Source organism: Notamacropus eugenii, chromosome 3, assembly GCF_028372415.1.
Source record: "Notamacropus eugenii isolate mMacEug1 chromosome 3, mMacEug1.pri_v2, whole genome shotgun sequence".
NCBI classification, from domain to species: Eukaryota; Metazoa; Chordata; class Mammalia; order Diprotodontia; family Macropodidae; genus Notamacropus; species Notamacropus eugenii.
The window spans coordinates 277,968,236-278,112,414 of record NC_092874.1 but is presented as its reverse complement, the minus strand read 5'-3'; the positions used below and the strand labels follow the sequence as shown (position 1 = coordinate 278,112,414).

Here is a 144,179-nt window from a genome sequence, read left to right as displayed (position 1 = left end):
TAAGCCCAATTGCCTCATCCTGGGTCATCTCCAGTCATCCTGATTAATATCAAGTCTCTGGATTCAGATGGCTCTGGAGGAGAAGTGAGGCTGGTGACCTGCACAGCCCTCCCTCACTCAAAACAAAGTCAAGTGCAAGTCATGTCATTATTTCTCTGATGGCATGGTCTTCTTCAACAACGAAGGACGAACACACACAACCCCACTTCCTTTAACCAGTCTTTCTAAAGGATGGTCTCTGGCCATTCTGGTTGCCTTTCTTTGATCACCTCCAATTTGTCCATATAATTCCCAAAATGTGGTGCCAAAGCTGAGCACCATACTCCAGTTGTGGCACAATGAGTAGAGAGTAAGACACATACCACCATTCAAGGCAGCCCAAGGTCACCCTAGCTTTTCCAACTGCTGTATCACACTGCCGATTCATATGAAACTTTAGGCCCCTAAGACCTCCTCAGATGTTTCTCAGATTGACTCTACTGTCTACCCCCTCCTCTTCTATCCTGTACTCATGAAGTTAATTTTTTGAGACAAGTTGTAGGACTTTAATTTCTCTTATTAAAGTCCATCTTCTTAGTTTTTTTTACTAACATTCTAGCCTGTCAAGATCTTTCCAAACACTGTCACCAAACACATTAGCTATTGGTATCCCTACCAGCATTATATCACTTAAAAATTTGATAAACATGCTATGTATGGCTTTATCCAAGTAATTAACTTTCCACCCTACCATATTGCCTTTCCTCATAAGCCAAGGGTGGCTCCAGATATTGGATCATCTCTTGACTGATGAAGGGCGTGAGAGTCTAAGAAGCAGTTCAGAATACTTGTGGGGCTGAGGATAGGAAAGAGGCTTTGAAAAGTATATGGTACTAAAAGAAAGAGGAGACCTAAACAGGGAAAGACTGGAGCTCTTGCCTACTTAGCAAATCTTGCCCAGCTCTGGCCTGTGTCCCAGGTTGTTTCTATTGATTTCCCAGCGAACTAGCTCCATAGTGTAGAGGGGAAAGAGTGCCAAGCTTGGAGTTAGAAGGTGTGGTTTTGAGTCCTGAATCTATGCTACTTGTTAGCATGTGATGCTTGGGAAAGACCTTCCTAGACCTGTTTCCTCTTCTGTAAAATGAGGGGTTTGAATTAGGTCAAACATCCTTTCTTTTTTCACATATTTTTTATCTTTACTGGGGGGGGAGGCAAAAGGGGTTAAAGTGACTTGCCCAGGGTCACATAGCTAGTAAGTGTCTGAGGTCTTATTTGATCTCAGGCCTTCTAGCTGCCCCCTCCAGTGTCCTTTCCAGCTCTGTTGTCCCATGCACTACTCAGAGTACATAGCCCTTTTTTAGAGGTTTCTCTCAGGTTCCTGGACCCTCACTGTCCATCCACACACCATTAAGGGCAGAAACAGAGCCAAATAGCGATGAGTCGAGGTCAGACTGGACTTTTTGGCCAGATGGCCAGATGGGTCTGACTCCATTGAAAGCCACGCCCATAGGCTGACTGACCTGCAGCCAAAGCGATCACTAGCTTTCCTAATACTGAGCCTGCTGACCAGCCCCAGCAACGCCCTTGTTCCAGGATTTCCTGGAAACCAACTATCAAGAAAGGCCACTAGAGGTCACTTTGCCCCAGAATTCTAAACATAAATGCCACGTGCATTATTACATGGATGTTTACTGAAATACTTTAGGCAAAAAAAAACACCATAGAAAAAACGGTTGAGTCATGTCTGTTGCTTAAGTTGTCAGGAAATGTAATGGCAGGTGATGGGGTAATTCTTTCTTTCTCAGGCTTCCTCCCCACCCCAAATCTTTCTAGATTCTTATAATGGATGACTGAACCCAGTACTATTTGAAAATCCAAATTAGCAGTGATGGCAGAACAAGATTCTCCCAGAGCTCCTGCGTCTCTTGGGGGCTTCCAGCATCTGCTCCCTCCTCTCCACCAGAAAGTGGGGTTGGCTTCTTAGAACCTTCCAGCTGCAACTTTGTAAAGCAAGCTTCAGAGGATTCCGATTTAGGAGCTGGGATTTCCAAAAGAGCATCAGTAAAATGTTTAAATACCAAAAGGGGCTCACAAAAGAGTTGTCTGGCATCTAAAATCTACTGGGAATTAACACAAGGATCTAAGACTGAGAGCCTTAACCCCGATGACAGGAACCCAAAGCATATGAACCATTTTTAAGAGAAGTACAAATTATCAATAACCACATGAAAGAAATGGTCTAAATTGTAAATAATTTTTTGTAATTCAAATTAAACTGTCTTAGACTCAAATGACCCTGTTTCTTAGTTTGGGCTAGTTATTTTGTCTCTCTGGGCCTCAGTTTCCTCATCTGTAAAATTAAGGAGTCACTGCACTATGCACCAGACATAGAAAGAAAGGCAAAAAAGATGGGCTCTGCCCTTCAGCACCAAAGAATCTGACGGGGGAGAGAACATGCAAACGTATGTGCAAACAAGGATGTACAGGATAAATTTAAATAATATCCCAGGGGAACACAAAGGAGAAAATGTGTCCCAGTCCTGCTTCCATTAGACTGGGAGGTCCTGGAGAGCAAGGGCTGGTTTGGGGGTTTTGTTTGGTTGTTTGCCTTTCTTTGAGCTAATTCACTGGCTTCCCATAGAAACAATGTGAAGTTTTCTGTCATCCCAAGTTCTAGGGATGGCTCGGGGCAAGACAGTGCCACCCGGGGCCAGAGTTAGGCAAGGTTTGTGAAGCTGGCATGAAATTGATCTCCAGTCCCTTCCTTGTTGAGTCTCTCTTTTCTCTTAGGAACACAGGCTTTTCAACACAGGCTTTTGTTCTCTACCCTGGCCTCACTTGCTGAAGTTAAGTTTCCAGGGCTTAGCCCAGTGCCTGGCACAGAGCAAGTGCTTAATAAAGACTGGTGGACTGACTGAGTGCCTCAGACAGGTACCAGCTGTATGAGTCCAGCAAATCGCCTTAAGAGGAGGTACAGCCCCTCACCAGATACTCCCTACACAAATGAGATCACAGGTCTGTCAAATAAAATAAAGGATGTGGACTAGACAACAGCTGATATTTATATAGCATTACCTGTGTTTGAGATACCCTGGCAAAAACCTGATGAGATGGGTGTGAGCATCATCCTCAAATTCAGATGGAAAGGGACTTGCCCAAGGTCACTGAGTTCAGTTAAGCATTGAGGTAGAATGCGAACCCTCCCCTTCCACATGCCAGCTCAGGCACCAGGACACCCAATCCTCTAAATTCTCTGCTGGCATAACCTAGGAGGAGGCCAGCCCTCTCCAGTCCCAGTGCCCGCAGAAAGGTGGAAGCGGACATGTATTTTAATGTCTGGGCATTAGCACCGAAATGAAACACAATGCTCGGGACTGCAGACGGAAAGGAGGGGGGCAGATTGTTTCACTTTTGTGTGGTTGAATCTGCTGATGGAGGAGAAGAATGTCCATGATAATGGCCCAGCCTCCATCTGAAAAACTGGGAGCCACTGGAACAGAATAGGTGGGGGCAAGCCTAGTGTTATGGAAATGGAGGAGCAGCCATCCCAGGGGCAGAATTATCCAAGGGGCAATGCTTCTCCTCACTCCCACTGGGAGGTCACAATGACAGGGCAAGCCCATTGTATCACAGTGATTCCAAGGGACAAAAAGGTGAATGGCTAAGGTAAAGAGAGGCCAGGCTGAGCCAGGGGCTGCGTAAAGAGAGCCTCAGCCCAGGAAGAGAGCAGTTTAAAAAATCCTGATTTGCTCCTTACTCATTTATGTTCAAGGGGTTTCCTATTTGCATTTGGGAGTTTGGTATTCCAGGGACTTTGAAAAATAAAAGCCATTTCCCAGTCCCCTGAGTACCATAATACTCCCCAGATTCATGACCTAGCTTAGGCGCTACCTGCCAACCAACGCTTCATCATAGCCCAGCTGGACACAACCTTCCCAGGTGAAAACAATCTCTCCTTTTCTCCTAGAAACAAAGCTCTAAAGCTTGCAGGGACCTTAGAGGCCCAAGTCCAACTCCCTCATTTTTTTACAGAGGAGAAAACTGAGGCAGAGAAAGGTGAAGTGATTTGCTCAGGGCCATACAAGAAAGTCAAGTGTCAGAGATGGGATTTGAACTCAGCTCTTCCTGATTCTAAGCCCTGCTTCTGGGAGCCCTGTAGGGTTCTACTTATAAGGACCTTATTCTTCCTGGTATTTTAATTATTGGTGTCCCTGTTCTCCAAGTTTCCCTTAACCCTTTTGTGCCCAGTTAACCCAATACAGTCACTCAATTTTTCTTCTTAATTTGCCTTATGTTAAGCCTCATTAGCACTTACAATTCAGACCCCAAAACTTTCCCATCTATCTTTCCTTTGAGACTGGTCCTCCCAGGGTTCTCTGGCAAAAGCCACGATAAAGATTTGGGTCAGTCTGTCAGTATGCATCCATTAAGTGCCTTTTAAATGCCAGGCACTATAGTAAGAGGTGGGACAGAGCACAACAGTGACATGATCTCCCTTGGAGGAGCTCACACTCTACCCAGGCAAATGCCCTCTACATATATAGGTAAAGAACATGGAGAGGAAAGGAATGTATAGAAGGAACCAGGAACACAATCAGGCTGGACTCCTGGGAAATGTCTGCCTTTGGAAAGTCCATCCCAGATAGCTTTACTGGGCCACCAAGCTATGACTGCCCAAGATCTTAAACCTTCAAACCTAAAATAAACTGAAACAACAGACTCTCCAAGAGAGCTGAGCAGCCTGGGGTTGAGGACTTAGCTATAAACTGGGAGAGCTGTGCACAGTACTCGCTCTAACAGTGCAGTCACAGGCAGCCCTGTCCAGTCAGGGAGGGTTTGGGATGGGAGCAGGAGGAACCAAGGAGGAGAACCCAGATCTGTGACTTCTTTGGGATGTTGTTATAAAGTCATTTCAGTCACGTCCAACTCTTTGTGACCCCATTTGGGGTTTTCTTAGCAGAGACGCTGGAGTGCTTTGCTATGTTCTTCTCCAGCTCATTTGACAGATGAGGAAACTAAGGTAAATAGAGATAAGTGACTTACCCAAGTTTATGCATCCAGTAAGTACCTGAGGCCCGATTTGAATGTAGGTACAGTACACATGTTAATAGATGTTAGTGGAGGATAACAGTTTTACGAGAGGCAGCCTTGGAGCCTAGAAGTCCAGCCTCTGATAGGCACTGACGCTGTCACCCTGGGACAATGAGCTAAAGGACTCACCTAGAGTAACACAGCCTTCCCTTCAGCCCTGCTCTTTCTGATACAAGGCTGATCCTCCACTCTCTCCTGAGGCACTTATTCTCTTCCTCTATCCTAGAGCTCTTAGATGATGACTTTCCTTGTCCTGAAGGCGAATGTGGGCCTCAGCTGCAGCAGATGCACCCAGAATGAAGGGGTTTTCTTGGGAGAGATACTGGAGTGATTTGCAATTTCCTTCTCTAGTTCGTTTTGCAGATGAGGAAACTGAGGCAAACAGGGTTAAATCACTTTTCCAGGGTCACACAGCTAGTAAGTGTATGAGGTTGGATTTGAACTCACAAAGAGGAATCTGCCGATTTATATAGGTTATATCTATCAATATTTAGAAATTAAGGCACCTTAGTATTATTATGGAAATACTTTTGATCTTGTGGACCCTCTGAAAGAGGCTCTGGGACCACCAGGAGACCCCAGACCACACTTTGAGAACTACTGTTCTCCTATCAAGACACTACTAATCATATTCTACTCCCAGATTTTCACGTACATAGCTTGGCCAGCTTGCTTTCTCTCCCTGTGTTTCAGATTCTTTATTTGTTGTGTTAAAGAGAAAAATAAAACTGTTCTACCTTCCTCTGGAGTGTGAAGATAAAATGAAGCAGCATCTTGATAGATAGATAGATAGATAGATAGATAGATAGATAGATAGATAGATAGATAGATAGATATAGATAGATGATAGATAGATGATGGATGGATAGATAGATGATAAATAGATGATAGATAGATAGATAGATAGATAGATAGATAGATAGATAGATAGATAGGGAAGCACAAAGTACATGCTATTTTTTTCAAGGCTTAATTAATTCAGAGTGATGAGGAATCAGACCATTTCTCAAGACTTCCTTTAGCCAGGCAGCCAACCACGGTGAGCTCAGATGCAACTGAGGGCTATTTAAAGGGCTCTGGCTCTAGATACTGCCTTTAGGAAAACTCAGAAGGAAAACTCATCCCTATGCTTCACCTTTCACCTAGATTCCTGCCCCTCAGCTTTTCAACAGCCACCTGGATTCTGGAGGCACTGAGAAATTCTCCCTCATTTCAAGCTACTTTGTCATTAGGTTATCAGAAATTAGACTCTAGCAGAAGAAAATTGAGACAAGTAAAATTACTCTCCGAGAGTCAGATCCACCTGCACCATCCCCTCCACAATGCTTTCCCAGTCTAGGGTGGCCTCACACAGCTCCTCCTTGAGCTCCTGGGGTCTGACACAATTATCTACATAGTTCAACTTTTAAAAGTGTCTGTCCCCAGTGTGGGCAGCTCAGTGGTACCAGGCCTGGAGTCAGGAAAACTCATCTTCCCAAGTTCAAATCCGGTCTCAGATGCTCACTAACTAGTGACCCAGAGCAAGTCACTTAACCCTCTTTGCCTCAGTTTCCTCATCTGTGAAACAAGCTGGCTACTCCAGTATCTTTGCAAAGAAAGGAAGATCTGAGTTCAAATTTTACCTCAGATATTTAATGACTGTGTGATCTTGGGCAAGTTACTTTACCTCTGTCTTCCTCAATTTCCTCAACTATAAAATGGGAATAACAGCACCTACCTCTCAGGGTTGTTGTAAGGATCGAATGAGATAATATTTGTAGAATGTTTAGCATACTTATTAAAGGTTTATTCCCCTTGCCCCTCATAACAATGACATAATAGCTAGCATGTGTATAGTACTTCTAAGGTTTGCCACACATGTCCCATGTTTGCTCAGTTGACCCTCGCAACAACCCTGTGGTGGGTTAGTAAGTTTCTCATCCCTCGAGATATTCAAGTGGAAATGGTGATGGCTCCTAAGGGATGTTGTACAGTGAATTTCTGCATTGGGTGGAAGATTGACTGAATGACTTTCTGTGATTCTAAGAGTGCGGAATAAAATCTCAGAGCTAACTCTATGTTAGACTGGCTTTTTAATGCAGAGCTTTTAAAAAGTAAAGTCACATTTTATCCCTGAGCCTTCCTTCATTTCAGACACCAAATTTAAAGTGGTTAGTTTTTACAAAAAGCTTTTCCAAAATATTCCTTGTTTCTGTGGCCCAGAACTGTATCAGCTCACAAGTGGACCAGAACTCTATTGGGCTAAAGAAAAGAGAAGGAAGAGGCTTTGGAGTCGGTGAACCTGGATTTGCATCCTGACTGTCACTTACTACTGGTAGGCATGTCCATGGGGCAGTCACCTGACATCTTCTGGGCCTCAGTTTCCTCCTCTGTAAAATGAGGACTCTATGATTCCTAAGGTCCCTTCTGGCTTATATCCTTACCTGCTTGACCTTGAGCAGTGAGTTCATCATTCGGGGCCTCCGTACGCTCCAGTTTAAAATGAGGGTGTGTGGCAAGATGACCTTCAGTGCCCCTTCCAGCTCTAGACCTATGATCCTTTGAAATCTGGATCCTTAAGTAAAGAATTCACCAAGGGCCCAGCCTCCTTTCCAGGATAGCTTGTCAGCTCTGGCTTGGACCAGCATTGCACCTACAAGGGCATCTCCCCTTCAGTGTGCCGACAACTGGTCTATGAATGAAAGCTAAAACATCCACAAGCATTTAGTAAGCCCCTACTGTGTGCCAGGCACTGTGCTGAGCACAGGAGGTGATGGAGGTCTGCTCTCCCAAAGCTCTCGTTCTAGTGGTTGGGCTGACAGGCAAAGGAGGAGATACAAAGTGTATGAGGATGATCTCCGAGGGGAAGGTGTTAGCCACTGGGAGAGGTGGAACTGGGAAGGCCTCCCACAGGGAGAGGAACTGAATCTTGAAGGAAGCCAGAGACGATAAGGGACAAAGGGAAAAAGGGAGCACACACCAGGCATGGGGGCCAGCCAGGGAAAAGGGCAAGGAGCATCCTGGACACAAGAAGCACATCCCTGAAGAGAGCAGAGCCAAGATTAATGACCAAAGTGCTGTGGGCTTCAAGGATTGTGTGGCATTTCCTAAAACTTGGGGGGGTGCAGAGAGGGGAGCTTTGTCTTTACAGCCTAAATCCTTATGTGTTATTTAGATCTCTCTGGCACAATCACTCTGCTTTCCCCTCGAAAATTTGGTGATACAGACCATGTACTTACAGCACTGTTTCAGGATCTGTGATTTCTTGAGGGAGAAGAGGTGGGGAGTCATCCTTCCACCGCTCATGGCAATATGTAGTTAACTGGACCTGGAGTCAGGGAGACCTGAGTTCAGATTTGACCTCAGTTCCTTACTAACTGTGTGACCTTGGGCAAGTCACTTAACCTCTATCTGCCTCAGAAACATATGAGTGTGGAAATGTGGCTAATAGCAGCACCGACCTCTCAGGGTTGTTTTCATAAGGCTGAAGTGAGAATATGTGTAAAGCACTCTGCAAACCTATAAATGCTTTGCTAAATGTTGTTCTTGTTACTTTAACTAACAGACAGCCTTTGAGAGATACTGGAGCTGAAAAGCTGATTATCCTGGGACCCCAAACCCTGCCCAGGCCTGTAGTCCAAGCCTTTCTACTTTGGCAGAACCCACCAGAGTTTATGGTCCCCTGGCAGAGCTTTCCTGCACCCAGGGAGTAATGACAGCAGGGCTTAATAAGTATAATTACAATCCATAACATACTCTCATCCTCCCTTGGTGTCCTACTCTGTGACTTCTCCAATTGGCATGAAGGAGATCTTGGATTCTTGAAGGCTGAGCCAGTGGGGCACAGACCCTGCCAGGTTCTGCCCAGTGGGAAGGTCTCCAAATACCAACATATCGACAAACACCATGTGAGGTTCAGCCCAGCTAATTCTGGACAGGCTCATGGCCAGAGGGTCAGCAGCCACCCAGTAAGCATTTTTCTTTCTTCCACAGCAACTCCTGAAGAGCATCTCTTATGGCATAAACTGACTGATGAATCAATGAACATTTACTAAGCACCTATCCTGTGCTGGGTGGTGGGTTTAGCTGGAGAGAAACAGTCCCAAAGGACATCAGAATAGGGCGGATTCAAGCCACAGGAATCCTGGAATCACAGGCACTTGAGGTATTAAAACAGGTTATTTCTGTGTAGCCACGGTTTGACAAAGTCTAGACTGGGCAGACAAGGTTATTTGTCTCTAAACTGTCAATCCCAGAGTCCAGTCTAAGAAAGACAAAGAGAATTAGTTTGTAAGTGTTTTATTTTTCTCAAGCTGGTGGCATGCATGCAGAGCTGCAGTCAGAACTGAGCTGGCTTTGGGGTTAGGCTGCACAGATTATAAAGACAAAAAAAAGTGACAAAGCTGGGTGGGAATGGCCATGTCACAGGACAATCAGGTACCGCCCCAGGTACTGCCACCAGGGTGTTGATTTTCCCCCAAAGAGGCTGTTTCATAAAAATCAAGAGGTTCCCCAAGGTATATGGAACAAGGAAGAGGGTCAGGCTGAAAAGTCCCCAAGGTCCTGAAAGGAGGATACTTGTGCTAGCTCTGCCTGTCAGAGGTGGTGTGAACTGGCTGAAGTCAGTTCTGTGGCCCCTGGCACAACTGAGGCATAGCAGCACAGGGAGTTCCAGGTTCACAAGCAAACCCTGCAAAGACTCTCTGGTATGTCAAACTCAAGGCATGCTCAGTCTGCCTCCTGATTGGATGATTCTGATTCCCAGCTCCTTCTGGCCTCATCTGGATAGTGAGGGAGCTCAAGCAAATCAAGGTGGTTAGGAAAGTCATTAATCATTCCATTTCCACAAAACAAAATAATGCATTTGTAAGAGTTCTATTAATTGCTTCTAAAAACCAAAAAAAAATAACTAAAATGCATGTTTTACAAAGGATGGGGATAGGAGTCAGACCTGGGACTTCTTTGACATTCCCAGGTGAGGAAACTCCTTCTACCAGTGCAAGATGGCACCTTCTCTACAACTTTAGAGAGTTGCTGGGAGACTGAGAAGTAACTTCCCAGAGTCACCCAGACAATACACATTAGAGATGGGATTTGAATCCAGGTCTTTCTGACTTCCAAGCCAACCCTCTTTCCTCTAATCCACACTTCCTGTTATAAAATATATGATAGAAGTAAGGACTGGACCTGCAACACTTAATTGGTAGCACAAACTCCTCCCCGCGAAGCCAGGGACCTTCTACAAACAACAGTCTTAGCAAGATGCCTGCACATTGAGAGGGATTACAATATGATTTTGAAATAATGTAATTTCATTTGTCCTTCCAGGCATTCGTTCAATACATATTTATTAAGCACCTACATAGCAAAGGACTATGGGAGATAGAAAGATGAGTAAGATAGTGCCCCCATCCTCCAGCTAAAACTTGGCCATAAATACTTAAAGGCAGTAGGTGATAGATACCATTAAATAAAAATGATGTTCTCACTTGTAAAGTAAGGAGGGATTAGACAAGGTGTTTACTAGGTCTCCTATAAATCTGAAATTCACTGCTGGGGTTAGGTTGGTGATCCTTTCTAGATCAGAAAATCTGGAAAGGCTTTATGGAGAATGTGGCATTTGAGCTCAACTTGGAAGGACTAGGTGCCAACTGGTACAGATGGGAGAGGACATTTCAGACTTGTGCCATATTGTGTTGTTTGTCCTTTGTTTTCAGAGAACCAATGACATTACAGGGTGATGTGTTGCCTCAGTTGTGAGTTGGATTGAAGTGAGGCAAAGTTGTACAAAGTCATCACTTTCACTCTCTTTTCTGGAGTCATCAAAGTCCAGTGGCAGGGCAAAAGTCAGGACAACTGGTAATGACCTAAGATAAAATGGGCCACCTTGGTGTCTTCTGTGTCTGACCAAGCTCTCGACCGCTTCAGCTGCCTTTATGGCCATCGGAACAAATTGTTCTCATCAGTCCATTGACCAGTGGAAGTCTTCCCGTACTTGGGGTAGACATCCCCCTAGCTCACCGATGGGTTTGTGGCCCATTGATTACCCTCAAGCTAGTTTAGCCCATCTGAGGAGAAGGTTTAGTGGAGTGTGGTCACTGCACGTGCTAGAGCTTCTTGGAGCTACAGGAGAGAGTTGGGGAACAACTGGACACCAAAGGTGGATGAACAGCCATGAAAAGGGTTCAGCAAGCCCCCATGCCGGAGGGGTTAGTCCTTCTGAAACACCCATCCCCAAGTGCTTGCAACTGACTAGGTTCTTTTAGACAATGATTCTTTCAACTGAGACCACCCCAACACAATAACCCTACCACACAACAGTGTCACGAGGCTGGTGGCACAAAGGTTTCTATAATGACAGAATGATTAAAAAAATCAAATGTGAATAATTTCACACCATACATTATACCAAAGGCAGCTAGGTGGGAAAGGGCATTCCAAGCAGAAGGAAGGACAAAGGGCCAGAAGACGAAACTTCAGGCTGGAATTATCCATTACCTGCTGGACATCTCCACCTTGCTATCCCCTCAGTGTTTCCAGAGTGGAACTCATCATCTTCACCCCTTAAACCTGCTCTTTGTCCAAAGCTCCCTTCTTCCTGGGAAGCATCACTCAGTCACTGAGGTCCACAATTTCAAAGTCATCTTTAGGGCCTCTGGGCCTTCTCTCCGAGTCATTTTTGTAAATGCGTAAAATAAAATACAGAGGATTTCAAAGGAAACCAATTGGATTAAAAAACATTTTCCATAATACTTGAAAAAATTGCCATCTTCAGATTAAAACCCTCTGATTTAGGGGATGTGGTCTCCCTGTAAGGAAAGTCACCTGAATGTGGGGGCTGGGATGTGGAGAGGCAGATAGGGGCAGGACTGGATTCCCAAACTGCCTGCTGCCCCAAAGCCCTTCTTTTAACACCAGTATTTTCCCAGCAATGATCTATGGCTGGAAATCATGGAACGCCAGGATGTCAGAAGAATAACACTTTAGAGTGTTCCAGATTGAGTCAATGGAAAGACACATGGTGGGCATAAGTGGCTGTCACATGTTACTTGTCTGCCAATGTAATATAAAAGACATCAATTTAACATGTCACCACAAAGGATGTGAAACAGCCGTGGAAAGGGAGGGAAGGATAACAGATGGACTACCCATCCCCTAAATCGAAAGAGTTCTAACGACAGTCAATTCATCCCAGTTCAGATGGAGGACCTCATGTACATTGGGTAGAACTTGTATGTAGAATTTATGGAAAGAGATAGACAGGAATCACCCAAGGAGAGGTGGTGAGGATGAAGACCCACATGGGATGACATCATGGAGAGACTGAAGCCTCTCTCTCTCCCTCCTTTTGCTCTGCCTTTCCCCTCAATGCCAAGGAAAAGTGCAGAATCATTCAACTGGGAGAAGCTGCCTTGGGGTCACAGCTAGCACCAATACTTTCTTCCATGCCTCTCAGGAAAAAAATCTGTTAGGATGACTACACTATTTACCTCAGCTCCTCCTATTGCCCCTGTTTCTTGCCTGGTATATGTGAAGTTTATCCATCCTCTGTCTTTACATGCTCTCCTAAAAATGACTCCTGTATCACTGCTGACAGTTTCCTGGAGAACTCATCTAAGGCGAGATGATCAAACCCAGAGCACATGTGCTATGTGCTTCAGCTAAGCCCACAAATGAAAAACACATGGAGGTCTCTTGACCATAAATTCAGGCAGGCTAACATGAGAACTCAAGCAGAATGCCACCTTTAGAGTGGAAAAAAATGTCAGTGGAGGCTGATATTGAAATGTAGATAACTTAAAATTAACGAAGGGCGGTAGGTGTATGTTGTCTCCCCTTTTAGAATGCCATCTTGAGAGCCCAAATGTCTTGCTTTTCTGCTTGTATCCCTATTACTTAGCCCAATGCACGTAGTAGCAGTTTTATGAATGCTTTAACCTTCCTCCCTTCCTCCTTCTTCTCTCCTTCCCTTTCTTCATCCCTTTCCTTTCCTTCCTTCCTATTTTCCTTCCTCCCTTTCTTCCTTTCTCCTTCCTTCCCTCCCTTCCTTCCTCCCTCCTTCCCTTTCTCACTCCCTCCCTTCATTCTTTCCTCTTTCTTTCTTCTTCATTCCTTCCTTCCTTCATGGTGGCAAGCCTGTTCTTTGTCTGCAGGTTCAAGCCCCACATAGATCAATTAATTTTTCTCTGTTGCACACCAGATTGCAAAAGTCCCCAAATATGTTATTGCTCCCCAGGGAGACCAGCAAAACATAATTATAAAATCTGAGTTGAGAGGGACAATACTCATTTAGTTCAGTCACCCACCCAGGACTATTCCAAAGCAGGAATGGCGCCTAGAACATGTCTCCAGAACTGCCTCCATTGGATGACAGCAATGGGGAGCTTGCTCCTCACTTATGGAGGTTGCCTGCTCGATCCCTTCCTTATACTGTCAGATTCTACATCCTTGAAAGATCTGCTTGTTGGTCATAGTTCTATTCTCTGGGGTCACACGCTCAGAAATAAGTCAGCTTATTCTGTATAGAGGACGATTGCATTCCCTTCCAGGGAAGTGGCTTAAAAGTATATGGGCTCAAAAGCATCCTCTGTCTTCACATACAAGGTAAGAGGGGAGTTATTGAAAATGTTGGGGCCACAAAAAGCAGACTCTTTATTTACAGTCATGTCTCAGATGTTTTAGAATATCAAAATGATTAGAATTCATCTAGAGATTTAACAGAGCACTTTTCTGACTTGGTCATCCAGAAGACAGCATGGTATCAAAGAGAGGGGTGGGATATGGAGTCGTAGGATCCAGGTTTGACCCCGGGCTCAGCTGCTTCCTCTCACTGACCGTGAGCAAGCTATGGAGGTAGATTCTGAATCAATGATTTCACCAGTGTGGTGAATTAGTGCTATAAAAACTCCCTCCCATGGTACAGATAGCTACTCCTCTGTAAATGCTAGTTTTGATCCTTGGAGGACCTGAGAGATTAAGTGATTCCCAAAGGGTCACACAGCCAGTTTAAGTCAAGTGATTTGAACCCAAATCTTCAAGATACTAAGGATGGCTCTCTAGTTTATGGTGAGCTCTTAGTGGGAAGGTTCTTTCCCCTGATACAGACAGCAAAGCTGTAATTTGTAGTCTTCATCCCTGGGACAAAGAGAGATTAGGTGGCTTGCCTCAGGGTTGCACAGATAGCGAGTATCAGGAGCCAGACTCAAGAGCCAGGTCATCCTGACTCTCCCAAATGATTCTCACAACGCCCCTCATGGTCATTTTACAGACAAGGAGGCTGAGATGCAGAGTATTAAGGTAACTTGCTCAGGGTTCAGGAAGGGGCAGAGCCAGCAGTTCTGGCCAGGTCGTCTGACCCTGAGGCTAACGCTCTTTTCACACTCTAGGACAAATTGAAAGAAAAGGCTTCAGTAACCCTCCTGTCAGTTTGCAGTTTTGAGGTTAAGAAAATCCTACAATCCAAACTTCGCTGCTCTCACATATGTGTTGAATCATTCAAAAGAATAGCAAATGTAAAGTGAAGGGCTCCTCCTGCCAGTGAACTTCAGCCTCATGTCAGCTTGGGTGTATTTTATGGATATTTTCCTTTTATCAGCCACTTCTCACATGTGATGCTTTGCCAGTCAGACCCTCTCATTAAAGCAATAAACTCCTCTGGCTTAGAAAGGACGGGGCTGAGAGCCCAGCATCTGGGCTCTGTGCCTCTCCTTTCCACTTAACTGGGGAACAGATTTGCATGAAAACAGAGTCATTCACTCCCACCAAGTGCAACCTTATCAGAAAACCAAATCCTGGGTTTATGAAATCAGGTTAGATTTCCCAGCAACTAATGGTGATTTTGCAAATGACAGGGGATTATGTTTTAGTTGAAAAAAGAGCCCTTGGAGCTGACAAATAGAGAGAAATGTCACTTGAAAGAAATGAAAATGCAAGGGACATTTAAAAAAAAATTTCTCAAGCAATTGAACAACAAAGAAAGCCCCCTGATGGAACCCAGGGGAACCTCTCATCCAGTCTGACTGTCCAAAGCAGCCATTTTCAGCTGGCCCCAAACTGGTCACCCCCTTCCCTTGGAGCACCCTAATTACTCTTAGAAGGCTCTCTTCTAAGTGCCAAGCAGAAGGTTTGATTCTAGGGAATCATGATCATCAAAACAGTAAATCCTGGCCACAAATATCGTAAGAATTTGTCCTTTCCAAAGGTGGAGCCAAGCTAGTAGAGAAAAAACAGCAACTCAGCTCTCCCCAAAACCTCTTTGAACACCTTTAAATAATGCCATAAAACAATTCCTGAAGTGTCAGAACTGACAAAAGGACTGGGTACAAAATTTTCCCAAGAAAATATAGAAGATCAGGAAGAAAAATCTGTGAGAGTGGATCATAGTCCAGTGCAGGCAGTACTAGCACAGCCCCAGCCCCAGCAAACCAGGCCTTGGGAGTCACTGAATCAGCAGCAGCAATGTCTGTTTCCAGAGCTCTCAGCCCACGGATGGGGGTTGAACAACTGGTCAGGAGGAGATTATGGGGATTTCTTTGCTAGCACTGAGGCAGGACTCCATTTCTTTGCCCGTGCTCAGATCCAAGTTGCAGTCCTGGGAGACAGTCCCAGGGCAAGAAGGAACACTAGCACACCAGAGTTTGTAGCCATAGTGGCTTGGGGACCCTCCTCATAGTTCCAAGGCAGAAAAAAGTGCTTATGGTCACTCGCAGAGTCAGGAGCACAGATCAGGAGAGTAGTAAACAGACCTCTCTTTAATCATCCCACTTTGAAAGAACCGAAAACTTGCAGGTCCCTAGAAGTCTCTCTGAAATCAACTGCACAAATCTCTGAAGCTTGGGGCAGTATATCCTCCACCCTCCACTTGGGACAGTAAGCACAGACCACTTTAACAAAGAGTAAAAAGTCATGAAATAGACTAGAAAAACAACAGGAAAAAAATTCAGACCATAGAAAGTTACTATGGTGACAAAGAAGATCAAAACACACACAACATCCAAAGCCTCCAAGAGATATATGAATTGGTCTCTGACCATGGAAGAGCTCAAAAAGGATTTTGAAAGTCAAGTAAGAGAAGCAGAGGAAAAATTGGGAAGAGAAATGAGAGTGATAGAAGAAAATCACTTAAAAGAGTCAACAGCTTAGTAAAGGAGACACACAAAAAGTACTGAAGAAAACCTTAAAAAACAGAATACGTCAAATGGTAAAAGAGGTACAAAAAGCCTATGAGAAGACTGCCTTGAAAAGCAAACTTGGTCAAATGGAAAAAAGAGACATAAAAATTCATTGAAGAAAATAATTCCTTAAAAATTATAATTGAGCAAATAAAGGCTTATGAGAAATCAAGAAACAATAGAACAAAACCAAAAGAATGAAAAAATAAAAGACAATGTGAAATATATTATTGGAAAAAACAAGTGACCTGGAAAATAGATTCAAGAGAGATAATTTTAAAATGATTTAAGATTTAAACTACTTGAAAGCCACAATTAAAAAAGAGGAGATCATAGACATCATCTTTGAAGAAATTATCAAGGAAAACTGCCCTGATATTCTAGACCCAGTGGATAAAATAGAAATTGAAAGAATCCATTGATAACTTCCTGAAAGAGATCCCAAAATGAAAACTCCCAGAAATATTATAGCCAATTCCAGAGTTTCCAGGTCAAGGAGAAAATACTGCAAGCTGCCAGAAAGAAATAATTCAAGTATCATGGAGCCACAATCAGGATAACACAAGATTTAGCAGCTTCTGTGTTAAAGGATCAGAGGGTTTAGAATATGATATTCCAGAGGGCAAAGGAGCTAGGGTTAGAAACAAGAATCACCTATCCAACAAAACTGTGCAATCCTTCAGGGGAAAAAATTATATATTCAATGAAATACAGGACTTTAAGGCATTATTTATGAAAATACCAGAGCTGAATGTAAAATTTGATTTTCAAATACAAGATTCAAGAGAAACATGAAAAGGTAAACAAGAGAGGGAAATCATAAAGTACTTAATAAAGTTAAACTGTTTACATTCCTACGTGCGAAAATGATACTTGTAACTCATAAAAACTTTTTCATTATCAGGGCAATTCAGAGTATAAATAGGCAGAGGGCACAGGTGTGAGTTAAATATGAAGGGATGATATCTTAAAATTAAGGCATGAGAAAGAGGAATGCATGGGGAGAAAGGGAAAGGGGGGGTAGAATGGGGTAAATTATCTCATATAAGAAGCAAGAAAAAATCTTTTATAGTGAAGGGCAAGATGGGGGAGAGGAGAAGAGTGAGTGAATCTTATTCTCATCAGAATTGGCTCAAAGAAGGAATAACATACACACTCGAATGGTTATAGAAATCTATCTTACCCTACAGGAAAGCAAGGGGGGCGGTGTGTATAAAAGAAGGGAGGACAGATTAGGGGAGGGGGTAGTCAGAAGCAAAACACTTTTGAGAAGGGACAGGGTAAAAGGAAAGAGACAATGGAATAAATGGGGGGAATAGGATGGAGGGAAATACATTTAGCTGTGAAAAAATTTTTGAAGCAAGCTTCACTGATAAAGGCCTCCTTTCTCAAATGTATAGAGAACTGAGTCAAATTTATAAAAATAAGAACCATTCCCCAAATGATAAATGATCAAGAGATATAAATAGTTTTCCAATGAAGTAATCAAAGCTATATATAGTCATATGAGAAAGTGCTCTAAATCACTATTAACTGGAAGAATAAAAATTGAAACAATTCTCAGGTACTACTTCATATATATTAGATTGGCTAATGGGACCGAAAAGGAGAATAAAAAATGTTAGAAGGGATGTGGGGAAAATGAGACATTAATGCACTGTGGGTGGAGTTTTGAACTGATTCAACCATTCTGTAGAATATGGAGCTGGACTCAAAGAACTGTAACAGCAGGCATACCCTTTGACCTAGCAGTACCGCTGCTAGGTCTATAGCCCCAAAGAAACCAAAAAACAAAAGAAAAAAGGATCTGTATGTACAGAAATATTTATAGCATCTCTTTTCTGATGGCAGGGAGTTGGAAATTGGAAGGATGCCCATCAACTCAGGAATGACTGAACAAATTGTGCTATGTGATTGTGATGGAATACTACTGTGTTATAAGAAATGATGAGCAGGATGCTCTCAGAAAAACCTGCAAAGATTTATATGAGCTGATGCAAAGTGAAATGTTTTGTGTACAAAGTAACAGCAATATTGTAAGACAGCTATTCTCAGCAATACAGTGATCCAAGACAACTCTGCTATCCATTGCCAGAGAAAGAACTGATGGTGTCTGAAAACAGATTGCAGCATACTTCTTTTACTTGTTTTTTTCTTGAGTTTTTTTTGGGGGGGATCTATGTTTTCTTTCACATGACTGATATGGAAATATGTTTTGCATGACTACATGTGTGAACCTATATTGAATTGCTTGCCTTCTCATGGTGGGGGAGGGAAGGAAGGGTGAGTATTTGGAACTCAAAGTTTTAAAAATGAATTAAAAATTGTATTTACATGTTATTAGGGAAAATAAAATATGAAATAAATTTAAAAGAATTTATTCTTTCCTATATGACTCCCCTCTTTCCCCCAGTCTAATAAAGAGGAATAACTTAAAATAAGTCTGGAAGGTGAAGGGTAGATGATCATAGACTTTAAAGTCAGATCTAGGAATTTATCCTCAACATATGAGGGAAACACTGAAATGTTTTTGTTTTTATTTTTTAATTTTATTTTTTAATTATTGTTTTAATTTTTTAATTTAATTTATTTTTTAATTTTTATTTTTTAATTTTTAATTAATAATTTAATTTAATAAGCTGACCCATTTTAGGAATTTTAGGAGCAGGGATATTTTAAGAATAAGGATAAAGGGAGTATATCTGTGAGATTTCATTGCTAATAGGGAACTCCCAGGTGAGGAAACTTCCCCTCCTCAATGCAGGCAGCACCTTCTCTGCAAGGTATTCTTAGAAGGTTGTCCAGACCAGAGTACTAACATATTATGTGATTTGCCCACAGTCACACAGTGTACTAGAATCCCAGGCTTTCTGGGCTCCAGCCCAGCTTTCTATTTACTATGCCATGCTGCATTTGTTTTAGGAATATTAATTTAGCAACTGTGCAGAGAGAATAGATTGAGAAGGAGAGAAATTGGAACCAGGTTTATTGTTTAGATGACATTTGTCCAGGTGAGAAGGCCTGAACTAGAGCACTGACCACATGAGTGAAGCGAAGGCAATCCATGTGAAAGATGTTATGGAGGGGAAATCAGCAAGCCTTGGGAAACTGGTTCCATATGAGGACAGGAGAGATGAATGTCAGAGATGACTTTGAGACTGTGAAGTTGTGATTCATTGGGGCCACAGTAGAAAGAGAGGTTTGGAGAAGGTTTGGGGGCAGATGAGTTCTGAGTTTGAGAAACTGAAAAGAAAACCAGGTGAATATATCCACCAGGCATTCATCAATGCCCAACAAAGATTCAGGAGAGGGATTAGGGCTAAATATAGAGATCTGGGAATCATTTGTGCAAGGATGACAGCTGAACCTATGGGAGCTAATGAAATCAACTAGGGCAAGGGCTCTTAACTTTTTTGGGAGGGAGGCAGCACCACGGATCCCTTCGCCATTTGAATGAAACCTGTGGATGCCTCCTCAGAATCATGTTTTCAAATAATTAAAGGAAATGCTAAATTTCAGTTAGAAGTTAGTGAAAATAAAGATGAATTTTTTTTCCCATCCAAGTTCACGGATTCCCTTGAAATCAAAGGGATCCGCGGATCAGTGGTAATGAATCTCTGACCTAGAGGGAAAAGAAAAGCCCCAAGATAAAGCTTTGGGGGACACCCATACTTTGACTTTTGCATATGATGGCTGCAAAGTTCCAGTCAATCCCCAAGTATTTAATAAAGATGTGCTACCTACTCAGAGTTGGTTTAGCTAAGTGGGGTTGTGACTAGAATGCAGTGCCTCATGTCTTTGTCTCCTTGAGTTCAAATCTGACTTCAGACACTTATTAACTTGTGTGACCTTGGGCAAGTCTTTTAGCCATGTTTGCCTCAGTTTTCTTACCTATAAAATGAGCTGGAGAAGCAAATAGCAAACCACTCCAGTATCTTTGCCAAGAAAACCCCAAATGAGGCCATTAAGAATTGGACATTACTGAAAAACAACTGAGCAACAAACAAGAAAAAATCTGGTAATTCTGGGTGGTCTGGACGAGACCTGGAAGTACGTCAGACTTGGTTCCTGGCCTTATCTAATGTATAGCAGCAAGACTAAAGACACATGAAACAAATAAGACTAGCCGTTCCTTCACTTAACAAGAAAACATAGGCAAATTCCCACTGTAATGAATTTGAGTGTTTCTCTTTGATGTATCCCATGAAACAGATACTCCATGAGCTCTACCTGAAGAGCACATTATTTTGCCATAGTGGAATTTATTAAAAATGTGTAGTTGACAAATCACATCTGAAATTTTTAAGACCTAGGAAGAAAATAATGCTAACACCTAGTTAATTGGCAAGTGAAAAAAAGGGCCCTAAGAACTCTGAGGTAAACTTAATTCAGAGAATATTTATTAAGAACCCACGATATGCAAGGTGAAAGGCAATTTAATATAATGAATTAGAGAGCTCAGAGGGTCCAAGTCAGGAAGACCCAGATTCAAAATCAGCCTTGGGTTCTTGAGCTGTGTGACTGGGTAAGTCACTTAGCTCTCAGTCTCCGTCCCCAGGAAACTCTAAGATGTTAAGTTGTAGTCTTTGGCTTACATAACGATGGTGGAGGGAATCTCTTCATTGTGAGCTCCCCACACAAACGTAATCACAGGTCTGGATTTTTTGAGGGAGGGCGCAGTTACTGTGTAAAGTACTGTCAGACACCCCCCCCCCCCCAAGGAGATTGCCTTCCAATGATGGGGATATGTGTGACGTGCATAGATGAGGGCAATAAAAAGTAATGTGTTGATAGAGGCAAAGAGGACATCCAGAGAATGTGTTCTAGGAACATTGGAAAAGAGAAAATACTTTCAGCTGAAGCACTCACGGAGAACTCCATGGAGGAGGCAGTAACTGAGCCGAGCTTTGAAGGGAGAGAGGTATTCTAAAAGGTGGAGATGGGAAGGGAACAGCTCCTAGTGCTGATTGGTCACAACCTAGAGTTTACAAAGGAGATGAGACTGGAGAGAAAAGCTGGAGTCTGATTGGGAGAGGCCACAAAGGTTAAGGTTTGTATTTATGCTCTTAGTACCGGAAGCAGGGAAGATTTTGAAGTGGGGGGAAGAAGGTTAGGAAGGTTATTTTGGCAGCTGGGACTGAAGGAGAGGAGAGGTGAGATTATTTTTTATAAACAGTGGTGCTGGGGATGGAATAGGAACTAAGTAGGGCTCCTGACTCTGTCACTGACCACCTGTAACCCTGGGCAGGAGGTTAGATGGACACTGGATGCTCTCCATGGTTCCTTCTTGCTCTAAGTCATTGATTCATTAAGAGGTGATGATGGCCTGGGCTAGAAAGGTAGCCATAAGACCTGGAGAACTCCAGGAGTGTGTTGGAGCCAGTTCTTACCAGCTAGCTCATAAGAACTGATTGGTCAGTGTCCATTGTGAGTATTTGCACTCCAGAAAAAGGTAAATGCTACAAAAAAGGGCTTGATTCGTGGTTTTGATGAATGTCTAGAGACTTGAGAAAGTAATGGAGAAAATGTTAACAGTACTGATTCAATGTATAAGCGTATCCTGCTTTTTGGAGAAACAGTTGTTAAACCTGCACACTCTCAACTGGAACTCAGCCCATATTCTCTCTGTGTAGGTTGGGCTGTTGTTTTTTATTTCTTTCTTATTGCTTTGATATTCTTTGCCTCTCATGCATCATTGGGATTCTTGGCTATTGAGTTAAATACTGATAGGATCACACTTAGTTATATACGCTGGGGTTTTGAAAAAGAGGGTTTTTTTGATATCTTTTTTATACCATCTAGATTCCTTCCCATTTCCCTCTTCCCCCTTCCAAAAAGACCATCACTCAAGAAAGAATTTTTTTTAAAGGAAAAAAAAAAGAAATTTTAGTAAAACCAAGCAAAACATCACAGATGCTACATATACATATATATCATATATATGTATATATCATATATTATATATGGTATATATACATGTGTATATGTGTATGTATTTATGTATACATGTGTGTATATAAGTATATTTATATATATTTTTCTTAATTTTAATGAGTTTACACATAGTTTTTCCAGCTAGGGTAACTGGTATTTGAAGTAAAGGTGGCATGACTAGAGACACGTGCCACCCTAGGCTACATCACCTTATCATTCATCTAGGCCTCGGTCCCCTCATTTCTAAAATAAGGTGACTTGATCTCTGGGGTCCCTTGCAGATTTACTTCCTGTGATCTTTCTAGGTAGATATCCTCTGGAAAGTTATCTAACATCTCTGTTGGGCTCACTCACTTTCCAGAAGAGGAAACTGAGGCAGAGGAGGTTCCAATGAGTCAGTTGGTCAGCAGCAGTTAGAGCCAGCCCTCAGTGTCTCTTGCCCATGACCTCAGAGATCCATTTCTGGCCATCTCGCTGCCTCTGCCTCTTTTTATGTTTGTCAGTATTACTTCTGCTACTGGCCCCTTCTTTGCAGTCTCTGGGTGGTTCTGGAGAAAGTGATGCATGATCAACGGTGACTTCCACCCAAATGCAAGCCCAGTCAGTGACTGTGTGGTGCTGACTAGAAGAGGGAAATGAAACTCTCTTTCAGCACAGTGGATTTCTCTTCCACATTTTAAATGAACAGTTCAGTAGGCACACACAAGCTGTACTCATCTGCTATTCTGGTCACTCTCCAAGGTCATAGATTTCCATAAGAGCGAATAAATTAGGGTTGATAGAAGAGCTTCTCAATCAATTTGGACACCTCGGAATTCAAGCCAAATTGGCTTGGCAAGGCATTGGTCTAATCGGAGATGAGTCGTACAGCGGTATGCTCTAAATCCATTTCTCTCTATATAGCTATGCAAATACTTCAGGAGAAACAGCCTGAAGACCATCTTATTCTCCATTATGGCTGCTTTATGGGATATTTAGGAGTCAGGCGGGAGTACAATTTTTCACAAGAAACTGGTTTTTATCATAACCAAAATGATATTCATTCCCTTTCCCCCAGAGAAATCAGCAGCTGGGTGTCGAGAAAGCAGCTTCAAATAGTAGAAATATTCCTCAGTGGTGTAGTGGTCTACAGCTTGGAGAGTCAGGAGGCCCTAGGGCTCTTGCTGCCCACCTCATAGACTCTGTGGGGCTTTAGATAAACTCTTTGGATTTCTTAGTTTCCTAATCTGTAGAATGGGCTAAAACTTGCCTTGTCTTGTTTATGGAAAGTAAGTGGAATGATGTATACAAAAGCACACTAAGAAACAAGAGTACAAATGAAATACATTCTTAACAACGGGCAGGTTATAGGATCAAAGATTTATTCCATAATCCAGTAGGCATTTATTAACACTAAAAGGATGGACTGAGTCAATTATATCAGCTCAAGCAAGAATTTTTAAATTTTTAAAAATAATTTTACTGAAATTTACTATAATTTATCCTTTCTGGGGGCAAATGCATTTTGGATACAAATAATTACAAGGAGATTTATTATTTTCCTCTGAAATAAAAATGTTCATCCTCCTCACTCTATTTTCTTTACCCAAAAAATAAAACAAAATGCACTGTATGGAGGGGAGTAATGTGAGAGCAGACCAGAAAAGCAAACCAGGAAGGAGGAAACTATGCTTCAGAGAAGAAAAGGAACTTGACCCAGGTCATACTGATAGGAAGTAGCAGAGTTAGGATTGGAATCCAGCTCTTGTGACTCAAAATACTGCTGGAGTCAGACTTAACTATACCACCATTCCTATATCTTATTTACCTGCTTCCCCACATCCTATTCCCACATCTTCCTGTGTTCAAATCCAGTCTCAGACACTTACTAGCTATGTAACCCTGGGTAAGTCACTTCACCCTGTTTGCCTCAGTTTCTTCATTGGTAAAAAGAGCTGGAGAAGGATATAGCAAACTACACCAGTGTCTTTGCCAAAGAGCCCCAAAAAGGGGTCATGAAGAGTTGGACATAACTGAAAGAATTTAACAACAGTACCTCAAATGAATGAATGTGTCTTAAGTGATTTGCAAATTTCAAAGAATTATGAATTGTGAAAAGGATCTCAGATATTATCTATCTAATATAAAATATAAAAATGCATATATCCCCACATCTTATATCACAGTCAAGAAAAGAGACTAATTGAATGTTTTCCCCCTAGTAATCAAATGATAAAAGTTACCTTTCTATCCATTCAACAGTTTATTGATAAAAATATGCTTTAATACCAAAGGAAGAGAGCTCAGAAAAAGTAAAATTTTCTAAGTTTAAGTATAAGAAGAAGGACAGTATGTTCAGTAGTTTCACAAAACCAGAAGTTGGGTTTCCGTTATTTTTCTGGTCCATCAGTCAGGAAATAAAGTGGTGATGCCAGCCCCAAAGGGGTTAATATGACATAAATCAAAGCGGACAGCCATGAAAATCTGTCATTGTCACCAAAACACTAACTTCAGATTGAAATCTAAAACAGTGTTGACCCAGGCACTTCAATAAAACCTGCCCTTGTTGCTTAATGCTGGCCCAGGACAACAAAGAGGAGTGAGAAAGCGTGTAACCCAACCCAACTGTATCTCATTGCTCTTCTCCCTCAGAGCCACTTCATGCTCTGCCCAAAGTCAGACATCTTCAACCGCAGCTTAATTTGAGGTCTTTGTTGTCACAGATCCAGTTCAGATGTGACCTGCCCTAAAGCTGGTTCAGAAGAGTGGAAAGGAAACCAACACTGTGCAGTTCAAGCCGCCATCTCTCTCTTGTAACCAAGGATGTGTGGCAAGGAGAATGAGGTGGTGCCTTTTTTTTTTTAATGTAGATGGCTTCCTTAGAGGAACAACTCCACATTTATCTAAGCAGGTAAATGTAGCAAGTAGTTCCCAAGTCCAAAAGTTGCCTGTGACTAGAGGGATTTTAAAAAGGTGTAATTTTCTTACTTGGTAAAGTAGCATTGAACTTTTCTGTGTGTTCTGTTTGCTCTTGCTTCCAGGTCCAGGAAGAAGTCTTTCTCCATAATTTCTCCAAATAGGTCTATTTTCCAAACCAAAAATCAGTATAATGCAGTATAGAATAAATACTGCCCCAGACACTTAGTGGCTATGTAACCCTAGGCCAATCCATCTGTCTGGGTGTCGGTTTCCTCATCTGTAAAAGATGAGGATTGGACTTGATCTCTATGCTCCCTTTCTGTTTTAACTCTTATGATCCAAAAAAGGATTGTTTTGGGGGCTTTGGGGGTTTTTTTGGAGGGAGGTAGAGGAATAGGAGTACCAGGCCTGGGGTAAGGAAAACCTGAGTTTAAATCTGGCTTCAGATATTTATTACCTATGTGACCCTGGGCCAGTCACTTAAACCCTCAGTTTCCTCATCTGTGAAATAAGCTGGAGAAGGAAATGGCGAACCACTCTAGTATCTTTGCAAAGAAAACCTCAAATGGAGTCAGGAAGAGTCAGATGCAACAGAAAAGACTGAACAACAAAACTTTGACTCCAAAGTAGTTTGGAAGGGAGAACACTAACAGTTGGGGAAGTCAGGGAAAAGTCTCATTCAGAACTTAAGGAGTTCTTAAACTTTTTGGATCATGGACACCTTTGGCAGTCTAGTGAAGCCTATGGCATTTGGACAGAGCTTCCTAACTTGAGGCTGGCCTCACTCCCTATCAGTCACACCAAGATGCCTGTCCCTTGTCATTTCCTCATCTCTCATTGTTTCTTAAAGGCTTCCAGTATGCATTTCTGTCTTGATCCTCCTCCCCCTGCCCAGTTAGGTTATAAATTTAAACATGGTCTGGTGCTCCTTTTACATCTCCCAAACCTTCATCTTGAAAAATATAAAGCACAAAGTGGTGGTGGGGAAAGAGTTATTGAATGAATAAGTGAATGAATTCTTGCTCTGATTTTGTTCCCATTGAATTTCCAGGGATTTGATGTGAGAAGGCTGAAGAGGGGCAGACACTGGAAAGGAGAATCAAATCTATGAAGATGCTATTAGGTGGATACTGGGCCCACCTAAGAAAGCTGAAAGGAAAGCAAAAGTTTCAGTCAATGTAAGAAAGAACAGGACTGATCATTGTCAGTTACTGCTTAAAAGGGGGGCTGACTGGTGGGGTAAGCTACCCCCTAAGGGCCTGACTTCACTTCTGCAGCCAGGCATAAGCTTGGCAGGCTCAGAAATTCAGAGTTCTCAGCTTGCCCTTGAGGAATCCGGCTCAAAAGAAGTGGTTCATGCCAGTGAGACTCATGAAAAACATGTATAAACTAAAATGCCAGTGTACTCTCATTCCATGCAAAAAACCATTATCACATAGCCATTTCCTGACCACTTCTACTCAGGCTACTCTCCTCCTCCCTATAGGAACCTTGGACTCTGGCCACACCACCTTCTTCCAATTCACAGAGCCCCATCTTACATGGTAGTCCCCCATTAGAATGTAAGCACCTTGAGGGCAGAGACTATCTTCCTGACTGTTTTTGTGTCTCTGGTGCTTAACACACAAAGGAAGTGCCTAATAAATGCTTTCATCTATCTATCTATCATCTATCTGGCCATCATCTATCATCTATCCATCCATATTTATCTGTTTATGCTTCTACCTACCTGTCATCTACATCTATCTCTAGCTATCTAACCACCTATCCATGCATCTCTCTGTCTTTCTAGCTACCCACCTATATATCTATCTATTGTTCTAGACATGTGGTTTCACTAGTGCAAAGAATTCCCACCACCAGATGGGCAACGAGGTAGTACAGTAGATAGAGTACCAGGTCTGGAGTTAGGAAGACATCTTCCTGAGTTCAAATCTGGACTCAGACACTTCCTAGCTGGATGACCCTGGGCAAGTCACTTTACCCTGTTGGCCTCAGTTCCCTCATCTGTAAAATGAGCTGGAGAAGGAAATGACAAACCACTCTAGTCACTTTGCCAAGAAAACCCCATTTGAGGTCATGAAGAGTTGGGCCCAACTGAAATGACTGAACAAGAGCAACAAATCTTGGTTATTCCAGTGAGCCCTTCTTTCCCACAGAATATCACATTAATGATGCCCTCAGATTCAGTGCCACCTCTGTGGCTTAGATTCCCATCCCCCAAAAATGTTGAAGAAACTTCAGTGGTTGCTGACTAATCAGACTTCTTTCCTTCAGACCTGTACTGTCTGAGGAGCTCGCTGGGCTTGCTCTTCAAATATGATGCCAGTTAGGAACCAATGTGAGCTATTGTCTCCTTTGTGTAAGGAATGTGCTGCCCCAGGGAATCTTCTGTCTCTAGAGGGCCTACTGCCCAAATATTTAACCGAAAAACTCTCAAATTTAGGATTACTAATGAGACAACTCCCAAAGCCAGAGAATTCTGTTGTCAAGATCCTTCCTCTCAAACCATGTGCAAGCACCTGTGCCCCTGAGCACCCTCAGTGCCCTGTTCTCTTGGGCATGGAATGTCCTCTATCCTGTGTCCAGAAAAGGAAAAGGTAAGACCTTAAGTGTTAATAAATAGCAGCAGCAACAGCAGCAGTCATAATAGTGAACAGAGTGCTGGACATGGGGTTGGAGACCTGAGTTCAAATCCAGCCTCAGACACTTACTAGTTGTGTGACCCTGGGCACCCTCTGCCTCAGTTTCCTCATCTATAAAATTACGGTAATAATAGTACCTACTTCATTGAGATATTGTTGTGTTTGTCCTTTGTTCTCGAAGAGGACCATAGCATCAGGAAGATGATGATATGACTTGCAGTTGACTTTGTTTTGAGTGAGGGAGCGCTATCCGAGGTCACCAGCCTCACTTTCTCTTCCTGAGCCATCTGGGTCCTGTGGCCAGATATTAATCAGGATGACTGGAAATGACCCAGGATGCAGTAGACCTTTTAGGCTAAGGTCTTTTCAGGTTCTCACTTTGAATGAGGTAATGCTCATTCAGTAAAATGCTTAAAGTGCTAGCTATTTATTATTCTTATCTAATGCTTTAAGGTTTACAAATCGCTTTATGGTTGTTATTTGATCCTCACAACAATCCTGTGAGGTGGGTGCTATTATTTCCTTTTTGGAGATTTGGAAATCAAGGCTAAGAGCAGTGAAGTGACTTGTCCAGGGCCACACATCTATTAAGAGTCTGAGGCAGGATTTGAGCTCAGATCATTCAGATCATCCTGATCCAAAACCAGAACCCTGTATTGTACCCCCAAGATATCTCAAGAACTTTTATAGGCCAAGGCCACACAGGCAAAAACATATGGTTAACCATGGGATTCTCTTATAAGCAACCAGGTTTACTTTGGCTGTGCTTGATCTCCCTCAAAGAGGAGAAAGAGAGACAGAGAGAGAGAGACAGAGAGATGAGAGAGAGGATAGACAGAGAGAAAGGATGGAGAGAGAGAAAATGGGGGGAGAGAGAGCAGGAGAGAGGGAAGAAGAGAGAGAAGAAAGAAGTGGGAAAAGTAGGAAGTGGGAAAGGGGAGAAGAGAGAGATGAGGGTCAATTAGGCTGAGGAGGACTCCAAGGAAGGGTTCATGTTATAATTAGAATCTTCCCCTGCTCTCAGTTGAGAACAACCTTGGAGGCAGCCCCAGTCACTGAGAGTCAATGAAAGGCAGTGTCAGGGCACATGCCCACTTCCTGGGAAGCAGCCTTCAGTCAAAAAACCATGCCCTCTTCTCTCATCAAGTTCCCTGGAAAAGTCATCTGACTGTTCTATCAAGGGGTGCCTTTATCAACCCCTCTGACATTCTCCTCCCAGTTAAATATTTGTTGTCCCAGTAAATCAAGTTGGGGTGCTTGGGAGTATAATGGTCCATACCCCTACTTCTGGAGAGTTGTCTGGGAATCTGCTGGGGGAGATTCAAGCATTGTCTTTTTTTTCCTCCTTAAGTTTCTTGAATGAATAAACCTCAACTAAGTTCACGTGGTATAGTTCTTAGACTCTCTTAAACAGTGTCTTGTGAGGCCCAGAATTTCCATAACTGATGGGCCTGAGGATCATACTCAGCCCCAAATCTACAAATTGGACAAGCAAAAAGTTTTACACAGTATAATAGCAAGCTATTATAGCTGCCCAATGGGCAGTGAAACCCATGACAAAGCAGAAGTCGGGGCTAAGTTGTACAACCATTTGAAAAATCTCTCTCTGCCTGCTTCCTCACCTCATGAAGCTTTATCTCTGTCCTCATCTCTCACTTGAGCACCTCTGCTTTTGATTTCTTCTGGACTCTTTCTCATGCAGCCCTTCTGGACCCACCAGGCTCCCAAGAAACACATTGCAGACTTTGCTGCACACAGGACCTCAAGTAAACTTATTATTTTAAATATGAGATTTGTAGCTAGGAGATGTGTGTTAATCCTGGAAGCCCAAAGTGAGTTGGTGTCAGCTTTCTTTGTCAACAGAATGGATGATGCAGTGAGTAGTAATAAACTTGTACTAGGCCATGAGAGTCTTTTCTGATTTGTCTATAAATTAAACTCTGAATTCCACATCTTTGAAATAACAACAGGTGGGAAGGGTGCCTGATCAATTGTTTAACATAGCTGTCAAGTCACAGAGCAGGTTAAGTAGGTTTCCAGATGTGTAAATGAAACTTTTAAGCCAAGAACCAAAGTTCTTACAACAGAGACAGCTTCTATTCAGAAAACCCTCCAGCTTCACCAGTCACAGCAGGTCTCAGTTTTGCTGGAACCCAGAGAATGAATGTGATTTTGTGAGAGCCTTTTGGCAGAACAGCCAAGACCTCTGACTTCTCTGAAGTCAGTAGTGTGATAATAAATACTTGTTACCCAAATTTCAGCCTAAGAGTAGGAACTGAACCTACAATGTGGAGGCTATTGCTCAAATGGGATTTGTTCCGTAAAGGTTTTTTGGGATAACACTCTAAAAAGAAAACAAACCTGAAACAAAAGAATTGATTAATTTATTATTGTTTTCATTTTATGGATGCCTTATGTCTTCACATAGCCACAGCTGTTTCTCCATATATCACCTTTCACATGGAAGCTTTCCCTGTAACTAGTATGCTCTTGGTGTAGACTATAAGTGTACCTGTAATCCCAAGTAATAATAGTGGACGTACAAACTGCCCACCCCAACGGGAAAGCTGCCTTCCATAAGATTACAGAAAGACAGCTATCATTTTATTCAATAACCAATGAAGGGTGTAATACATACTTCACTCACCGGGTGGCCCTATACTTATGTCACCTGAGCACCAGTCTTGTCATAGTCTCTCTGACTCATGCACATAAAATCCAAGACCCCATCTTCCCTCCCCCCACCAGATGCATAGTAATTCAAATACCTGAGCAAAAAGAAAGCCAGGTTATGAGCCCTAACCCAGCAGTTAATAAAAAATATTGCTTGAGTCCTCCATATTCAATAACTTGAGCTGCATAAGTTTATTTAACATAGCAAAGAGTCAAGAGAAAAGGTTTTAGCATTCTGACATGGGTTTTCTGCCTGACTATATCTCATATTCTCCTCCTATACTAGAAGATAGTGTCAGATAATGGCTGGTATTTATGTAGCACCTTGAGATTTACAAAGCTCTTTACAAATCTCATCTCATTTTATTTTATTATCATTATTATTTTATTGTGAGGATAAAAGGAGATAATATTTGTAAAGAATGCTTAGCGCAGTGCCAGGTACTTGGTAGACAAGTATATAACAGTATTTTCCCTTCTCCTTCTCTTATCCTCACAAAGCCCTTGGAGGTAGGCGCTATTATTATCCTCATTTCAAAGATGAGGAAACTGAGGCAGATGTTGTGACTTGCCCAGGGTCACACAGCTAGTAAGTGTCTGAGGCTGGATTTGAACTCAGGCCCAGAGCTCTATCCGCTGCAGCAGCTAGTTGCCAAGCTTGTACAGGAACCTGTGCCCTCTCTGGCTTCGGAACTGATCTCAGTTCTCCCAAAACTATGCTGCCCACTCTCTGTACTGAGTGGAAAGGCTTAGAAGCTTTGCAATGGCTGTGATGCAGCTTCCTATCCCATGGGGTGTGCTCACCGAAGCAGTCCTCTCTCACATGGCTTCAGTCTGTTGTGAACTTGCAATCATGTTCTTTTCCATAGGAAGCAAAAATGGTGGTCATCATTAACACCCAGCTGGTCCTTCCATTCCCCAAACTTCTATCACCTGGGGCTTGGGAAAAAGTAATGATTTTGGGGTAGAGAAGAACACCTAGCACAAGCATTGGTTATATGAGCAACACTGGCAGACAGTTCAAAGGACTGCACCTGATGTGGTATGCACCACTCTACACCCATAGTCTCCCACCTCTCTGTAGAGAGGTGGCAGGTATATTTTATATTCTATTCTCTGTAAAATAGAGAATTTAAGTGAATCTTCCTGCCTTGGCTTCCACTGAGTCAGTCTTACTTTCACCAACGGAGTGAATGGAACGTAAGTGCAGAACCTGGTTCTACAGCTAAGTGGAAAACGTCAGGATTAAATCATATAATCCCACCATTGATGGAGAAGGGATCTCAGAGGTTATAGAAGAAATCATTTTGGTATCAGATTTAAAAGCAGGAGAAAAAAAATGGGTTTTCTGGTCTCTTGGGTTCATTAAGGCAAAGAATATTATAATGGAAGCTGGGAAGTATGTTTGGAAGGTTTCAATTACCCTCCTTCAACTTGCCAACATAATCTGGCTCTAATATATTTGCCTTTCGAGTTTCCACCGAGAAGGAGATAGAATAGTCAAGTGGGTGTTAACTCTCATCAAAGAGCCCTCCAGCCTTGCCAAGGGCTTGACACCAACCACCTGGTTACAGATATCATTATCCCCATTGTCAAGATGACAGGACTGAGGAGGAGGGCTTCAGTGACAGCTAGCAAATCAGTCAGGATAGGAATTTTGACCCTTTCTGATGACAAATATATTACAAACATAGCAGCCTCTTAGGTACAATAATTAAACTCAATGGAGGGTTTGACTTTCTATATGGATCATAAATTTAAGCCCTGAATCAAACTTTTCTTTAAAATTTTTTATCTTCTTCAATTAGGTGATGTCTGTGAGATAAAAAGCATTGTTCTTAAAAATAAATATAGAATAATAAGTAATTAACTATACAATTATACAGAGGTTAAATAGATACATTTACAAAATAATCATGTAGAACTTTCTTAGTTCAGAACTGTGATTTCATAGATAGGGGAACTTACCTGTAACTTATAGTCTTGAAAAATTGCCCAGGACGTGCAGGTTCAGATAACCAATATATGGCAAAGGGAGGTCTTTCTGACTTCAAGGCTAGCCCGTTGGCATCATGCCATACTGTCTTTTAATTATAATAGTAACTGACATTTATACAGGTTGTCTCAAGAGTCCTTTCAAAGTCCCATTTTAAGCAAAGTGCTATTTTAAGCCCTAATAGCTTAAGATGCGTGGGGCAGCCCACATGACACTTTCAGGTTTACCAAGAGTTTTACGTATCTGGTATAAAAGCAAGTTTAGAGGCAAGGCTGAGCTGAGGCTACACTTGATGATCTGTGCTCATCCCCTGAGATTTGCCTGTGTTCAGCTCTGGGCCAGGAAGCTCCCCATTCTCACATTCATTGGCTCATCCTTCCTGCTTCCAGGGACAATTCCACTTTTGGCTCTAGTCTGAGGTCCCCCCCATTGGGGGGAGTGGAATAAAAGTTAACCAGTGAACAATATGAATCAAGTATAGCACAGTAATTTATTCCTGCATAGAAAACAATGATAAGCCTGAGAGAAGCATAGCATGAATGAACAGTATCTTCACCAATTTCTACTAGTACAGGTAGCTGGAAGACTGAAATTTCAGATTTGTTGGGACATGGAAAAGGTTTTTACAAGACTGATCATTCACCATTTGACATTTCACCTGTGTTGGCATTCTCTAGGCAAACAGCAGAGTTTGGTCTGTCCATTGGGCTCTCTGATACGAATTCTTCCATTGGCCCCAGGCCACTGCTGCTCTCTCTCAGGCTCTCTTTCTTCTCTGCTGCCAAAGCACCTGGGAAGGAGGAGGATGCCAGCTGCCATCACTGCGATGTCTGTCTTGCTTTTGATACCAACAAGGTCAATGCCAGAGAAAGGAAATGGACAGGAGAGGCAAAGGCAGCCACTGGTCTTGGTCCAAGCCCAGATAATCAAATCCACAGTCCAAGAGGGAAGAGGCAAGTCTTGCAAGTGTTATATTAGGTAGAGAAAGAGCATCTTTCCGCTGGGAGAGCTGCATCCTGGAGAACACCAGCCAGAAACTATTTCTTCTTTTCATCAGAATCCTCATGCTACCCCCTTGTTATTATCACAGAGCAGGGAAGGGAGAGACAGATGACCAGTGGACCACTCGAGGTCTATCACAATCTTCCAAGCATCAAAAAAGTTCTTTCAGGGCTGGCCCATAGTGGTAAAAATCCAGGACACTTGTCATCCCCTCGGCCCTTGAGTTATGAGAAATCGGGCCTCCAGCTTTTAATATGGTAGGCAAAAAATAACTGCGCAACCTCCAAGGGTGGGGAGCGAGCTCACGCATTCCCTTAGTCATTGTACCCATGTTGCAGATCAGTAAATGTTTATTGAACTGAATTGAATCAAATGAGTATCAGAGACTTTAAATGACTTTCTCCTGCTCACCCAGCCAATGCTGACCTCAGGCATTCTTGACTCCATGTTCGATACTGTCAATCAGTCATCAGTCAACAACAATTTATTGAGCACTTACTACATGCCTAATAATGTACTATATCTTCCACCTACAAAATAGCTTTGAAAATAGGGGTAAGTGACCTCTACAATAGCATTCTACTGACAAAAATTTTTCTAAAGACCAAAATCCGAACCAAGAAAAGCCAGCCTTCTCATCATGCAAGAGAATCCCCCGTTCGGAAGGGCTGACCGCTCCAGCACAGCCTTGCTTGTAGCAGCCTCAGAGCCAGATTTCCAAAGTTCTGCCCAGGCGGTAGAGCTTTGGATCAAAGGAGACACAGCCTCTTGCCACCTGTTTCCACACTCCCTCCCCCTGCCTGGCCAGTGTTCGCCTACAGTTGCTGTCCCTGCCAAGAGCAGGGAACAATACTGAAGGCTGAACCATGAGCAGTAAACTCAGGGCAAGAGCGGGAGAGGCACTGAATGCCAGAGCAGCTGGGGCTCCAGGCTCCCTTCTCCAGTTACCAGCCCACTGCTCACACCTGCTGCCTCCCTGGCAGCAAAGAGGTTCTGGGGTCTAGGCTGGGGGGCTCCAGCTGGCAGGGTGGGCTGGTGCCAGAATCACATGAAAATGAGCAGCTCTCGCCTTGATCTTGGTCCCTCCCATCATAAAGGGGAAGGACAGATGCAGAGCCCTAACAGCAAACACTTACATTCATGGGCTTTCAAGAGAAGGTTGGAAAAAACAGCATGAGGCAAAGGGGTTTGGATTCAAATTCAATTCCCAACCCCATTAGTGACCCCAGGTATGACCTTTGACAAGTCATTTCACTTTTCTTGGACCCAGCGCCCTCATTTGTAAAAAGAGAAGGGCATATTAGCCTTGGACTAACTCTAGGACTTATTGTTTATAAAATGCAGTAGACTTAAGCTTTCTGATGCTCCAGGTCTATATCCCCAAAGGGGTCAAAGGAAGAGAACAAGGACCCCTATGTAGAAAAATAATGGGCAGAGTTGCTCTTTTTGCGCTGGCAAGGACCTAGAAAGTATGAAAGAGTGTCCATCAATCAGGGAGTGACTAGACAGATTATGATGCAGGAATGTGATCGAAAATTATTGTGCCATAAGAAATGACATAAGGGACAGGTTCAAAGAAACCTGGAAGATTTGTAGGAAGATGCAGAGTGAAGTAAGCAGAACCAGGGGGAACAATTTATATAATAACAACATTATAAAGCTAAACAACTTTGAAAGACTTGAGAACTCTGATCCACACAAAGATCAGCCATAATTCCAGAGGACTGAAAATGAAGCTTGCTGCTCACCTCCTGACTGAGAGGTGATAGACTCAGGGTACAGAACGAGACAGATGTTTTTAGAGAGAGGCAATGTGAGGATCTGTTTTACTTGATTACGCTTTTTTGTTAGAATGGCTTTCGTTTTGTTTGTTTTTCAAATTTGGGGAAAAGATGGAAGGGATGGAAAAATGCTTGTTATTGTCAAATAAAATGGATAAAAAAAAATACTGGAGCAGTAGCAAAGCTAGAGGATAGAGGGTCAGCTTTGGAGTCTGAAAGATCTACATTCGAATCCTGCTTCTGATAGATGCCAGAGGTATAACTATGGGCAGGTCAAACTTTTCTGGGCTTCCTGCCAACTCTCGCAGATTCTAAATTCCAGGGGCTGGAGGAAGGTTCCACACCTGGAGTTCTCCATAGTCATGAAATCCTGAAGCTAGACCACTGGCGTGTTTATTTTTGTTGTCATTTTTAACAGAACCTGTGATTTTATCAGTCTAGCAAGTTCCGGGTGAAGTTCTCCCTTTACCAGTACATGTCCTACCCTTTAAAATCTTAGCTTCCTGGGGCCCTAAGAGGCAGCCAGCCCCTAAGCTGGCTCCTGAGCCAGGAAGACCAAGGCTCAAACCCTCTGCAGAGCCAGCACTACCCCAAGACCTTCTCTTTGACTATCCATGTATGTGCATGTACCAAATGAGGGGTTGACTAGCACAATAATCTTAATCATAAGAGAACCCCAAAATTATCCTGTTTGTGCAGTGGGAAGGCCAGTTCTCTCACGATATGACTAAGGGCAGTCTGCTTATCTTGTCTGAGCCTCTGTTTCTTCTTCTGCAAAACTGGTGAAAATAATTAAACTATGTCATAAGATTCTTGTGAGAACTATGCATTGGATACCATAAAACCCCATAAATATGAGATTATTTTATATATTATACAGATTGTTCTACTTTATTATTAATAAGTAGTCATTATTAATAACAATAGCAAACATTTATAGGTCATCATGTTAAGGTTTCTGGAGCACTTTTTTATACAGGGTATTCCAAAGATCTTAGCACAGGTTTAAGCTTTAATAACTTCTGGGACATACTGTGTATTCTCATTTGATCTATACAGATGTGCTTATAAGGTAGTTAGGTGCCTATAATTATCAACTTTCAGGAAACCCCTTTATAGGAAAATCTAAATTTGAAATCACCATAGAATCCTAGATTTAGAGCTAGAAGGGACTTCAGAGGTCACTTAGTCCAACCTTTAATTTGCAGAAAGGGAAACCAAGACCCAGAGTGGCACATTTGTGTCTTGGCACAGGACACTGGACTAGATCATAGGATAATGGATGTATGTAGAGCCAGGAAGCACCTTAGAAGACATCTAATCTAGCCCCTTCCTTTCGTAGATGATGAAATGCAAATAATGTCTTGTCCAGGGTCATTCAAATAGGGAATTGTCAGAAATCAGATTTGAACCTCGGTTTTCCAGAGTCCAAGTCTCCACTTATACATATCATGCTACTTCTCAAATAGGGATAGTAACTGATAATGCACAATACTCCTCATCAGAGGAGCCCTTTAAATCATCTTCCATGACAAGCACTAAGCCTGGAATCGGGAAGATCAAAGCTGTTTGTCTCAGTTTCCTCAACTGTAAAATGGGGATAATAATGGTACTTACCTTCTAAGGTTGTAAGGATCAATTAAGATCATATTTCTAAAGTACTTTGCAAACCTTAGAGCCTTATATAATTATTAGCTATCGTTGTTAGTGCAAAAACTTAAGTTATGCACAACTTTTGCTGTGGGCAACTCAGTATTGGCTATAATGAGGCACATTCATATAATAACCTCTAGGAACCTCCAATTTTTCCATCTGTATTATAGGGACAGAGACTAGACCAGTGATTTCACTAGGCTAGGGAATTCCATCTACTAATACAGTTATCACCTTCTTTTTATAGTCTTAGATGGTTGCCTAGAGTAGCTAAGAGTTAAATGACTTCTCTAGGGTTACACATCTGGAAGGAAGAATTTAATTCAATGATCTTCCAGTTCTAGATCCCATAATCTTCTGTAGGAAAATCCTGGCACTTTAAGAGAATCCAATTCTCTTCCAAACACTTTCTTCCAAAGAAAGGGGAAAAAAATGAAAGATTCACTTTTAAAAGTAAAGATGACTAACACTACTCAAAACATTGTTTGGGCACTAGTGTCCTGTCTAGATAGGTGACTATATCTGCAAGCCCCCCGCCCCCCACCCCAATCTAAGCTGAACCTCCTTTCCAGTACAGTCTGACACCAGAGCTTGGACAGGCTTCCCGCCGTACCACGTATGAAAACTCCCAGAGCTCCTGGTTGGCATGCAGTGTCTGATCAAACAAGATCAACTAGATCGTTGGGATCGAGATGCATCCCGCAACATATGTGTCTTTGGTCTGGTGCTATCAAACATCCCTAAGGCTTTCTTTATCTGGCTTCCCAAACTTCCATCCCAGAACACAGCTACTCAGCTGGGATTCAGCTGGAAGCGTACTTGATATGAGGTTTCCCTTCCCTGATGTTGAGGTCTTTGGAAAGGAAATCCCTTCCATTTCCCTCTTCTACCCTCTCAGGTTCCTCACCATAGGAACCCTCCTCCTGATGAAAGTTAGACATTCTACTAGATACTCGACGGTCCGAGTGACCTTCCCTGTACTCCCCTGTCTTCTCCCTGCCCTGTCCTCTTTCTATGTCCTCCCTCCCTTGCCTGGGCTGGACTGGACTTTACTACCAGGCCCCTGCCCAGTGCCCCCTTCCCCTGGACCTCCTGCTCTCTTTATAACCTAAGCTCCTTAAGGCCAGGGACTGTGTTTTTGCTTGTATTTGCATTCCTACCACTTAGGGCAGTGCCAGGCACACAGTATCCAGTGAATAAATACTTGTGGATTTCCTCCTCTGCTGCCCTAACGTGTCTGGCAGAGTACTGTCCTTAGAGGCCCACCTCTTCCCCCAAGGGTTCCCAGCTTCCTCCACCTAAAGAACTCTTCACATTGCTCCCAGCACATCATAAGGCTCTCCCTTTGCCCACTTCCCAAAATCTCTGCAGTTCCTAGTGCTGCGGGTGCCTTGCATGTAATTAATAAACTTTTGTTGCAATGAATTGAATTTGCCCTGGAAAGAGAGAGCAAAGACACCTTGCACTCATGACCAGGGAGTCCTAGAGCCAGCTCCAGAGAAGGGATTGTCAAAGCACTTACACCTTGGAAAGAGACAAACGCTATGAATTAGAGCTCGGTTTATTGTTTTCTTGATGGCCTAGACTTAAAAAAGCATGGAGAAAATGTTATTAATGCAGATCAGACTTAAAAGCCCATTGTGAACACACACTTTGTTTTCATTTTTATTTTCTGGAGAGGCGGTAGAACTTTATTGCTTTGCCCCAGTCAACCCTGGGGACCTTCTGGAGTTGGGTGAGGAAGAATGGAACCTGGAGGTGGGAGTGGGTGGGAGCTGGTTAGAGCTTCATAGCACATGCGTCCAGTTCTACTGGGCATCATTTAGCATGGTTTGGGGTTTAGCTCAGGCTTAGTTACAAAGTATATTTGTTTCCATTGAGGTTCATCTATCCACCTGTTGCTGTTTGGGGTGGGACAGGAGAATGTCTAGATTTGAAATCACATGCTAAGGGTTGGTGTGACCACCCCCACCACACCCTAGTGAATTAAAACTATTTGCAAGTGTTCCTGGAGACTGAGGGTGGGGCAACTTTCATCCCCTATCAATCAATAAACATTTCTTAAGCGCTTACTCTGTGCTAGGCACTGTACTGGGGATACAAAAAGAGCCAAAAGACAGTGCCTACCCTCAGGGTGCTTACAATCTAATGGGAGACAAAAGAGGCAGGGTGGCAGTCGAGGAACCCGGGTTCAAATGGTGGCTCTGCCATTTACTCCCTGTGACCATGGGAGTGCCAGACAAACTGGCAAGTCCTTTCATCTCATTGAGGCTCAGTTTCCTCATCTGTAAAATGAGGGGAATTGATGCTTCTACCTCTGCATCCAACAAATGAAGGCAAACAAACACTCCCACTCCCCCTTTAAAGTCTTACTGATGCCATTTTTGGAAACTGCAATCATTTCCTGATCCACCCATCCCCCAAATGACTTCCTCTTTTAACAAAGATCAGCTAAGCAACACCAGGCATAAAGTGCCCACTTCCAACAGCTGTATGCTGCATTCTGTACCTGTCATGCCCCACCTCCCTGCTAAGAATAAGACAGTGACCAATAGGGCAACACTGTCAAACACAAATGTCTAAAAAAGGAGGTTTCCACAAGAGTCATCTGGTAACCCAGAAGGAGATGGCCCCCCACTTTCTAACCTCCTCATTTATAGGGGATGCAGAAACTGGACATGTAGTCAGAATGACCTAGGCTGTTTTTCCAAAAAAGTCACTTACCCTTTCCAGGTTTCAGTCTCCTATTCTATAAGATGGAAATATTAATGATGCCTATATTAGAGGATTATTGCTTGGAATCAGTGAGTTCACATCTGCAAAGTGCTTTGCACATCTTAAAATACTCTGTAAATATGAGCTATTACTATTACCTCTAGTCAGCGAGAGACTTAGAAAATAAATGTTTGATGATTAGCACAGAAGATCTAGGCCACATACATCACCTTAAACTACCTCCCCCCTTGCTGTCAGTCAGTATCAGTGGCCCCTAAGTATGCACAGAACTTGATCCTGGGAAAAACATTTCACTGCCCTTCTGGACCCTTCATCACTACAAGTATCCCCTGTAAAAATAGCTCCTACTTATTTAGTCATTAAAAAGTCTTCTCCCAAAGCCATGCAAGGTAGCCCCATTTTACAGATGAGGACATTGAGGTTCTGAAAGGTTAAATGTATGTGCCTAAGGAGGGGTGTCACACTTCAGTCTACTGGCTCCAAATTCAGCATAGTTTCTGCTGTCTTCACTGTCTCTCAATGAAGTGGGAGTCCACCAAGACAGGAGACCCTTCCCCTCTGGGAGATCAATTTACTTAGAGATTTACAAAGAGGAAAGATGATCTTTACTGGAAGTTTGCTCGTGGGTCTGAATTTGAAATCTGACTATGACTACGGTTCCATAATCAGTTTCATTCATTTGAACCAAAGTATTGCATGGGAGTCTTTGTTATACGGCTACCTGCAGGCTAAACTGTGAAACAGGTGGATGTTTGTTTGGAATTCATCCCAGCCACCATTTAACAAGCCCCCTTTCTTCCCAATCCCCCTACACGCTCATATTCTATTGTAAATTTAGACCTGGAAGTAACTTGATAGATTATCCAGACCCATGGAGTCAAACTCATATAGAAACTGCACATAAGAAACCCAGAGCAGGCACATATTGACTTAGAAAGCTTCATACTAACATTGTGGCCTATTGATTTTTTTCCCCTACTGGTAAATATTTCCCAATCACATTTTAATCTGGTGCAGGCACTCTGGAGCATGGCTGCCAAAAAATCCTGCCTTTGCGCCCTTCCTTGACACTCTGATGTAGACCAACCCCTACATTTTACAGATGGTAAAATTACCCCAGACTCACACAGCCAGCAAGTGCCATGATGGGGTCTGAACCCCATCTTCCTGACTCCAACTACTCATGTCTAGGAATCTCGAGAAGAATGGAAAGACTGATATGAACTGATGGACAAGGTGAAGTAAGCTGAACCAGGAAACAATTTTCACATTGACTGCAGCAGTGGAAATGAGAAAAGCCACCACCGCAAAACTATCCAAAATTAGAAGGACCAAGCCTAGTCCCCTAGAAGAGATCTAAGAAACAACCTCCTCCCTTCCAGAAGGGGGGGGGGGGGACCACGAGTATGGAACAAAGCCGAAAATGTTAGATTTTTTTCCAGTGTGTTAATATTTGCTGCTTTGTCTTTTATTCTTTGGTATAAGGGATGGTTCCCTAGAAAGGAAAAGGGATACAGTGGGAAATGTGTGAGAGAAAAAAAACCCAAGAAGTTTTGCTGGAGACTTCTATTTCTCCCTATCTTGCCCCTGCCCTACTTAGGCCGGGTGAGGATAGCTTCAGAACCAAGGGGCAGCCAGTCTACTTTGCCCACTGAGTCTTCTGTGGAAAAGCTGTGTTCTAGAAGTGCCTTTATCACTCAGGAGGTGACTGAAAAGGGAAAAACCTTAGACTTTCCCTAGAGGGAACCGGGCTGAGAGGCACGAGAGGCAGGGTGGGCGGGGGTAGGGGAGGGGTAAGGATGGCGCGTCAGGCACCCTGAGGCTGGGACCAGAGGGCATGGGGGGCAGGGAGCCAGTGTGCGCCCGCCTGTTCACATAGGCTCTTGGGGGGGTGTGTGTGTGTGTGTGTGTGTGTGTGTGTGTGTGTGTGTGTGTCTGTGTGTGTGTGTGTGTGTGTGTGTGTCTGTGTGTGTGTGTGTGTGTCTGTGTGTCTGTGTGTCTGTGTGTGTGTCTATGTCTGTGTCTGTGTCTGTGTCTGTCTGTGTCTGTGTGTCTGTGTGCGCGCACGCGTGTGTGCGTGTGTGTGCATGCACATTTGTCCCTGACATGCAGGATGTGGGTTTGCTGGTGACGCAGAAGCCTGTTGCGTTTCGGCTCAGCGCCCGGCTTTAGCAGTTCGCTCCCACTCTGATGTGGCCACGCTGCACGATTTCACAAAGCCCTTTAAAAGGAAAGAACTTTTTTTTCCCAAATGGTTGAGAGCCTCCAGCACCTTTAGAGCGGCGCTCCCTTTCCCTTCGCCGGCTACATGGTTGGTCATGTTTGAAGGAGTTAAGACCTTGTAGCGATTTCAAAAACTACCTTTGGGGATTACTTTTCTGTTCTTTTTTTTCTACCTTCCTTCTGAAAGATAAGAGGTTTATCTGGGATGATTTAGCAAATGGTGTAAAAGTTTAAATCTTCCACCTTTTCCTCCGTTCTGAGCCCTAAGTCATAGCAGTTGGGTTCAAATCCCAGCTCTCTTACTGTGTGACCTTAGGTAAATTATTTAAACTCTGAGCCTCAGTTTCCTCATCTGTAAAATGAGGGACTTGGATTAAAGACCAGCCTCAAACATCCTATCCAACTCTAAATCCACGATCTGAGGTTGTTCCTCTCTTTCTCTTCTCTGCTGGGAGATGAAACAGGACAACTTGGGTGTCGCGAGTTTCTTATCAACCACTTGTCTCAGTGTACTGGGAAAAGTGTTTGTACTGACTGCACAAACTTACCAGTTGTGTGAACAGGGGCAAGGTCCTTCAGGTCTCTGAGCCTTTTTTCTCATTTGTAAAATGGGAATTATGATAACTTAGCATCTAGTAAGGTGATATACACAAAGTGCTTTATCAATTTCACAAGTATTAAGTACCTACTATGTGCCCCATACTGTGCTGAACTTCAAATGCTTTATGTCGGGTATTATGTTTAGTATTATTATTAATATATTATACTTATACGCGCTATATATTTGTGTAGAATATATGATAGTTATATGTAATACATGAAAATATGTGAAATTTGTATAAATGTGACACAAACACATGATCTTTATATAAGTATATTATTTCACATATTTATGTGTGATATATGAAAATATATTTATATAAAATATGACCTGTTTTATATGATATATTAAAACATAACATATGTGTTATCTTAAATATATGTTTATACAAAACAATGTATTTTATGATGCATAAGGAAAATAGTTTATATAAAATATATGGAATGCATCTATCACTGTAAGTTTCTAATATTTTATCTTATTTGATCTTCACAACAATCCAGTTGGGCAAGTGTCATTATTATTTTCATTTTACAGATGAGCGAACTGAGGCTTTTGAGTATTTACCATAATTGTCTCCCAACTGACAATGATCTGAGTGAGACACACGTGGCTAGCCCATAATTTGGGGCTAAACCACGTGCCCTAAATTATCACCTTTTGTCCTAATATATGAAATTAGAAATTCATGTCTTTGGCTTAAGATTTGATATTCCCCAAATTTCCTGTTGAAAGGTAAATTACCCAGGAAGGAGCAACTTTGTATTAGTTCCTTATCAGCCTTTAAGTCTTTGGTCCAGGATTAATTTATCAGATAGATTTATGATGCTGCCTTTTTTATTATTAATATTGTTTTATTTGTTTTCAGTGTTCTAAAATCACTTTCATATATCTTTTTCCCCTCCCTCTCCTCCTTCCCCTCTACCTCCCCACTCCCTCCCTGATATAGCATACAGTTTTATATAGGTTCTACACATACCTTCTTATTAAATACATTTTCACCTTAGTCCTGTTGTATAGAAGAATTAAAATGAATGGGAGAAATCATAAAACAAAACAAAACATAATACAAAAGAAAATGATCTGCTTCATTCTGCAATCGAATTCCATGGTTCTTTCCCTGGATGTGGAAGGCATTTTGCCTTAAGAGACCATTGGGAATTATTTAAGTCCTTGCATTTCAATGAAGTACTAAGTCTACCAGAAAAATTCCTCACACACTGTGGTTGTTTCTGTGTATAAAGTTTTCCTGGTTCTGCTCCTTTCGCTCAGCATCAGATCATATAAGTCTTTCCAGGCCTCTCTGAAGTCTTCCTCTTCATCATTTCTTACAGCACAATAGTATTCCATTACATTCATATACCACCATTTATTCAGCCATTCCTTGATTGATGGGTGTCCCCTTGATTCCCAGTTTTTGGCCACCACAAAGAGAGCTGCTATAAATATTTTTGTACATGTGGGACCCTTGCCCATTTTTATGATCTCTTTGGGATAAAGCCCCAGTAGCGATATTGCTGGGTCAAAGGATATGCACATTTTTGTAGCCCTTTGGGCATAGTTCCAAATTGCTCTCCAGAATGGTTGGATCAGCTCACAACTCCACTATATGTTGGTGCCTTTTAAAGCTGGCTATGGGGCCAGTGTGGGAAGTTGCCAGGATGATGAGTGGACCCATAGGGGAGTCAAATGACAAGACCTTTCCAGAAGCAGTGATAGTATTGATTTTATTACTGTACCCAGAGCAAAGAGGAGAAGGGAAAGGGATCAGGGCAAAAACTTGGTGGACTGCTGGATATCTTGTCAAACACTCTGGAGAGTGGGTGGGCTAGGTCACAGATCTAGAGGGCTCATCCCCGAGTGGGGAGTTCCAGAGGCTTCACCCTCCCAGGGACAGGCATCTGAAATCTAGAGACTTAACTCCATACTGGGCTGGGTGAAAGGAAAAGAAACATCCCTCCCTTACAGGACAGGGGGTAAGATAACTTGAATGGAAGGAGTTCTGATGGGGAGAAATAGAAGAAAAAGACCCTTGATCATGGAGCAGTGTGCCCCAGAAGAGGGCCTTAAGCAGATGGGGTGAGGGTGCTGGATACCTGACTGGATCTATGGGAACAATGTCCCCATCCTCAGTTTTCTCTAAAGCACTGCCCCGATCTTTCCCTTGGTCCTGATCTTATTCTAGTTGTATTCTATTTGTCTACCCATAGACTTCTCTCTCCCCGCTTCCTTCCCCTTCCCCTGAATGTAAACTTTTCAAGATAGGGATTGTCATTTTTTTAAAAAATCTTTGTATCCTCACTTGGGTCATGGTTTTAGAGCTGGAAGGGACATTTGAGGTTGGTCATTTTATAGATGAGGAAACTGGAGACCTGTGAGTCAAAGTCACTTACCCAAGGTCACATAATAAGTGTCTTGGCATAGGGTCTGACACATAGTAGTGCTTAATAAAGTGCCTAGCACACAGTAGGTGCTTAATGAATGTTTGTGGCCTGCCATAGAACAGCTAATAAAGCAGCACTTGTATTAGTGAATATCCTCCAAAGTTCCCCAGCTGACTTCTCTTTGCTCCTGCATACCTCTCTCCCCCATAACTCGCTTCCTTATATTAAGGCCCTGAAATATAATGGAAGGTACAGGTGTCTCAGGAGAAGACTTGCTAATTAGGTGACCACAGTCAAGTGAATTAACCTTTCTGAACCTGAGTTTTCTAATCTGGCAAATCAGGGTAAATAATAGATCCTCTACCTACTCCCCAGGATTGTTAAGATTAAATTTTCAAATATACATGTGTGTGAATTTTTGGATTAACTTTCACCCAAAGCTGGCCCTACAGTTCAGTTTTTTCTGGTTCAGACCAATGATCTCATGGGGATGGGAGTGGAGTGGGGGTTGGGGTGGGGGAGACCCTTCTTGGGACTCTCAGACGATAGATTCCTTTCCCCTCGGAGGTTGCCTTCCATCTACTCTCCACATATCTTGTATGTGGAGAGTTATTTTCATGCAATCTCTCTCCTCTGTTGGAATGGGAGTTCCTTGAGGCCAAGAACAGTTTTTAAAATTTTCTTTGCATCCTCCTGGCATCTCCTGGAGCTTGGCACGCAGCAGACTCTTAATAAATGTTTATTGACTAAATGACCGGTAATGGAGGCTCAGTCCGCCAATGAAGATCTTATTGTGAAACGTGGCCCAGGGCAGGGAGAGGTTGTGCTTTACTTGGGGTTACACAGTCAGGTGCTCCTGCTTCCTAGACCGTCCTTTATTAACTAAGATGCTTTATATAACAGTGAAGTTTCTATGCTCACAATATTCCTGTAAGATAGGCAGGATGTGTCTTGTGCCCAATTTTACAGATGAGAAACCCCAGAGCTCGTGTGAAATATCTTGTCCATAAAAAGCTAGCAAATATCAGAGGTAGGTAAGACTTGAATTCAGATCCATTGCACGTCCTGCTCCTTGCAGATGGAAAAGGTCTGGGAGTGGGAGTCCTGGGAGAAACTCTTGGCCCAAAAACATATCTTGCCATTTTTCTTTAAAGGACTGTGCCTGGTAATTCACTGGTAATGGAGATTCACAGTGAGAAAATTCTTCAACTTTACTGTCTCCAAGAGTTGCCTAGGGGACAGAGAAATTAAGTGACTTGCCCGAGGTTACTCAGCAAGTAAATTTCGGAGGAGAAAGTGATACTTAGGTCTTCCTGACCTTGAGGCCAACTCTTTGTCTGCTAAGCCAGGCTGTTTCTTGGCATTGGCCTTGAAAACTCTAATGCTTTTGAATTAATGCTTTCTACCACCAGAAATCCTCAATTAAAATCCAAATGCCCCATAGATGGGGCAATTTTTAAATAACTCATTATATTTCATACATCAAATCGGTCCCAATTGGTAACTTAAAATGCCAGCTATGGGGCTCAGAAGCAGTAGGATAAATCCTGATCAGAAGATGTGGGAGAAAGGGGTTTAAATCTTGGGTTCCTGCCCAGTGCCGGTGGGCTCATGTGGGATGCCCCAGTGGAAGGTCCAAGCAGACACGGTATCATGAGAGCAGTGGAGGCAGGAAGAGGAATGAGCGTGCTATTGTCAAAAGGGGAGAAAGAAACTTAGAAGGAGGGGGAGATGGCATCCAAGAAGTTAATGAACAGAAAGGAGGAACCTTAGGACCAGAAGTGGCCAGTGTAAGACCTGAAGATTGTGTCTCTGATTGGCCCCAGGGGTTAAAACTAAGATCTTTGGATTGAAGTTGGGAGGAGGGGGAAGGACCCAGAGACGCGAGTGTTTCCAGTCACTAGAGATCTTCAGGTGCAAGAATCCCAACCCTGACTATATCTACCTACTGCCCAATTGAGCCACTTCCTTGTAATGCCAAAGTACTAGCTACTTTCCAAAATCCATTGCTGCCTCTCATTCACTCCAGAAAAGTACAATTGGCATTGGCTTTGCTCCAATACCACCCAAGGGGGTGGGTTTGTTCCAGGCAATGAGCCCTGGCCTCTTGGTCCTATTCTGGCCTGTGTGGCATAATTAATTGGCCAGAGTTCCACAGCTCTAGAACCCCTTTTCTGGGGCTTCATGTTCCTCTTCACCCACCACAGGAGCCAAAACTGGATGCTTTTCTGGGAACCATTCTTTTGACTCAATTACCTTCTCTCTCCCACCCAACTAAAATTGCCACAAGCATAAGTACTCCTAGTTACCAGCTCCTAGATACAGGTAGTAGTCACTATGGATAAAAAGACTAAGGGGAAACAGTATTTGCCATTAGGAAGCTTATATTCTAAGGAATTGTAAAGGATGTACTCTTTTCTTTAAAAGGAAAAAAAAGACCTTGAATTCACCTTCAGCTCCCTGCCCCCATTTCAGTGTCACCTCATCTTTCTGTGGCTCTTAGAGTCAAGAACCTTAATGATGGGTTTTCCCCCACTTCTTCCTTCCGGTTCTTGGCCTCCAAATTGCCCCTCATTCTGCCCTCCCTCGATACTGCAATGGAGGATGTGGCCACATCCCCAAGACCTGACCTAGCCCTTGCCAAGTGGGCTAAGCCAACGCTGATAACCATCAGCAATTTACAGAGCTGTTTCCCCCAGAGTTTGTGTGGAAAAAATATTGTTTTTCCATCCAGAGTTATCCCAAGGGTCTTTCTCAGGATCATGGGACTCAAGGCATCTTCTAAAAAGTAATATAAAAGCCACATGAAAGACTGCCGAGTGCATAGCTAGCTTACAGTTCTTCATGTAGTAGCTCGACCGGTCAGTCCTCTCTGGGCACGGATGGTAAAGAGCACTCTTTCTGCTGTGCCCAAATGATCTCTCTTAAGACAAAATCTAGTGATATCCTCTGTTTTATCATCACCTACATTTCCCAACGTATTTCTCTCTCTGGCTCCCACAGAGCCATTCACTATGACAAAGCATAAAAAAGAGGAGGGGGGTGAGAGCAATTCAGCAAAGCTAAGCAGCATGTTGAAAAAGTCTAATGACATGCCTGTATGTTCCCCACCCAGCAAAGAAGTGGAGGAGATGCTTTTCATACCTCCCCCATGGACCATGAACTCCTTGAGAGCAGGGACTGTGTATCCACTTTGTATCCCTGTACTAATTTGCCTGGCACATTGTAGGAATTTAATAAAAGCTCATCTGCTTGACAGAGCACTTTGGATATATAGACAGACCACGTCTAGAGTATTCTGCCCAGTTCTGGACAGCACGGCTTCACATTCAGATCTTGATAACACATCAGAGATTGGGATAGGGGTTGGGGTGGCGGGGCTGGAGGTAGAAATTAGTCCTGAAAGGTCAGATGGCATCAGTTGAAATGCATACAGATCACAGGAAGGAACCTTGGAGGCTATCTAATCCAAACTCATTTTACAAAGCAAATGAAGCAATTTACCAAAGGTCATACAGATATGGAGTCTCAGGGGTGGAATTTGAACACAGGACCTCTTAATCCAGAGCCAAATCTTTTACCATTGTACCACACTGCCTAGAAAATATTAAAGTAACAGCAAACTGAGCTTTATAAAGTTAGTTGAAGAAAGTGAGGATGTTTAGTCTGGTGATGAAGAGATCAGGGACATGATAGCTATCTTCATGTATTTGCAGGGCTATCTTCTGGTAGATGGGTTATATTTTATTCTGCTTGGCCCCAAAAGGTGGACCAAGGAGCAGTAAGTGCAAGTTATGGGGATGGGCTTCATGTATGTATATTTTCCAGATTTAAAAAGCATTTTTTCTTCACAACCCTACAAAGCAGGCCTCATCAGATTTCCCAGGATCACACAGCTAATAACAAACCCAGGTTTTCTGACTCCAAGCCCAGTGCTCAAATTTCCATTACATTTATTCTGCTTTTCCGGTGACTTCCTCCTTCCTGGAGGTCTTGAAATGGAGACCTGCCTATTGAGGAAGTTGTAAATGGGATTTATGTATAGCAGGATTGCTACTAGCTGGTTTCTGCAGTTCCTTGTTGTAATTGTTCAGTTATATCTAACTCTGGGGAATCAGCATGCCAATGCTTATACATGGGGTTTTCTTAGCATAGGTAGAAGAGGGATTTGCCATTTCTTTCACCATGAGATTAAGGCAAACAATTAAGTGACTTGCCCAGGGTTCCACAGCTACCAAGAGTCTGAGGCCAAATTTGAACTCAAGCCTTCCAGACTCCAGGCCCACCGCTGTATCATCTTGCTGTCTCTTTGAGGTTTTTAACAAGTCTGCAAATCTATAGTACTAGGCTACTTGCCCAAGGGCATTCAACCCTTAAGCATGGGCAGAGCCTCTTTCCACCTGGTCATGTTGTCTCAAATAACTTATGGTGCTTTTAGGTACAATAATCATTATTTTTTAAGATGTTGCTTGTCTAAGGGAATTTTCAGCTTACCTTAGATGAATGGTCAACCTGTCCTTTCCATAACTATGGACCAGATCTGATTTAGGGGGAGGGACTGGAAAGACTGAGATAAGAGATGGATGAAACATCAAAAGAACCAAAAAAGACAGAGATATGATCCTCAGTCCACACAATGAGAGACAATAAAGAGGCCAAATCTCCATTCAGGATCAATGATAAGGTCTAGATGGCCCAGTGGATAAAGCCCCACACTGGGAATCCAGAAGATCTAAGCTCAAATTGGATCTGGATACTTCCTAGCTACATGACCCTAGGAAATCACCTAACTTCTGTTTGCCTCAGTTTCTTCAACTGTAAAATGTGACTTTTAATAGCATCTACCACCCAAAGTAAGGGCAGCCAGAAGGCACAGTAGATGGAATCCATCTTGAGTCAGGAAGACCTGAGTTCAAATCTAGCTTCAGACACTTAATAGATATGTGACTTTGGGCAAATCACTTAACCTCTCTTTGTGTCTGAGTTGCCCCTAAAATCTGGCCAAGATTTACAAAGATCTCTTTGGGAAAAAAATAAAAAGGCCTTGGTCCAGTTCTGAATTTCAAGGAGCAAAAATATAGCTCCAAACTCCCTAAATGTTCACAAATCTAGCTAAAGGGTTTATTGATAATATTCAGCCAGAGGTGCTACATGTAGACAAGAAAGATCTAAGTATACATATGTTGATCTCCTTTGCTGGCCACCCCATTTCCTAATTGTCCATCCATGTTCCTAGGAGGTGAAGCAATGTTTGTCGTTCTAGGAAAGCCAGATCTGTTCCAAGCTGTGGGCTGGGTTCAAACCCCTCAGAGGTGGGGTCAGGGTGGCACTGCTTTGTGCTCCAGAAGGGAGAAAGAAAGCGGAATTCTTTTTCAGATTTACCAATGTAGGGCAAACCAACCTCTGAATATCCATCTCATGCACACTTTAGACAGGGATGCCCAGTGGTGGAATTCCTTTGATCTCACAAGAACAGTGCTGGTAGATTCATGACTCCCTCTTTACTTGCCCTTTCCTGTCTCTAGGGCAAGAGGTCCAATCTAACCAGACTGCATCAGGCCCCTTCTTCCTCTTCTATCTTGCCAAGCCACAAAACTTTATGTTACCCATGGGTACTACTTAAAACACCATAATGTATCTCAGGAAAAAAATTTTGTTCACTAGAGGCAACTAGGTGTTTCAGGGGATGGAGTACTGGACCTGGAATCAGGACAAACTTGAATTCAAATCCAAATCCAGGCTTAGGCATTTGTTAGCTGTGTAAGGCTGGGCAAGTCACTTAAACTCTTTTTGCCTCAGTTTCCTCAACTATAAAATGGAGATAATAATAGCACCTACCTCACAGGGTTCTTTTGAGGAGATAATAATGTAATCTGCAAACTTTAAAGATTTTTATAAACAATGTAATATAAATATATTTATAACAGATATTTCTACATACATATTTTTGTTCATGACTATTTTATTAATAAATAAAATATAAGTCTATAAGATATATTTATAAATACTATATATTCACATTTTATACTATTACTATATTAGTAACAAAGAAATGAATATAAAATATTGTTAAATCAATTAACATTAATATGAAATTAACATTATAATATGACAAATTTTAAAATAAACATTTTATAAATGTTAACTGATATATTATTATTACACATTAAACAGTTGTTAAATTTTTTTTTTTGCACAGATGGGCCCTTTTCATGGTATTTTTAGGATCATTTCCCAGCAGTGGAAACTCTGGGTCAAAGACCAGGAATAGTTTCATATTTTCTAGGTGACAAAACATTTTTAAGCAGCAGTAGTATAGAGGCATTTAATGTAAGTAAGACAGAGCTGCCCACCTCTTCAGGGTGTGAGGGCATCACTGGATTATAGCATAGAATGATGATTGTTCATGAGTGCCCAGAGTCATTAAGAAAATATTAAATTGTATTTAGGTGACAGATGTTTGAGAAGGCAGAGAAGTGTGTGACATGCGTTAGACTTCAATTCCTCAAGAAATCAAGAAAGGCCACATTTTCATCTTCTAAACCTTGTCTCTGTCCATTCTTCTTAGACCCTGGATTCTTTGCCCGAGCTCCTTTACCTCAGGGGGCTCCATATATTAAGAGTTCCATGGACCTAGGTGGGGAAAATGACATCTTTATTTTCATCATCCTGTAACTGAAATACAGCATTTCTTTAAATTGTGAGTTTTTTATTAAAAATTATTCTGGCAGAGGTTCATTGGCTTCACTAGATAAAGGAGTCTGGATACAAAAAAGGTTAAGAAACCATGCCTTGGGGAAAGCTAGAGGCCCATGGAAGCCCAATTCATTCACCCAGGCCAATGTCCAAGAATTTTAATGGTCAGGGTTGGTTGTCTGGAGGCCAGAGATGTTGGGTAGCAGAGGCCAGGACCGAGTTAAGGGGTTTAATCAAGCTGGCTACAGTACTCAGAGTGCTTAGAGTAAATACAAGGAGGAAGTTATCGAGATAAACCCTTTAGTTAATGCCTCAGCTTCCGAAAACAGCTCCCTAGGTTATGGTCCTCATCTTGGACTAAATTGTGTTACCTGACGATGCTCAAAGGAATAATGTTTAATGTCTGGACTGCAAAGTTATCTGCGGGGCAGCCCCAAGATGTATACCTGTCTCCTTGATTTGATCAGAGAAGTTATTTCAGTCTCTCTTTATGAGTCTATTTGGGGTATTCTTGGCACAGAAACTGGAGTGATTTGCCATTCATTTCCTTCTCTCCCTCATTTTACAGATGAGAAAACTGATGCAAACAGGGTAAGTAATTTGCCTAGGGCCACAAAACTAGTATCTGAAGTTGGATCTGAACTCAGGTCTTCCTGATTCTAGGTGGTCTATCCACTGTGCCACCTAGTTGCCCTTAGTGAGGGCCTGGGTGCAAATCCCACTTCTATGATCTTTGACAATTCACTTCTGTCCCATGAGCCTTATTACCTCATTTGAAAAAAGAAAGGACTGGACTAGGTAGCATCTAAGATCTCTTTCAGTTCAGGTCTAGTCAATTGTGAGTCCAACCAAGTTTTTACCAGCATTAAAGACCAGTGGCTTAGTCTTAGCTTGGACAGCAGATATGGCTGTTTCTTCAGGAACATGGGGGTGACAGAACATTTGCTCTCCTGTCCCTGATCCTTCAACTTGCAACCTCAATCTACATGCAATGCTCCATCCTGTAGGGTGCACCATTTAGCGTTTGCTTCTATAACAATTACACCCAAGGTTTGTATGGTCTTCTGCCATTGTTACCATGGGGCATCCTCACCTTCTGCAGATCTTTTTTTTTTTTTTTTACCCACCATTCCACATACATTTACTGAGGAGCTATTGTGTGCCAGGTCCTGTGTGCACATATTATTGGGGTTGGGTGGTCATCGAATGTTTGTTACAAAAACAGCACAAAATGTGGTCCCTGCTCTCAAGGAACTCATTCTAATGGAGCAGCCAACCTAAACAACTGGGTCCATATAAGTGATGTACAGTGTGAGGGGAAGTTAATCTGAGAGGAGAAGGCAGTAGTGACTGGGGGAACCTGAAAAGGCCTCTGGCAGAAGGTGGGATTTGAGCTCAGTGGTGGAAGGAGGCCAGAAAAGCTACCAGGCTGAGCCTTGATAGGAGATTGCCCATGAACTTCAGATTCCCTGGAAATCTGGTAGTTTAATCTCAGCCCCAGAGCTCCAAGGTTTGTTTTTTCTTTTTAAGTTATCGTTTGTAGTGCTGCTCTTAATAGTGGGATAATAACAGCACCTGGGCTACTTTGGGTCCCCAGTCTGCAGAGCAGTGTTATCTTCTGCCTTTGTCAGTGGCTCTTGTCTGCAATGAACCCCTAATCCTATCACCCCACCTCCCCAGGACTGCTTTTGAAATGGCTCCTGCTGCCCCTGATCTCCACTGTCACTTGTAATCTTGGCTGTCCCAGCAGACCTCAGATTCAGGTTTCCTCTGTCCCTTCTTCTTTCCATGTTTTCTTCTTTGTCTCTGGTTTGTTTTCTCAGAGAAAACGCCTGCCTTTTTATAGCCTTAGATACTTCTTTATTCTTCAGTGGTGAACCCACCAATCAAGCCCCATTGGATAGAATTTTCAGGACTTTGGAGCTTGTCAGATCTTTCTAAGGCTACTCCCAGATCAAAGGTTCTTTTTTTTTTTTTTTTTTGCAACCACACACTGCTTTCTTTTTCTTTATTCTGACTTCCGAGTTCAGTGACCTCCTCAGGTATTTTAGTGTGTCAAGAGCCAGAAGTTTTCTACTAAGCAGAGACTCTGGAGGCAGCATGTTGAAGTGGAAGGAGGAGTCCTGGGTTTGGAGCCAGTTCTAAACCAGATCCTATGACGCTCCCCCTTCTTGTTCCCCTGAGGATGGCAGAAGGCCGAGATGAAGATCTCATCCCTGAGATCACGGTGATGGTGAAATTCGGGAAAGGGATATACCCCGAGTGAGTCCTCCACTCTTTAGACAAGGAGAGCTGTGAAGTGCTTTTATGTCTGTGGCTTGAAAGTCCCCTAAAATTACTCCATGACGCAAAGCTACTGTTTCACTCTGGATGGCCCATTTATTGTCTCCCAGACACATCTTTTGCATATGTTTATTTGGTTTCTTCACCTTCCCTGTTCTCCAGAAGTGCCCTCTTGCCTCATTCTTCGCAAGATGCTGTGCTAAGTCTAGGAGAGCTTATTCTGTCCTCAGTGGGGGTAGGGGAGTGGGGAACATGAGAGGGGAAGGCAGTTTAAGGGAGTTTGGGCCTGGGGAGTCACGAGGACGGGATCGGGGTGGTTAGGTGGCCAGATGATCTGTGTGAACAGCAGCTGGCTGAGGTGGAAAACATAGTCTGCTCTAGAGCTTGCTAGATAGAGTGGGTCAGGTGAGTGTGCACTCATCCAACTCACTCACAAAACATCAGGAATTATAATAATCAAGGTTGATTACCTAGCTTTTCCTCTTCCTCCTACACTGATTCCTTCAACAAGCATTTATCAAACACTTACATATGCTTGGCACTGGGGATTCAAAAACAAAAACAAGCAAATGAAACTCCTACTACGTGCCAAGGTCTTCTCTAGATTGTCTGCTTCCTTGGTTTTTTTTCCTTCAGGTGATCCATACATTCGACAAGTCCTTATTCAGTGCCTCCTAACAACAAAAACAAAACTGTCCCTGCACAGTCTGCTTTCTGCTTGCACATCAAACTAAACAGCGCACAAAAATCCCCCAATGTTTCCCAGGCAGCTCCATCACAACATAGAGGATGTGAAGCTCTCAGTGCAGCCACATACCACATGACAACCAGAGAGACCACCAGGAAACTAAAAGATAGGAACAGTGATAAGGACTCCACCTGTGATTTCACTGGTACAGACAATTCTCAGAGGAGGAAACCCCCAAGTTGCAGAATGGTACTTGGAACTGCAACTTCTAGCCTTGGAGAAAATAAGGTCACTCACGCTGGGCGAAAAGTAAGCATCCATAAAATCAGGCCATGACAAAACTATGAAAGAGGCGAGATCAACACATTTACATTTTTTGCACTCCCTGCATCCCTTCTTCCCCCTCCCCTACAATCAAACTGAGCTGAATGAAGCAGCATACCCATTATTCAAAATAATATAGGATGTCCTAAAAGTTTTTGAAGCTTAAAGTGCACTTGGACTTTTAGGACACACTGTATAAACCACCAGGAAACCACCTGGATCCTTCATGAATCCAGCTTTCCAAAATGAGGCCCAGGAGGCACAAGTCCACTCTTCTTCACTCTGCCCTCTGCTCTTAATGTGGGCTACATACATTCTTTTCCCTTTAAAGGCTTCTGCTACCACCTGGCATATAGCTAGCAGAAGTCTGCCCTGAAGTGGAAGTCTGCAGTCCCACCTTCCTAGTTCTCTAAGTCCTGAGTCTCCTTCCCCTCAGCTCTCCCCCAGCAGATCCTGATTTATCAATCAATAAGCATTAAGTGCTTGCCATATTTCATCTCATAATCATCACTGATTTTATGGCAAATTTTTGAAAAAAAAGTGGGGTGTGACCATCATGTGAAGAGATTTTTTAAAAATGTGCCAGCATTATTTAAAAATCATTTATTACTAAACTGTCTTTGGTACAAGATTAGGATGCATGGAATACTTGTGAATATATGTTAGAACTGAATAGTCCAAATGCTCATCATTTCTTCAGAAAAAAATAAAGTGAACACATTAGTTGTTATTTATTTGTGCATTACAGTCGAAATAATTACACTTGAGAAAATTTATTTCATTGTTGTGAAATAGGGACTTACAAAATGTCATCTGTGTCTGAAGATTCCGTGCCAGTATCCCTGACTGAGCCGCCTGACCACCATCCTTAGCACCGCTCACATCAGAAGTGTTTATTTCGTCATCGTCACTCTGCCACAGATTACATTGTAGCACGATCCTTGTAACCCAGCCATGACTGTGCCTTTTCGGCCTACCTCCCGTGCCTTCATTTCCAGCATCTCAGAGGATACATTGCAGCCCTTGTTCCATTTTGCGGACCTACACAAATACTTCTTCATCAATTTGTGGAAACTTGCCTGTTTTTAGGACCTCTAAACACACCTCTAGAAAGATTTGTAATTTTTAGATTATCTTTTAGTGTCTGCCAGTCTCACATCAACTTTTTGCTCACTGAAAACTGTCTTTGTGGAGCTGTTTCCATGCTGTTCAGCGAACGCAATCACTTTTAGCTTGAAGTCCGCGTTACAGTTTTTATATTTACCCATAATCGGAAAGAAATGCTTCGCATGTTAATGTATTCCTGGCAGACAAACTTGTCCAGGTTAGCCAGAGAGGGAAGCCTTACCGTATCACGTGACTTTTTCGCAGCAGTTTTGCCTTCCTGCCTGCTGCCCTGGAATCTTCCTTGGGTTGAGTGGCAATACTGGGACAATTCTAGGCTCCTGGACTAAGTGTATGAGAGATCAATGCATACCCACAGGCCACTGGTGAATACATGGATGCTGTTTTTTTTTTTTTTTAAGCAGCATGAGGAACACAATTATACCACGCAATCATTAGATGATAAAGTGTCAAGCCAATTTGGGGACTGAAAAAAAAAACCCAAACCACTCCCGGCTGCCCCGTTTATTCACTGAAATCCTGTACTAAGTGCAGCGGATACACAAAGAGGTGAAAGGCAGTCCCTGCCCTGAAGGGGCTCCCATTCTAATGGAGGAGAAGAGGTGCAAAGGAATCCATACAAAGCAAATCCTATACTGGATAAATAGGAAATAATTAACCAAGGAAAGGCACCGGAATCGAGAGGGGAATTTTATCTGGTTCTTCAAGGAAAGTGAGTAGTCTGAGTAGGGAGAGCACTGGAGGCATGGGAGTCAGCCAGGGAAAATGCCTGGAAGCCGGAGGTGGAGTGCCTTGTTCTTAACACAGCCAGGAGGCCAGTGGCTCCCCTTGGAGGTCTGCACACCCTAACGATCCAGCCATTCTCCAGAACTTTTCCTTTCTTGCTTTCTCTGTTACATCATTTCCCCCATTTCCTCAGGCTTCGGCTCTTTATTAGCTGAACTAATCCAGCCGAAGTTCACCACGTTGTTGCACACGGGACTGGGCGCGGGGACCCGCGCTTGCTCCCCCATTCACAGGCGCTTCGTGGGGGTTTGCGCTAGTTAATTGGGCGGAAAAGTTTCTGCTCTTCAGGAGTTTCCTTCGCTCCAGAGAAACTCAGCCTGGCACCCCACAGACACTTGGTACACGGGCGTTTGGGGAGGGGGAGAAACAGCAATACCGGGGGAAAGGAGGGGACGGCGGGAAAGGCACTCGCCACACTATCTGCCTTTGCTCCCACCGGGACCCGGGGCCTTTGGGGACGTTCTTCGAGGAAGTGGATGGTGGCCCGTGGTCCGGCTGAGGCACTGCCCCGGGCACTGGGGGTCTCTGGGGTCTCTGGAGGGGGGTGCAACCCCCCGGGCCCTCGTGTCGCACCGCGGGCCCTGGCGTTCAGCTCCGAGACTCGAGGGACGCCGCGGAGGGCAGGAAGGGAAAGAGAGCGCCTGGCACGGCGGGAGGCCGCCGGGGGAAAAGCTCGGCGTCGGGAGCTCGAGCGACAGGTGGGACGAGCAGCCGGGCCGCTTTCCCGGGCCCGGAGCGCGGCTTCTCCCGTTTGGGAGGAGCTGTGGGGGCGCGGTTGTTACCTCGCTTCCCCTCCCTCCCCTCCGCCGGCGCGCTCGGGCCGAGGGGCCAGAGAGCTGGGCACTTGGTCCGAGCCTCGGCCGGGCTGACTCACACCGGGGGGCCCCGTGACCACGCCGTACAATAGCCTTCTTTTTAACTCCGTTTCGGAGCAGGGGAAGGAGGCGCGCCGGTCACAGTGGGGGGTAGGGGAGAGGCCAGAGTCGGAGCGGCCGGGGGAGGGGAGGGATGCTCGGCCCGAGGCTCCGAGGCCAGCCGCACGCCGGGCGGGCTCCGCTTCACAAAGTTCATTCACAGAGTGAGGCGCCCGGGGAGAGTTCCCTGACACAGACCACGTGCCCCGCCCCCAGCCCCAGCTCCCCAATTGGATGCGCCGGGGGCGTGGCCCGGGCTGGAGCTCCAGGGGGCGTGGCCGGAGCTCGGCGTCACCCCGTGACGCAGGCGGCCGGTTCTCCACCGCCGCCGCCACTGCTGCTCCCGCCGCCGCCGCCTCCGCCGCCGCCGCCGCCGTCGTCGTGCCGGGTGGCGAGCTCGCAAGATGGCGGCTCTGGCTGCGTCCGGTGAGTGAGGCACCGGGCAGCGCGGGGGTGGGAGCGCGGGCGAGGGCGGTGCGGGCGCGGAGGGCGGTCCCGGCGGCGGCGGCGGGCGCGGGACGGAGGAGTTTCCCGGGTCCAGGCAGGGGGAGGGTCCCGGCAGCGCGGCGAGGCGCAGCGGGAGGCCCCGCGAGGTGCCCCCCTCCCCCGGGCCGGGGCCCGAGCCAAGGCCCGGGGCGGAGCGGCCGCGGGCTGCGGAGGCCGGGCCCTGCCTCGGGGCGGCGGTGGGCGCGGGACCAGGAGGTTTCCTGGGAGTTTGGATTTGGCGCCTCTGGGAAGTTTCTCTGCGTCCCCGGCGTCCCGGGCCCGGGGGACGGCGCGGAGCGGCGGGGGCGGGGCCGGGGGGGCGGACGGGCGGTGCGCGCGCCCCGGCCGGCCGGGGGAGGGGGCAGGGCGCGAGCCGCCGGGCGTCCGCCCGTGGGTCCGTCAGTCTGGCAGCCCCGCCGCCCGCCCGGCGTCGCCTGCACCTGCCGCCGCTCCCGCTCCCGGGGCACGAGCCGCCGGCACCTGGCTCGAGGTGTCGGGGAAAGTGCGCCCGCCCGGCCCCCCCAGGCCGGGCAGCCCGCGGGCCCGCAGCCCGGCACTCTTTGTTAGGAGCCCGCGGCGCGGGGGCAGCGCTCAGCCCGCCGGTGAAGCGCCTACTGTGTGCGGGGCCAGACAAAGAGGCATGGGAGGGAAAGTTGGAGAGATGACAGAGGCGGCGGGACGGGTGGAGGGGAGGGGGCGCCGCGAGTGGCAGAGCCGGTGCCAGCTCCCGGCAGGCTGGCCGGCCCCGCGTGGTGTGGGGACGCGCCGCGCGGAAAGTTCTTTTGTGTCCCGGAGGCGCAGTGCCGCGAGGACCCCCGCACAGCCTGCCAGCCTCCCTGCCCCCCTGCCCCGGTCACCCTGTACCCCCTTCCCTTTCAGCCCGGCCCACGCAGTCTTCTAATCACTTGGATGGATGACGATCATCACCCTGCGAACCAGAGAGACGCCTTTCGTGTCTCTAGCACACAGTAGGGGAACCTCAGAAACCCTAGACTCTTCATAGGCTCCAGGAATTCTTCCAGGGTGTAGATTGTCGGGATCCTTTTTCCCACCATATTTTGGTGAAATTGGACAAAACTGCTAGTGTCAAAGATTTTGTAATTTTATTTATGTATCGTAGGCAGCTTGGCGGATCAGCTTTGGAGGGGAGGGGTCTTCAGAATGACAGCTCATCCTCTGGTTTGAATATTCCACACATGTTCAGTGTAAAGTATTTAAGGTCTCTTCAGGCTGGCCCCTTTTTTCTTTTCGTTGTGGGAAGTAACATTAGCATCCTGTTGAGAAAGACAAATGTAAAATTTATTATATCATGAAGTCATGCAGAAACGTTTTGTTAGAATAAAAGCTGGGATAGGGACTTTTTTCTTCCCTTTAAGCATTTTGTGAATTTATATCACTTCTTAATTGGCCATAATTCAGAATTTTCTAACTTAATTTGTCTATATTCCCAGTCTAAAATCTTTTGTTTGAAATCCACAAAACCAAAAAACCCAAACCATTGTTTTTGTAGTTGTTTTGGAAATTCAGATGAATTTCCTGCTGAGATAACTTCTAAAGTGAGAAATATGGAGAATGTTCTGGATTAATGGGTTTTTAGATGGTAGAACAAAAGTATTCTGAAACTTCTCAACTACTAGTTTCCTAGTCAATTGATAATCATAATAACCATGGCAGGGACTGTGGATTAGGATCTAGAAAAGGCGTCTGTTGCATTTGTGTTTTAGTTTGGAGATCTCTTTGAATAGATCTGGGAGGACAATTGTGTTAGTTTCTGGATTTAAATATGACTTGTCATGCTCATTCTAGGGATAAGTCACAAATAAGGAACTATCCCAGAAACACAGGACTTGTTCTGCCCCATTCTCTGGGACATACTGTAGCTTTGTTAGGTAGCATCTCACCTGGCACTGGTAGTGATTGTAATGGAATTTTATCTCTTGGTTCCTTTTCACCCCAACAGGTGCTGTGCTATTTGCCTTGGTATTCCTAGAAGAATGATACTATTAATAATAGCTAGAATTAATATAGCCCTTTAAAGTTTACAGAATGCTTGTATATATTGTCATTTTACCCTCACGACTTGAAGTGGGTGCAGTTGTTATCTTCATTTTGCTGATAAGGAAGCCTAGTCTGAAAGAGGTTTCAGTGACTTGCCCTGAACCACATGCCAACCAAGCAATCCATTACGCTGCCCACCTAGAATAGTGTTCACATCCTTGTTAATATTGAAAGAAAAGATATTAAGAGTCCATGAAACTAGTAGGGTTTCTTAAGTTGTTTTTTGGGTTTTGGTTTTTTTTTTTTTTTTTTGGCATGGACTTCTTTAGCATTCAGGAATGCCAGGGGCAATGATGTTTTTCAGTTAGGGATTAGTGAGATAAAGATATCATTTTTTTTTTCATCCAAGTTCCTGAACATGTTGAAATCTATTTGCTTGACCCTAGGTTAAAAATCCCTTGTTCTGAATAGAATTTGTAAAAATGTTTGACCTGCTGTTTGAAAGGTGGATGTTGCAAAGGCTATCCAAGGTTGGTATTGGCAGCTGATGTGAATATTGGTGAAAAGGATTTGATTCTTGGGTAAAGTCTGTTGTGAAATTAGGTTAAGTGAGGAAATTAATTATCAAGAATGAATGTTTAGTTTGCCTACTGTGTACATGGTGATGGGATAGGGAGCAGTGATATATCAAATTTAAGAGTATCCTTGTTTTTCAGAAAATTTATGGTCATAACATAATGCTTTGAAGTATATGTGAATCTTGGAGAGATCACCAAGTCACATTCCTTCTAATCGGAGAGAACTGATCCAGAGGAGTCAGTCAACATGTATTTATTAAGCTCTTAGACGGCTGGAGGCCTCGTGCTAAGTAAGCACTGGGGAGACAAAGTAGGGAAAAGAAAAGGGTGGTTGAGGCCTAGGAAATTAAGGGGTCTTAGAAGAGGATGATTTTAGGTTAATTCAGGAAGGGAACAGAAAGAACAGGGAATTATCAAAATAGCTCACATTTTTATGAGGTTTTATAGTTTTAAAAGTTTGCTTTCAACTCTGAAGTGTAAATATCATCCCTGGCTTTTTTGTTTGTTTGGTTGGTTTTTTACAGATGAGAAAGATGCATCGTGGGGAGGTAGTGTTTTGCTGATAAGTTAGACCAGAAGTAGCAGACTCCCCAGTTTTCTGAGCAGTGCCTTTGTAGCTACTTGGAAGAGTTTTGGCCTCGCTGGGACTAGGTCCCTAATCAGTGAATGGGAAAGCATCACATCAAACCAGAAAAGTGTTGCAGTATTGTTAGGAAATAAATGGGAAATAAAGGACAGTTTTCTTGAATTGGCTGTGCTTGTGGGTAAGGAAAAACCACTCTAATCTCCCAGCCCTGGCTATAAATCCATTCTTAGCCTCTTTGATTGAGGGTGGGGTTGTTTGGGTTTCTTTGTTGTTTGGAGGGGAGAAAGTTGTTTAGGTCTTTAAGGGAGAAATCTTCCTATCTCTTCTTATGCAAAATACCTGATAATGGCTCCAGTTAAACATCTAAAAAATCTGTTTGGGTTGGTCCTAAATAATTGCTTGTTTTGAAAAACTGATTTTGATACCATTGTCTACCCTGAGTAATCAGAGAAATAGCCAGGATAAAGATTTCAAATATGCCCACTCTTCTAATTTATTTCCTTTAGAAAGTTTCCAAAAGGGGACTAGACTTTAACGAAGTTAGAATGTTTCCTGTGGTGTCTTTTTTCAAAATGTAAAAGCAATTTGTTCTCCTCATCCTATGTAGTGCTGTTAATTTGATCTCTTCCTAACTTGTTTAAAGTGAAATATTCTTTGTGTTGAAGGACTTATCGTTTCACAGGAATTAGATGTTCAGAAGATTGACAGTTCCTGAAATATATTTCAAACAGGCCTGTCATGTAAAGTTAAGTTTCTTGTAAATTCAGAGTCAGGCAGAACTTTTCCTTTACAGAAAAATTCCTGTACCAGTCAGTAATAATTCTCTAGTTAAAGGGTTGCTGTTTTTGAATAGTGAAGAGACTTGTTGATTCATTAGGTCTTTGTTATGTGGTTGAAAAAAAATAAGCTCAGCAAATAAGCCTAATTTTAAGATGGTTTAGGTTAACACTAAATTCCCATGTCAGTTATCCTGCTATGCTAATTATATGAAAATTTGCAGCTGTAGCAATGGCTTAAGGTTTTGCTGTCCTGTATTCTACCTGTCAAAATGTGATTCAGAAAAATACCTATAGAGTTTTTGTATGTTCCTTCCCACACGTTAAAAACACTGCTACAAAGGATCATAGCAAAACCTATGGTGAAACTCATCAGGTTAGTTGTTTTTCAGATGTTCTCTGCAGGTGGTAGTTATATTTTGCTTTGAAAGAGCTGTGTGGTTTCATCATTGTGGGCAAGATGTAGATCTCTAAATCTACTAACAACTTTCCAATGCTGAGGATTGTGATATTTACCTTTGTGAAGTATTCAGTCTTTGTCTGACTGAATTGCTGCTTATTCCCTAAAGTGACTTTTGCTGCAAAAGAAAAAAATTACATTTGTCATATATAAGATATAAATATTTTTACAAATCCTCTTTCTTAAGGACTTTAAAGTACAAGATATGAAATTGTATACAGTTTAAAACAAAAATATTTGACTGCACTGGCCTATTAAAACCCTTTTACTTCTCCCTCTACTGCCCTCTAGGCTGCTGGAAAAAAACATTGGATTTGATCAAGATTGAAATCCTATAATTTTGCTCCTTAAGATTTCTCTAAAACAACGAAGTGGGGGTGGGCATGGGGGCTGTGTGGTTTAACCAGATGGCCTTTAAAAATCCACTTCAGCCATTCTACTACACCCCAGGAGTTTGTAGCTGTCTGTTCCCCTGAATTGTGTCATTCAGCTCTATTGGGACTGTGCTAAGTACTTGGATATCTACGATAAAGTGACTCCCTCCACTTCAAAGAGTTTATAATCTAGTAAGAGGTGAGAAACCTGTACCTATATAAGTAATCGCATGCAATTTAGGCAATGGTAAAGTGTATTAGGTAGGGCAAACACTGACCTTGGAGGTTCAAGAGGGTAACTTTCAGATGGGAGAGATTGAGAAAAAGGTGACTTCTGAACCGGGCTTTAAAGGAGAAAGATTTCTTTCAATAGTAGATAAGTGTGGAGAATGGGGATTCTGTCTCAGGCTTAGGAACAGGGGGCAGAAAACTGGAAGAAGAGAAAACTGGGGCAGTTTTTGACGGAAGCATAGCATGAAGTTGCAAGGTAGGTTGGAGCCTTGAATGCCTGGCTAAAGAATTTGTTTTTTTCAGCAGGGAGGTGGGGACTATTGACTGTTCTGTTAATGCAGAAGTGTGAGGTAGCATTGTGTATGAGAAAGTAAAGGGAAGGATGTGTTGGAGAAGGGGAAGACTAAAGCAGGGGATTCAGAGGAGAGCAGGAGGAAGGCTTTTGTCCATAAAGGCTGTAGAAAAGAATATGAGAAGAACCAGGATTCAGAAGACTTTGATTTTAGTCCCATCCTTTTGTCTTTGGGCAGGAAACGTCTTGGATTGGCCTCTGTCAATCACTTTGTGTCTTGGGTACCTTGACCTTTCCATCTCCCTGTTTTTAGGCCCTATCATGAGATTGCAGGTGAAGGCACTTTGAGCTTTTTCAGAAGAAAAGAACTGAGAGAGTTGTGATATTATTGCAGGAAGGGGAGAGGGAAAATGAGAATAGAATAGAATGTTGTGTTTTATCTGTGCTGAATGGAAAAATTCTCCCGAGGGCCAAATTGTACCCTAAATTACCTACTCAAGGCTAAGTTCTTTAATGTTAATCAAGATATCTGTGGGCAGAGATAGGAACTATAATATGAGGGGGGAAATCTGTTCCAGATTGGGGTGCAGGGAGGTGTGAGAATGCAGGTGAGTAAATTCTTAGGAGGCTTTTGAAGGTTGACAGAAAAGTAGCTGATGAGGTTTTAACATGGACTGTTATGAGGTAATAAATTTTATATATCTGTATGTGCTTATAAAAATTATTTATTGACCAAATCTCGACCTAGGAAATGCTAATAGGAAATGTAAATGAGTAGAAAAGGATTCAACAAGTTTAGTAGTTAATTGACCAAGGAAGAAGGCTTCTAAGGGAAGCTGGCATCTCTTCTATTCATTTTCTCCCAAAGCACTTAAATAAATTGATTAAATTTTATTTCAGCACATACAAACCCCCAATACACAGTTAAGCTCCCCTTTAAAAAAAAATCAACCTCTCAGAAAGCCATTAATAATATCAAGTGGTTACAAAACTATTTCTTAACCTTAGTAGTTTGTTATTAAGGAACCATTGTGTTTTATAAATTAGATTCAGTGTTAAAATTTTTTTCCAGTTTGAAATTGCTTTTATTTATATAGCTAGCAGTTGCACGCTTTCTTTTGTTTCTAATTTATTCAAGATTTTCCAAAGTTTTACTACTATGAATAGTGCTATCAAAATTTTCTTAGAAACAAGTCTCTTCTGATTATGAATACCTTTTTTCTGCTGCTAGTATCATAAGAACAATTTCTTTATATATCCTTGGACTACTCAATTTAGGAATGACCCTTAGACTATTTGTCAATTTCCCTGTAGATTTTGAATTTTTTTGTTTATCAGATAGTTCCTGCACATACATTTTCTAGCCCAGATTTTTTTTTTCTTGTTTTAGGAGCACTCATTTGTTCAAAAGCTTTTTGCTTTTACATATCGAAGTAGTTCTTAGTAAGTAGTTTCATAATTTCTGTCATGGGCAATTATAAATTCATTTCTTCACAGTTCTTTAACTTTTCAAAAGTGTTATTTTTTATATTTTGATCATTTATCCATTTGAAATTTGCCATAATGTATAGTGTAAAATTCTGCTCTCAATCTCTTTTATCCCAAATGCTTATCTGATTTTCCCAGCAGTTCTTAATGAGTAAGGAATTTTTTCCCTAGCACTTTTTGTCCTTTGATTTATGGAATGATGCACCTGTAATAACCTGTTCCACTGGCTAGCTTTTCTCTTTTTAATCCAATACTAGATAGTTTTTGATAATGTTTTATAATGTGATTTGGCATATGGTAATGCCCAAGCTCCTTTTATTCCCACTCCCCTCTCATCCTTTTTATCCATCTATTACTGTATATGAATTTTATTATTACTTTAATTATCCTAAGTATGACCTTAGTGGTTTGGTTAAGGGTTAAGTCTGTGGATTAATTTGCTTAGTAATGTCGTTTTTATGGTATTGATATGGAGTCTCTGTGGACATTGACTTACAATTTTTTTTTTAGAGGTTCTATTTGATTTCTGTGAAAATAGTTATATAATAATATTTGTAGAAGTCATGTGTGTCTTGGTAGTTTAACTCCCAGACACTGTTTAACACATATCATGTTTAACCGATTTTCCATCTCTCCCTTTTGTTAATGATACACAAAAATCTTACTATTTTGGTGGGTTTCAATTTAACAAACATTTACAAAGTACCTATTCTGGGCCAGGGTACTCTTTTGACTGCTGGGGATGCAAAGAAAAAAATCCAGTTCCTGTCCTCCAAAAGTTTCCCTGGAGATAGGTGGAGGATGACAATAAATACATGGATGGGTAAATACAAAAAGAATACAAAATTAATACAAAGTAATTTAAGGGCTGTATTCAATACAAAGTAAATTCAGGGCAAGTAGTCTTCAGGGGGCAAGTGGCTGAATTGAGCTGCAGAGGAGAGGGTGGACTCTTAAGAGGCAGAGGTGGTTATGACCTCCTCCCTGGGATGTTTCTTCAGTGCAGAGGTGCTGAGGAGTAATTATAAGCAGTAAGCCTGCAATACTAGGCTGGAACCTGAGGATGGTAAATGCCAATCCAAAAATTTTGTATTTTATCTTAGGAGGCAATAAGAAGCCAGTGCAACTTCTTGAGCAGGGGACTAAAGTGACCAGACTAGTATTTTAGGAATTGGTCATCTTTGTGGATAATGTATTGGAGAGAGGGAGAGACTGAAGGTAGGGGGAGCCAGGCAAGGAGGCTGTCACCAAAAGCAGGAGAGCTGATGCTGACCTGAGTTTGTTTGTTGGTCCTGGGAGTGAAGAAAAGAGGGCAGATGACAGAAGTGGTGAATGCAGACATTAGCAAGACTTGGCCCCTGATTGACCTGGGGCGTGAGGGAAAGTGAACCTGCATAACCAGAAGGATGTTGAAGGATAGGAATGGGAAAGGTAGAAGCTGCTACTTTACTGAAACAAATCTCTTCATTAGTTTTTTGGTTGATTCTCTGGTGTTTTCCAAAGAAAAACATACTGTCTTCGTGTAGAGATAATTTTTGCTAAATCAACTAATTCTTAGTCCTTTATTTTTCCATGTCTTTATCACTACTTAGCTTATCTTGTGCTATGTAAGCCGTATCATAACGGGGACAGTTGACTTGGTTTTTGTGCTCACTTGGGAAAAAAACCTTTTACTGTTGCTACAAATAATGCTAACTGTCTTGTTTTTTGTCCATACAGGGCTGTTCTCTCTTTCTTTGATTTCTAGGCTTAGTAGTGGTATAGTCGGGTCAAAGGGTACGCCCAGTTTGGTTAACTTTGTGGGTATAGTTCTAGATTGCTTTATAGAATGACTGGACCAATTCATAGCTCCACCAGCAGTGCCACAGCACCTCCCTTATTTGTCATTTAACGTTTTTGTCTGATTTGCTAAAGTTGTTTTAATTTGTATTTCTCTAATAGTGAGAGCAGTTTTTCCCCAAATGGTTATTGATAGCTTGGATTTCTTTCTTTGAAAATTACTTGTTTATGTACTCTGACCATTTTCTATTGGAGAGCAGCTCTTAGTCTTACTCTTGGAAATGAAAGTAAGTTTACTTTTAAAGAAAGTTACTTTAATCAGAGCAGCTTGTTGCAAAGATTACCCATTTCTCTTATTTTTACTAGATTAGATTTCTTTGTGTACAGATTTTTTTAAACTTCATATCTAATTAAAATTGTCCATTTTGTTTATATCATTTGTTTAGGTATGAACTGTTTCCCTCTTCTTTACATCTGAAAGGCATTTCTTTTTTTACCCCTCTACTTTTACCTTTTTTTATCAAAGGCCTTTCGTAGTTAGGTCATGTATCCATTTGGAGTTTATCCTGGTATGTGGTATGAGTGTTGGTTTGAACTGCCTTCTGCCAGACTGACATCTAGTTTTCCCAATTTTGTTAAATGGTCCTTCTCCCTGGGCCTGGGCAGTCTGGGTTTATCAGACGCTAGGCTACCGTATTTATTTGCTTCTTTCTCTTCTGTCCTCCCTCAATCAGATTTCTCATACTCTATTTCACTTTTGATAATGCAGCCTATAAACCCCTCTGCAAAGTCAGCCACTTAGTTCCTGAGAAAGACTGAGAAATGCAGAAGGTCAGGTCAATAAATCACCTTCCTGCATTTAAAAAAAAAAAAAGGTACCCTATTCTAATGTGAATATAGCTAGATGGATCAGTGGATAGATCACTGGGCCTGGAGTCAGGAAGATCAGAGTTAAATCCTGTCTCAAGTCACTTACTAGCCATGTAACCTTGGGCAAGTCACTTAATCCACCTGGAAAGGAAATAACAAACCACTCCCGTATCTTTGCCAAGAAAACCATTGGACAATATTGGCATGCTATAGTCCATGAGGTCACGAGGAGTGGGACACAATTCAGTGACTGAGCAAAAACAACAGATTCTATTCCATCCTGCTTAGTGCTGTGCCAAGCAGTTATCCACATAAGTCCTTGGACATCATTCAAAAGGGGGAAGGGGAGACGAATCATTGGACTAGCTGATGAATTGAACACAAGTGTTTTCCAGATATAAGAACCTAAAGATAGTTGTCAGACTAGCAGAAACAGGAGTCATTTATACTCTTGTTTTACCAGATTACAAGTAGGATCATTCTTTGACAAGTAAACTTTGATAGCCTTATCATTGGTGAGTATCTTTGGATCTTCCCATAAAGAGTAAAACAGCCACCAGTAAGTCAAGTGAGGTCCTTCAACTCCCTCATAACAAGCATATACCATGTCTAATGGAAAAGGGGTTAAGAAAAAATATTAGATCTCTGTAAGAGATCTTGTTCTCCTAATTGAGAATTAACAGTTGAGATTCTGAAATCAGTCCAGCTTTAACCCCAGATACAAGATTTAAAGCTAGGTACAGAAGATACATGTTAGTTTTTGATTCATGGGATCAGAGCTTGAGCAGAAAGGGACCTCTGAAGCTACCTAGTCCAATTTTTTTTATTTTACAGGCAAGGAAATTGAAGGCCAGAGAGCCAGGGTTGCACATGTAATAAGTGGTGAGGCTGGGATTTGAACCTAGACCCTCAGAGTCTTGATCCAGTTTTCCTCCTACTATACCTTAGAATAGTTCTTGATTCAGGAACAGCTTGGAAACCTGAACCAATGCTCTTAAAGGCCATATAATTTAAAACTTTAATAACTTTTTATAGAGATGATAGAAATCTTATTAAAGCAAACAAAGTTTAGTTTAGGATACTTAAATTGTGTAGTCATAACTAGTGTGTATAAAATACATTAGTTCAGTTTAGCTAACAATTTATTAAGTACCTACAGTGTTCTTAAACATTGATGGAATTATAAAAATTTAGCTCCCTGCCCTCACAGCTAGCAATTTTGAAGGGAATGTAACACATCCATACATGTACAAATGCGTTACAGATGTATTGTAGTTATGAAAGTTCTCTTGAGAGAACCATGGCATTTGAGATGCGCTTTTAAAAAGATACATGTAGGAGTTCCGCAGGTGAAGGACATAGATGCAGAAGACCCAGCCCTGTGTTTGTGTGTTCCATGGTAGAGTTTGGCTGTAGTGTTGAGGAATGGGGGAGAAATAATTTGAAATAAAGCCGGATTTGCCAGTTGAGAAATGGTCAAAGGATATATGAACAGGCAGTTTTCAGATGAAATCAAAACTATCCATAGGGGTTTGAAGACGTGCTCTAAGTCATGTTTGATTAGAGAAATACAAATTAAAACAACTCTGAGGTACTATCTCACCTATCAAGAGTGGCTAATGTGACAGTGTGTGTGCGTGTGCGCTCATGCGCCATTATGTCCCAAGGCAATTCATTCCACACGGCAGCTCTAGTTGTTAGAAATCTTTTTCCTGTCACATCAAGCCTAAAGTTAATTGCTTCTTTGTAACTTCTTCCCATTGCTTTTGGTTCTGCTCTCTGAGGCCAAAGCAGGAACAATAATGGTAGCCCTTGAAATACTTGATTTTTACATTTTATTTCATTTTCAAAATTTTATTATTTTTAACATCCATTTAAAAAAAATTTGAGTTCCAAATTCTCTCCCTTCCTGTAGCTTCTCCATCATCTATTGAGAAGGCAAACAATATAATATAAATTTTATTTGTGAGATCATACAGAACATGTTTCTGTATTGGTCACACTGCAGGGAAAAAAGCAAGAAAAATAAAGTGAAAAAACGAGATTTCAGTTTGTACTCCAAGCTTCATCAGTTTTCTCTCTGGAGGTAGGTAGCATTTTTCATCCTGAGTCTTTCAGAATTGTCTCAGGCCATTGTTTTGTTTTAAGCGGTGTAGCAAAGTCTTTCAGACTTGATCATCATTACAGGATTGCTGTTACTGTGTAGAATGTTCTCCTGGTTCTACTTACTTTACTTTGCATCAGTTCTTATGTCTTCTCAGGTTTCTCTGAAACCATCCCCTTTGTTATTTTTTTTTATAGCACGGTAATATTCCATTACATTCATATGCTACAATTTGTTCAGCCATTCTCCAGTTGATGGGCATCCCTTACTTTCCAGTTCTTGGCCACCACAAAAATAGCTGCTATAAATATTTTGTCTGAGTCCTTTTCCCTTTTCTTCAATGTCTTTGGAATACAGACTTAGAAGTGGTATTGCTGGATGAAAAGGTATGCACAATTTTGTAGGCCTTTGGACATAATTCCAAATTGTTCTCCCAAATGGTTGGACCAATTAACAACTCCACCAGCAGTTCATTAGTTTCCTTCTTTTCCCACATCCTCTCTAAGATTTGTCCTTTTCCTTTTCTGTCATGTTAGCCATTCTGATGGATATGAGAGTACTCCAGAGTAATTTTAATTTGCATTTCTCTAATCAAAAGTAATTTAGAGTATTTTTTCATTTGACTATAGATAGCTTTGATTTCTTCTTCTGAAAACTACCTGCTCATATCCTTTGATCATTTATCAATTGGTGAATAGCTCTTATTTTCATAAATTTGGCTCAGTTACCTATATATTTGGCACCTTTATCAGAGAAACTGGCTGTAAAAAATTTTCCCCCATTTTCTGCCTTTAAATAATTGAACATAGCTATTATGGTTGTCCCAGAGTTTTCTCCTTTTTGAGCTAAATATTCCCAGTGTCTTTGTGTATCTCCTTTGTGACATCAATTCAATCCCTCTACCATCCTGGTTGCCTTCTGGATGCTCTCTGGCTTATGATATTGTCCTAAATTATGGTGTCCAGAACTGAGTACAGCATTTCTGATGTGGACTGAGAGAAATGAAGATAATTGCTACCTTATTTCTGGGACCTAGAGCTCTTAATGCAGCCACTGCACATTCAAACTGAGCTTACTTACAGTCCATTCAGACTCCCAGATCTGATTACGACTTTCTGAATTCCAGCCGAAGACGTTAAAATTGGATACGTTAACCTCCAGTGCTTTAATCTGTTAAGGTTCTTTTGGATCTAGGCTCAGCTAAGTCGTGCAGTGGATAGAACACCTCCCCTGGAGGCAGTAGGACCTGAGTTCCAGTACAGCCTCAGATGCTTACTAGCTTTGTGACCATGGGCAAGTCACCGACCCCCATTTATCTTAAAAAAGAAAAAGAAAAAAAAAAGCCTTTTGGATCCAGACTCTACTGTATTTTCCAGTCTATATACCATTTCCAGATCTTATAAGCATGCCATTTGTGCCTTCACTTAAAGTCACCAATAAAATGTTAAACTGAGTGGAGCCAAGTACAGATCCCAAGACCTGGATCAGTTTACTGGAGATCTTCCAGATCTACATATTCTCACTAATGCCTACTTTTGGGGTCTACCATGCAGTCAATTCTGAATGTGTCTTGAACTCACCTATTGTCTGTCCTAGTTCTCTACAAGAATAATATGAGATATTTTATCAAATCCTTTGCTGACAAGGTTCATATTTGTACATCCATGCACACACTCATAGACATTCAAGATTCATTGAAACACACACTAATAGCTACTTTCTTTCCCTTTTTCCTTCATTTTCTCAGAAGGGCAAATTGGTAGCCAAGGGAATGAATGTTAAAGAACAATGATGTTCTGAATGTTAAGATTCCTTCCCCTTCCCCCCCAAAAAAAGACCAAGGAAGCTACTTACAAATGAATAGGACCCACGGCACTTAGAAGTGAATACTAGAGCATACACAAATACTAGTGGGAAAATATTTGGAGTCCTAGATTTCTGCCCTAGTGAGTTTGCGTATCTGAAAGGAAAATGGAAAAATATGCATTGTTGGCCTCTTTGACCACTAGAGGGCGTACTTTTGTTAAAATCAAATGCTAATTGAATTTACACAGTGTATTAGAAAGCTGTTTGGATAAGCTTTTCATGATATATGAGAAAAGTTTCTAGAGAAGTTGGAAGTGAAATTGAGCTACCTTTTAGCTTATCAGTGAGAGAGCATTCATTAATCTGCTATACACCAGGCGTTGTATAAGGCAGCACAAAAAGACCTGACTTTCAAGGACCTTTCTGTTGAAGGGAACAACATGTAAAGCAACAACTTTATACAAAATCTGTACAAAAAATAATTACACTTAGAGTGGGTGCTAATAACTGGGAAGTCAACCTAGGCCTTCCCTGGGAGGGGCAGTGTATGAGCTTGACCTTGAAGGAAGGTGAAGATTAGGAGGAAGGGGATTCCGGGCATAGGAGACTTCAGTATTTGTAAAAGGAAGGAATGTGAGGTGGGGGCAGCTAGTGTGTCTGGTCTGCACAAAGCCTTTGTGGAGGATAGAATGGAGAGGCAGGAGACTTGAAGGTAGGATTTCAATTGAAAACCTAGCAAATCACCTAGAATTTATTGTGTTAACTGTGTGCCAGTCATTGGGATACAAAGAAAGGTGAAAACACTAACACAATCCCTGCCCTCAAGAAATTTACATGATGAGAAGGGGAGGGACAGTTTATTTTTGAAGAGGGCTTTCCTTTTTTTAAGAAATTTATTATTTTTCAAATAACAAGTATTTTTTGTTAGCCTTTTTCTTCTCCTAACTTCCTATCTGAGCAAATAAATTCTGAAAAACATCTAAATATACGTTTTTGCATTGGACATGTCCAAAAAAATGCATGTCCCTTCATTCCAAGTTGACCACCTCTATTAATAGGTGAGTCGTGTATTTCATGAATTTGTGATTTATCACTTTACTGGCATTCCAGAGTCTTTCTCTCAAAGGTATTTTTCCCCTATAATGCCGTTATCATTGTATGCGTTGTTTCAGTTCTGCTCTTTGTCTGTCATCAGTGCATAAAAGTCTTCTAGTTTTCTTTGTGAAATTATCCACTTAATTGTATCTTTTGACACAGTAATATTCCATCACATTTTTATACCACAATTTCTTTAGCCATTCTCCAGTAGAACAGCATTAGTTTCCAATTTTTGCCTACCACGTAAAGAATTGCTTTACGCATATGGATCCTTCTCTGTAAAAGAAAAAATTTGGGGGGATATAGGTCTAGTAGTGATATGTTAGCTGGGTCAAAAAGCATAATCAGCATGGTAATTTTCTGGGCATAGTGCAACTTTCTTTCCAGAGTAGCTAGGTGAAATCATAACTCCACCAACAGTGGACTTACTTTGAGGAGACAACATATTACTAAATAGGTATATATATGATACACTTAGTTTAGAAGCAAGGTGACCCTTGGTTCAGGTGAGAGGTGCTATAGGCTTGAATTAGGGTTGGTGGCTTCTGTAGCAGAGAAAAGGGAAGAGTGGCAAGAGATGGGAATGTAGAGTTTAGGAGATTTGGCAACTGGCTGGAATGTGGATGGTGGGGTAGGGTGAAGAGCTGAGGATAACTGAGGTTGGAAACTAGGTGACAAGAAGGATTTTGGTGCTTTTTAATTAGGAATTAGGGAATTTGGGGAGAAGGGACAGTGTGTGTAGTGGTGGTGATGGTGGTGGTATAGATGATAAGTTTTGTTTGAGATACTTGTGGGACTTGCTGTTGGAAATGTTCAATAGGCAGTTGGTGATGTGGAACTGGAACTCAGAAGAAACATCAGAACTAGATGTTTAGATGCAGAGAGGTGACAGTTGAACTGATGGGAGTTGGCGAGATCACCAAAAAGAGGGAGTAGAGAGGAGGAGCCAGTGTAGAGCCTTGGGGCCCAATTACTGAGGGAGGGACAGGAGGGGTCAGGACTGAAAAATGGGCTGAGAGACGGAGAACCAGTAGAGAACAGAGGAGGAGGACATAGAGAAGACCATCAGTTGCTACAGAGAGGTCAAGAAAGGATGAGGACTGAGAAGAAGCCAATGAATTTGACAATTAAGAGATTATTGGTAACCTTGGAAAAAAGTTTGTTGAGTGAGATGGGAAGCCAGATTTCAGGGGATTGAGTAGTGAGAGGAGAAGTGAAGATGAGAAGTGAAGGATGACTTTCCCCAGAAGTTTCAGAAAGTGAGAAGAGGTGTAGGTGAATGAATACCTTAAGGGAAAGTTAATAAGGTGCCCAAGTGAGTTATTGTCTATAAAATTTCTCTCCCTTAGTCATTAGTCATAGGGCCAAAGAAAGGGTGCTTGTTTTTAATGGTTGAGAGAGGGCAGCAAGGAAGAGAAGTAGCTAGGGAGATATCAGTGAAATAAAGGCTACACCTGTTACTTTGACAAGTAGGTCAGAAATGGGAAAGGAAAACATTGTTCAGTAGCACTTCTAAAATTACCGTTGTACTTTAAAATTTTGTTTTAATTGTACTAGAAACTGATACTCTTTTGTGTTTAGTTTTCAGATTCAAGTTATGGACAAAAACTCATTCGGATTGTGTATTTCTCAGCTAGACTACATAAGTATTAACAATGGATAAATGCAAGCATGTTGGGCGGCTTCGGCTTGCTCAGGATCATTCCATCCTCAATCCTCAAAAATGGCATTGTGTGGATTGTAATACTACAGATTCAGTGTGGGCTTGCCTTAGCTGTTCTCATGTGGCATGTGGAAGATACATTGAAGAACACGCACTCAAGCACTTTCAGGACAGTAACCATCCAGTAGCATTGGAGGTGAATGAGTTGTATGTTTTCTGTTATCTTTGTGATGACTATGTTCTTAATGATAATGCAACTGGCGACTTGAAATTATTGCGGAGTACACTGAGTGCAATCAAAAGTCAGAATTATCACTGTACTACTCGGAGTGGAAGGATTTTACGCTCTATGGGTACCAGTGATGACTCTTACCCTTCACATGGTGGTGCCCAGGCTCTCCTTCGAAATGAAGATCAAATGTTCACTGCTCTTTGGCATAGGAGGCGGATGCTAATGGGCAAAGTATTTAGATCTTGGTTTGAACAAACTCCCATTGGAAAAAGGAGATTAGAAGAAGAAAGACTTCAGGAAGAAGCAGAAGCGAAGAGAGAAGAAGCAAGGAGAAGACGACAGGAACTGAAGCGTCAGTTTAAGGCAGAAATGGAGAGAATGCCTCCAAGGAAAAGTTCACGTTTGCAAGGCCTTGCCAGGTCTAGCATTATGGAAATGCTCCCTATAAAGAAACTTGCTCAGAGCCTGGCATCACCAGTGACTGGTAAAAAAGCATCTACCTCACATGAAATAAGATTAAAAAAAGTGAGTGATTCCCCCATCAAACGAAGACCAACAGTGACTCCTGGGGTAACAGGATTGAGGAATTTGGGTAATACCTGCTATATGAATTCTATTTTGCAGGTATTAAGTCATTTACTTATCTTTCGGCAATGTTTTTTAAAATTGGATCTGAACCAAACTCAAGAATTGCTGGCTACAGCTGCTAGTGGGAAGACCAGATCTTCTTGTAAACACCCACCAGTCACAGATTCCATGTTTCACATAAAAGAAAATCAAGACAAATATAAAGGCTGTCCTGGGTTAAGACGCTCAAGTCTGTCTTCAGGTTTAAGTGGTGGGGCATCTAAAAGCCGGAGCATGGAACTTATTCAGCCCAGGGAGCCAAGTTCCAGATACATCTCTCTTTGTCATGAACTGCATACTCTTTTCCAAGTTATGTGGTCTGGAAAATGGGCATTGGTGTCCCCATTTGCCATGTTACACTCAGTGTGGAGGCTAATACCAGCATTTCGTGGTTATGCCCAGCAGGATGCTCAGGAATTCCTCTGTGAACTTTTGGATAAAGTACAGCATGAACTAGAGACTACGGGTACCAGGTATCCAGCTCTCATCCCCAGTTCTCAAAAGAAACTTATCAAACAGGTTTTGAATGTGGTGAATACCATCTTTCATGGACAACTTCTTAGTCAGGTACGAGTTGTTTTTGTTGTGTTGTTTTCAGTTTTCAGTTTGGGTAATGTTTTGGGAAGCATTATTAAATATGCCACCCTAGATGAAAAACTCTGAATCCTTACTCTGTAGAATTATTAAGTAAAGATTTTAGTTCAAAAAGACTGCTTTAAAATGTGTTCAGAGGAATTGGCTAAAATGAATATGGAACTTATTTCTGTCATTAGAAATGTCAACTTCAGTATGCTCTGTTTTTGGTGATTATTTCCCTCCTTTTCCTGAAGTATTTCCAAAGTTCATAATAGGTTTTAGCACAAATGAGGATAAAACAAGGGGATGGTATGGTACTTAAGCTTTTGCTTTAAAAACGATAACAACAAAAAAACCGTGAGTGGGAACTGGACTGAAAGTTAGGGCCAGAGAACAGAATTCTGAAGGAAGAGTAGTAGGGTATTAACAGTCTTAAAAATGGGAAACATTTGGAACTTGAGGTTGCTGTGAAGATGATTATGAGGTAGAATTTTGGGTGTTTGGGGGGACTAGTAAAATTGATAAAAGGTCACAGAATTAAGTCCACTGAAATGTGGGCTCCTTTTGAAGACAGGGACTATTTTTGCCTTTCTTTGTATCCCTAGCACTTAACACAATGCCTGGCACATAATAAGCTCTTAATAAATGCTTATTACCTTGACAAAATTCAGCTAGTCACACTAAATATTAATGCAAAAAAAAAGGTCTTGGTGATCTTGGCCACTGCCTCAGTCAGTTAAATCCCCATTTTTAGGCCTGGATTAGGTGGGCTTTAAGGTCCTCTTCTGTCTTCTGTAATGCTTTGAGAATGTAGAGAACTGTTGGTCTGCAGACTTGAAAATGTTTGTCGTACCTGTTTGCTCTTGCTATGTCCCCAGAAGTATTACTCTGTTGTTCTGTGTCGGGGGGAAGGAGTAGGGGCAGAGCTTCAGTCCTTTTTCATAACTACGATCTCCGGTAGCATTTGGACTTGGTGGAGAAATAAGGGTGGTTCTTCATTTTCTCGAAATAAGCTTATTTTTTCCAGTTGTTAAAAACATTTTTATTTAAAGTCTTGAGTTCCAAATTCTGTCCCCCCTTCTCCACTCTAGTCCCCTGAAATTGTAAGCAATCACATGTAGATTATACAAGTGCAGTTATGGAAAACATTTCCATATTAGTCATTTTGTACAAGAAGACGAGTAAAAGAAAAAAATGGAAGTGAATCAGATGAAAAAATTAAAGCTGTCAGTAGTCATATGAAAAATGTTCTAAATCACTATGGATTAGAGTAATGCAAATTAAAACAACTCTAAGGTACCACCTCATACCTGTCCTATTGACTATTATGACAAAAAAGGAAAAGTAAATATTGGAGATGGGGGAAAATTGGAATATTAATGCATTTTTGGTAGAGTTGTGAACTGATCCAACCATTCTGAAAAGCAATTTGGAACTATGCCCAAAGGGCAATCAAACTGTGCATGCCCTTTGATCCAGCAGTACCACTTCTAGGCCTGTATCCTGAAGAGATCATGAAAAAGGAAAAAGGACTCACCTGTGCAAAAATATTTATAGTAGCTTTTTTTGTGGTGGCAAAGAATTGGAAGTTGAGAAGAGATACCCATCAGTTGAGTAATTGCTGAGCAAGCTATGATATACAAATGTAATGAAATACTGTTGTGCCATAAGAAATAATGAGCATATGGATTTCAAAAAAACCTGGACTTACATGAACTGATGCTGAGGGAAGTGAGCCAGGAGAACATTGTACACAGTAACAGCAACATTTTACAATGATCAGCTATGACTGAATTAGCTCTTTTCAGCAATACAGTGAGCTAAGACAACTCTCAAAAGATTCATGATGGAAAATGATATCCACATCCAGAGATGGGACTATGGAGCCTGAATATACAAGGAAGCAATACATTTTTCTCTTTTTTCTTTCTTGTGGTTTTTGTCTTTTGTTCTGATTCTTCTTTCACAACATGACTGAAGTGGAAATATGTTTTAAAAAAAAGAAAGTGAAAAATAGCAGCCTTCAGTCTGTATTGAATCAATATCAGTCCTTTCTCTGGAGATAAATAGTGTGCCTCACCATTAGTCCTTTGGTTTTGTCTTGGATCATTGTATTATTGAGAATAGCTAAGTCGTTCACAGTTCTTCATTAAACAACATTGTTGTTACTATGTAAAACATTCTTCTGTTTCTGTTCACTTCACTCAGCATCAGATTATGTAAGTCTTTCCAGGTTTTTCTGAAGTCATCCTGCTTGTCATTTCTTATACCACAATAATATTCCATTACAATCATATACCACAGCTGGTTTAGCCATTCCTCAATTGATGGGCATCCCTTTGATTTCCAGTTCTTAGTCACCACAAAAAGAACTGCTATAAATATTTTTGTATAAATAAGTCCTTTTCCCTTTTTTTGGATGTCTGTGGGATACAGATTTAGCAGTGGTATTGCAGGCTAAATGGATATGCACAGTTTTATAGCCTTTTGAGCATAGTTCCAAATTGCTCTCCAGAATGGTTGGATCAGTTCACAACTACACCAACAATGCATTAGTATCCCATTTTTCCCACATGCCTCCAACATCTAACATTTTCCTTTTTTGTCATATAGGTGTGAGGTAGTACTTCAGAGTGGTTTTTATTTGCATTTCTCTGATCAGTAGTGATTTAGAGCATTTTTCATATGATTATAGATAGACTTTGATTTCTTTGTCTGAAAACTGCTTGTTCATATCCTTTGACCTTTTATCAGTTGAGGAATTACTTGTATTTTTATAAATATGCCTCAGTTCTCTCCATATATTTGAGAAATGAGATCTTTATCAGAGGTACTTTTTGCAAAATTTTTCCCCCAGTTTTCTGCTTTCCTTATATTTTGGTTGCATTGGTTTTCTTCATGCAAAAGCCTTTTAATTTTATTTTTAAAATTAATTTATTTTTAGTTTTCAACATTCATTTCCACAAGATTTTGAGTTGCAAATTTTCTCCCCATCCCTCCCCTCCCCCCATCCATTCAGATTACACCTTCCCCCAATCTGCCCTCCCTTCTATCACATCCCTCCTTTCCCTTATCCTCATCTTCTCCCTTTTCTTCTAGGGCAAGATAGATTTCTATACCCCATTACCTGCATTTCTTATTTCCCAGTTGCATGCAAAAACAATTCTCAACATTTGTTCCTAAAACTTTGAGTTCCAACTCCTCTCTCTTCCTCCCTCCCCACCTATCCACACTAAGAAGGCAAACAATTCAATATAGGCTATATATGTGTAGTTATGCAAAAGACTTCCATAATAGTCATTTTTGTGAAATACTATATTTCCCTCCATCCTATCCTGCCCACCATTTATTCTATTCTCTCTTTTGACCTTGTTCCTCCCCAAAAGTGTTTACTTCTAATTACCCCCTCCTCCCATTTGCCCTCCCTTCTATCATTTCTCCCATACCCCACTTATCCCCTTTTCCCCTACTTTCCTATAGTGTAAGATAGATTTTCATACCAAATTGAGTGTGCATGTTATTCCCTCCTTAAGCCAAATGTGATATAAGCTTCACTTTTTCCCTCTCACCTGCTCCCTTTTCCCCTCCATTGGAAAAGCTTTTTTTTGCCTCTTTTATGAGAGGTAATTTGCCCCATTCCCTTTCTCCCTTCTCCCAATATATTCCTCTCTCACCCCTTAATTTTATTTTTTTAGATATCATCCCTTCCTATTCAACTCAACCTGTGCCCTCTGTCTATATGTGTGTGTGTGTGTGTGTGTGTGTGTGTATGTGTGTGTATAATCCCTCCAGCTACCCAAATACTGAGAAAAGTTTCAAGAGTTACAAATATTATCTTTCCATGTAGGAAAGGTAAACAGTTCAACTTTAGTAAGTCCCTTATGACTTCTCTTTGCTGTTCACCTTTTCATGCTTCTCTTGATTCTTGTGTTTGAAAGTCAAATTTTCTATTCAGCTCTGGTCTTTTCATCAAGAATGCTTGAAAGTCTTCTATTTCATCGAATGACCATTTTTTTCCCCTGAAGTATTATACTCAGTTTTGCTGGGTAGGTGATTCTTGGTTTTAATCCTAGTTCCTTTGACTTCTGGAATATCATGTTCCAAGCCCTTTGATCCCTTAATGTAGAAGCTGCCAGATCTTGTGTTATCCTGATTGTAGTTCCACAATACTTGAATTGTTTCTTTCTGGCTGCTTGCAATATTTTCTCCTTGACCTGGGAACTCTGAAATTTGGCTACAATATTCCTAGGAGTTGTTCTTTGTGGATCTCTTTCAGGAGGTGATCTGTGGATTCCTTGAATACTTATTTTGCCCTCTGGTTCCAGAATCTCAGGGCAGTTTTCCTTGATAATTTCATGAAAGATGATATCTAAGCTCTTTTTTTGATCATGGCTTTCAAGTAGTCCCATAATTTTTAAATTGTCTCTCCTGGACCTATTTTCCAGGTCATTTGTTTTTCCAATGAGATACTTCACATTGTCTTCAATTTTTTCATTCTTTTCGTTTTGTTTTGTAATTTCTTGGTTTCTCATAAAGTCATTAGCTTTCATCTGCTCCATTCTAATTTTTAAAGAGCTATTTTCTTCAGTGAGTTTTTGAACTTCCTTTTCCATTTGGCTAATTCTGCTTTTTAAAGCATTCTTCTACTCATTTGGCTTTTTAGACCTCTTTTGCCATTTGGGTTAGTCTATTTTTAAAGGTGTTATTTTCTTCAGCATTTTTTTTGGGTCTCCTTTAGCAAGCTGTTGACTCACTTTTCATGATTTTCTTGCTGTCATTTCTCTTCCCAATTTTTCCTCCACCTCTCTTACTTGATTTTCAAAATCCTTTTTGAGCTCTTCCATGGCCTGAGATCATTGCATATTTATTTTGGAGGTTTTGGATGCAGAAGCCTTGATTTTGGTGTCTTCTTCTGATGGTATCCTTTGTTGTTCTTCATCTGAAAGGATGGAAGAAAATATTTGTTCATCAAGAAAGTAACCTTATTTTTTTCTTTTTTGGGGGCATTTTTCCAGCCTGTTACTTGACTTTTGAGTCCTTTGTCAAGAGGAGGGTATACTCTGGGGACCTGTAAGTTCTCAGTTCCTCCAAGGTGGCACAATAAAGGGAGAGGAGTCTGCAGAAGCCTGCACTGTGATCTGGGAGCAACTGCAAGCTTTTCTGCTCAGGATCTGTGAGTAGAATTGTCTCTCCAGAGCCTCCATCAGCCAGCGTTCCTCCACCAGCCAGCATTCCTCCACCAGCCAGCATTCCTCCTCACCCCAGGAGTGAGACCCAGATCAACTACTCCATTCCCCCAGGATCTTTAGGCTGAGGGTGCCTAAAATGGATATTCCTGATCATTGCTGCCCTGGGGCAGGGGCAGACTGTGTTCCCTTCTCACCCAGGTGAAAGAACTTTCTTACTGACCTTTGAAGCTGTCTTTGGCATTTGTGGGTTGAGGAATCTTAGAACTGCAGCTTCTACCACACCCTGAAGCCTGCTCTGGTCCTATTCCTGCCATGCCCTGTGGCCAAGGCTGCACTTCGCTCTGTCCCAAGCCCAGTGTAATAGACCTTTTCTGTCCACCTTCCAGGCTGTCTTGGGCTGGAAATCTCTTTCAGTATGTTGTTTTGTGACTTCTGCTGCTCTAGAACTTTTTTAGAGTCATTTTAAGGAGTATTTTATGGGCTTTGGTGGGGAGCTAAAGCAGATTGTCTTTCTACTCCACCATCTTGGCTCTGCCCCCTTTTAAATTTTATATAATCAAAATTACCTGTTTTATATTTGTAATGCTCTCTACGTCTTCTTTGGTTCTAAATTCTTCCTTGTCTACAAATTTTACATAAACTATTCTATGCTCTCTTAACTTGCTTATCGTATCACTCTTTATGTATAAATCACATACCCATTTTGACCTTATCTTGGTATATGTGTGAGATATTGATCTATACCTAGTTACTGCCATACTGTTTTCCAGTTTCCCCAGCAGTTTTTATCAGGTGAGTTTTTCTTCTAAAAACTTGGATCTTTGGGTTTATCATATATAGATTACTATGGTCATTTACTGTAATGTAATTTGTACCTAATATTTTCCACTGACCACTACGCTCTTTCTTAGCCAGTACCAGATTGTTTTGATAATTACCAAATAAGCTTTTTTCCCCTTTTTTGTCTGTTTATTTAGTATTTTTCCCCCAGTTGCATGTAAAAACATTTTGAACATTCATTTTTAAAACTTTGAGTTCCAAATTCTCTCCTTTCCTCCCTCCCCACTCCCTTCATTGAGAAGGCAAGCGATTTGATATATACACATGTAGTCAGTAAGCTTGTTTTTCAGCTGCTTTAATGATGTACTCAAACTTTAGTTTTGTTTTTGTTCTCTCCTTTTCCCCCACAAGCTTCCCCTCGTTAGTGTTCAGTCTTCATGGTAATTATGTCACTATGTTTTTCTGGCATTTTTCTTTGAAATTACTTTTACAGATTCCATATGTAATTAATTTAGAGCATAGTATACCTGTGAGTTTTAGTAATCACAGCCTTCCTTTTATAGAAGTATGTAGTGCCAAAGTTTTAGTTACATAGTAAGTGTTCTTTGACACTAATACTGCCATCTTGTTCTTGCTGGCAGCCTGTGCCTTTTATTGTGGCTAGTTTTACAATCAGATTTCATTCCATTTTATAAGTGAACTTCAGGGAAATTGTTTCTCCATCCATAAAGATGTCCTCTGACAGACCAGATGGCCCGGTGGATTGAAAGCATGCCTCAAGGTTGGAAAGACATGGGTTTGAGTTCTGCAAAGTCACCCTGGGCTAATCATGTCGAATTTCACTGCTTTAGGTCAGTTATGTCAAACTGAAATAGAAAAAGACCCATTAATTTGTACAAAAGGATCCCAGGTCTGCAGTATTGACTCAATTTTAAAATGTGATATTATCTATGGTTTTTTGTGTTTTTATTTTATTAAGTATTTTCCAATTATATTTTATAATTTTTTATATTTATTTACAATAAATTATATATTCAAGTTCTTGCATACAGGAAGCATATGGAGCCCTCACTTCTCCTGGCATGGACAATAATATTAAAGAGAAAAGGAGGGGGATTATAGACCTTTTCCTCTCCCCTCAGAATTGCCATAATGAGAGGGAAAAAATGAGAACAAAAGCCAGAGAATCTAAACTTTTCCTCCTTTCCTTCCCAAATTTTGAAAGGATCAGCTCTCAACAGTCTGCTCCATGTGGTAGGTGATCTTCTCCTGATATAGGGAGTGGAGATGAACCATGCTTGAAGAAGCCCCAGAAACATCCCAGCCACAACATGGTTGCTTTTACCCCCAGAAACCTGCAGTCACAGGTTTCTCCCTTTGAGGGGCGGGGCCACAGCATGGCTACCTCTTGAACAATCAGCAGTTCTTGATCATGAATCAGGGTCATCTGTAGTATAGTAGCTATTAGCTCTTGAATGAAACCTGTCCTTGGATTTAGTTTGATACCAATTTTTTTCTCTTTTCCTCCATACATTCACCTGCCAAAGTCTGCCCCTCTTAAAGAGCCTTTTCTTGGGAATGATTCAAAATCCTTGCCCCTCAGAGTCCTCTAGAGGGACTGCTCCCTCTTTTCCCCTTTCCCTAGTGACTCAGAATTACCACCAAGTAGGCTAAAGTGGGGTCCCCTGTCCTCCTAGTAATATGTACCCACCATAATTGCATGTCAACAGTTTCACCTCCCCCCATCCTATTAGAAAGCAAAGTACCTCCCAACAACGTTACCTCTTGGGAAAGGAGTTGTCTACTCATGCCAGAGAAAAGTAAGCCTTACAGTTGAGGGAGGCCTGAGGTACTTGTTCAGAGTACATAGAGTTCTCTGAAGGGGCCTGGGTGGTGCTGAAAGGCCCCCCTAGTGTACTCACACTCCATTTCTCTATACACTTTCACTAGCACTCCTAAGAACTGGTCATCAGTTGCTTTCCTAACCCCATGTTTCTGGAGCCTTGCAAGGTGACAGTCTCTGTGATTCTTCCCCCTCCCTCCCATTCACAGAGCACCTATTCACACTGACAGCAGGATTTTTCTACCTTCATACTCAGATTTCACCAGTTGATCAGACCATACCTATATGGTTGAGTATTGGGCAAAAGCTAAGATCTGACACCATTTGGGTGGAACTCTACCAAAAATAAAGGGTCTAATTGACCCTAAGACAAGTTGGGCATTGGGTATGACAGGCAATGGAGGGGAGTTGAATCTATCAGATGTATTTCCTTTAGGAATTTCATCCCTTTCCTTATAGATTCCCATTGACTGGTATTGGAACTCATCTCTGTGAGGCCAGGTGTGAATGCATAACTCACTATATCTCAGTAACATATAACAAATATATGACAATAATTCATTAATAGAATTTGTATAATTTATAATTGTTATTTATATATTAATATTGCTCATATATGTAATATAATGACATAACTTATGTTGTACTTTATGGTTTGCAAAGTACATTCTCACAACAATCCCGGGAGGTAGCACTCTTACAGTCCCCATGTTACAGATGAACTTCTTAAGCAGTCACAGTTAAAGTGACTTGCCTAGGGTCACACAGCTACTAAATGAGGTATGGGTGGGGGAGAGGATATGTATTCAGATCTTCCTGACTCCAGAGCTCTATCTCACTGCTCAGTCTTGCTCCCCCCAAAAAAGGGACAAGGAGGTGCTAATAAATTTAACTGGCTTTGTATAAGTACATCCTCAGAGAGCTCCCCCATCAGTCCATATAAGTCAGCTGCAGAAGCTGCTCATTCTTGATTCTGTTTGACTAGGCCCTCCAGAGTCCTTGCCATAGTAACTCATTGGTTTTCTTTGAAATTCTCTTGCACCCACCCTCATACCTTGGTGGAGAAGGTTTGTTCTCTCAGCACCTGCAGTCACCTTTTTCCAGCAGCAGTAAGTGAGAGGATGAGCCTGGATCTTTCTTAATCAGGTGAGAGTTGCAGATCTCTATACCAGGGTCTCTTTTCCTTCTTTCTCGTGGTTCTGAAACTGGCAGCAGCTGGGATCTCTGGGTCAGAGACCATGGGTGGACTCCTGGCCGGAGCCTATTACCACCATCAAGAAAAAGAGCTTCACTTTTGAAGCCACTAGTTCTGTTAGCTCCCTTTAGCTTTCCTTACATGGTCCCTGAGAATTAAGAAAGCTAGCTGCTCATAATATGGCCCAGTTTACTTTGAGTCTGCTATGTTGACAGACCAGCTTATATAGAATCATCAACAACCAGGGAATCCCATATTGGGCACTTTTTTTACCTTCTGAGCAGCTGCAGCAGCTGACACCTTTGGCTTGAGTTGGGAGTGTGCTTTTTTGTCACATATTGGATCAAGAGGGCTCTTGCCCCTGTGTACAAATTCAGCGTTCCACCATCCAAACACCGCCATCCTTTATTTGTGGCACTCTTTCTCTAGCTCACCCATGAGCTGTGAGGCCATCTCATCTCATCCCCACCTGCCATAGCTACACCAGTGTCTGAGATGGCCCTGAAGTGAGCACTGGGTTCAGGTTTGATGTTGGGATGAAAACAGGCACTTGAGAGTTATCGAATAGATAACAGAAGGAGGTTTATTTTACCTTAACTCATCAAAGATGTACAGGAATGATACAGACAAGTAGCTTTATATTCTCTCCTTGTTTCCATATGGAGATGCATTGGGTCATTAGAGTAGGATACAAATCCACCAAATTAGAGGGAGTCAGACCCAGACTCCACATGCTTGGGACTTCATATATCCTTAGGTGACCAGGGGGAGCTGGAGCTGATCATGCTCTAAGGATAGCTTTGTCTCCTTTTAGGATTTATGTAATGTAGGATTTCTACATCTGGACTCTGATAGGTCAGAATCTGTTGTAATAATTTCAAGGGAGAACTAGAAATTATGTCATTGTACCATTCAAGTAAATACCAGTACCACAAAATATTAGTAGTAATAAAATGTTTACAGCTTGGATCACCAGTTTGCATCTGCTAGTGTTGTAAAGTCATCCTTGTGCAGTTAAGCATCACTGGGAAAAAAAGAGTACTTCTCTAGGACTCAGAAATCAAAATCACAGTAGAGTAAATGCTATCAAGTACTCTCTGGATGGGGAGGGGGCCCCTGTCTGGGGAAGGGGTGGGATATGGAGTATGAGAATTGAGGAGAGCAGAAATCCCAGCCCCCACTGTTGGGGAAACAGGCGAAGAAGGCAGCCATTATTTTAGCTGATTTTAAATGAGTTTGGTAGAAGGGGAAAAGTGAACCACAAGCTTATAACATGTTCTTTCAAGGTCACATGTTTTTTTGTTTGTTTCCTTGGGACTTTGCTAAAAACCAGGATGAATTGTAATCTACATAAAAATTCTTACTTCCTAGCTTCCAGTGTGTATATTTCCATTGTAGATGTAAGAAAGACATAAATAATCTCTCTCACTTTGCTGTTCTGACTCCCTGGGCTCAGAAGAGCTTTCTGCCCTTCTTTGGGAGGCATGTTTGCTTCTGTCTGCCTGAACCACCATACTGATAGTGGATTTAGGGTTGCAACTGTGAAGTTTTCTTCACTCACTTCCTGGTTCAAAGATGCATAGTTTTAAATAATTAGTTGATTAACACCAAATTTTGGGGGAAGCAGAGTGAGGGGGAAGGCTTCAGAAATGGGCATCTCCAAAATGAATTAAAATGGTGCAGTGATAATCATATTACCTGGCACCTTCACTGCTTAGATAATTTTGGATTATACCCACAATCTCTTCCATTTTAGGCTTCATTTTTCTCTTAAAGAATAAATACTGGGGGGGCAAGGCCAAGATGGCGGAGTAGAAAGACGCACATACACATAGCTCCGAACCCACAACCCATAGAACGGCTACAGGGGAGTAACTCACGGCGAATTCTGTACCCAGAGGCCACGGAATATTGGAGCGAGGGAGATTTCTGTTCCAGAGAGACCTGCAAACCTCTCGCGGGGGGTCCTTCGCGCTGCGGACTGGGCGCTGGGACTGGGAGCTGAGTGCAGCCCTGCCGCGGCTGCGGCACCAAGAGGAAAAGATCCGAGCGGGCTTCAGGGACAGGATCTCCAGCGGCCACGCGGGTCCCTCCACCCACAGAGGGACCTGCAAACCTCTCGCAAAAGGTCCGTCGCGCTGCAGTCGTGGAGCCCAGCCCAGACCTGCCGCGGCCACGGCCGAGGCACTGAGAGAAACAGATCCGAGTAGGCTTCAGGGATGGGATCTCCAGCGGCCGCACAAGTCCCTCCACCTACAGGTGACGGGGGTCGGTGAGAGAGTCTCTTTGGTGGGTCGAGAGGGGAGTGGGGTGCCCCCATAATTCAGGCCCCTCCGGGAGGTAGAAGCTGAGAGGCGGCTGCAGATGGGGGCTCCCCAAGAGGGCGGGAGCCTGGATCCATTGTGGAAGGTCTGTGCATAAACCCCCTGAGGGAACTGAGCCTGAGAGGTGGCCCTGCCCTGACCTGACCATAATCTCATACTGAATAGCAGCCCTACCCCCGCCAAAAGCCCTAAGGCTGGAAGCAGCATTTGAATCTCAGACCCCAAACTTTGGCTGGGAGGATCAGGAGGCGAGGTGGGTGTGAGGAGAATATTCAGAGGTCAAGTCACTGGCTGGGAAAATGCCCAGAAAAGGGAAAAGAAATAAGACTATAGAAGGCTACTTTCTTGGAGAACAGATATTTCCTCCCTTCCTTTCTGATGAGGAAGAACAATGCTTACCATCAGGCAAAGACACAGAAATCAAGGCTTCTGTGTCCCAGCCCACCCAATGGGCTCAGGCCATGGAAGAGCTCAAAAAGAATTTTGAAAATCAAGTTAGAGAGGTGGAGGAAAAACTGGGAAGAGAAATGAGAGAGATGAAAGAAAAGCATGAAAAGCAGATCAGCTCCCTGCTAAAGGAGACCCAAAAAAATGTTGAAGAAATTAACACCTTGAAAACTAGCCTAACTCAATTGGCAAAAGAGGTTCAAAAAGCCAATGAGGAGAAGAATGCTTTCAAAAGCAGAATTAGCCAAATGGAAAAGGAGATTCACAAGCTCACTGAAGAAAATAGTTCTTTCAAAATTGGAATGGCATGGATGGAGGCTAACGACTTTTTTCAAAATCAAGAAATCACAGAACAAAGACAGAAGAATGGAAAAATGGAAGATAATGTGAAATATCTCATTGGAAAAACAACAGACCTGGAAAATAGATCCAGGAGAGACAATTTAAAAATTATGGGACTACCTGAAAGCCATGATCAAAAGAAGAGCCTAGACATCATCTTTCATGAAATTATCAAGGAAAACTGCCCTGAGATTCTAGAACCAGAGGGCAAAATAAATATTCAAGGAATCCACAGAACACCGCCTGAAAGAGATCCAAAAAAGAGAAACTCCTAGGAATATTGTGGCCAAATTCCAGAGTTCCCAGGTCAAGGAGAAAATATTGCAAGCAGCTAGAAAGAAACAATTCAAGTATTGTGGAAATACAATCAGGATAACACAAGATCTAGCAGCCTCTACATTAAGGGATCGAAGGGCATGGAATAGGATATTCCAGAAGTCAAAGGAACTAGGAGTAAAACCAAGAATCACCTACCCAGCAAAACTGAGTATAATACTTCAGGGGAAAAATTGGTCTTTCAATGAAATAGAGGATTTTCAAGTATTCTTGATGAAAAGACCAGAGCTGAATAGAAAATTTGACTTTCAAACACAAGAATGAAGAGAACCATGAAAAGGTGAACAGCAAAGAGAAGTCATAAGGGACTTACTAAAGCTGAACTGTTTACATTCCTACATGGAAAGACAATATTTGTAACTCTTGAAACATTTCAGTATCTTGGTACTGGGTGGGAGTACACACGCACACATACATGGAGACAGAGTGCACAGAGTGAATTGAAGAGGATGGGATCATATCTTAAAAAAAAAATGAAATCAAGTAGTGAGAGAGAAATATATTGGGAGGAGAAAGGGAGAAATTGAATGGAGCAAATTATCTCTCATAAAAGAGACAAGCAAAAGACTCACTAGTGGAGGGATAATGAGGGGAGGTGAGAGAAAAACATGAAGTCTACTCTCATCACATTCCACTAAAGGAAAGAATAAAATGCACACTCATTTTGGTAGGAAAACCTATCTCACAATACAGGAAAGTGGGGGATAAGGGGACAAGCAGGGTGGGGGGGGTGATAGAAGGGAGGGCATGGGGAGGAGAGGCAATTCGAGGTCGACACTCATGGGGAGGGATAGGATCAAAAGAGAATAGAAGTAATGGGGGACAGGATAGGATGGAGGGAAATATAGTTAGTCCTATACAACACAACTATTATGGAAGTCATTTGCAAAACTACACAGATTTGGCCTATATTGAATTGCTTGCCTTCCAAAGGGAAGGGGTGGAGAGGGAGGGAGGTCAAGAAGTTGGAACTCAAAGTGTTAGGATCAACTGTCGAGTAATGTTCTTGCCACTAGGAAATAAGAAATACAGGTAAAGGGGTATAGAAAGCTATCTGGCCCTACAGGACAAAAGAGAAGATGGAGACAAGGGCAGAGAGGGATGATAGAAGAGAGAGCAGATTGGTCATAGGGGTAATTAGAAAGCTTGGTGTTTGGGGGGGGAGGGGATAAAAGGGGAGAAAATTTGTAACCCAAAATTTTGTGAAAATGAATGTTAAAAGTTAAATAAATTTAATTAAAAATAAAAAAATAAAAATAAATAAAAAAGAAATACTGAGGATCTTATAGTGTTAGCTTACGTAGGGCCTTTGGAAAATTCAGCACAATCTTGATGGTCTTTAGGTGTATTCAGAATGGGTTTTTATCTTGGGTTAAGTTTCTTCTGATCCTTAAGATGTTTACTTCAGGTTTGGTGCCATGACCTCTATAAATAATGCAAAGATAAGAAAATATATACTCTATTTGAAATGTGGTATAAAAGTCTAATAAGTTTTATAGAAAATAAAACCCACTTTAAGTAACTTAGAAGGGAGATAAATTTGGGACAGATTTGTGAGCTCCATTGTGTAACATACAAGTCTTTTTTATGGCCAATAAAAACAAAGGTGTGGTTTCAGAGACAGAACAATGAGTGCTAATTTGGTCTAAATATCGTTAAGAAATGTTTACACTAAAAAAGTATAAAGGCATACTAGTGAATTATACTTTTATAAACAAAGAAAATCTGAAGATGAGGAAATGACAGCAAATGCTCTAATACTCTGGTGGATTTGTGATCTCCTTAAAGATAAGGATATTTTCTCCAGCAATCTTGGCAGCCCATCCTGTGGCACTCATGCCGAAAATCTACTACAAGGAACACATCCAACTTGCTAGTGCCTTGCTCTAGATTTCTTAACATTAATGGACTGTTATCCATCTGCTATCCCTTGCTCTTGCTGTACACTAAAAAAAAATTATCACACGCACGCACACACACCCCCTTTATCTATATTCTCATTTAATCGTACAAAAGCACAGCATGTCTACTGGAAAGAATGCTGGATTTGGAGTTAAGGACCAAGGTTCTCAAAGCCTGACTCTGCCACTTTCTACCTGTACAGGAAAATTCTCTTGGGTCCTCAGTTTCCTCATTTACAACATGAGGATGATGAATTGGATGATCCCTTGGGAGTCCTGGCTTTAAGTCTGTGATTCTGCTTACCTGTCTCTGTTTTGTTAAATTACAGATGGAATGCAGAGGTTGGCTTGTCTAGTAGCTGCTAGTAACTGTTGTCTCAGAGGTTACCAAATTGCTTAGTGGTGGCTTCTCAGGTCTTTTTTTTTAAATAGCATTTTGTTTTTTCCAATTATACATAGTTTTCAGTATTCATTTTTATAAGATTATGAGTTCCAAATATTTCTTCCTCTCTTCTCCCTAAGATGGCAAGTAGTCTGTGTTAAACATATTTCCACGAGTCATGTTCTGAAAGAGGAAACAACAAAAGGGAAAAATAATGAAAAAAACAAAAAGTGACATAGTCTGCTTTGATCTGCATTCAGATGCCATAGTTCTTTCTCTCGATGTGGATAGCATTTTCCATTTTTTGGAATTGCCTTAGAACATTATATTGCTGAAGAGAGCTAAGTCTAACAAGTTCGTCATGGCGCAATGTTGCTATTACTGTGTACAATGTTCTCCTACTTCTGCTCACTTCACTCAGTATCAGTTCATGTCAATTTTCCAGGTTTTTCAGAAATCACCCTGTTCATCATTTCTTATGGCACAGTAATAGTCTGCCATCACAATCATATACCAGAACCTGTTTAGCCATTCTCCAACTGTTGGGCATCCCCTCAGTTTCCAGTTCTCTGCCACCACAAAAAGAGCTGCTACAAAGATTTTTATACATGTGGGTCCTTTTTTTTTTTTTTTTTATCTCTTTGGAATATAGACCTAGCAGTGGTGGCTTGATGAAAAGGCACACACAGTTTGGTTGCCCTTTGGGCATAGTTTCAAATTGCTCTCCAGAATGCTTGGATCAGTCTTCTCAATCCTTTTGTAAAACCTGGCACTGTTGACCATTCATTGCTCTTTGAGAGGTTATTTTCCTATAGGGGAATGAGAGGATGGTGGAAGGCTTCTGATCCTCTTTTGGTGATTTGTCCTCTTCCTGGCCCCATAAAGTAAAGGGGTGCTTGTTTAAGTTAATTTAACCTTCTTTGATACTCTTCAAAACTGCTTTCTCTCATACAGCTTCCAGAGCGATGCTGCAGATTCCCAGATCTCTGTTGTGCTTATCTCATCTGACCATTTCTAGCTTATATTTCTAGCTGACTCAAAGTCAATTTGTTCAAAACAAAACAAATGGAGTCTTCCTTTTGATTTATTTTTAGTGTTGCCTCTATCTTCTTCATCCTGGTCGGCTTTGTTAAAGAGATCCAGATGCAATTAAGTGCCAAATTTTGTCAGTTTTTGCTCTTAATGTGATCTCCTGTCTACTGGTATTGCCAAAATAGAAGCCATTGTTGTTGCTGCTAGTCTGTAAGAGCTGACCTCACCCCCTTCCACATGTCAGGTATTACCTGTCCATCCAGAGCCCTGTTACTAGGCGTCCGTGATCATTCTGTCACTCCTGCTCAGAATCCTTTCAAGGCTCTGTTGCTTACCAAATAGAATTCCTTAACTTGTGCTTTCAAAACTCTCCTCTCCTACCTAATGGCACTACATTTCCAATACAGCCCAGTGTGTGTGTGCTATGTTGAAAGGTTTTCCTTTTCATTACAACTCTCTGTAACCTCTTCTGGGCCCATGCCGCCAACTAGGTCTAATCAGTCTTTCATATGACAACATTCTTCTGGTTAAACTGCTCCTTCCACCAGTGCCTGAATGGAATGGTTTTGAGAGCCTCTTCATCATCCAAGGCATCCTTTTTCTAAACATATTTCAGGTATCAGTGTTCTCCCCAAAATGGGCTACTTAGAACCGAACAGGATATTTCAGGTGTCGTGGTCTGATGAGGGCTAAACATGAGTTAATCCTCTCTTCTCGCTTAGGACTGTGTGGTTCAATTCTAATAGACAGCTCAGGATGAACATTCTTCTTCCCCCTGTTCTCATTCATCTCCATTGTGTTGGGACTTCAGCCCTCTCCAGATGTTTTTCCTTCGCCCTCCTCCCCCTTGTTGGCAAGAAGAAGCCCCCCTGATGTCCCCTCCTCTGGGCACTCTGTGCTCTGTGCTCAAACTCCCCTTCAGTCCTTGCAGTGTTCTCTACATGAAGGGATTAGTAACCAGCTAATGAATTACCAGTTCATTTAAGTGAAGCTTGATACTTTATTCTAGATTTTATTGTTCTTTTGAACTGCTGTCTCCTTTCATAGCAGTAGGAACCTGACAGGTTTAGAGAAGCTTTTTATAGTTCTTAAATTTTATCAATTCCTCTTGTCTTACAGCACAGTTATTTTCTGGGTAGAAGCTTCTTCTCCTCTACATTCCCTGCCCCCCACCCCCAGCTCTGAACTCTTCCTTGTAACAAATTAAAACATGAAGAAACCACAACTCAACTGGTCCAGTGACTGTCCTTCCTCGAATGCCGTGTGTTCTGCCCTTGGAAGAACCTTCGTGTCTTTCCTGAAGGCAGAGGTTTGTCATTATGCTATTGTGTCTCCTGGACCATTGCTGGTTTCAGTTATTTAGAATTTGGCTTCCTTTTATAGTTGTCTTTTGTTTATATTCTATTTTGCTGATTTCACTTTGTGTCAGTTTATACAGGCCTACCACATTCCTCTGAATTCGTCATTTAGCATCTTACTGCACAGTAACATTCTGTTGTTTATCTCCAGTATCTGAGGGCCTATTTTGTTTCCAGTTATTGACTATCACAGAAAGTGTTGCTCTGAGTATTTTAGCCTGGGCAAAGTGGCGTTACTAGGTATGGAGTTCTAGTAGAATAGCTTCTTGTTTACCAGGATGTAGGGGCCCAGTCACACCCCCAACACTGCACTCACACACCTGTCTCTCTCCTAGCCCCTCAGATCAGGATGATGGCCATTTTTCTGAGATCTTTGGCAGTTTGTAGGGTTTGAGGTAATGGCTCAGATTTGTTTTTCCCTTGTACTTGTTAGAAATTTAGAGCTAATTTTGGTGCAAAAGTTGCTATTTTACAGTTCTTTTGAAAGCTTATCATATCTTAGAACCACTTGCCTGTTGGAAATAGCTCTAGACTTTACAGGTATGTTGATTTGGTCAGTCAGCAAGCATTTAGTAAGCAACTACTGGAGATAAATATAATGAGTAATTTAAATCCCTCCTCTCAAATAAATGTGTGGGATATTATAAAGAGAACAAAAAGAAAATATATGAATACAAGGGAGTTGAGCATGAGTAGTTGGGTAGGTGAAGAAAGCCTTCATGTAGTGGTGTTTACAGATAGGAACTCAGAGCTGAGATGAGGAAAGAGTGAATTCTGACCATGGGGGAATGACCATTTCAAAGGAGCATAAATAGGAGGTAAAGTGTGCCCTCTGTGAAAAACAGAAGACAACCAGTTGGGCTGTGCTTCTGAGTGACAGCCAGGAGGGTGAAAATAGAGATAAGGCCAGACTGCAAAGGACTTTAAAAGGTAAATAGAAGAGTGTGTACTTGTCCTGAAGGGGATAGGGAGCCACTGGAGTTTGAGTGGGGACTGACATGGTCAGATCTGTGCTTGGCAGAGAGGCCATTGACCTAGTGAATCTTCAAGGTTGTGGTGATACGGTGTGAGTAGAGACCTGAGATGGCAGGGTTGGGAACTGAATTTCTGCTATAGCTAAGATGTTAGAATCCCTTGAAATTTGATACAAATATTTTCCCTGCCAGAGAAATTTCTCTTATTTTATCTGCAGTTATTTTCCTTGTGCAAAAACTTCTTATGTTTTTGTAATAAAAATGGTCTTGTCTTATCACCACTCTCAGGCTTAGGAAGGTGTTTTAAAGGGAAGAAAAGCATTGAGAGTTTTTTCTTCATTAAACTTGTCCATTACTTTTTTTGGTATATCCCACTATGAACCTCTTCAGGACAAATTTTTTTTTGTAATAGTAGTCGTTTTTTTTTCCAATTTAAAAAATATTTATTCAGAGTTTTGAGTTTCAAATTATATTCCTCTCTCCTTTCTTCTCCTTCCCCTTTCCTCCCTTTCTCTCCTCACCGCTCCCTGAGACAGTAGGTAATCAGATATAGGTTATACCTGTGCAATTATGTAAAACGTTTCCATATTAGTCATTTTGTACAAGAAGATTTATGTAAAAGAAAAAAATGATTTGAAAAAATCGAATGCTTCAGGCTGTATTGAATCAATGTCAGTCCTTTCTCTGAAGGCAGATAAGATGCTTCATCATTAGTCCTTTAGGATTTTCTTGGATCATTGTATTGCTGAGAATAGCTGTCATTCACAGGTTTTCATCAAACAGTATTGTTAGTACTATGTACAACATTCTCCAGGTTCTGTTCACTTCACTCAGCATCAGTTCATGTAAGTCTTTCCAGGTTTTTCTGAAGTCATTCAGCTTGTCATATCTTGTAGCACAATGATATTCTATTACAACCATATACCACAGCTCAATTGATTCCTCAATTGATTCATTCCTCAATTGATGGGCATCCCTTTGATTTCCAGTTCTTAGTCATCACAAAAAGAGCTGCTACAAATATTTTTGTACAAATAGGCCCTTCCCTTCCCTCCTCCTTTTTAAAAATGTCTTCTAGCAGTGGTATAGCTGGATCAAAGGGTATACAGTTTTATAACCTTTTGGACATAGTTCCAAACTGCTCTCCGGTATGGTTGGATCAGTTCACAACTCTGCTAACAGTGTTTAAGTATCCCAGTTTTCCCATATCCCCTCCATCTAACATTTTCCTTGTTTGTCATTTTAGCCACTTTGATAGGTGTGATGTGGTACCTCAGAGTTGTTTTAATTTACATTTGTCTGATCAATAGGATTTAGAGCAAAAAATATTTCTTTTAATGGAGATGCTGCCTTTACTAACAGGAGAGGGCATTGGGATACTTGGAGAGACTAACTTAATATTTGTGTTTACAGGTTACATGTCTTGCATGTGATAACAAATCAAATACAGTCGAACCTTTCTGGGACCTGTCACTGGAATTTCCAGAAAGATACCACTGTAATGGAAAAGAAATGGCTGCCCAGCATCCCTGCTTGGTTACAGAAATGTTGGCCAAGTTCACAGAAACTGAAGCTTTAGAAGGAAAAATTTATGTGTGTGACCAGTGTAACAGTGAGTAAAGACAGTATGTAATTTTAGCTGTGTTTTGTGTCTTGAAAGGGTTTCAATATTGCAAAGGAGAAGGGGAGAGTTTCACCAATTACTCTAAGGATTGTCTTTATTGAGGGAATATGGTCTTCTGGGATAATCAATGCCTATGTAATCCATAGGTCCTAGGATGACCTCTGGGGGCTTAGCGTGATTCCCGACTGTTGCTTTTGACCATCCATGTCCAGCCTGTAACTCTTCAGATTGATAATATGGAGAGCTTAGACTGGGGAGGATGAGTAGGGTGTTGGGGAACAGTGTGTTGTCAGAGGACAGTGATGACATAAGGGGTGTGTATGTGTGTGCGTGTGTGCATGTGTGTGTGCGTGTGCGTGTGTGTGTGTACACGTAAGAGTATGATCCAGTAGTGAGCTGTCCAGTGCATGTACTGCAGAGGTGAATCACTGCCTGCTGCTGCTGCCAGATGAGTCTAGGTATGATGAGGACCCATCTAAGGATGAGATCAAGTATTCCTGTTAAGGAACAGGCAGTGTTCTTCACTCTCCAGCAGCACAGTCTGTTGAGGCTTGGAGTTGCTTCTGTTTCTTCCCTGAAAACAGTGTTTCATTTCTGTGTCTTTCAAAGATGATTCTAAGGATTTTGATACTAACTTGGAGGGGATGGATACTTAACCACCAATCCCCTGTTAATGAGTTGTATCTTTCTGAGACACAGTTTCAGCTATTGTCTACAGAAATATTCTAATTGTCATTTGATTTTTGGGTCCCATTTTTAAAGTAATCCCATATGGTCTAATGCTAAAAAGAAAGGAATCAATCATGGGCTCATGGCAAATTTGTGTTTGGGGACTTGTTTTTCTCCCCCAAGTAGCTTAGAACCTGTTACTGGAAGGGTGATAAGACTCCAGATTGATAGCTCTCAAGAGGGAAAAAGTGCTTTGTACCATACTGAAAAAGCATAATTACAGAAGGAAAGTTTTATTTCAAGAATACCAGAGTTACCAGGCCCTAGTGATGGACTTAAATATACAGAATGATTTTAAATTGGCAAGGCTCTAGAAACATGTTGCTCTCAATTTGGAGGATAGCTCATTCACACTGATTTCTCACAGGTAGAGTAAGTGACTCCTCCTCTACAGTCTCTTTGTGCTGTTCATTTGCTCAGACAAGTCTTTTTTTAAACAGTTGTAAAAAAGTTAAATTTTAGCTCAGTTCCTACATTATTAGGTTTAATGAGATTTTTTAAACTACTAACTTTATTGAATTAGTTTTTCTTTATCTTAGTCTGAAATTGAAATTGGGTTTCATTATACTTTCTCCATTAAAGCAAAGCGCAGGAAATTTTCTTCAAAACCAGTTATACTCACAGAGGCCCAGAAACAGCTTATGGTGTGTCGGCTGCCTCAGGTTCTGAGACTACACCTTAAACGATTCAGGTTTGTATCAGAGATAGCTCTTTATCTGCACATTTTTGGTTTTTAACTTACTGAATGTAATCAGCTTTATCTCTTAGAATTAATCCATTTCATGATAATTTTCACTGAACTGTGCTTAGTTTTAGAGCTTTCATGGTTAGTCTCGCCATGGGATGGCACAGAACTGTCTTTAAAGCTGCTTTTGTTAAAAAAAAAATCACCACAAATACTGCACCTTCACAAGACTGTTTGTGGGGTTTTTAGTCAAATATACTGTAAAAATAGAATTTTCTCAATCTACCTCTTTTTTTGTAATGCATGGCCTCTCTGCATAGTAGATATTTAATAGAGGTTTGCTTTAATGAAAAGGTATGGAGATTCAAAACCACTTTTTAAAAGAACTGAACACAAATGATCTGAAGTGTCATTGGCATGTTGAGGTTGAATGCTTGTTATAATCTGTGTTAATCAGATTGTAGTTATTAGTTTATGGTTCTTCACTCAGATGTCGGTATTTGACCCATTGGTTAACCCAGCTAATTAATGTGTGTCATCGTGCTCATTAAGTAAACAGCCCATTTACTGTGCTTGGTCCACACTGATAAATTCTCCTTGCTCTTGGAGAATTGGTTCTTGACGTGGTCATCTCTAAACAGGTTTCCCTGCTCAAACCTTTAGTGGCTTCTTTAGTGGCTAATAGAGCACATCTTAGCTCCTTGATTTAACATTAGGGCCAGAGTGTTTTTCCCAAATGTTTTTCACACTTAGCTAATAATCCAGCCCAGCTGTGTCTCTCCAGCCTTGGTCAAATCAGGCTTCTGTGTCTCCCCAGCTCTATGCCATTCCCATTCCTCATTCTGAGCCTTCCTTCCCGTTTATCCAAATGCCCACCCTTCAGAGTGAGTGTTGCTTTCTCCAGCAGCTGCAGCCCACGTTGATCTCTCTCCCCCTTCTCAATCAGACTTGATTATATATGCTGCACAGCTCGACATTTTTATCATATGTATCTTATTTTCATTGTTTCATTTGTGTATGCAACATTTCCAACTAGACTGTAAGTTGTTTTGAAGGCAGATGTAGCCAGGGGCAACACAGTGCTCAGGAGTGATGGGCTTGGAGTCAGGAAGGACCTGAGTTCCGATCTGCCTTCAGGAACTTACAGGGCCACTTGTATGACCCTCAGCAAGTTGAGGAAACTGAAGAATGGGGATGATCACAGAGCACCTGCCTTCCAGGCTGTTGAGGATCAAATGAGATAATTAATGAGCAAAGTGCCAGGCACACACTAAGTGCTTAGTAGATACTTGTTTCCCTTGCCCTCTTACACTTTGTTGCTTGTATCCTAACACACTCGAAAGGAAGTATATGTTAAGTGATTTAGCCAACTAAGCCCACCATTTATAGCCATGAGTTAGTGACTCATGCTGAGAAACTGTCATTGTCCTCCTGACTTGATCTCATTTGAATAACTGATCCTGTTCATTAGGAGTTGACTTTGTGATCTTGAGGCAGAGGGTCTTGGAGGAGGTCACTACAGTTTCCCACCTTCAGGAATTTTCTGTATCATAAGAGATGTGAAAGTTCCCTATGCCCCTAAATCTGTTGTCTTTACTCAGGCTCTGATGGTTCTTTCCCAAGAAACCCCCCTACTCTTGCAGTGCCATTCCCACGCTAATCCAAGTCACGTAAGACTTAGGATAATGTAGAGGCTCCTTTTGTGATACCGTTTACTAGCAAGTTAGAAAGGAGATAGATGTCTGTATGCTTGTGTAATCTCTTTGTCTTCTCAACATAAGTATGCTTCTGAATTCTTAACCAGTTAAAATGAGGAGGAGGCGAGGTTAGAACCCTGTGGGACCTTAGAAGTCACCTAGTTTTACCTCCTCAGTTTATAGATGAAGAAAGTAAGGCCCAGAGATACAAACTGACCATCTAAGGTCACATTAGAATAAAGGTTTGTAGTCTGTATGTGGCATCTTGTAATGGCTTAAATTCAGTCTCCCCAGAGGAACTGTAAGGCCTTGCATCCCATAGATCAGGTACATTGGGACAGAAGAGATGTTACACTGAGCAGGCAAGCCTCTCTAACTGAGCAGGTGACTACAGAGCCAAACTCATAGAAAAGGAAATAGGCCTGCCCCTAGGCATGAGTCTCCGTCTTCTCATCCCACCCAGATTGGAGGAAGGGATAGAGCATTTGACTTTGCTGCCTCTCAGTGGTCAGAGGGAAGTTTGCCTGATAACTTGTCTGCTAACCTGGCTTTTCTTTAGAAAGAAATTTATTGAAGCCTTTTTTTTTTTTTTTATAATATCCTTGACATTTCCCAGCGTTCTCCCGTTAAGTAAAACCAACCAACAAAGAGACAGAGGATCGACAACTTTCCATACTTTGCATCCCTTTCTCCACTGGAACCAGTATTGCTCGTTGCCTTTAATCTGAGTTCATCTCCTTGTTGGTGTTTTTCATGTACTTTTTAGGTCATGGAGTACTATAGCATCACCTGGTTCTTTCTTCTCTCCGCATGAGGTCATTCTCAGACTTCCTCCTCCTTTCTTCAAGTTCCTTTATTCTCCCCATTGCTTTTGGTGCAATAATACTCAATTACATTTCCATACCATAAATGGTTTAGCTGTTCGCCCACTGTGTTCTGTTGCTGTGAACATTTTGGTACAGATTAAGCCTTTTCTGTGTTTTCGTCTCTTTGAGGCATGTACATAGCAGTATGATTAGTGAGTGGATCAAATGAGTTTGTACTCATCTTTCTTGCATAATTGCTTCCCAGCACCTTTAGTGCAGTAGTGTGTCTATGTTTTCTCAGTTCCCTCCCTTCAACATGATTTCTGCCTTAGTGGCCAATGAAAATATCACTTGTCTTATTTGTATTTTTTTTTACTGGTAATTTGGAGTATTTTTTGATATGGCAGTTTTATAATAAAAATATGCAGTTCCTTTTGAAAATTGTGCCTGTCTTGACCACTGATTTATTGAAGAAAGCTTTTGGTTTTCTGTATTTATGTCAATTCCCTGTACTGCATATCACACCTTGTAGATTCTCTGATTAAGGGGAGAATTTGTAATCAGACAAGGTATGGAAAAGAGCAGAAAAGACATTTTTGAATTTACATAATTTAAAAGGGTTTACATGAACAAAAACAGTGCCATGTAGAGTAAGAAAAATTGTGGAGTGAGGACATCCTTGGTATCAGCGACCTCAAATAAAAGTCCTGATATCCATGACTTTAGATAGTCATTGTGTGACCCATCTTCCCAAAGAACTGATTGGCCCCAGGAAGTTCTGTTTGGTTAATATTGTAGTGATTTAATTGTAGGATACTGATGAAACCGTTTATGGGGGTAGTTATTCTATGTAGTATGACTTTGACAAGAAACTTAGTGTGTTTTCTTTCTCATTTTTTCCCCAGATGGTCAGGGCGAAATCACAGAGAGAAAATAGGAGTCCACGTTGGTTTTGATGAAATTCTGAACATGGAACCCTATTGCTACAGAGAGTCTCTGAAGTCCCTCAGACCGGACTGCTTCATCTATGACTTGTCTGCTGTTGTCATGCATCATGGGAAAGGATTTGGCTCAGGACACTATACTGCATACTGCTACAACTCTGAAGGAGGTATGGAATGAGAATAGTTTTTCTTATTAGAGCTTTGTTTGGGGAATAGATGAAAGCATTTGGTAAAATAAAATCCACATCTATAAGCCCTCATCTAAGCTAAATTTGGCTTACTCCTCTGATGCTGTTACCCTTGGTAGGTAGAACATAGCATCAGAATTTACAATTAGAATAAATGCTAGAACTGCACTGGACCTTAGACCATCAAATCCAAATCACCCCTTTATTTTACAGAAGAAACAGCCTGCCTTTGAAGTAGTAGTCATTCACACAGGTCGTTGGCATTTCAGATTTTCCCAAGATTGTAACTCTAAATAATAGATAAAATTGGATAAAGAAAAGCCAGAAATGGGAATGCCAAGTAAAGATAAAGGAGCAAATGGATTTGGACATTTGCTAGTTGAATTATTCCCTTTCTTAGATGAAAGGAGGGTGGGAAGAAGGTTAAGTAGTTGGCCCAGTTCCTTTGAATCAGTTGCTCAGCAAAGTTAATCCCCCAGCTTTGTCAGTTACTAGCAGAAATCTCTGGAGTTGTAACATTTTCTTGAAGTTAGAACTTGTCCATTCTACCGTTTTTTCCAAAAAGCAAGTGGCATTGGGTAAAAGACCCTAGATCATGCATAAAGTGCCCTGATTTATTAAGAGTTGGCCCAGTTGCTCTTGGTGATCTCAGTTATATCAATAACAAAGAATAGATTTTGATTAGAGGACTCATATCTTGTGTAATAAAGCAAGAATGTTGAGATAAAATCACTTCTAATCAGTGTTTCATTACCAGTGCTACATTATTTTTAACTAAAGATAGATAAAATATTAGGATACTAAGTTTATTCAATATTTTGAGAATATTCTTAAGCAACATTAAAATTTTATTGTCAGTGAAGCAAGTGTTTAGTCATGCTGAAAAACCTCTTTGTAGAAAAAATATTAAATTCTAATAAAAATAAAATTGCTGTTTTGGATTTTCTGGGTAGCTCAGTTTTAATTATGTCCTTAACTTTCTAGGATTCTGGGTACACTGCAATGATTCCAAGCTTAACATGTGCACTCTGGAAGAAGTATGTAAGGCCCAAGCTTACATCCTGTTTTATACCCAGCGAGCTCCTCAGGAGGATGGACATTATAAACTCTCAGCTCCCAGCCCCCAGCCAGCCAGGGAAGAAGCCAGCCCTGCTCTGAGTGCCCAGAGCTGATCCAAAGACAGGGACTGACTGGTGGCTTGGGGGCCATGCTTTGAATCCGGCTGAGGTAGGGGGTTTGTTTTGTACTTTCTCTTGTGAATCAGTGTACACTATGTTTATATATTTTGTATCTAGAGAGACAAAGAGTTCTTTTTACAGAAACAAAGTTGGTATAAATTAACACTTGTATATTGACAGGCAACTTTTAAACATTTTTTAAAGTACCTGGAGTTTTCTTACATAGCTGGTTTTTGTTTTTGTTTTTGTTTTTTAAAGAGAAGAGTCTTTAAAAAATTTTTTAATGTTTACCTCGGACTGGTGTTCATTCTTTTCTATCTTGATGTTTTGTTTTGTTTTTTTAAATCATGGATTTTTATGAGACTGTCACTAAAATTCTGGTTACACCATTTTATGTATATTTGTTATTGCATGCCTTCTTAAAGGCTATTCCTACAGGGCTAATTCTTTTAGGTAATTAAGATAGACCATTTTACCAAAAAAGGGGGGTTTTTTTTAGGCCAGGTATATATTATTCAGCACTGCCATGTGCAACTGTGGGAGATAAAAAACAGGTTGTTCTTGGCTTTAGTCACTTGAAGGAAATTTAAACCCTTACCACAAATAAATTAGTGGTTGGCTCCCCCCCAAGGGGGGTGGGGAACTTTTTTTTTTACAACTTGTTTTAAGAATAGCTCCTTTTTGTTTAATATTCTAAACAGAGCCAATAAAGTGACGGGCTATGTGGGAATGTTTTGTTTTGAAATCCTGGAGCAAAGGAAAAATCATTCTTTACTGGGCATCCTCAAAATTTGTCCAAATGAAAACAGGCAGCTTATAATCTTTGTATATTTAAAAGTGAGCTTAGTATTGTGGGTATGGGGAAGAGTAGAGGGATGGCCACAAAGATGGGTAGGACTTCTTAGTATCTTATTTGTACAGAATGATTTGTTATCAACATGAATCTGTCCAAGTTCCAATAAAGCAGACTCTTCCTGCAACCAGAAACTGCGAATTAGTAGTGACCATCGAGCCCAGATCACAAAGACAAACCCTAAGGAGTTTGAACTGCAAGTCTCCAAGGTCCTAGCCATTTCTTGCTTGGCAAGGTTAGATCTCCTAGGGAAGCTCTATGGGTATTTTTAGATGAATTAAGAATGGGAAATTTTGAAGGGGGAGGGAGTTGCTTGGGGCACCATTCCAAATGTATGTGCAGTCAGTGAGTTATCTTGGAGCACTTTGTATATTTCCTAACGACTAAGAAGTGGATTGTTTATTCCCTCGCCCTGGGCATCTGAAGTGGGGATTGTAGGGAAGCTACCCAAATGGCATATGCCCTAATATGATGCAAGTTCCATATCTTTTAAACGGTTTCCATTTTCAAAAGGTAATAATGTTTTAAGGGGCCTAAACTAGTTAAGTCTGCGCTTACCTTTCCTTCCTTACTACCCTTTGAGGGAGGGGCTCTTTTCATCAGCAAGTAAGGATGAAAGACTTAATCCTATTAGGCCAACTTCCTTTTGTCTTGAAATCAATATACCCCATGTTTTTCTTTCAAAAAGATTTTGCTGCCTCTTGAGGAATGATGGGAAAGTGTGACCTAGCCTAGTGTTAAACCTTACATCCAATACAGTTGCTCTCTTTTGGGAGTGCTAGCCTTAAGCACAGGAGGAAGACAAAATACCCTCCCCACCACTACCACTACACTGTTAAGATGATGTTATATGCCTTCAGCATTTCTCAAAAATTAATCACAAATGGGGAGAAACAACACTGAAAAATTCAAATTCAGAAATGGATTTGGGGGCAGTGGTGATATTTAAGCCAACTCTGTTGCAGTAAGAATTTACCACTGAACAAACAAGATTTGTGCCAAAATACAACTTGAGTATTAGCTGAATGCTAGGGTTTGAAATTGTTTATTTCATAAAACCTATGCAAGTTGTTACCTCAACCGTTAGATAATTATACCTCAATAAAACTGAATGTGGGCATCGTCAAGTGTTGCGTTTTTGTCGCTTATAAAGGGGAGATGACGGTGGCAGACAGAAAGAGCTGTAATGTGGTGTTGTGCCAAATCACTAAGGCTGCATCTGTTCCCTGGCAGGGTCTTCCTTACAATCCAGGAGGTGTTTCCTGCTAAGGGGATCTGTCCTCAAGGTGCCCACCCCCTCCCCAGTCAGCTTGTTGAAGGGCAGCTGCCTTTATTCCCCTCTGTGCTGGGAGTGAGACCTCAGTGTTTGGTAACCACAAAGTGGTTACATCTTTGAACTTCGAGGGAGAAAAAAATCAAATTGTACTAGTCCTAAGAAGGTAATTTTTCTTTTCTGGATACATAAATAAGCTCTATGCTGCCAGGATTTTATTTCAGTGACTCTAGTGCAAAAAGCATTAAAAATGCAGCTTTTCCTATGGAAGGTAAGTACTTCTATTTGACCAATCACAGGAGGCAAAGAAAATAAGTCAGTATTAACTACATAGATCTAACAAAAAAGCACCATTTTTTGATTGTAAAGTAATTTACTAAAGGCACTATTGTTTAAACATCAAACTAATCATTTGTTATCCAATAAGGTACATCATCATTATTTTAACATGACAGAATGATTCCAAGAGATACATGGATGGATAATAGGTAAACACTTCTTAAATCCACAGCCTCCCTCACTAGGTCACATCCCTCCAAAATTCAGCCAATCTAGGATTTAATACAACAACGCTGTATTTATCCAGTCACCTTGGCAGGAGCTTGTGCACATAATTGGTCCAGGAAATTTTTATTATTACTAGGATCACATCAAGCTCCAGCATTAGAAAGTGAGCTAGTATCAATAACAAAATATTTGCCATTAAACATAATTAGATGTGGTGAGTTACTGTTTACATTACAGATCATGCGTTTTTGTTCTTGTTGTTCTCAAAGTCCACCCCGCCAAGACCCAAAAGTAAGAACTGGCTTTCTATTCCCCACCCGGGGCTGAAGATCTGCTACTTGCTACTGAGGTGGCAGCAACATTCTTTAGAGAGGCTGTTTGTTTAAGCTTGAGACGGACAAACCTCTCCCACTGAGGAAGTCATAGGTTTCTGTGTACGAGAGAACAGGATGGTGACGATGAACGAGAAAAACAGAAAAAACCAATAATATCCCACAGGCAATCACATTGTGAATTGATGGGAACAGGATGGGAGCACACTTCCAGAAAGCATGCCCATTGTTAAGGCTTTACCCTGGTACAAAATATCAAGCCAAAAAAATTACAGTTTTAGAGTAGTTTTGGGATAGTCCCAACTGAGTATTTACAAGTAAGAAAAATTGGGATTTTCCTTTAAAAACATAGCAGTCTCAAATCAAGCCCAAGAAAATATGACCCTTCGCTGAAATTTGGGGGGGATTTGCACACTTACATTTCACGTAACAGCATTGCAAACTCACCCCCATAAGTCCCTGATGTTGGTTTGATTTGAGATGCTACTAACGTCACCCCCTCAAATTGGCTCATTCTATCAAAGAGCCTAGTGACTATAATTTTATTTGTTCTAGTCAGAACAATAATTCAACCTAGAAACTTCCCTGCTTTCCTTTATGATTCTTCCACCTCAAAAGGCTTCTTTTCCAGGTACGTCCTCTGCTAGGAAAGCTGAAGAGGGTTTCCCCCCCAACGTGGATACAATCAGGAAAAAGGTTCCATTTTACTGAGTCAGGCAGGATTAGAGGTTGGCAGAATGCTTGAAAAAGTTAACATATCTTTCCAATCAATTGGAGGAAATGAGGATTAACGGGGTCCTAGAAAGAAAATGAAGAATTCTCGAAGACCAACATCTGCTAATGTTGGATATCCTTTAGGATGAAAATAGGAGCCCACTGCTTGGTGCACGGCCGAGGTGGTATAATCCACTGCATGAGCAGGAAGAACTCTACTACATTCCATATTATATATAATAAAAAGACATGGGTTCTCTTACATTAAATACAGCCAGCTCTTGCCCAGAATTAGAACCACAAACATTGAAATGTATCTCTTAGATCTGAAAATTTGTCTTTATTTTTTACAAAACGGAATCCAGGAAGTTTAAAAGGCAATATATTATACCAGAGGGCTTAAGTGTAGTAGAATTGGGTGGTCATTCAAAGCATTCAAGGAATATGGTAATAATATAAATATCTGAAAAGCATCTTTTATAATAATAATGGTTCAAAACAAAATGTTTAACTCATTCCAAACTAAAAATTGAGCTTCATAGCATGTTTTCCTGAACAGAAAATATCGAACAGTTTAACATTTGTGAAATCTCTCTAAAGCCTTGAAAGCTTTTTCCTTGGTTAGTTACATTAGAAGACTTGCCTTTGACTGAATTCCTTCCTTTTCACACATTGGAAAGTATTACAGAAGTCCAGTTAAAAACAGACAATTATGTTGCAAATTAATTCTGGTATGATGTATTCCAATAAAGCCTAGATAAAGCTGATGAGGTGGCCTCAGGTCATATTTAATAGTCATCTCCTCTGCTGACAACTTCTTTACACGTCGGGCGTAAGAGGATGGTGTGCTCAAACTGTGCTGTATAGGAGCCTTTGATGTCACATAAGGGGGGGTAGGGATCCACAATTCCCAAGTCACACAGGTTCTTGAGAGCCATTAGGTATTTACTTTCTCCTAGGCGATCTAGCCACCTGCGGCAGAAGGCCAGAGTGCCAAAGTTTTCATTGATGACGTTTAACAAGTGTTTTGCTCTTGGAAGTCTGAAAAGAAAAAAAAAATCCAAACCTATTTATGATCTGACAGACAGACAGTTAGCCCAAATCAAGAATGCAAAAATCCTAACTTTGGAAAGAAAACATTTTCCTTCCAGACAAACTCTCTCTCATTACTTCTAAACCTTCTCCAAAGTTACCAGCTTGAATGGCCTTTTTTCAATCCTCTTCCTCAAATTCTCTGCAGCCTCTGACCCTGTTCTCTCCTGATTCCTGTCAGATTATCCAATGCTAGTCTCATCAGTTCTCCCTGAATCATCATGAGCAAAACATTTTTTCTTGTGTACATAAAACAGACTCAAACCCTCAAAGTCATCCTTAACTCCATACTCACCCTACACATTCCATATCCATTTAAATAGCCCTCTTTTGAATGGGTCTCCAATTCCACTCACCCCAACCTGCAGAATCAATTTAAAAACCCACTTGCACACCACAATCATCTTCATGCCAATCCTGTTTCTAGTGCCTTCCATTCTGTACAAATCTTTGAAGTACTTGTTGACTGAATAAACAGTGAACAAACAGTAAACTTCAAAACCTAAAACATTTTAAAAGGCCAACATAAGGCAATAATTGGAAATGGCTCTCTCGGTATGTACGTACAGCCCTATAGTATTCCTAAGCAGAGAAGAAAATGTAGAATTTTCTAGAAATGGAACAAAATAGGTATTTAAGCATAGTTATTAATAGCAAAGTACACATCCTATTACTATTATGCACTGAGTGAAATAGACGTTGGGGGAGAGGGTCTTCTCACCTTATTGGCACGTGTCCAACATCAAAATTTTTCATATAATGTGAACATTCCATATCGTCATGCACCACACCTTTTCCTGTACTACCAAAGGTTTCTATGGCATATACCTCACCTTCCTTGAGGAAACAAAACAAATGCAGGTAAATGAGGAGGAAAAATATTTGCAGTGAATTTTTTTGGTTAAGTTCTATTTCAAAGGGAAGTCTGATTCATATTTATTTTTGAGAGTAATTAACAACTGATGAAATAAAACAAATGAAGTCACACCTGACTGACATCCATGAGATAGGGAAAAATATGTACATTAATGCACTGTAATTGAAACTACCTGAACTGTAGCCATCTTGGAAAACATTTTGTAATTAATGATACCACTACTCAGTGGCAATGTTAATTATCATAACGAGAAAGGCTGAACAAGTGATGATCTATGTTTGTAGTGAAGTTTTCTTCTTCCTGAAGATCCTTCATTTGAAAATAAACTATTTTTACAGGACAGATGAGTTATAGTAGTTCTATGTTGGGGCTAGATTGTGGCCTAATCTGAGGAGCACTAACCTGTGTCTAAATAAATCCCTTCTCTGCCACTGACTTGTTGGGCATCTCCTCCGTAGCTTACTCTGCTGTACTGACCATGCTTCACTGCACTGGACCATAATAAAGAATTTGTTCATAAATTTGAGTTTGTTCTCAGTTGCCTTACCTCCATTCTCGTTGCTTCTCCTCCTTTCACAATGGGCACTGTTTTCCCAGCATGTATTCTATATGGCCCAATTGAATGTCCATTAAGATTACGAATGGGTTTCACTGTCATGAACAGAAAAAGAACACATTATGACTAGAGATGACACATGGAGCTTTATAAGGTATGTTTCTCAAGAGAAATCATGTTTACTGACAAGAACAGAGGTGTAACTGAAATGTCCCTTCAGATATGTAGGGCTGTGATTACGTTTGTGATTACTGAGGTCATGGAGAATGTCTCTACCAACAAAATGCACCATATGCCAGACAATAATTAAGATGCAAACTCATACACACACACAGAAGATCTTTCAGTATAAGTGCCCAAGACAAAAACATGCAATTCGGACTCTAAAATAGAATTCTTTCAAAACATGCCCTCAGGAATGTTTAGCTTTTGAGTCACTCATTCACATGAACAGTGGCTGCTCCAGCCTGCTTTAAAATACCACTTCAAAGGCATAAATGAGGCCTAACTTATCAACAAAAAGCTTATTTTATCTCCAGAGAACCATAATTGGGAGACGCTACAATACCCACGTGGCAGCAATTTGTGAGAACACCTTCCCATTCCGGGCCTAACATCCCAAGACCCAGTTTTTTTCCTGTGTTCCTCATCGCTGCACCCCATGAGGCTCAGAAGGAACAAATTAAGTAGTAGCACTGTGGCCTGGATCAGCAATCTGTGAATGCAGACAGACACCTGTCCAGCCTCATTCAATTTAGGAAGCGTTCTCAGTGAGGGTATCTCACAAATGCCTGAGGTATTCCTGTATTTCAAAGTAAAAGTTTCATTTATTTAGAAATTCCTTCTGTGTAGTGATAGGCCACTTTATGGTTCTATTTTAAAAGAACACACACATACCTTGATATGTTTTTCCATCAATTTCAACCTCATAAGATTCCATTACTTCTTGGATGGCCTCACCAACATCACAAAGACGAACATCAATTCCAGCACACTGAATATAAACACAGTGAATTTTAAAGAGTACAAAGCTAAATCAAGTTTCTCAAAATTAAGGAATTGGGGCACTGTTAAGTAGTGTTGAATTCACATACCTTTATTCCCGTGTTAGTAGCATCTTTTACCGCCTTCAATAACGTGTCATATTTAGGGTTGAAAGTGACAGTAAAAGCACAATCGATAATCCTACCTGAAAAAGAAAAATCACTTAGGTTTCTTACTCTCATGACAAAATTCCAATGTTCTCTTGTTCTCTAGTAACGGATGCCCTTGGAAACGGATTATCTATTTGGCATCCTTATTTCTCCTAGAAGTGTCTTTTACACATTCTGTGACAGCTGACAGAGGTAATGACCACCATCTAGAATGTAAACTCAAACCCCAGAAGCAAGTGGCGACAGTATCTGGACGTGATTCCCCTCAACTAGCAACTGTGGGTAAAGCAGCAGACAAAAAGCAACCAATGGGAGGAAAAAAATATTAACACACTGGTCTATGGTCCACTCATTACATGGGAAAAACATAAAAGACTAATACTTTATTATGACACTACACAATGAGGCTTAGAATGAGTGATTATGTTTAAGTATGATTTCTTAAAGACAGCAGGATCAAATATGGACCAAACATTATCCCATAAACCTGGGAAGTATAAAAGTATACCTTATTCAGAAGGTAACCTATATTAATAAGATATTAATCTTTAAAATGAAACATCTGGGCATTATAGAACAAGCCTCTAATTCCCACTTCTGGGGCTGATGAATCACTTAAATTTGAGAGTTTTGAGCTCCAAGGGACTAAGGCAATCAGGAGCCTGCACCAAGTCTGGCTCCTTATGGTGAGGGTGGTCAGCAGCCTGCCAAAGGAGAGGTGAAATAGGTCAAGTCAAAGCCCAGGAGTGGCTGCTGCACTTCCAGTCTTGAGGACTTGGGGGGAAGAAATTAAAACTGTCAAAGTTCTTGGACTTCAAAAGGTGTGTAAGCTTTGACTGTTTTGATAATTAACTTTTTGGAGAATTCCTTATTCCATATCACCACTCACACAGAAAACACAGAATTGATGGCTCCTGTCAGTAGCTTTGGCAGAGATTAAAGTCAAACTTCAATACTGTTCTAATGACTTTATTGGAAGAGTAACATGAGGTAGAGCGAGACAGTTCCCCCCCCCCTTAAGTAGGCTTGTGTCTCCCCTCTCTAAGACCAAGATAAAGAGACAGTGATGACTGTCCTCATCTCTTCCTTCCCTGTACTAATGAAATCACAGGTCCAGTGTTCTGTCTCTAAGAAGGTCCTTGACCTTCCCCATTACACAAATAACTGTTCACCACTCACCGCTGATGTGTGTTCCAAAATCTATCTTGCAGATGTCGTCATACTGCAAGACTGTGGGGTCTCCAGCATTGGGAGTGTAGTGGGCTGCACAGTTATTGAGGGAGCAGCCCGTAGGGAAGGCAAGGCCAGCATTTAGGCCATTCTCTTTTATAAGCTTGCGGGAGCAATCTTCCAGTTTTTCACTTAAAAAAAGGGGGGGGGAGGTTAGTCCAATTAAATGAAATTATTCCATTCATACGGCATAACCTATCCATAAATCTAATAATACACCCTTAAAAAATAACCCCACAGAAACCTCTCTAGAGGTGAATCAGAAACCTGCTCTTCTCAAACTAGTTCACCTCTGAGGCAAGAGATTTACTTTTAACAGAACTGTTAACTCACCTATAAGGTGACACACACAAGCCACTCTTTGTGAGCTGCTATCTTGACTCTAATTTTATGAATTCGTTGCACATTGCTTTGATGAGTAATTTATAGATCAATACTCATTAATCTTTCTTGAGGGAAAAAAAATCAGGAACCTTAAAGCAACAATGATCTTTGCTCCTTCTTCTTCCTCTGGCTTCACCATGTAAAAGTAGACCAACCAGGCAATTTTCTTTGCAACAGAGATTTCTATTGTAGGACTGGACCATCTAAGTCTCTGTTCAGGTTTCTAACTTTAAAAAAAGATTCAGTTCAAATGATTTCTAGGAAAGCTAGAGGAAAAGCACTGCAATCGAGACGCTGGCTCAGTTTCAAGTTCCTGGAAGACTGACATCTTCAACCCTGCTGTCTTTTCTCAATTTTACCCTAACCACACTTGAAGGATTTCTAATATAGTCTGTCTAACAGTGTACTGAAAACTGAGCTTATACAACCAAAGTAACACATTAAAATTGTCACTTTTTAGAAATTTAATTCTGTCAGGATTATACCAGATTTTCCTTTTATTTTAATATCACTTTCACTTCCCAGTGACGTCCCCTGCCCTACCACCACCATCCTCCTTCCTGTTTTCTTTCATACATCATACCTGTTCCTCTCCCAAGGCCTCGAGTTTGTGGCCAAGCTCTGCCATCCTCCAGGGCCCTTGGGATGTGACTACAGAGGCCTCCAGACTTACCAGATTTCTATCATTGTCATCCCAGGCTTGATCCAGCTCATCACATACTTCCGCACTTGTCTATGCGCCTCTGCAGCTTCTCGAAAATCATTCCAGATCTCTTCACTGGCCTGGTCTAACGCTTTCTTTTCTTCACTCGTGGTTCTCCAAGCTGCCGTTCGCCTTTAAAAGTAAAAATGACACTAATTTAAATTAAAACCTCTATTATGATATTTATTACATTTTCAACTTTCTAAACAGCTTATGCCAACAAGATTCTTTCAGTTCTTGCTAATTAAGCTCAAGCTCATAGGACCAGCATTGGAGAGGAGAGGTGGCAGGGCCTCCAAAGCCATGTCTGACTCCTCAATTTTACATGTGAAAACTCTGAGCCACAGACCAATCGTCTTCTTAAAAAGCAGCAATCCATTTGGGCACACAAGTTAGCATTAAAAGGCCTAAAATAGGAACAATAATCTGCTAAAAATAGATTTTCTGGTTTACACAGTTAAAAAAAAAACGGGATATTTTTTGAGAAATATTACAAATTCACTAGCTTTTGGGAAAATTATTCCAATGACTAAAGATTACACACTAATGAGTCTTGCTCTTGGCACATCTTTAGTAAGAAAGTATTCTTCACTGGAAGGAGGCGTTGAGGTGAGATTAGTATCAGCCTAAAGCAGTAGAACCAGGAAACCTAGGGAAAGTTCAATGAACTTATAAGAAAGGTTAGTGTCTTGACAGATAAAGGGAAATACAAAACCCTGGGAAACACGACCATGTGGGGGCCAAAGGAAAAGGTGGAATAAAAATGAGTCCCCAGACTAGGAAGACAAGCTATGTCGGGGCAGACTGAAGGAGGAGACTCAGGAAGGGGCAACCATGTGACACTAGTGAGGGGGATGTTAAAAAACTTGACAAGCAAATGGAAGGAAGCAGAAGAGATGTGTAGCATAACCAGGGAATGATTAACATTGGCTCTATAATAATGTAAACAGGAACAACAACATGAACACTGTCACTGCAGTTATCAAGAGTGGGGCAGAAAGGCCAGAACGAACCTGCCTCCCTTCTTGGCAGAGGTGGTGGACTATGGGGGTGAGATGTTGCATTTAGGATCAGACTGGCTTATAATGTGTTGGATGGTTCTGCTGAAATGCGTCCCTACCCTCTCAATTGTTGGGCCTCACAGGGAGAGAAATGAAGGTGATTTTAAGACAAAAAAAATTAATAAAAAATTTGAGGTTATCTTGCAAAACTGATGATCAATTATCTTTTCAATCTGTTAAATGTTTTTTCTAATTCCATGTGGAAACAATTTTTAACAGTTTTAAAATGAGTTCCAAATTCCCTCCCTCCTACTTTGCCCCCCTCATTGAGAAGGCAAGTAATTTGATACAAGTTGTTACACATGCAGTCAGTCATGCAAAATACGTTTTCATATTAGCAATGCTGCAAAAGAAAACACAAACTAAAACGAAAGCTCCAGAAAAAATGAAGTGTAAAAAGTATGCTTCTATCTGCATTCAGACTCCCTCAGTTCTCTCTCTGGGGGTGGACAGCAGCATTTTTAATCATGACTCCTTCAGAGCTGTCCTGAATCATCGTATTGATCAGAGTTGCTAAGTTTTTCCAGTTGATCATCACACCATTATTGCTGTTATGTCGTACAGTGTTTTCCTGGTTCTGCTGACTTCAGTTTATATCAGTTCATAGAAGTCTTTCCAGGTTTTCTGAGATCATCCTGCTATCATTTCTGTACCACAACTTATTCAGCCATTCCCCAACTGATGGATAGCCCTCAAGGTCCAATTCTTTGCCACCGCAAAAAAAAGCTGTTACAGATATTTTTGTGCAGATGAGTCCTTTCCCCTTTAATGTCTTTGGGACACAGAACTAGTAGCAATATTGCTGGATAAATCGGTATGCAGTTTTATAGCCCTTTGGGCATAGTTCCAAACTGATCTCCAGAATGGTTCAACCACTTCTTAACTCCACCAACAATACAGCCCCTATTTTCCTACCTCTCCTCCAACATTTGTCATTCCCCTTTTCTGTCATATTATTAGTCAATCTGATAGTTGTGAGGTGGCACTTCATAGTTGCTTTAAATTAGCATTTCTCTAATCGTTAGTGATTTAGAGGATTATAAAATATGTCTCCAAGAACTTTGATTTCTTCTGAAAACTGCCTGTTCATATCATTTATCAGTTGGGGAAGGGCTTTTTATAAATTGGGTGATCATTTTTCAAAGAATTTGAATGGGCAGCTAAGCAGCACCACAGTGCACACAGTGCTGGGTCTGAAGTTAGGAAGACTCATTTTAGTTCAAATCTGGTCTCAGATACTTATTAAGCTGTGTGACCCTGGACAAGTCAATTAACCCTATTTGCCTCATCTTTCTCATCTACAAAATGAACTGGAGAAAGAAATGGCAAACCACTCCCACTTCTTTGCCAAGAAAACCCCAAATGGTATCACGAAGAATCAGATACAACTGAAAGAACTGAAAGGTAGCAAGTCTACTGAGCCTGAAAGACTGGAGGTTTCACAAGAGATTTCCTGTGCTTGAAAGAATACTTCAAAGTGATAATAATCCGCCAGGGGCTCGTACACTTGCACAGGCAGATTTCACGGGATTCAGTCCTGTTGTGGGATCCTCATTGGGAGGGACAAAGAGCACGTGCTTCTTGAAGTCAAGCACCTCTGGGCACTGGCACAGCTAGTGGGGCGCACCCCAAAGATTGAACACTTTCTAACCAGCCTCAAAGGCCATTTGGTACAAGCCCCTCATTTAACAGATGAGGAAACTGAGGCCAGGAAGGTTAAGCGACGCACTCAGAAAGTAAGTGCCAGAGCCAGGAGTCCACAGTTTTCTTTCTGCTCTGCCATGTTATCATTACTCAGAGTAAGGAACAATAAGCAGGATCAATCATTAGGATTTCCCTTTTTCTGAATTTTACTTTACAACTCACATGCCATGTACTCTACAGAAAATCTGGAAACAAACCCAACAAATAGCCATGAGAAAACCAGAAACCTTGTTCCATTTAAGTGGATTATCCAGATGCATGGAGCTTTGAGCTTCATTCCTACGGAACTTCTGGCATAGCAGGCAAGTTAAAGGGTCAGAATCAACATCAAAGCTACTCTGGAGACAGCACAAAAAGACACCAGGAAGAAATGAAGGGGTGTGGGGACACCTTCTACTCCTGGCCTGAATGAGTACAGCTGCCAGTCACGATGACAAGGATGTCTATCTGGAAACTGCAAGGTTTCAGCAGGATTACTGTTGTGTTTGTCTGGCAGAGAAATGAAGCTGTACAGAGCAATGCATCAACCACATGAAGATTCCGATAACGACACAAAAAGGAGCCTGACGTTAGACATCCAGGCAAAGAAAATAAGGGGAGGACACCTTCAACTTTAGGAAGGATCAGCAAATTTTGGAGAATGTTACAGTTCCTACCAACCTTAACTGGAAAGAGTTAAGAAAAAGCCCCAACTCAAGTAAACTCTCCCCAAGGGGCTGGGAGAAGATGATAAAGGAATGCTGGGAAGGAAGCTGTGAGCTGGCTCAAGCTTCTGTAACCCACACCCAAATGTCATTAAACTCTACTCCTCTCCTTTACCTTGAGTGACAAAGAAAGCAAGGGGACCAAAGCCCAAAGGGAAAGAATACATGTGCCAGAACGTTATAGCAGCAATTGTTGTCACAGCAAAAAAACTGGAAACGAGAGGTGCTCCTCAACTCAGATGTGGCTGGATCTGCTGTGGTGTGTGAGGATGAGGGTATTCTATGGCCATCGAAGAAATGATTCCCATCACGGATTCAGACAAATACACTAGGACTCTATAAAGCGATACTGAGTCAAGTGAGTAGGACCAGGAGAACAGTTTCTCCCCATGACCATGACCAAAGCAGCGGCCAACCACAGTTTCCAAAATCTGAGGCAGAGGAACACATAGCTGAGGCCTGTATTCTCAGACGTGGCCAAGCTGCTGACTTATTTGGCTTGGACTAGCTTCTACTTAGTGGAAGGCAGAGGTTACTGAGGAGTGACAGACATGGAGGAAAAAGCATCAATAAAACTTTTTTTAAAATGCACAGAAGGAAACAGTGCAGAAGCAAATTTTGCCACTACCCTGTTAAACTTAACGTCTTAAAGGAAGCTCAAAGTCTCTTACATAATTCAACTTCCTATTCTCTGTAATTTTCCCTGGAGTACTCCAACCCATTTCCACCTCTACAATTGTGGAGCTGGCTCACTGACCAAGTTGTGCTGCCTGTCATAGATACATAGACACTGATGGACAGACTCATGGGGTGGCCATCCAAGTGCCTACCAAAATCTGGATATTCTTCAACCACTTGGTCTTTCTTATGTGGATCGACATGTGGATCTTCTCTGAGGCTGGGATAGTTTATGCTCTATTGCCACGGCTTAGCTTGCAATGGTCATTTCCATGCTATGATGAGGCAGGCATCAGAGTACGACTCATGAAAATTTAAACAAGAAAAAGCTCACCAATTCACATAATGAATTCAAAAGAATTGAGTGAAATTCCCAAAATAAACTTTCCCTGAATCAAGAAACCTAAAACGAAACAAAAACAAAGCCTACCTTTCCCACAACACTGCAGGTTGTTGCCAGTCTGATCATCTGACTGATCACTCATGCTTTACAATGAATTCCTTTAAAGTTAACCCTCTTTAAACAGAGTGAACACAAGGGATCTGAGGTCTTCCTGGTGCCCTTCGTCTATTCTAACAGAAACAGCCCCCTGCCACACCTAAGGTACCAGGGCAGGTAAATTAGATGACCTAGAGTCATGGTGTGGGTACTCCTGCAAGCTGGTCCCCATCTTCCGAAGCTGCTCCCTTTTTGAGATCTAGATTAAATTTTATAACAACTTAGTCACAGGTAAAATGGAGGTCACATTTGCAAGGTAGTTGTAAGGGAAGCCACAGTTAACAAAAACATTATATAAATCAGTCACACTACCTATGAAAAGATACAAACTAGAAAGTAACCTTGTTGGGGGATGTGGATCTGCCAGTGATGAGTTCTACTTAGAACTCATCAGAAGTTCTGGACGGGAGAGGGCTCACAAGTCATCAAAGTGGTACCTAGAGGATGCTTAAAATAAAAATCCACTGATTGGTTGAAATTCTCAGACTGTCAGCTACTTGATAATTGATAACCCTCCAGCTCAGTAAAACGCGGGGGCCACTGCCTGTTGCTTTTAGGATCAAATACCAATGCTTCCATTATTTAAAGACTTTCATAACCTCAAACCTACACTTTCAGAATTGTTCCATATCACCCACTTTCACACACTTCTTCTTTGGTTGTCTTGGTGTTTTATCCATGTGTCTTTGCTCTGGCTGCCCTCTAGGCCTGGAATGGAATCCCTCCTCACCAGCTTCTCTCAGCACCCCATTGGGCAAGGCCTGCCCAACAAATCCCCTCCTTTTTATTTTCCGTTTATGTCTATGGACCTATGTTGCCTCCTCCATTAAAATGTAAGCTCCATGAGAGTAAGAACATGTTCCTTTTTGTCCATGACCCTGGCATTCAGCATTGCCAGGCCCAGACAAGGCTGATGCAATCCATCTTACAGCTAAAATACAATAAAATCAATTCTGTGATCTTGAAATGGTTTCCTGAGGGAAGCCCTGCTCACTTGCTCGAAGCAGGTATACAAGAGTTTATCATCTTTTCTCCCCATGGACAGCAGTCTAGTTCCTGCCCCAAAGGTCCAACATCGTGTTCCAAGGGAGACGGCAGTAATTACAACTCCTGGTGCCCTCAGCAATTCATCCATCTCACTTTTCTGAAGCCAACAGGCCAAACACCACAAAGATAAGAGCTTTATTTTTACAAACTGAGTTAAACCCTAAATTGTGGCTACTCACAAAACAGATGTCCAGTCCTCTACCTTATGGTCATCACTCTGACCTTCCGGATCATCTGATAATTACTAGTAGAAGGCACAGCTACCATTCTCATCCACAGCATGTATTTCAAAAGGAAAATTATTACTCTCATAAGGCACAAGATTATAATAGGCCATAAGCTTTCCAAAGACAAGGAGGAACGTTCCCCTTGCATTCAAATACAGCAAGCCACACCTACAGACTGCATCCAGTATTTAACAAGTGAGATGCTGGGCACCGATACATGGGAAGGAGAAACGCTCCCAAGTATCACCAGCCCCGAAGCACATAAAAAGGGACGGTATGAGTCATGAATCCCTCCTCCCTGGGCCACTTCACTGCTTTATACGTACCAATATGTGAAGAGAGGACCAGTTAAGAAGGGTTACAATGTAGCAACTGGCAGAGAATTTCAAGGGTTAGCTTTTTCCCATTATAGTTAGCTGGGAAATGGCAGTATTTTTTAAAGTACTGGTTGTGAAGAATGATTCTGACCTGTGTTTAAAAGGGTAGATCACTCTGACCCACAAATTCTAAAAGCCACTTTTCTCTAAAATACCTTTAATATTTGAAACATCTTTCTTAGTATCATAGTCATCCACTTTAAAAAATGTCCCCCAATTATATTATTATATATAATATTATTATATTACATAGTTACATATAATTATATATTATACTATTATTATAACACAATTATATTATTATATTAATTATTAATTGTAACACAATTATATTATTTTGCATGAAATTCCACCTCAGATATTTACACAGTAGAAAGCCTCATGTAGTGGTTAGACCCAATCTTGGAGTTAAGGCCTGGGTGACCCTGGGCCAAAGTCCTGTAATCCCTCAGAGCCCTCAGCAAAACGGTTTAAGGCTCTAGGTAGCAGAGAAGGCGCTAATCTGAAGCCACGGAAGGACTTTCTCCCTTTGGAGTTCCCTACTCCAGTGAGGTCACAGGGTCTATCTGAAATAAAACATGTTACTCACCCATCTTGTGTTGAGGGGTACTCGCATTCTTGGCCCTTTGGAAAGACACCACTGGGATACAGGTCACATATGGGAACTGAGGGTGGGTCTGTCTGTACCTTCGCTGTGGAAGACACAAATAAAGCATTACAGTATATGATAACACAAGCCTGCCATCCCCTCAGTGGGACCTCTACTCGGGCCCTCTTCACATCCTTTGGACCTCACCGCACAGCAGCTAAGCTAGAGAAGAGAGAGGGATGGTTAGCCACAGGAGACATCTTCATCCTATCAGGTAAGAAACAAAAAGAAGATAAAAGCCTGCCTGGAAATAAGACCAACAGATCTTAAGCCCAAAATGACACGTTCAATAATAACTATTCACCTTCGGAGAAAAGCACGTTTCACCCAAGAAATTGACGTAAATTTCACATTCTATGACCTTAAGTGCCCAACTTCATCCTCAACAATTATGCTAAAATCCAGATTCACAGAAAATGAAATGCAGGGTAATGATTCACTTTACAAAAAGATTCTTTCTACAGCATGTGTTTAAAGTATAACTTGATTTACATTTTTTCAAGAAAACACACAGACTTTGTCAAGTAGACATATGTATACTGCATTGAGTTAATTCTCTAGCTCCCTCTAACACTGTATTTTAAGTCAGAAGCCTTGGGTTTGATTGCAGCCTGACACTTACTAAAGTGTCGATTTTCTCATCTCTAAAAATGGAAATAACAGCTGTGAATCAAACAAAAAAGTTCTTAATAAAAATCAAATGAGATGATATTCTGCACTACAAATGTAAGGTTTTTATTAGCATTCCCTTAAAGGTCAGTCAAAAGAGAATTCTGCTTATTTTCACTACTGACCAAAGTGACCTGATGAATATAAAAGCAAAATCAAAACCACCAAAGAGAAAATGAGAGAAAGGACTGAGACAGGAATAAAGCAAAAATATGAGACAGTTTAACATTAATAAAACAAAACCAAACTCTCACTTTTTAAAGGCTTCAATGTTCCACTGCATGAGTGAATTCAATTCATCTGGCCACTCTTTCCATTGGTCCATAATGCAAGCCATCTTGTTTATATCCTTCCACTGATCCTACAGAGTACCTACCCAATGAACCAGAAGCAAGGCTCTCCTCTTAAAATACTCTAGATTGAGAGGTACCCACAATGCCCGAGGGCTGGTCTTGGCAGTGGAGGACACAGCATGACCGGCCCAATTTTTTCCCCCATTACTTCCTCAACAATATCCCGTGGACCACCTCTCTTGGGTAAGATATCACTTAAAACATGCAACAGCTTATTTGTGCCCACCATGTAATTTCTCCAATGCCCTTTTTGATAACTTGCAAACTTTTAATTCCTAAGAGATGTGGGGCATTACCAGAATGTCTACGCTGAAAAGACAGGTCTTTGAACTCGTTTGTTTAAAATCACTATGTAATTCCTCAAATGAAATCTAACCCAAGTCCTCCTGGCAAGATGGTTACCTGAATAGGAATCAGATCACCCAGCAAAATATATATACTCCAGTAAAACCCTTTAGTTCACATCAGATCAAATAATGATCAATAAATACAAGAAACTGCAGTAACTTCTACTTTGTAACTTGCACAAGAGATCAGCCAGAAGCCTAGAGGCAACAGAAAGGGGCTCACAGGCAATAGGAACCTGCCCCTGTCAGCAAAGTCAGTGCCACCATCTCACAGAGCAACACCACAAACCGGACATTTGTAGTCTGCAAGGCTGTGTCTGGAGGCAACCCAGCTGCAGTCTTCCCTGAGCATAGTTCAGGGTCTGAATCTTCAAAGTCCCAAGGAGAGACAAGGCAGCATAGCCCATAGCACTCAGAAAGGGGCTGAGATGGGGCCCTGAAGATGATGAACTTCTAAGATCCAGGGGGGCCTAACCCTAGAAGGTATGATGCATGTCACCTACCTGACAAAGATGATGGACATACGGCACAGAAAGGCAGATAGATTTTTTTTTTGACATGGTCACTATGTGGATGTGTTTTGTTTGCTATACTTATTTGTTACAAAGGGTCTTTTCTTTCTTTCTCTTGGTTTTTCACTGAGGGGTGGGGGAGAAGAAAAAGGGATGCTCCCTCCAAAAAAAGTAAAGGAGGGTCATTGTAACATCATTTAAAAAATACACAGAAGAGAATAGAAGTAGAAAACACAAGGAAATCATAGGATAATTTTGAAAGTAATGTGTAGAATTATGTGCTTTTTTTTCTTTTTTTTAAATCTACAAACACAAACCTCTGCATTGTCCCAACCCATTCAATTCTAGGCCCAACTTATTGTCTACCTGCAATACCTATAACAAATAAACATCAAGGTCCTAATTCAAGGGACTAACAATCTACTTGACACAATATAGTTAACAGCCAATTTTCATACATTTATTTTTTCTGTATGGTTTTAAAATCAGTCTTTTGAATGAGCAGTGAGAAGGACCCACCATGTTGTCAGGCTGTATTGCTTGATAAAAATCAACTCAGTATCATTCATAAACACCATCTTCTCAACATCTCCAGGGAATCTTTTCACGTAGAACTTTTACAAGACACTGTCTGTAACAGCCACCAACACATTTGGCAAGCATCTTTCTTCCTCATTTTATGTCTCACTTGCCATTAACGATCTGAGAATCTTTTGACCTACTCCTTACAAGACTAAAATATCAGTTAGATTTCTGCAAGAAATGGTGATAACTGAAGTCAACAGCTTTTGTCATTTCAGGAGGCGGAAGGTGAAGCACAACAGCTGAGGTGAATGAGACCAAGGCTATAGGAATTGCAGTGACTTCTCATCTTCAGTAGTCTTTGTTCTAATTCAAGACTGACCGAGGACATTTGCTCTCACTGGTTAATGGTCTGACACTAATACTGCTGACTGATATTACCTACCCATCAGGGACACCTGCTTCATGTTCTGTGCTATTCTATGTCCAAAATCTTCCACCTGTCTTCTGGAAATAAGTATTTGTGATACGCAGGGATAAGCTTCTGAATCAACAACAAGCTATGTGCTTCTTTCTCTCAGACCTGGCAGTTACCAAGCATTTCAGGCCCTCTTTCACAGGTCATTAAGTATCATAGTATAAATGGTTTCATTTAGACAGTCTCACCCAGTTCTCTACAGTATTTCTCAAATTCCTCATTCTCAGCATTGCATAGCTTCCAAGGCTTCAACCATCTTTGTGCTTCTCCAAGGAAAACCTCTAAGCTGTGCCTCCATTTGGCTGCTAAATCCTTTTGTCTTCTGGTTTTCTTTTTTGTAAGTACATCAATATTACAGTGGCTCGGTACTTCCAAGAGTCACATTTCAAGTACTAACTGGAAGTCAAGGCTTACAAATGATGTAAAAACGGTGACTCTGCACACTCTGTTCTTCCCTTTCCACTGCCTTTTTCTTCCCCCCAACTCTTTCCTCCTGTAGTCCCTTGGAATCTGGCTTTGGTGCTCTCTCAAGAGAGCTCTGACAAGCAGAGATCCAGACACTGTTTCTTTCTATTCAGCTGGCAGTCATATAATTGCACCCATACCATACTCCTGGCTAACACTGCCCAGGAGCACAGTGTAAGTGTGCAGTGGAAAAAGGCAAAAGATTTGAAGTCAGAAGAGCTGGCTTGAAACCCAACTCTTCAACTCCATCTTTAGGTGACCTTACACAGTACCATGACCTCTCTAAATCTCCGTTATGTCATCTTCTGCAAATTAAGACCAGAAAGAACACGATGGACTAGATCAGTGTAAAGTTCTTAACCTGTAGTCCTCAAGTCCAAAAACTTGATTTTAAAAATGTTTTTATAACTACTTCAACATAATTGATTTCCTGTGCATTTTTCCCCAGGTGCTTTACTTACTTTATGCATTTAACAACAGGATTCTGAGAAGGGCTTCACCAGACAACGCCAAAGGGGGTCCATGACACGTACCAAAAAAGTTAAGAATCCCACACACTGAGTGATCTCTAAAGTCCTTTCCAGTTCTAAATCCTATTTATGATCCTAAAATTCCTTGCCTCTTTTGCCAAAGAACTATTATTAAGAAAGGCTTTCTTCATAGTATGCTTGTAGAGGATGGGTTCCCCCATATCCAAATCTTTATAAAATCTTTTTGCCTCCAGATATTGCCATCCAATGTATTAACTATCCCTTCTAGTAGCTCATCTAAAAATCTGACAAAAATGTTTTCTATATTTTCCTCCAAATTCCTGAATAGGAATTAGAATCTTACCTCTCTGGAATGCCTGACCATCTTAATTTTACCGATGAGGACAAAAGACAAATTATTCAAATAATTTGCTGAAAGTCACATAGCTAATTAGTCTCACTGGTCTCCAGACTTACAACTGTATTCTTTACCCTACACTACTGGTCTTTAAAGTGAGGTGCATGTACCCGAAGGTACAAAACAATCCATTGTGGTATGGGAAGAAAATATATTAGAAATCCTATATGTATTTTTTAACCCTAAAAAATAATCAAGACATTAATACTTTACTAATACTGAGTACACAGGACACCTTCACTTGGTCTAAAGGTCACATATAACTCACAAGGTATCCTGAGGCAAGAGAGGACATTCCACAACATGGAGGGGTGAAGATGGCACCCTCACCTCATTCCTTCACTTTCAGCACATTTCACTGAGCTAAAGCATATATGCATATATTTTAAGTAGGTTTGGAAATTTCATTACCTAGTTTTAACTAAACTAGCCTTCACTACATGAAAAAGTGCCTTTAAAAGAATCTTGTAAAGAAACTCTAGACTGCAGATAAACTGCTAATCACATAGTTAAGAAGAGAACAGAAAGAATATCAGAGGATACATTTCTGCTCCTCCTCTGAGCGCTTCCTCAGCCACGGATTAAAGGAAAGCTAACGACAAATACCACTAACAAGCTGTGTGACTTGGAGCTAATCAAGTCTGACAAGAAGAACCTCTCCCCCAAATTTCAAAATTATTGAAAACATTGTATGAAATATGGCTTTCTATCCACCATTAACAATGAACCTCACCCTAAGTATCAATTGTGCTTTGGGAGATTAGCTCATGATGGTCTGAAGCCATCCCAATTAGCAACAGGAAAGGTACCTTGAAAACCAAGCTTTTGTTAACAAAAATGATGGGTGTTACCTATAAAAACTCTCATATCCCTAAAACACCAAAAACTTGGAAATGAAATTTCCTAGTCTGTTTTAAAGTTTCTCCAAAGATATTAGGACCCATTTTTAAAAGGTATTACTTTTTGATTACTTTGCAAGAATAAATTGTATTAGTGAAGATGAAAATGTACTGGTTACTCAAATTATTTTAAAAACAAACCACAAGTCCCCTGAACTATGACCTAGACCTTCAAATAGCTGTGACAGCTAACCAAAGAATAATTAAAAGAATGAAGCATTCAATCACATTCTCCTCACTTTGTAATTTTATTACAAATAATTACAGTGAGAGAAAAAAGGATTTTTTTAACCAGTAACAAATCATTTTCAAAATTATTATTTCATCTTGCATACCCTTTAATTTCTATTTCTGTGTGTTTTATAACTTATTTATCAATACAATAGTAGTTGCATGTGATTTATAAATTTATATATATACTGGAGCCTGAGCCTGAATTTTTTTTTTTTTACAGAGGCGGGAGGGATACAATAAAAAAACAACTGACCCCACTGTCCCATCCTGCTTCCCTAAAATCTTTTTCACACTAAAAAGTCTATACTATCAAAAAAAATTATACCAACAAAATTGCTATCCAAAAGGATATGTTGTGGAGTTATTAATCTCACTAAGTTTTACCTTGGCCAAAATTGACTTTATTTCCTTAACACAGACCAAGTCAGATGAACAGCCCCAGTGCTGCTCTGGTACCCAGAGAATGTCCAAAGAAAGAAGGCCCCCAATGCCAGGGGAGGCTGGAGATGAGAATTGCACACAGCATGGGAAGGTACGTGATCTGTAAGATGTACCAGGAAGTTATGACCATTAATAAATTATTAAACTGTTCGAGACCAGCCCAACTCTAGCACTGTCAGTGAACTGCTTAAGTCTTATCAAATAAAACCCAGTTTAGAAACTCACGTCCTTTCTTCTTTTTCTTCTTTTTCTTTTTCTTTCCTGCTGCTCCATCTCCATCACCATCTCCATCTAAGAAAAAAAGAATTTATGGATCTAAATCACAAAGTAAAGGAAATAACTGATAAATTATGATACGGCTAACGTGAGCCAGTATTGTAAAGGAATCACAATAATCTATAGCGCTCCAAGTATCCAAATTTGGTTCATTCAACTGTTATTAGACTATTCTGCATCAACCCGATAACTCAGTTATTAAAGAAATGTCTACAGAATAAAAAAATTGTCAAGAGTTCAGTGAAAACTCATTTATATTTGGGGAGGGGATCGTGTCCCTTATCACATGCCATTCCCTAGGGATGTTGGTGGCTGTTGGGGGTTTTTATGGAGGAGTATAGTTAATCACCATTTGATTTTATACTCTACGATGCTCTCAGGTTTATATTCATTATTTTATTCTGTTCTGACAACAAATATCTAGGATAGGTTCTGCCAAAACAATTATCTCTATTTTACATATTAAGAAAACTGATTTCGAAAAAACTTAAGTGACTTGTCCCATGACCAAAGGTAGAATTTGAACCAAATTCTCTAACTCCAAATCCATTATGCAATCAACTACAAAATGTTATGATCTGAGGATACAATCACAGTGCATCACCCCTTGATCTAAAAATATTTTTAACCCATGTTGAAAAGCACTCTATCTAGTTAACATGTACTTCCCCTTCTCATAATGGTTTTGAGAAACAGGTAGGGAAGGGAGCTGTCCTCCTGTCACTAAGGAAAGTGAGGGCCAGAAAAGTACAGCTGCACAAATCAAACGAGTACATGTCAGATCCAGGATTCAATCCTAGGTACTATTCCTCACTAAATCCAGCCCTCTTCCTTCCCATTATACAAGACTATACAAGCTATGTAAATTCAACCATTCCTTTTAAAAAGTCATCTACGTCCAAGTCCATGAGGCTGTAAAAACAACTAGGTACCAAACAATTTGGTAAAAAATAAATCAACCGTATGCTGGGAATCAGGGGGCTGTGAATGGGGTGGCAGGAGCCTTTAAGAAGGTATCTTTCATTAAGGACAGGCAGCAGGGATGGTCAGGGCAAAGAAGCCTCAGGCAGTGAGGAATGTTCCAGAAAGAACTATCCAAGTTGGGGGTAATGGGGGAGAGGGCAGGGGCTGAGATGAAGGAAATGTGAATTGCTAGGAATTTGGGGAAAGCAAATTCAGTTTATTAAGTTGCAAACAGGCAAATGATTTTCTCCTACTTGAGTAAGAAAATGTTAACAGACTCAGCCCACAAGGTTTGGTTTGGTTTTACAACATCCTGCCTTGAAGTACCAAAGCTTCAGTGAAAATAAGAAAACGATGAGCTGCAAAGTGTTCTATGTCAGGGAGAGATCAGAGTTGGACAGAAAAGTGACTGAGAACAGTTTATTTTGCTTAAGGGATCTGTAGGACCTGGGACATGTGTCTAAGGAACTCAAGGTGCGGACACTCTCCTTCTGCGGCTCAGAAAGGACAACTTGAAGGCCAGAAAGACTCTGCAGAGTATTTAAGATTCATAAGCAGCAATGCAAATTAGGTATAAGTGTTTAAATCTGAATTTACTAAAATCTTATCCTAAACAAAATAATTCTTTCAAATATTATGCCAGTCAGCAATATAACATTTACATTTTCTTATTTTAACAGAGAGGGGGCATGCGATAGCAGATAGTGCCCAGACTGGCCTGGGTTTGAAAACCAACAGCAGTGACAGCACATTAACAAAATCCGAGCTGTCATTCATTCCCATAGTTCAATTGAGTGGTGTTTTTAAGACATGTGGAGGCCATCATTCTTCTGATACTCTATGGGTGAGTCTCCATCCTTTCTCCACCCTGTCTATACTTGGTGCCTCCATTTCTGTTCCTCCTCTTCTCTGTTATCGGGCTTCTGAAATGATCATTCAAGTGAAATTTCCCTCTCCAAAATCCCCGACGATCTCTTCAATGCCCAATCTAATTTTCAATCCTCACCTTTCTGACCTCCACTCAACCATGTGACACTGGTAATCACCTCCTCCCACATACATTCTCTTAAACCCATCAGGGTCTTTGGTGACGCTGTGCCCTCACCCTCACTTGTTATCCTATCTGGAGGCTCTTTCATGGTCCCTTTTCTGGATCTCTATCCACATCATGCTCACTTCTATCTGCATCATGTGGGATATCTCCCAAGGATCTCTCCTGGGTCTTCTCTATTTATACCTCATGAGCTCTTAAGGATTCAAAGACCACCTCTATGTGTATGATTCTCAGATCTATAGATCCATGGCCTGCTCTCTTTCCAAAGCTCCAATACCATATCCTCAAGTGTCAATTAGGTGCTAAAAACGAACGTCCATAAGCAACAAAACATGGCCAAAACAAAACTCACCACCTTTCCCCCAAACCTACTCCTTTCCCAAACTTCCTTCTTACTATTAAAGGCACCACCAACCATCCTTCTAGTAACCTAGGTTCACACCTTGGGGATCATAGGTGAGAAAGTGGATAGAGCACCAGACCTGCAGTCAGAAAGACTCAAGTTCAAATTCAGCCTCAGACACTAAAGAGATAACTTATGCCTCAGTTTCCTCATCTGTAAAATGAGAATAACAGCACCTCACAGGGTTGCAATGAGGATAAAATGAAATAATTGTAAAGCACAGTGCCTGGCACATGGTAAGTTCTGTGTAAATGTTAGCTGTTACTAGTATCTTCAACTCTTTACAATCAGGAACAACTGACCTGAAAAACAGGAAATCATAAAAGGAAAACAGCCCAGATCACAGGCAAATAACACATGAAACTATGCTACCATTAAATACTGAATTATGATATTCCAAAAGATAAAAATCTACAACTGCAGATAACTTACACTGAAAAAAGAGCATTATTCTATAAGGGAAGACATCAATTGTTAATAGAATGAAGGTATCTGGAATCAAGGAAAGCCTAGAAAGGTAAATGTGTGTGTGTGTGTGTGTGTTCTTCCTTCGTTACCAAAGAAGACCATGCTATCAGAGAAAGAATGACATGACTTGCACTTAACTGGTTTTTTTTTGAGTGAGGGAGGGCTGTGCAGGTCACCAGCCTCATTTCTCCTCCAGAGCCATCTGAATCCAGTGACCATCCATTCATCAGGATGACTGGAGATGACCCAGGGTGAGGCAATTGGGGTTAAGTGACTTGCCCAAGGTCACACAGCTAGTGAGTGTTGAGTGTCTGAGGTGGGATTTGAACTCAGGTTCTCCTGACTCCTGCACTGGTGCTCTATCCACTAGCTGCCCCTAGAAAGGTAAATACACTTGAACAAATGAAATAACTAAATGGAGATGAAATGCTTACATTCAAATTGAGAGGAGAATGACCTTTCAAAATCTTAAAACCATCTAGGGTCATAGATAGGACAAAAAAGGGGTGGGGGGTCAAGCAGCATTGGCAACAAGTTTTGTTGTTTGGTGTTTGTTCTGTGAGTTTTAGGAGATGAGAACAAAACAAATATGGGGAGAAATAAGGAAAAATATACAAAAACAGGAACATGGTGGGGCAAGGGTCAGACATGTTATGACCCAATATTATCTGAACTGGAAACAGAGTTCAACCATAGAATTACAATTCTGTATGGATATACACAAAACTCAGTGGGGGGGGGGGGGGGGGGGGCGGAGTCCCAGAACTGAGCCCTGAGGGACACCAAAGCCCAAACTGTATGATTCAGAAAAGGAGAGTGAAGAGTGGTAAGAAAAGTAGGAAAACCAGGACTGCATCATGAAGATTTAGAGACCAGAGCATCAAGGGGAAGAGGGGGATCCCCAGTGTCAGAAGCTGAAGAGGTCAACAAGGGGAAAGACTGAGAAAAGACCATTAGATGCAGCAATTAAGAGACCCACGTAACCTTGGAGAGCTCTCTTTCAGCTGGATGAAGCTGGAAGCCAGGCCGCAGATGATTAAGAAGAGATGAACAGGAAACTCAGCGGAGACGCTGGCTGGCCAGGGACTTCTTAAGTTTAGCCACAGAAGGGAAGGCAAGGGCAGAAGGCAGCTGGCAGGAATGAATGAGACATGGGCATGTTTACAGGCAGAGGCTGGAAATAAGGAATAGATGGAAATGACAGAGGGAGCAACCTGCTGGAGAAATTGGGATACAATAGGATTGCTTGCCCATACGGAGGAAGGATTTGCCTTGACAAAGAGAAGGGCCACCCTTCATGTGAAACAGCAGTGAAGGCAGGGACAGTGGCAGAAGGCATCAGAGGGAGAAAAAGGAGCTCTCAGTGAATGGCCTCAATTTTTTCAACGAAATATGAGGCAAAATTTCAGCTGAGAATATGGGGGAAGGGGGAAATCTATGGGAGATTTGAGGAGGGATAAGAAAAAGCCTCTGTGGTGAATGGGATAGTGAGTCAATTAGGGAAATGTGAAAGGAGAGCTCAGGTGACGTTACAGCAATATAAATTTGTCAGGGACCCAGACAGCACAAGTCTGCAGATTTGCTCCAGTTTCAGTCAGAAGCAAGTAGGAGTGAAGCAGCAGATGTTGGGAAGAATCCAGGGCCGAGGTTTGGAAGGCAAGATTGGGGAGAGGATAAGGGGGTAACGGACTCCAGAGAAGGGCACAGAGCAGAGTTGAAGTGGTTCATCCAGATGTCACGATGAGGAAAGGGAGGAGAAAGAGGCTAGTGCAGGGGCGATGGCCTGGCTGAGATCCGAGAATGGTCCTCAAGGGACGCAGAGAAAGGAGAGGAGAGAGAGGTGGAAAGACAACAGACTGTAGTAGTGTAATGAATTGTATAAATGTCATTGCACTTCATTTTTGATCAGACAAGGAAGTTTTACTGAATTTGCTCAATAAACTTAACTGGCCATCTGTGATTTCTAAGATTAAATATAAATTCCTCTTAAACATGCTTACACTGTTATCTCTCAGTATTTCTCTACACAATAACATCCCCCCATGCATTCCTTTGGTCCAGAAAATGCATGCGCGCAAGCGCGCGCGCGCGCACACACACACACACACAGCCCCGCTTCTGCAGGCCTGTGTTGCTCCTTGGGACACTGGTGCCTCCCTTTGAAGGTCACTTTAGTGATATTTACTTTGATGTGTCCGGTACATACTCATTTAGATATGGTATTACTTCCTGTTCCAATGAAAGCTCCCTGAGGACAAAAGCTTCCTTCACTTTCTGTGTATTTCTAAAGCTTAGCAGGTGCCTAGAATATAACAAGTACTTAATAAATACTTATTTGATTGATCAGGAGGGGGAAAAGGATGGACTTATTGAGAAATGACAGTGATGTAAAAAAAGAAAAATATTTTAAAAAACTAATTATCCCATGGTTGTGGAATATTGTATATATTCTTTTCATACGTACTAAGCCCCCAGCCAATGAACTTTGACAGCAGAGACTGACTGCAAACATCAGTAAGGGCTTGCACGTTTCCAGCCCTTTCACATCCATTATCTCATTTGATTCTTGTAACTACTGAAAAATGAGTAAAATGATTAAATAACTAATTACATAAGAGACTGTGCAAAATGTGGACATTTTCCAGAGAAGGAAACCCAGGCTCCAGGATTTTTATGAAATTACACAGCAATTGACTAAGATGGAATTCACATCCCAGCCTTGACCCTTGGTGCTGCCTGTCACAGGTGCTCTTGAGGTATGCTGAGTGATTCTGACCTGTCAACCGAGGAGCCACAGCTCTGGACACTAGTGACCAAAAAGGGTACGTAAGACTGACAGGTTAACGGAGAAGGAACCTTAGACACGATCAGTTTAAATCTCTTACTTTAATCATAGTCAGAGTTCCCATTTATATAGAATTTTAAAGTTTAAAAAGCATTTTCATCAAAACAATCCCAAAAGGTAGGAAATCCAAGTATTATTATCCCCACTGGTTAGACAGCTTAGTCATAAAAGGTAAACAACTTGTCCAGAGTCACTAAGACCGAACTGTAACAATGTTCAAAATCAGCCCAGTGACAGCATGAAATAATACCATTTATTTATATAGTGTTTTATAAAAGCCCTTTCTTCAGTAAGAGAGACTCCAGCAAGGCCAGCAGAGTAAGAAGCACGACCATCACTTGTTAATGGGCGGAGAAAAGCAACAGCATGTAATTCGAAAAGGATGCAGGAGCAACACTGCTTCCCCAACAGCATGTGAGGGAGGCCAGCCAATCAAGTACTGGCTTTCTGTTAGGGGGTGGGACAAGGAGTGAGAGAGTGTGTGAGTGTGTGTGTGTGTGTGTGTGTGAGCGTGTGTCTGTGTGTGTGTGTCTGTGTCTTTGATAAGCAAGGTCAGGGGACTTCTGTCCCCAAATGGAGCCTAATGAGAACTGTATAGCTCTCTTTTCCAGGATTACACTAATTCTACTAGATAAACTCTGAACATTTCTGGAAAAAAACAAAAACAACACGCTCCAGCCATTGCAAAGCTGGGTTTCCAGGAGCCCACAGCAGGGGGTCACATGGTACTTTAGGATTCCGCACACAGAACTGTTCTTCCACCCTTTTACCTCTCCTACAAATAAACCTGATGAAAAAACAGTCCCGCATCATTATGTTGTTAATATTTCAGCTCAAATTCGCTGACTATAAAACAAAATAAAACTTGTCTTTTAATTAAAGAATCATGTAACTGAGTATACATTCAACATGTCCAATCTTGGGAAGGCCACAAATAGCAAAATTTATTTCGCCATCTTATTTTTACCCACAATCATCCAGCTGAAATAAGTGAAATAAGAAGAACACTAAAAATCGCTTGTTGGGAAACACATAAATATAGCTTGACACACATGAGAAATAGGGACTGGAGCAGTGATTTCCCTGGCAACGAGTGAAGAAAGTCCCTCCACCAGTAGACACACAGCCCCTTCTTTACCACACAAGAATTTCAGAAAGTCGCCTAGAACACTGAAAGATTCAATATCTTGTCCAGGTCAGAGCCACAGCAGGGGTCAGAAGCAGGACCCGACCCTAAGTCTTCCTGCCTCAGTTTCTGTACCCATGACACCACACCCCCTCGCTCAGGAGCCAGTCCCTGGGACCTCAGTTCAAATCTTGGCTCTGCCACTCCATACCTGCATGCCTCTGGCCAAATCACTCTGTTTTTCCTTAAGTTCCCTTCCCATTCTAAATCTATGATTCTAAGTGGCAAATAGCTCCATTCGTTTGGCGAACTTGTGTATAAGTGTTGATGCTGCTGCTGCTGCTATAACAACAGCAGCCAATAAACAGAAGGATGGGGATTCAGACCCTTCTAGTCCCAGGCTGAACATTCCCTTCACTGTGTTATACATATGCCTATCCCTGAGACATCTCACACGGGTTATAAAGGTTCTTTAAAGGGCCTTTAGCATGGGATCAGGAAAGACTGTATGATGGGGAGACTGACTTTAAGTCAAATTATTATTTGACATTTATGTAGGGTTCTCAAGTGCACAAAGCACCGTATGCATACTAGCTCACTCAGAATCAGTCATACAAAGTCTGCCCTGAGCCTCTCATCACTTTCTAGTCACTGAACTTAGACACTGGATGAAATAAGTTCCACCACCACCCACCACCCACCACCCTGACACACCCCTTACACCTACCTTCCTCGTCATCCTCTTTTTCTTTGTCCTCCAGGGCCTGTTTTTCCAGCTGTTTGGCTACCTCATCCACTGAAGTTGCCGATTCTCCCTCAGTCTCCTGTTGTCCTGCCAGTTAAATAACATTGTACATATAAATCAAGCCTCATTGCCAATAACTTAAAATCAAACTTACTAGGCCCTCTGGAGAGTGAGTTTAAGAGGATCTCACTTTCAAGTTGAGAAAAACATTACAAATATGGTACAGTTGGTGGGAATTTTTCATTTCAAAGTTAACATTAGCAGCATTATACTCAAAAATAAGATCAATAAGCATTTATTCAGTGATTACTCTACATCAAACACTATGTTAAGGGCTGCTGATACAAAGGCAAAAGCCAAACAATTCCTGTCTTCAAGAAGCTTACACTCTCTAATGTAATATACACATTTACATTTCAGTATAAACAGCATTTTGTAGGGAAGGCACTAATAGCTGGGAGGACAAACCAGGAATTCCAAGAGGTGGAGGTAAAAAGAAAAGTATTCCAGGCAAAGCAACAGCCAGTACAGAGGCATGCCAATGAAAAATGGAGCATCACAGACCATCCACAGCATGTGAGGCAGCGTGGCTGCCCCTCAGAGTAGACGGAGGAGCATGATGAATACCAGAACTGGGGAGGCAAGCAGGGAGAGCATTGTGAAGAGCTTTACAAGCTACTGGAGTCTGTATTTTACCCTAGCATAGTGAGTCAACGAAATACATTAAGTAAACATGGTCAGATGTGTGCTTCAGGAAAACTACTCTAGCAGCTGTGGAGAGGGGACAGATTGGAATGAAAGGGATATCAGGAAGAGAAATGAAATACTATTGCCAAAGTCCAGGCAAACAAGGGTGGTAGCTGTGTAGAGAGAAGGAAGGGGACTTATGACAGACAGCCTAAGATTTGGAAACTGTTTGGCTCCATCAGGTGAGGAAGAAAAAGGAGTTGAAGATGCTATCTCGAGGTTAGTGAACCTGAGAAACTGGAAGACGAATGGTAGTCTCAACAGAAATAGCAAAGTTCAAAAGAGTGAGTCTGAGAGAAAGGCTAATAATGAGTTCTGGTTTAGTAAGACTGAGTTAGCCATGAGACATAAAGTTTGAAACGTCCAAAAGGCAGTTATGATAGAGGACTACAGCTCAGAAGAGAGGTGAAAATACAGTTACATCTAGGAAATCACCTGCATAGAAGTGATAACTGAACCCTCGCAAGTTGTAGAAAGAAAAGGGCCCAGGACAGTTTCCTCAGACACACAATTGGTAGGAATAAGCTGGATGTTTAGCACAGCTGCTGTGGAGAGGGAAGAGGGAGAAGCCCTGCCGGACTGAGGACCCAGCTGGGTCTGTTGAACAATTATTAGACAATATAATAATATCCATCAATTCAACAAATGCTTACCATCCTTCCATGTGCATAGCACTGAGATGTGATTTTCCCTCAAGAGGTTTACAATCTAGTTAGGAAAAGGATAAATAAAAACTACTTAAATAGCCACATAATAAAGGTCCAAATGAAGAGTTGAAGATGATAAATGTGTCCAAGTTTGAAGGAACACCAGTGAAGGTGAGCATGGTCAGGAAGGAGGTGTGGGATCTGGGCCTTAAAAGGAATTGGTAGGAGAATGCAAGCAGCTCATTTTGCAATTCAGTTCAAAAGACATTTATTAAGCATCACCTCTATGCTGGAGGTGCAGAGACAAAAAGCTAAGAGTAACAGGAAGCAGTACAAAGGGCCCACCGTAACTCCAAAGAGACCTAGAAAAGGCACCAGACTGTCTCTGATGGGGAAATCCAGAAGTCAGAGAGTTATGTATCTATCCTGCCATGGTTGGCAGACAGTGGGGCCACAGGGTTAGGCTAGGAGCTCCCCCCCACACACATGTAATGCTACAATGCCTTGGGAAAAGATCTGGAACGTGGGCAAGAAGAGATACTAGACCTGTACCCTGACACCATCAAACCCAAACCAAGGCACCGTAAGAGGGTCAAGTACAAACTGGCAACTTCATCAGCCACTACTCAGTTCCAGGTCACAGATCCTGGCATGCCATTCCCAGGGAAAGAGGCCTGAGGCCTTTCTCCACCAATAACAGATGAAGTTCAGAAGTAAGCAGCTAAGGTGTGGCTCAGAACCCAGAAGCACAATGGGGGCTAAGTCCCAGCATCTAACTTGGCCTATCGGGAGTAACCAAGACAGGAATCCCAAACCAAAAGGAGCCTGTAATCCTGTCAGTCTGAACCAACAAAGCTTTCCAGCTGGTTGACAGGGGCTGAATCCAGCAGCACTCTACTGTTGCTCAAGATCCAAACTCAGGTCAGGAATTTGCAGAGCTCAGGCCAAGGAGGTAGCAGTCATATTTGTTCAGAATCAACCTCTTTTGGGGGCATGCCTGCCATTCCTGCATCCATGCCAGAGATCCTAGAATAACTCAATACCTAATACCTTAAGAAGCAGCACTAAGACCAACGTGGCAGAGCCCAAACCTCACATCAAGTCCAAAGTGGGGAAGAGCCAAACAACCACCACCACAAAGAATCCCACCATGAAGAGCAGGGCTAGCTCCAGACACAAACCCAGAAGAGAATGACTCTACAACACTCAAAAGAAAATTCTCAGAGAAAAAACAGCTTGGGCAAAGCTCAACTGGAATTCCTAGATGACATGAAGCAAGAAGTATATTTGTTGTTTTTTAAAAGAGCTAAAAATATTTTTTCTAAATGAAATGAGGGCACTTGAGGAAAAAATTGGAAAAGAAATGAAAGCTATGGAAGAACTGGAAAGGGATTCGACAGCTTGGCACAAGAGCTGTATAAAATCTCTTCCAAGCAACAAACTCCCTGAAAATTAGCACGGATCAATAGAAGTCAATGACTCTATCAGATAACAAATATTAAAACTAAGCCAAAAGACTGAAAAAATATAAGGATGTATAAGGCATTTCAGAGGAAAAAGAACAGACCTGGAAAATAGGCAAATGAAAAATTTTAAAATTCTTGGACTATCTCAATATTATGACCCTAAAAGGGCCTAGAGATCAGAGAAAGGATGGTCAGGAAAAAATGATCTCACCTCCCCAGGGTGCACAAATAACTTTTATACAAACCAGAAGGAGGACAATGAGCAGCTGACACCTCAATGTCTCTTGTGTGACCTAGCCAAAGCGAGAATATTTGTGTGTGTTCGAGCCCAAAACTGGGCGCAGAACATTGCACTCAATTGGGAAATTATAGGTGGGAAAGGGAAGATTTAGAAAGAGGACAGAGTCAGTTCTAAGCAAAACAAACTCTATGCAGAAAAATATTTATAGCTTTTTTTGAAGTTGCAAAGAATGGGACTCTGAGAGAGTGCCTGTAAATAGAGAATGGATGAATAAGTTATAGAATATGGATTAAGATGCAGTACTATTGTGCTGTAAGAAATGAGATAGTGTCAGAAAAACACAGAAAGACTTGTATAAATTGATGCTACGTGAGATAAACAGAACCAGGAGAGCAGTTTATATGACGACAACAATTTGGTAAAGTTTAATTTTTAAAGAATTGGGAATTCATATCAGCATAATGACTAACCACAATTCTAGTGGACTAATGACACAACACGCTATTGGTGCCCTCACAGAGATGAATGACTTGGATTGTCAAACGAGACAAGTACCTTGGTGGGGCACGCCCAGTGTGGACATTTGTTTTGCTTGGTTATACATTTTGTAAATGGTTTGATTTTTCTTTTGTTCTAAATGGGAGGAGGGGAAGATAAAAAGGTAGATTTTTGCTAATTGAAAAAATAAATTGAATAAATTGCTAACTGAAAAAACAAAAGAAAGCAAGTTTCCCGCCATCACAGAAATTATGGCACAGAATGAAAAGACACTGGAATAATGCTAACTTGGAATACGGTCTAGAGTGGAGTGCCTCAGAAATCTTTCTTTGGCCTTGCTTTGCTCAACATTTTTAATCAATGATTTCAATTAGGAGATAAACGGTACGGTTTATCCTCCTCCATTTGTTCAGTTCCTTCCTGGAACCTCCATTTGGGAAAATACTGATGGTGGCCACACTCACTTTCTAAACTGGCCGGGCTCCTCCTGGTCTGGCCTTCCCTTAAGGAAAGCTTTTCCTCAAGTCTAGACTCCATATGCCCCATCCCCTTCCACCACCCTTATGGTATCATTACTCTTTATCCCCCTTCAACTCTTTTAAGCATTTTATTTTTCCAACAGAATATAAGCTCCTTGAGGGAAAGGGTTTTCTTTTTATTTCTATTTATATTCCCTTTGCCCAGAACAATTGCTGGCACCTAATAACCCTTTATGTAATCTAATTCATTACCCAATATGCAAGTGACATAAAATTGGGAAGCTTAGCCACAATTGTGGATAACAAAAATCATCTTCCAAAAAGCACTGAGACAAGAAATAATGACAGACTAAGTCTAATTTGAGATTTAGCAAGGATAAAGGTTTAGTAAGTTCAACTTTTACCAACTGCCTAAGTTGAGGAAGAAGGAAGGGAAAGGGAAGGGAAAGGGAAGGGAAGACTATATCAGAGTTCATCTGAAAAAGAGGTGGGAATGGTCAAAGCCTGATAAGAATGAACAACGTGGCTGGGCAACCAAAAGCTCTAACACAAAATCATTCCCCAATTGATAAATGGTCAAAGGATATGAACAGACAGTTTTCAGAGGAAGAAATTAAAGCCATCTCTAGTCATATGAAAAAACGCTCTAAATCACCATTGATTAGAGATGCAAATCAAAACAACTCTGAGGCACCACATCATACCTATTAGATTGGCAAACATGACAGAACAGGAAGATGATCAATGTAATTAATTCATTGTTGGTGGAGCTATGAGCTGATCCAACCATTCTGGAGAGCAATTTGGAACTATGCCCAAAGGGCTACAAAAATGTGCATACCCTTTGACCTAGCAATATTGCTTCTAGGACTGCATCCCCAAGAGATCATAAAAATGGGAAAGGGTCCCACATGTACAAAAATATTTATAGCAGCTCTCTTTGTGGTGGCCAAGAACTGGAAATCAAGGGGATGCCCATCAACTGGAGAATGGCTGAATAAATTGTGGCAAATGAAGGTAATGGCATACTATTGTGCTATAAGAAATGATGAGCAGGAAGACTTCAGAGAAGCCTGGAAGGACTTAAAGGAGCAGAACCAGGAGAACTTTGTACACAACAACAACCACTGTGTGTGAGGAATTTTCCTGGTAGACTTAGTCCTTCACAGCATTGCAAGAACCTAAAACATTCCCAATAGACTCTTGAGGCAAAAAGCCTTCCACATCCAGAGAAAGAACTGTGGAATTGGATTGCAGAATGAAGTAGACTATTTTCTCTTGTGTTATGTTTTGTTTTATGGTTTCTCCCATTCATGTTAATTCTTCTTCGCAACATGACTAATATGAAAATATGTTTAATAATGTGAGAAACAAGCCCATCTAACAAGCCCCCAACTGTGAGAAACATGCTCACCTTAAACAAAGAGCAACACTGTTGTGAAATCAGGAAAGCCTTTATTAATCTTTAGGTCCATTCCCCCTGAATGAACAGGTAGCCTCCTCAGTATGGTTCCAGGATGACTACAAAATGTTCACAAAAATGGAAGCTTCTTATACTGTTTTCCGGAACTTTGAATCTCCTGCCATGCCGTCCCCAGTCATGTGACATTACGTTCTCCTCTCTGATAGGCTTTCCCTCACACATTGAGCCTGCATAGTTTCTGACCTTTACCAGACCATTCTAGGTTAAGACTCTGAGAAACAGAACTTCCTTGTTTCCCCACAAAAAGAATGTATGTGTAGAACCCATGTAAGATTTGCATGCTGTCTTGGGGAGGGAGGGGAAGAAAATTTAAGACTTATGGAAATGAACAAATTAATTAAAAAAAAAAATTCTAACATGAGGTCCATACTAAGTGAGGTGACGACCTTCCTACACTCTACCTTCATCAAACAACATCAGGAGTATTACAGTCTACCTTGAGCATCCAACTTTCAGGATAAATGGCAAACTGCAACATGAACATGGATATGGAACCTAAGATCAAACCGTAATGCTGAAGACAACAAGGACAATTGTCAGCCTGGAGAGGAGGGAAGAATCCATTATCTTCAAGTATAGGAAGTGCTAATAAGCGGGAGAGAAATTAGATTTATTCTGTTTAACCTCAGAAACAACAACTAGGAACAGTGAGTTAAAGTTGCAGGGTCAGGTTTCCAACTCAAAGCAAAATTTCCCCATAATTATGGCTATGCAAAAATAGAAGAGGTTGTCTCCAGAGTTAAGAGCTTCCCACCACTAAAGAAAGTCTCCAAACTAAGCCAACAAACTTAGCTACATGCTAAGCACTCACAGAAGGAGGCTGTAGATGTGCTTGGTCTGAATTCAAATCCCACCTCAGTCACTTATTATTTTTGTGCCACCGAGCAAGTCACTTAAGTTTCCATATCATAAAATGCCAGGCTTGGACAAAATGGTCTCTGAAACACCCTGGTTCTGTGCAGGCCCCTCTTCTCTCTCTGTACTCTCTTTGGTAACCACATGGCTTTCTCTATGCAGAAAACTCATCCATAAACAATCAAACCCAAATGAGCCTCTCTCATCACCAACTGCCTATTGGACCTCTCCCAGCAGATATCCCACAACCATCACAAATTCGATGTGTCTAAAACATAACTGTTTTGCTTCCCCCCAAACCTTCCCCTCTACCTAACTTAAGATGGGGTCTGTTAAAGACCCCATCAGGCTTCCTGTCTCCAGGTTCACCACCTCAGTCAGATTTATCCTCAACTCCTCATTTTCCTTTCTCTCTCATGTTGATCATCGTCCACAACATCTTCTATTAAGTGCCCTTTTTTCCACTCCCACAGCCAACACTAGTGCAGACCCTTACTCCACCTCTCCTCTGGAGTACTGCAATGGTGCACACTAGACGGTTTCCTTCCTTAATTAACCTCCCTTTGGCCCCTCCTCCACAAAACAGCCAATCTGACCTTGATACTCCCCTCCCCCAGTCACAAACTCCAGGTGCCCCCTATTGTCCCAGCTTTTATGAAACACCTCCACAGCCTGACCCCAACCTATCTTTCCAGCCTCATTATACATTTGTCACTCCCCTTCCAGCACTCTACAATCCAGCCAAATTGGCTTTCTCTGATCCCTGGAATGGACTCCCTCCAAACAACTACCTCATTGAATGGCCCACTTCATGACCTAGCTGGAGCACAATTTCTGAGGCACTCGACTGTAAGATCCCACTCCAAGTCAACATTATTCCAATAATAGTGTGTCATTTCCCACCTTCTGCCCAAGGCCTTTTCTAATCCCCGCCCCTCCCCAATTAACCTTCCTATTTTGTACTTATTTTGCACACATATACATAAAAACATAAATAAACAAATCTCTCCAAGTCTTTATAAATTCCTTGAGAGCAAGGATTATTTTCTTGTATTCTGTCTTTATATACTCAGAATCAAGCACAATGGCTGCGCCAAAGCATGTTTCAGAACTGCTTGTTGGTGGATTTATCTATAATGCCATGATTCAATTCAAGAGAAAATACTGTTCAGGAGCTGACTGGTCTCATGATCTGATCCCTTTCAACTCAAGGAATTCTGTGTGAAAGAAAAGTTAGAGAACAAACAGCTGGACTTTAATATTTCAAGGATCTATGATTTCATATTCTCCCCACTGACCCAGATCACAAATCCACTGGGCCTTAGCAAAGAAAGAAAAAAGAAAAGGAAAAAGTCCTCCTCCCAGACAACCTAGTGAGCCTCTCCTAACTAACAGCATTAAATCCAATATCAGGCCACACTCAAAAAAGGATAGAATTTGCCAGGGTGATGATCTGCAGGCCTTAAGGAGGTAATGGTATAGCAATTAAGAAAAAGAACCAAATAACCGTAAGAGAAAGTCAGAGTGCATTCTATCAGTGCAAAGTGCTGTCTGAAGGGAGACAAGTCATCACCAACATGGGTATGGGACGAGATTAAAAAGGATTTCAGGAGAAAGTATCACAAAAACACAACACTTCATGAATATGCCTATGAATGCTCACCTCACAATCTTGATAATGAGAGTATTATCATGTCCATATAACTGAGGAAGAGATTAAGTCTCAAGGGAGTTTTAAGTAACCTGATTAAGAAGTGACAGAGCTGGAACTCCAAATCTAATGAACTTCCCACTAAATCACACTGGAAAAAGAGGACAGAACAGTCTCTCATCAGTCATTCCTCAGAAATTCACTAAGGGCCTACACTATGTGCAAGACACAGCAAAAATAAATTTTTTCTTTTAAATTCTCTGCCCTCAAAGAGTTTACAGCCTACCTGGGAGACAACACACACACACAGTTACAGTAACAATAATAGCTAACATGTAACATGTATTAAAATGTCAAAGAGCAAAGAGAAGAACTAGTGCATGCTGTTTGAGATCACAAATTTAGAGCAGGAAGGAACCTTAGAGATCACTAATCCAACTTCCTCATTTTACACTTGAAGAAACTAATACAAAGACGCATGAAATGCAGTTTCCTCAGACTGTAAATCGATCTGATGAGAGGACAAAATACAAAAAAGATGCATTAATATACATTACAATTATTCAAAGAAATGAAGGAGCAAATAGAGAAAATATATTCTTGACCAATAAGTTGAGAAAAACAGATTGGAGTCACATTGTGGAGAACTTAAGTTTGAGGCTGAAGTTTATGGATTTTACCTTTAAACCAAGAAATCCCAGATTGCCATCACAGGCTTGGTTGGGCTTTAATTCAATTGCCCATGGTAACTTCCCTCTAGTTGGGCCAACTGGCTACTTTAAGAGGTAAACAGAACAGGAGTCACTGGTTAATTGTCTAGTGTGAATCTGAAAGATCCTAAAGCTGACCAAAAAGAAGGGCACAGCACAAAATGGCCTTTAATGTAGCTGCCTTTTTACCTAAAGGAAAGCTATTTCACCTGCATGGCACTTGAACATACTTTCTTTTCTTTCTCACAACAAACCAGCCAATCAATCCACAAGCAGCAAGTGTCTGTCCTGGAGAATCAAGACAAAGATGAAACAATCCCTGTCCTTAAGGAACTTCAATCCCATGTTTGTCTTCCTCCCACATGTTTCTCTCACCATCTCCCTTTCCCTTTTCTCATTCAACAAACCATTCCAATGAATTTACATAACCCAGGCGGAATTGACAAGAAATGAGTATTTGCCGCACTTACTGAGAAAAGGTTTATGCTCTATCCTTAATTTAAAATCAGATTAAACACTTTACATTTATTTTTGCTTTTCTTTGGATAGGAGACATTAAATCGAAAAACCTGAACAATCCCCCAGTCCTATCACAGGCAATGGAAAGGGTCGAGAGACTTCAGAAAAGAGATATAGGAGCAGTTTGTAGGATGAATGGAGGATGAGAGAAAATGTTAGTCAGAAATGTATTGTAACAATCCCAGCATAAGATAAAGACAATTTAGACTACAGTGAAATCACAATGAGAATGCAAAGAAACCAGGAGACGTTTCCAAACAATAAGACTTGATGACTGACAGGAGAATACTAGAGGTAACTGAGGAACAGGAGTTTAAGATCACTCCAAAGTTTTCAGGTAACTAGAACAGTTATACTGAGAGAAAAGGGAAACTGAGGCAAAAAAGCGGGTTGTGGAGGGATAACTGTTCAATTCTGCCTGAGACAGCAAGGGGGCTACCAACCTCTTCATCCTGTCTTGCTAATTAATCACTGAAATGACTTTTAAGTCACTGAAACAATAAGTGCCAACACTTTGTAGCAGTCTCCACAAAAATCTCTGCGAGGCTGGCACTGTTCTATCCATTTCACAGATGAGCACACTCAAGTGCACAGTGATAAAGTGACCAGCTCATAGTCACAAAGTAAGTGGCAGTAACACCAAGGCAGAGCACCCTGCCTGGTGTCCAAGAAAATTAAGGCCACAGTGTAATGATGGCAAGTTCCTAGACAAGTTCACGGTTTTGGTGTCTGCCTCTTTGAAAAACTCATGGTGTGACCTTGGACAAGTCACAGAATGTCCTGACCCAGAAGTGGGGAACTTGTGGCCTTCTAGGTCCTTGGAAATGGTCTTCTGACTGAGTCCAAGTTTTGCCAAACAAATACTTTTATTAAGGGGATTTGTTCTGTGAAGTTTGTATTCAGTCAAGGGGCCACATTTGGGGACCCAGAGAACCACATGTGGCCTTCAGGCTCAAGATCTCCCAGCCCTGTAAAATGAGGGAATGGGACTAGCAAGTAGTTGAAGCATTTTACACATATCATTCATTACTCCACAACCCCTCCCAGGCTCTCTGTTTTCTTAGATCCTGTTCAGAAAGTCAAGAGGAAAGCCTAAGGAAAAGGCTGGCATCCCAGACTCGTCATTCCCATCTCTGGGCCAGAGTTTCCTCATCTGTAAAAATCTAGGGCTGCACTGGATAACCCTTCTGGCGATCCACCTACATGTCATAGATATTCATTCCCCAATACATCCCCCATTCCTGCCTTATCCCTTCAGAGGATAACCCAGAACCTGGAATCCAATAGTGCCAGGCACCACGCTAAGGGCTAGAGCCCCTCAAACAAAAAAAGAAATAATACCTCCCACACAAGAAGCTTACAGATCTATTGGGAAAGGGAGGGTAGGAGAGGGATATTCCCAAAGCTGGGGAAACAGAAGAGAGCAAAAGCAGCTCCTGTCCTCCAGAAGCTCACCTTCCATTAGGAGGAAGAACTACAAAGCAGACCCACTGGGATGTAAGTGGGGGGAGGAGGTGCTGAAGGAATGAACACCGGGGGTTTGGTAAGTCGGGGGATTTCTGTGAACTTCCCGCAGCACAGGGTCTGGCTATTTTATTAATAACCTGGATAGAGATTAAAGAAGAAAATACGATTTCCTTTGTTGCGGTCACATTTGTGTTGTTTCTCCAGGATGTTAGCGGCCCTGAGCTCAGCACTGAAGGAGTTTTAACAAGAAAGATAAAGGAAAACATCCTCCGCCGATCGCTCCTGCCCCCTGCCCGGTGCCCGGTGCCCACCAAGCAGTCAGGTTCATTAAACACACAGGGACCTTCCCGCCAAGTCCCCGGCCGACACCTCCCCGCGCTCAGGCCTGCCTCAGTTTCCTCATCTGTAGAAGGAGCAGGAGAAGGAAAGGGCAGACCACGCCGGCGTCGGTGCCGAGGAAACCCCGGACGCAGTCACCCAGCGTCGGACACAACCGGGCACGCAGCCCCCCCAACCGGGGGCTGAGATGGCCCCGCACACAGTCCGCAGTCCCGCACGCAGTCCAACAGCGGGAGGACGCGGGGCGGGAGCACAGCCCGGGCTCGCCGACCTCCGCCGGTGCCCAAGCCCTGGGCCCGGCCAAGCACTCGACAAGAGACCTACGGCGAGCTCGGGCCCGGAGGGGCTGCCCGGCGGCCCCAGCTCCCGGGCCGGACAAGCGGACAAGGACAGGCGGGCGCGGCGGGCTCCGGGGCCTCCTGGGCCGGGGCGCCTCCGCTTCCCCTCCCCCCGGCTGAGGCGGCGGCGGCGGCCCGGCCCGGGCGCGACCCCGGGGTCCGAGAGGCCTCCCGGCCCGGCCCGGCCCGCCCCCTTACCTGCGGCCCCGGCCTTGCCCTTCCTCTTCTTGCGGCGCTTCTTCTTGGCCGTCTCCTCGGCCGTGGCAGCCGCGCCGTCGTCCTTGTCGTCGGGCTCCAGCTCCCCGTTCAGGTGCCTCTCCGAGGCCGCCGCCCGGGCCGCCTCCACGCCCGCCATGTTGCTAAAAAGAGAACGAGAGGGCGGGCTAGAGAGCCCGCTCCCCGCGCAGCCGCCCGTGTCCGCCCCCGGCGCCCCGCCGAGCCGATCTCGCTGGTGCGATGGAGCGAGGGGCATGCCGGGACGGCTGGAGGACCCGGCCGCGGCCCTCCAGCCCCCGCCGGAGGGGCGGGACCGGCCGAGACCTGCCGGCCTCGTGGCGGGCAGGGGAGGGAGGAGCCGCCGGGGGGCGGGGCCTGGGGCGCGCGTGACGTCACCCGCCCCGGCCGCGCCCCAGGACTGCCGCGAGGCGGGGCGTCCTTTCCGTCCCAAGCTGGAAAGAAAAGTTTGCCCCTCGTTCGCTTCCGCGCGTCCCACGTGCGCCCGCGTGCAGGAAGGGCCTCCCCCGCACATGCACACGCACGCACGCTCCCCGAGGGCAAACCGCCTCCACCTTCACGCACCCCAGTGCGCCTGGGCAGCCGCGCGCCTGGTGATGGGACGCTGGGGCTGGGGAGAGAATACGTCCGTGTTCTTTAGAATGTAGTGCGGCGGC

At 41.8% G+C, this 144,179-nt stretch overlaps 2 protein-coding genes across 3 annotated transcripts; one reads left to right on the top strand and one right to left on the bottom strand.

Moving 5' to 3' along the window:
• Positions 1-57,821: 57,821 nt before the first annotated feature.
• On the top strand, positions 57,822-103,520 carry USP44 (ubiquitin specific peptidase 44). 2 transcript variants are annotated; one of them, XM_072655615.1, is made up of 6 exons: positions 57,822-57,988; positions 74,070-75,577; positions 95,103-95,301; positions 96,625-96,733; positions 100,136-100,341; positions 101,347-103,520. In XM_072655615.1, exons 2-6 carry the CDS (start codon positions 74,144-74,146, stop codon positions 101,532-101,534), a joined length of 2,136 nt encoding a protein of 711 aa, XP_072511716.1. In that variant the 5' UTR covers positions 57,822-57,988; positions 74,070-74,143; the 3' UTR covers positions 101,535-103,520. The 2 variants fall into 2 exon arrangements, with proteins under 2 accessions (XP_072511716.1, XP_072511717.1); XM_072655616.1 differs by lacking the exon at positions 57,822-57,988 and adding an exon at positions 73,362-73,629.
• Positions 103,521-105,539: 2,019 nt separating this feature from the next.
• Positions 105,540-143,867, bottom strand: METAP2 (methionyl aminopeptidase 2). The gene is made up of 11 exons (XM_072655618.1): positions 143,488-143,867; positions 131,832-131,936; positions 124,195-124,260; positions 118,102-118,204; positions 111,186-111,347; positions 110,078-110,259; positions 108,839-108,933; positions 108,642-108,738; positions 107,736-107,839; positions 107,033-107,148; positions 105,540-106,260 (listed from the first exon to the last, which is right to left on the bottom strand). The coding sequence occupies exons 1-11, from the start codon at positions 143,759-143,761 to the stop codon at positions 106,008-106,010; spliced, it is 1,557 nt and encodes a 518-aa protein (XP_072511719.1). The 5' UTR covers positions 143,762-143,867; the 3' UTR covers positions 105,540-106,007.
• Positions 143,868-144,179: the final 312 nt, after the last annotated feature.

Coding starts and splice junctions, on each gene's coding strand:
- METAP2 (XM_072655618.1), bottom strand. CDS start 143,761: ATGCCCCTCGCTCCATCGCACCAGCGAGATCGGCTCGGCGGGGCGCCG. Junction 108,934..110,077: donor TTTTGGAACACACATCAGCG/GTGAGTGGTGAA, acceptor TTTCTTTTTCAG/GTAGGATTATCGATTGTGCT. Junction 108,739..108,838: donor CTACTAACACGGGAATAAAG/GTATGTGAATTC, acceptor GTTTATATTCAG/TGTGCTGGAATTGATGTTCG.
- USP44 (XM_072655615.1), top strand. CDS start 74,144: ATGGATAAATGCAAGCATGTTGGGCGGCTTCGGCTTGCTCAGGATCAT. Junction 75,578..95,102: donor ATGGACAACTTCTTAGTCAG/GTACGAGTTGTT, acceptor TTGTGTTTACAG/GTTACATGTCTTGCATGTGA. Junction 100,342..101,346: donor CTGCTACAACTCTGAAGGAG/GTATGGAATGAG, acceptor TTAACTTTCTAG/GATTCTGGGTACACTGCAAT.